The 140,969-nt window shown below is 40.7% G+C and overlaps 8 protein-coding genes across 12 annotated transcripts; 2 read left to right on the top strand and 6 right to left on the bottom strand.

Moving 5' to 3' along the window:
* Nucleotides 1-10,021: 10,021 nt before the first annotated feature.
* LOC102955664 (olfactory receptor 1A1) lies at nt 10,022-11,003 on the bottom strand. Its single transcript, XM_007076139.2, has one exon. It carries the CDS (start codon nt 11,001-11,003, stop codon nt 10,074-10,076), a length of 930 nt encoding a protein of 309 aa, XP_007076201.1. The 3' UTR covers nt 10,022-10,073.
* Nucleotides 11,004-22,459: 11,456 nt separating this feature from the next.
* LOC102955952 (olfactory receptor 1A1-like) lies at nt 22,460-23,389 on the bottom strand. Its single transcript, XM_007076140.2, has one exon. It carries the CDS (start codon nt 23,387-23,389, stop codon nt 22,460-22,462), a length of 930 nt encoding a protein of 309 aa, XP_007076202.1.
* Nucleotides 23,390-49,131: 25,742 nt separating this feature from the next.
* Nucleotides 49,132-50,061, bottom strand: LOC102956242 (olfactory receptor 1A1-like). Its single transcript, XM_007076141.2, has one exon. The coding sequence runs from the start codon at nt 50,059-50,061 to the stop codon at nt 49,132-49,134; it is 930 nt and encodes a 309-aa protein (XP_007076203.2).
* Nucleotides 50,062-73,604: 23,543 nt separating this feature from the next.
* LOC102956520 (olfactory receptor 1D2) lies at nt 73,605-98,854 on the top strand. 5 transcript variants are annotated; one of them, XM_042967361.1, is made up of 4 exons: nt 75,690-75,815; nt 81,621-81,673; nt 91,307-91,382; nt 97,714-98,854. In XM_042967361.1, exon 4 carries the CDS (start codon nt 97,722-97,724, stop codon nt 98,661-98,663), a length of 942 nt encoding a protein of 313 aa, XP_042823295.1. In that variant the 5' UTR covers nt 75,690-75,815; nt 81,621-81,673; nt 91,307-91,382; nt 97,714-97,721; the 3' UTR covers nt 98,664-98,854. The 5 variants fall into 5 exon arrangements, with proteins under 5 accessions (XP_042823298.1, XP_042823295.1, XP_042823297.1 ...); XM_042967363.1 differs by lacking the exon at nt 81,621-81,673; XM_042967360.1 differs by lacking the exon at nt 91,307-91,382.
* On the top strand, nt 82,342-83,295 carry LOC102960308 (olfactory receptor 1P1-like). The gene has a single exon (XM_015534883.2). The coding sequence runs from the start codon at nt 82,342-82,344 to the stop codon at nt 83,293-83,295; it is 954 nt and encodes a 317-aa protein (XP_015390369.2).
* Nucleotides 98,855-106,984: 8,130 nt separating the features above from the next.
* Nucleotides 106,985-107,944, bottom strand: LOC102956813 (olfactory receptor 3A2). Its single transcript, XM_007076143.1, has one exon. It carries the CDS (start codon nt 107,930-107,932, stop codon nt 106,985-106,987), a length of 948 nt encoding a protein of 315 aa, XP_007076205.1. The 5' UTR covers nt 107,933-107,944.
* Nucleotides 107,945-118,115: 10,171 nt separating this feature from the next.
* Nucleotides 118,116-119,063, bottom strand: LOC102957076 (olfactory receptor 3A1). The gene has a single exon (XM_007076144.1). The coding sequence runs from the start codon at nt 119,061-119,063 to the stop codon at nt 118,116-118,118; it is 948 nt and encodes a 315-aa protein (XP_007076206.1).
* A 12,156-nt stretch (nt 119,064-131,219) lies between these two features.
* Nucleotides 131,220-132,167, bottom strand: LOC102957355 (olfactory receptor 3A1-like). Its single transcript, XM_007076145.2, has one exon. It carries the CDS (start codon nt 132,165-132,167, stop codon nt 131,220-131,222), a length of 948 nt encoding a protein of 315 aa, XP_007076207.2.
* Nucleotides 132,168-140,969: the final 8,802 nt, after the last annotated feature.

Below are 140,969 nucleotides of genomic sequence, written 5' to 3'. Positions count from 1 at the left end.
AATCTTATGATATTGTCTTTCTCAGACTCATTTCGCTTAATGTAATACACTCTAGCTCCATCCACATTGTTGCAAATGGCAAGGTTTCATTCTTTTGATGGCCACACACACACACACACACACAACATCTTCTTTATCTATTCATTAGTCTTTTTTGAGGAAGACTTTCCTGACTTATTCTCTTGACAACAAACTCAGGTTCACGCCCCTTCCGGCCCTGTGCCTCCCCCATCACAGCGTGTGTCACTCTGGACTGTGACCAACTATTTACTTGTCTGTGTTCTCCATTCTACTGTATCTTTGTGAGTAGCCCAAGAAAATGTCTATCTTGTTCATCTTGGAAATGTAGCATTAGCCCTGAGCCTGATACAAGATAGGTACTCAGTAAGTATCTATCATGTGAATGAATAAGTCTCAAAGAAGTGCTGATGCATAGGGGCACTTGTACCCCAATGTTTATAGCAGCACTTTCAACAATAGCCAAATTATGGGAAGAGCCTAAATGTCCATCAACTGATGAATGGATAAAGAAGATGGGGTTTATATATACAATGGGATACTACTTGGCAACAAGAAAGAATGAAATCCTGCCATTTGCAACAACGTGGATGGAACTGGAGAGTATTATGCTAAGTGAAATAAGCCAGGCAGAGAAAGACAGATACCATATGTTTTCACTCATATGTGGATCCTGAGAAACTTAATAGAATACCAGGGGGGAGGGGAAGGGGGAAAAAAAGTTACAGAGAGGGAAGGAGGCAAACCATAAGAGACTCTTAAATACTGAGAACAAACTGAGGGTTGATGGGGGGTGGGGGAGAGGGGGAGAGGGGAAAGTGGGTGATGGGCATTGAGGAGAGCACCTGTTGGGATGAGCACTGGGTGTTGTATGGAAACCAATTGGACAATAAACCAAATATATATCTTATATAATCTATAATATAATAGATCTGTATTCTATAAACTATATATATAATTATATAATAATTAATATAATAATTATATATATATATATATATATTTCAAGGAATAGAAAGAGTTGACAGGGAGATTGGATAGAAGTAATATCAGGTGGAGGGAACAGCCTGCATATTTTTATTAGTAGTTTCATACATAGCTTTGAGTTGATAAAGTTTTGGCCATGGGAATATGTAGGAAACATGGTTACAGAAACATAAAGATGTCAAACAAAGCAAATGCACTCTTTCTAGGTAAAATTCTGGGAATGGAACACTGTTTTATCAGAGGAATTACATCACAGAAACAGTTTCCCACCAGGCTTCATTTTCCCTCCGAAGTGAAGCTTGTCCTATGAATTTGTCAGCCCTGGCGCCACCCACCAGAATTACTGTTCAGCTGGCATTGGTGGCACCTCCCTGACCATGGATATTTCCTACCACACTCTCTTTCTCTTTTATGTAGGTAGTGCGGGGCATGTTGCATGCTGCTCCCTCCCCCTCATTACAAATATCCATCAAAGGGGAAAATGGAAAGCCCAGAAATGGCACCGTAAAGATCAGATTTTGGTCTGCTAAAGGTGGCAGTGCCGACTGGCAAAAAAGGAAAGGGGGATTGGACAGATGGACTGGGGGTAGGCTTGTTGACTCTATGGGGTCAGTGAATTTAGATTCACACCTCACAGTGTTGACTGAAAACATGTCAGGTTGTTAAAACATTTTACATAGATACAACTTAAGGCAACCAGCAGAACATACAGCATGATAGTTGTTCGATCTTGGGACAAGGGTGGCCTAGGTAAAAAGCAATGGAAGCAACAATAAAGGAAAAGAAAATAGGTTGAATCAAATTAAAATTCAAAATTCTCCTATTAAAGAAAAAGGTCACATGCAGAGTAAAAAAGGCAAGCAAAACGTGGGGAGCTATTTTCAGCATATATTATAGAAAGTATATTCTTAAAAGAACAATCATTAATTTTAATAACTAGGTAAGAGACAACACCCCCCCCCCCCAAGAAAAATGAATAAATAACCACTAACCCTTAAGTCACATCCAGAAGGGGCAGAGACTGGACCTAGCCTCAGTGTTTAATTCCAAGACCTGTTCTTCCACTCCACTCACCACAATTTGTCTGCTCACAGGTGGCATCTGCAAGGTGGTCTGCTTGTGTGCCATTGGCCAAAATGTGATCCTGACAGGTGGTGTTCCCTCCACTTTTTCCCAAGAGTTCCCACACTACTCAGGGCCTATGTTTACTAGATTCTTTATTCACCACACCCTTAGACAGAGCTCTCCATGTAGTGGGGGGAGTAGTGGGGCTCAGTGCGTATTTGTGCATAGCGGCAGTGGTTGGCCCCTTCTAACCACAGCAACTTCTGTGTTCCCTGGCCTCCATACCTGTTGCTTTTTCCACTGCTTGGAGCTGACCTCACCTCTCCCTCACTCAGGACAGAGGTTGCTCATTGGCTTAAGGCAGATCGAAAGGGCCTCAGAATCTCCACTCCTGTCAGTCTTGTCTCTTGACAGTTTCTGCCTCAGCAGAAACAGAAACTTAGGCCCTAATTCCCCCATCAGTTTTCCTCTTAGCTCCCTAAGTCACAGATCAGAGACTGGGCTTTTTCTTTTCTTTCCATGTTTGCTATAGTTTACCCCCAACTTTGGGGCTATCTCTTGCTGTGTAAGACCCAACACTTCATCCAGACGTAAAACTCATTCAGAGTATAGTCTTTCCTTGTCACATGGGGCCAGTGGGCATTTCTCCAGGCTTGTTATAAAATATAACTCCTGCGACTTGAAACAAATTTGTTCTCATATTAGCTCATTTTAACTGTGTGCTTTTTTTAAGACATAAATTTTCTATGATTGATTGATTATAATTTGAACTTAACTTGGAAGCCCTCTGGACAGAAGTTCACATTGGAAAATGGAAATGAAATTTAGAGAATCTGTGCTCCCCACAGGTGAGGAAAGGAACATCCAGGGTGGAAAGAAGTAAAAGTTACAAGGTTAGAAACAGGGAATCAGACGGTAATTGGTTGATCAGCAAGTCCTGATCCAACTCCTATGATGTCCAGTTCCTATTCCCATATTGGTCCTAAATATAACAATTTAATCCCAGCTCCCAGGATAATCTATATTTTGTTGGCTAGTGTGCTTATTAAAAAATCCAGAAGAATAAGCAGGAAACCAATAATAGTGATTACTTATTAGAGGTATGGGTATTGGGTGGATGAGACATAGGAGAGGGAGAGATATTTTCATGTACACTTTTTAGCTCATTTCAAAGTTTAAACCATGTGAATGTACTACCTATTGAAAAATAAATTAATTGACATTTCCCTTCTCCAAAACCAAACAATGGGCTCACAAAATGTATAAAATGAAAGATAATGCAGTATTATGCAGCCTCTCTTTGCTAGAGATTCTGTAAATAGCAGAGAAACTTGTTTGGTTGGAGCCACATCCGTTTAATGCTTTAATGTGGTGTGTGGACATGAATGTGTATGTTTGTGTATTCGTGCATGTGTGTGGGTGTGTGAGTGCATTTGTGTCTCCTGCAGAGGCTAGAGGTTGAGTGCATGGGATCATCACGGAATTATTTGGAGACAAGTCACTGCTGGTTCCTGTGCTCTGTTCTGCTTATAGCACAACGACTCCCACTGTCTGTAAGAGTCTAAGGACCTGGGGATCTGCCTCTAACTCAGTATCATCACTGTTGTTACAGGGCTGTTTGTGAGAGATGCACAACCAGTTGACCGTAGTGTGGGATGGGCGCAGAAGAAAGGGGGAGAAAAGAAGCAGAATGGAGTCTCTTAGGTCTTACCTGGTTGTTCTTGACAATCCCTGAGGGTGTTACCAGCAGGCTTTCATCTGGTTTGCATACATCTTTCCCATTGTGGGTGGTCAGAAGAGGGAGACAGGAACATCTGGTAGAGGCACCAAAAGGAAATTTGCTTCATGCTCTGGATATGTTGAATGATTCTTGCCATCACTGCATCTGCTGAATTTTCTCCTTTTTGTCTCACAATATTAGAAACCTTTTAAATTTTGTCCATTCTGAGAAAAAGGGACAAGATTTCCAGGTTGACTATGACTATGCCAACATATGTCATCCTGGGATGCTGCATTCACAGAACACCACATGGAGCCTAATAACCACCACATAACATCCCTTTTCTATTGATTTCAGAATTTGCTGCTAATGTCTGCCCCTTTTACTTGTTCATAGGACCCATGAGAAATGTGTTCTAGTAACTTTATCAGCATCCTTGGAATTAAAATTCTGCTTTTCTTAGCTGTAGGTTGGACCAATCTCAAGACCCATTAAGTTGAAGATAATTAATTCTGTGAAGTACCCCAAACCCCAAAGGATTAAGAATCCAGTGTTGTGTCCTTGCCATAGCTGATCTGGGAGAGGCTAAGGCATTAAGGACCTGCCATTCACCTCTGTGGTCTGAGCACGATCCTAGCATTTTACTTGCCAGCAACACATGGAGATCTTTCAAGGCTTGCCGCAACCATCAGAGACTACAGCCCCAGTGCTGCTCATTAACTCTAGACAATGAGCAACTGTCCTCAGAGGACACATGGGTCTCACTATTCCTTTCTTCAGGAATAGAGAAGGAGTAATTTTAGAGAAGAAATACTTGATCTGCTTTGAGTTTTCCTAAACCCATAGCCCAATACCACATATTTTAAACTTTCCCATGACTTCCTGGAAAACCAGAGGAGGAATGCAGTATGACAGCTGTGGTTTATGTCACTAGTGTTAAATAACAAAATTCAACCAGATAAATTTGAAGATATTACTGGCTTTACTAAATGATTAATGAATCCGGCAAGACCCCATCTAGCAAGTAAAGAGGTACTCCAAGGAGTTGCACAAAATGGAAGGTTTTTATAGAAGGAGGATGGGGCAAGAAAGCTATTAGCAAAAGAAAAGGATTGTTTGATGCAGGGCTGTTTGCTAGGGGAGAAAGGCAAGGGGTCTTATCATGCAGATGACCTCATTTTTCTTTGGGGGATGGCTAGGGCCCACGTAGCAGCCTCATTGGTGCTGACTGAAAAATTTCTGACTGACCAATTAAGACTACATTTGTGGGGCGCCTGGGTGGCGCAGTCGGTTAAGCGTCCGACTTCAGCCAGGTCACGATCTCGCGGTCCGTGAGTTCGAGCCCCGCGTCAGGCTCTGGGCTGAGGGCTTGGAGCCTGGAGCCTGTTTCCGATTCGGTGTCTCCCTCTCTTTCTGCCCCTCCCCCGTTCATGCTCTGTCTCTCTCTGTCCCAAAAAAAAAAAAAAAAGACTACATTTGTGGGGCAGGTTGAAACTGTAGTTAGATTATGTGGGAACTCTAAGTGACGCCATTTGGGACTTTTTTTTTAAACACTGTCATGTGCTACTTGTGGAGTTCTTTGGCATCTTCAGTCTGGACCGGATATTTTGGACTGACTGAAAGTGGTGAGGATAGAGACAGTGAAGGATCAGGGGCGCCTGGGTGGTTCAGTTGGTTGAGTGTCTGACTCTTGATTTCAGCTCAGGTCATGGTCCCAGGGTTGTGGGATCGAGTCCCGTGTTGGGCTCCATGCTGAGCATGGAGCCTGCTTGAGATTTTTCTTTCTCTCTTCCTCTGCCCCTCTTCCCTTCTCCCCTGCTCAAGCTCTCTCTCTCTCAAATTAAAAAAAGAAAGAAAAAAAGAAAGAAACATTGAAGGATCATTTCTCTCTTTTGTTTCAAAGTGATAACTTCTATGAGCCCATGTTTCCCATCTCTGCACTATAGCTCATGCTCTACCAAGGGCGGAGAGTTCTCTCTGCTTGTCAAAGTTCTAGCCATGGCTCCTGCTGGTGCACACATCCTGACGTACTTAGACATCCCTCAGAATTGTATAGCTCCTAAGTGGATCAGCTGTGGAGCTGAGGGACGAGCATTGTCATAAGGAAACTGGGCTCAAATCCCATCTTACTAGACCTGCATCTTACTAGTTGAAAGACATTGAATAAATCACTTCACCTTTCGGAGATACAGCTTTCTTATCTGTAAAGGAGGGCTATTTTCTTTCATGCCACAGGGCTATTTGGAAAATTAAAAAACACAGTAATATGTGACACAATAATACAAGACACTCAGGCTGGAATCTTATACTCTTAGATGATTTAATCTGTTTCCATAACTTTACTTATCACTTTACAGTGGTCTATGTGCTATTGTACTTCAAAGTTTCGTATCTTTCATTCTACTATTTAATTGAATACTTCCATGAAAATGTCCCAAAAGAACCCTTGAAAACATACCTAAGTGGAACTAATTTTTCTTAAATGACTCTCTTGTTAACAATTTTCATTAAACATATTGCTGACTTTTTATGGAAACCTCAAAACCTTGAAGATATCTTACTACTTTCATAATAATTACCATATTCTATTGTTCATATTTCCATTACCTTTGCATTTGCACTTGACCCTTGAACAGCTGGGGTTAGGGGCATCAACCCCCTACACAGTCAAAAATCTGCAAATAGCTTTTGATTACCCTAAAACTTAACTATTAATAGTCTACTATTGACTGGAAGCCTTACCAATAACATAAATAATCTATTAACACACATCTTGTATACTATATGTATTATATACTGTATTCTTACAATAAAGTAAGCTCGAGAAAGGAAAATGTTTGTTAAGGGAATCATAAGGAAGAGAAAATACATTGACAGTACTGTACTATAAAAAATCTGTGTATAAGTGGACCCGTGCAGTTTAAACCCCTGTTTGTTCAAGGGTCAACTGTAGATCCTCTTCTATATCTTCACTGTTTCTTTAGATTGCTCTGAGCTGTTTAATTAACCTCCTGGTCTCACCAATCCTCTCTGTTCCCTTACTGCTCTCTGTCTATCCAATCTTAGTTCCACACAAACTCTCACCATTGCTACACGCAGAGCTTTTATTATCTATCTACATCTATCATCTATGTTTCTATTATCTATCTATCTATCTATCTATCTACCTATCTATCAATCATCTATCTGTATACACAGTACCATAAACACTCCTAGACTCACCATGCAACCTGATAGTTAGGTCTTTAGTAATAACTCATGTCTAACTACATGGTATCTCCAGTTACATTCTCCTGACTCTCCCCTTTTGAATTTCCTCTCATACTGAATCCTATACTTATCTTTGCTTTGTTTTTGTTTGGTTTTTTTGTTTGAGAGAGAGAGAGAGAGAGCGTGGGGGAGGGGCAGAAGGGGACGAAAAAGAGACTCTTAAGCAGGCTCCATGTTCAGCACAGATCCCGACATGGGGCTTGATCCCATGACCCTCGGATCATGACCTGAGCCGAAATTAAGAATTAATCACTCAGCTTACTGAGCCATCCTGGCACCCCGGGATTTACATTTTTAAATATTATTGTTATGTTGCTGTAATATACTGTATGTATGCTGTAATAATAATTACATTATCATCATCATCATCATCATCAAGGCAGTACTATTGTGGACTGAGACCCCTCAGGAATGAAGGTCTGGGTCATCTCAGCAGATGAAGACCTAGTGGCAGCTGTTTGGCAGCTCCCCTCAGAGACGTGAGCTTCTGAGGTCATCCCTCAGACATGTGGTCATCCCTCTTCTGAGTTCCTAGGTTCTGGTAACATCACCTTTCCCTTTTGTACCTAGGGGAAGTGATTTATTCTTGTGGTTAATAATTTCTGGGCTACCTTCACATCCATCTCTTTCTCCTACAGTTTTTTTCAGGACACACTTATATATCTACTTCCCTGTATTAAATCTTCTGGGTTTAAAAATACTAGATGTGACCCAAACTGAAATACCAGTCATAGACTGTAGTCTTTTCCAGACTTAGTCAATCCCTGGACATTGGTATGTGAAGAAATTTAAATTAGCGTGTTAAAATTATTCCAGGACCAAATCAAAGGGAAATGAGTGAGACAATGACTTGACATACCAGTGCAGTGATTTATTTATAATCAGTGATTTTTTTTTGTATTATAATCATACACATAGATTCTTATGATTACTTATGATTACAGTAGAGGAGGCTAACTTCCCTTGTCCAAGTTACACAGAGGAATAGCATGAGACAGATACAGAGCAGTTAAATGGTATGGAGTTCTCCTAAGAGCCTTACATTCTCAGGCCTTCTTTTATTTTTTATCTTTTTATTAAAAAAAATTTTTTTAATGTTTATTTATTTCTGAGACAGAGACAGAGCATGAGTGGGGGAGGGTCAGCAAGAGGGAGACACAGAATCCAAAGCAGGCTCCAGGCTCTGAGCTGTCAGCACAGAGCCCGACACAGGGCTCGAACTCACAGACCATGAGATCATGACCTGAGCTGAAGCCGGACGCTCAACCAACTGAGCCACCCAGGCGCCCCTCTCAGGCCTTCTTTTATACTCTCCTCTTTGGCACTTAATATTTCACTAGGGGAAATATTTGAAGCATATCATGCTATCTGAACTTACCCATAACAACAAAATTAACCTTGTTGCAGTCATTGTTTAAAAATAAGATTGCAGGGTTCATTTATTCATCTCACACAAATTTATTAAGTAATTACTATATGCCAGCACTGTCTAAGTTCTGAATATACAACAGTGAACAAAACAGACCCCAAATCTTCATATTCTCATGGGTAGAAACAAGCAATAAATTTGTATAACCTTTTCCTTGGCCAACCTTGAAATTCCCTACATAAAATGGCTCCATTTCCTCTGTGATTTGGTCAGCCATTCACACAGATTCATATGCATTTGTAACCAAAATCTTTTTCGTTGAAAAGAAGATAATTGGGATAGTTCTCATCCTTGGTGTTTTAGAGACCCAGAGAGCATTAAAAGGTGAATAACATCATCTTTTGACATCCAAATTCTTCCAACATGGACAAATAGCTGACAATGTGAATTATCTATAGAAAACAATAATTTTATATTTTTACTGGCAGTTAAAAATAGTAGATCATAAAGCAACTTGCACACTGTTCTAAGATACACTCATTTCACCTCTTCAAAATGTTATCCTCTTTGGAAATATGATATTTAAGGACAATCATTTATAAATTATTAATATTTTGAAAAAAAAATTTTATAATTTTCTCATGAACAGGATCAAATCATAGGTAGAGGAGTTCCTCATTGGTTATTTAGGACCTGTTGGATTAACTGTCTCTGTTTAGGAAATATCACCTACATATCAGGGCTGATCAACCAGAATCAGTCTTATCTTCCCTGGGGCATACTGGAGAAACAAGGTCACATCAGTTTCAATACTGCTCTTTTTTCTTCATTTATTTGGCACTCCAATCTGTTGTCACAGTAACTTTATTTCATGATGTAATTAATTAAGTTGGAATATTTATTACTTTAAAATGCAATAACTATCAATGAGTATGATTTTGGTGTGATTTTAAGGAGAATCATCTGCTCTTTAGAAACAGTCTAGTTTAATCAATAATACAACAAGAACAAAAATACCTCCTGTGTCATTGCCTTTAAAGATTTTACTGGATGGGTAAATAATGTCTAGTCCAAATTATGTCTGACATTACCAGATTACAGTGCAGAGACTGATATTTTCATTTGCTCATCTGATTTTCCACCAAGAATCATTGGATACACTTTACATGAACAAGACTGGGAGAGAGGTACAGTGATGTTTTAAGATAGTTCTTGCCTTCAGAGGCTTGTAAGCATTGTAGGGGTGATTAACATATATCCAAGAAAAACTGACATTTGAATAGTGATGTTTAGCCTTCAAGTCATGGACTTTTGCAATCCTCATGCTCTGTGACCATGGTGGAGCAGATATTATTATTCCTAATATGTTGATATAGAAACAGAGCGTCAGATATTTTCAACTTTACTCTGATTATCAGTAGCTTATCTAGGACGTAAACCCAAAATTTCTGTGCTGGCAAAAGGACAGTTGGTACAAAGTGATGATTTCAATAAGGTGTGTCATAAACTTACTAGATTTCAGAGAAGGGGATTTTGTAGCTGGAAAGATCAAAGGTTGCTTCTTGGAGGGGATGAACATTAAGGGATGGACTTCCAAGTGCATCCTAATTGATGACTGCATTCCTCAATATGACCTCACATTGGTTATGAGGAAATTCTCTTGCTGAATAGTATCCTCAGGGCAGCCTTCATGTCTCTGTTTCTCAGACTATAAATGAAAGGATTTAGCATTGGAGTCACTGCCATGTACATAACAGTCATGATTGCATCCTTTAGGCTGTAACTAGTCAGAGGGCGGAAATACATGCCCATGACTGTCCCATAATACAGAGAAACAACAGTGAGGTGGGAGCCACAGGTGGAGAAGGCTTTGAGCATGCCCTTAGTGGAAGGAACCCATAAAACTGTGGAAAAGACCCGGACATAGGAGATGATGATGCATAGTAATGGCACAGAGAAAATACCAACCCCTAGGTACATCATCTTCACATTGAAGTGGATGTCAGAACAGGACAGCTTAAGCAAAGGGGTAATGTCACAGTAGAAGTTGGCTACCTCCTTGTTGCCACAGAAGGACAGACTAGCTGTGAGCAGAGTATGGGGGAGGGCATTGGCATTTCCAACCACCCAAGATCCAACAACTAGAAGGACACAAGTCTGTGGACTCATAATTGTTGTGTAATGAAGTGGGCGGCTGATGGCCACGGCACGATCATATGCCATCGCAGCCAGGATATAGCTATCTGTGTTACCCAAGGCAATCATAAAATACATTTGTGTTAGACATCCCCCAAAGGAGATGGATTTGCTGTGCAAGACATGGTTGGCTAGCATCTTGGGGATGGTTACAGAGGAGAATAAGATGTCAACAAAGGAGAGGTTGGCAAGGAAAAAGTACATGGGGTTGTGAAGGCGAATGTCAGAGCGAATGGCCAAGATGATGAGCAGGTTTCCAGTCAATGTGATAGGGTAAATGAACAGGAAGAAGATGAAGAAGAAGTCTTCCTGTACCTGCTGACCAGTAACTCCCAGGAGGATGAATTCCAGGGTAGAAGATTGGTTGTCTTCTTTCATGGTTCCTTCATTAAGAAAGGGGAGAAGAATCCAGAATTATTAATGGAGTTTATGTAATGATCTTCCTTATCCATCAGTTTTGATTCAAGTGACTATCAATCTCTACGATGTGTTTACTAAATCCAGAGATAGCCAACATTTTGGGCAAATATCCTTGTTGATTAGTGAAACTGATCAACGATTAACTCTTGACACTCATGTCTAAGAAGTGAACAATCTGTGAATCAAAAGTGGCCATCCTCCCCCATCTCAGAACCATCACTCAAACACCTAGGATTCAATAAATTCACAAATGCCTTTACACTGTATGTGCTGGATATTTTGCTAGACTAATGGAAAAAAGCACAAATATGTGAAAAATACAATTTTTTAGTCCACTTATTTGACATGTAAGACAAAGTCTGTGCTCTCAGGAACTTTACAATGTAATAGAAAAGCCAAAAATAGCACATTTTTAAAATTTCACACTACAAGGAATGGAAAGCACTTAGAAATCTTGATAAAATACTCCAGTACAAAAGATGTGTCATTACAAGGGCCAGCCATGAAATTAGAAATTGTTCCAATGACCAAACTAATAGAGATCCTAGAGCCCAGGAAGTAACAGGTGTCTATGCTGACATTGGATTATTGTAAATCACCAGGATCACTGGGTTTTTGTCCTAGCAAAAACAAGCCTAGTGAATTTCCTCCCCAAGCACCTCATTTTCAGAGAAGAATTTCACCATGTCCTTTTACAAGGTATATCTCTTTGAAAAACTCTCTAATATCCATAATCACAAAGCTTTTCACTTCCCTTCCTTTATTATTATTTTTCTCACTTCTGGGTGTATAGCCAAAGGAAATGAAAAGGGGTATTGAAAAGATTTCTTCAGTCTCATTTTTATGGCAGCATTATTCACCGTACTGAGCTATGGAAACAACATAAGTGTCCACCAAGAGATGAAGGGATAAAGAAGATATTATATTCTATCTCTCTCTCTTCTCATTACATGAAATAAGCCAAACACAGAGACAGTGAATAATCTCACTTCTATGTGTATTTTAGGAAAGTCATAGTAATAGTAACAGTTAGCCATAGTTGATGCTGATCTTGAGAACTTGGGATATGCAGCCAAGGTTTGAGTCCTAATTTTGCTACTACAACTCTATGTCAACTTAAGTATTCAATTCATCATTGTTCATTTGATAAAGTGACAAAAATAATTCTACTTACCTTTGGAGGTTTTGCGAGGCTCAAAGGAGATAATGCAGTTGCTGGCTATCTATCCTTGATTTGTCACTGTCATAAAGACCCTTTTCCACAACATTCACACCTCCTATTGAGGAGTCAGCTCAGATGCTGTCAAAGGGGTTTTGGTCCTGTGGCCTTCACTCCTCTTCCACGAGTGGGAAGTTCACAGCCAGCTGCTGAAGCACTTGTGAACATTCCTCCCTGGGGAGGCAGGCATGCTGCAGAAAGGGTCAGTAGTAGGCCTGAAGAGTGGGTCTCTGGTCCTCTGCACTTGAGGTGAAGGAGCTAGGACTTGGATGGTTTGGACAAAAGAGCCTCGAGTTTCCTAATGATAGAGCAGAAAGGATGACTGTTCTAGATGGGCCATGAAGACGGGAACTCTAGCTTCCTCCTCAGGAAGCAAGGTGGTCATAGAATAGAGAAAATTAGGAATTCTTTACCAGGTTATAACATCTCTTGAAACGTGACTCCCTCAGGTCTTCATCCTGGCCGTAGTCAGAGTAATTGTTGAGACTCATTACACACTCCTATGGCTGTGCCCTGAGGAGACAGTGGTTCTCAAGAGTAATCTTTCCCAGAGTTCTTTTCTAGAAGGAAGTATGGGCAAGAGAGTTTCCTAGAGAATGTGTCTCCAGGGTCCAAGCTCTGAGCTGACCTCTTCTAAACACTTTGTTGGCATACGGGCTCCTGGCACCAATTAGAACATCCTGTTGGGTGCTGCAAAGACTGTGGTACAACTGAGTAAAAGAAATAGTCAACAAAGTGAAACAATAACTTATGGAAAGGGAGACGATATTTGCAAACCATATATTTGATAGGGGGTTTATAACCAAAATATTTAAAGAACTCATGAAACAAACACACATACAAACAAATTGAATGAAAAAATAGGCAGCAGAACTAAATAGACATTTTCCAAGAAGACACCCAAATGGCCAACAGGTACAGGAAAAGATGATCAGTGTCATCAATCACCAGGGAAATGGAAATGAAAACCACAATAAGATATCACTTCACACCTGTTGGAATGGCTATTATCAAGAAGATGTGCGGTAATAAAGTTGGCAAGGGTGTAGGTGTAGAGAAATGGAAACTTGTATGGACTGTTGGTGAGAATGTAAATTGGTGCAGCCACTATAGAAAACAGTATGGAGATTCCACAAGCAATTAAAAATGGAACTACCATATGATCCAGCAATTTCATTAACTTCTGGGTATATATCCAGAGGAAATGAAACAGGGTATTGAAAAGATATCTTCGGTCTCATTTTATGAGACTATTATATATATTATATATATGTATACATACGTATACATACACACACATATATAGTGCATTTAATGGAATATGATTCAGTCACAAGAAAGAAGCCAATTCTTCCATTTACATAATAATAGTGAAGCTAAGGGGTCTCAGTGAAATTAGCCAGACACAGAGACAAATAGTGAATGATCTCACTTCTATGTGTATTACAGGAAAGTCACAGTCATAGTAACAGAGAGTAGAGGATGGTTTATCAGGGCCTGGGGGTGTGGGAGAGAGGGAGATCAATTTTTCTGTGTGGAATGATCCTGGCATTTTAGGAGTAAATTCCACTTGGCCATGGTGTCTAAACCTTTTAATATGCTGCAGAACTCTGTTTGCTACTGTTTTGTTGAGGATTTTTAGATCATTGTTCATAAGGGATATTGGTATGAAGTTTTCTTTTTTTTTTTCTTGTAGTGTCTTTGGTTGTTTTGATATCCTCACAGAATGAGTTAGGAAATTCCTCTCCTCTTCAATATTTGGAAAAGTTTGAGAAGGATTGGTACTAGTTCCCTTTAAATGTTTGTTAAAATTCACCAGTGAAGCCCGTAGGTCCAGGGATTTTCTTTGTTGGAAATTTTTCATTACTGATTTAATGTCCTTACTAGTTATAGGTCTATTCATATTGTTTGTTTCTTCATGATTTAGTTTTGGTAGGTTGTGCATTTCTAGGAATTTGTGCACATAACCATTCATAATGCTCTTATTATCCTTTTTTAACTATTGAAATGGTAATAATGTCCCCACTTTAATTTCTGATTTTAGTAATTTAAGTCTTTTTTATCTTTAGTTCTATCCAGATAATTTTTTGTCAATTTTGTTGATGGTTTTGAAAAACTAACTTTTGGGTTTATGATTTCCTCTACTGTTTTTCTATTCTCTATTTCATTTTTCTCTAATCTTTATATTTTCTTTCTTCTGCTAGTTTTGGGTTTTAGCGTGTTCTTTTTCTAAGTTCCTTAGGTTGTAAATTTAGACTATTGATGGGAGATCATTCTTATGTTTATTTTAATTTAATTTAATTTAATTTATTTATTTTTAATTATTTAAATCCAAGTTAGTTAACATACAGTGTAATAATGGTTTCAGGAATAGAATTTAATGATTCATCACTTACATACAATACTCAGTGCTCATCCCAACAAGTGACCTCCTTAATGTCCATCATCCATTTAGTCCATCACCCCACCCAACACCCTTGTAGAAAACCTCAGTTCATTTTCTGTACTTAAGAGTCTCTTAAGGTTTACCTTCCTCTGTGTTTTTATCATGTTTTTTCCTTCCCATCCCCTATGCTTATCTGTTTTGTTTCTTAAATTCCACATGTGAGTGAAATCATATATTTCTCTGACTGACTTATTTCACTTAGTGTAATATGATATTTGCAAACCAACCAAATATCTACTTCCATCCACGTTGTTGCAAATGGCAAGATTTCATTCTTTTTTGATCGATGAATAAAATTTCAATGTGTGTGTGTGTGTGTGTGTGTGTGTCCTCTCCTTTATGCATACATCATTTGGTGGACATTTGGGTTTCTTCCATAATTTGTCTTTTGTTGATAGTCCTCCTATAAACATTGGGATGCATGTACCCCTTTGAATCAGCATTATTGTATCCTTAGGATAAATACCTAGTAATGCAATTGTGGGGTTGTAGGGTAGCTCTGTTTTTAAATTTTTGAGGAACTTCCATACTGTTTTCCAGAGGGGCTGCACAAGTTTGCATTCCCACCAGCAGTGCACAAGGGTTCCCCTATCTCTGCATCCTAACCAACATCTGTTGTTTCCTGAGTTGTCAATTGTAGTCATTCTGCCAGGTGTGAGATGGTATCTCATCGTGGTTTTGATTTTTATTTCCTTGATGATGAGTGACATTGAGCATCTTTTCATGTGTCTGTTAGTCATCTAGATGTCTTCTTTGGAAAGTTGTCTATTCATCTCTTCTGCCCAGTTCTTCACTGGGTTAATTTTTTTGGGGTGTTGAGTTTGATAAGTTCCTCTCTCTCTCTCTCTCTCTCTCTCTCTCTATATATATATATATATAGAATATATATATATATATATATTCATCTATTTTTGAGAGACTGAGAGACAGAGCATGAGTGGAAGAGGGGCAGAGAGAGAGAGAGAGAGAGAGAGAGCGAGGGAAACACAGAATCCGAAGCAGGCTCCAGGTCTGAGCTGTCAGCACAGAGCCCAATGTGCGGCTTGAGCTCATGAACCATGAGCTCATGATCTGAGCTGAAGTCAGACGCTTAAACAACTAAGCCCCCCGAGTGCCCCAAGTTTGGTACATTCTTTATAGATTTTGGATACTAACCCTTTATCTGATATGTCATTTGCAAGTATCTTTGCACATTCTGTCTGTTGTCTTTTAGTTTTGTTCATTGTTTCCTTCACTGGGTAGATTTTATGAGGTCCCAATAGTTCACTTTGTTTTTGTTTCCCTTGCCTCCAGAGACATGTCTAGTAAGAAGTTGCTGTATCCGAGGTCAAAGATGTTGTTGCCTGTTTTGTCCTCTAGGACTTTGATGGTTTCTTGTCTTACATTTAGGTCTTTGATCCACTTTGAGTTTATTTTTGTTCCATACTGGTTTTATAAGTGATCAGTCTAATACTTTCATTATGTTTGGTTTTACCTGTGAAATTTTTCCTTTCATAATTTTCTTAGTGTTGAAAATGGCCTTTCCTTATCATTCAAAGAATTCCCTTTAACATTTCTTTTAACACTAATTTGGTGGAGAGGAATGCCTTTAACATTGATTTGCCTTGGAAACTATCTCTCCTTCTATTCTGAATGATAGCCTTACTGGGTAGAGTATTTTTGGTTACATGTTTTTTTTCCTTTTGGCACTTCAAATGTATCATGCCATTTCCTTCTGGCCTGCAAGCTTTCTGCTGAGAAATCAGCTTATAGCTTTATGAGGTTTCCCTTGTATTCAACTGTTTTCTCTTGCTGCTTTTAAAATTCTATCACTACTTTTTGCCATATTTATTATTATGTATCTTGGCATATTCTGGTTGATTTTGTTGGGGCCTCTCTGTGCCTCCTGGATCTGGATGTTTGTTTTCTTCCCCAGATTAGGGAGGTTTACAGTTATTACTTTTAAAATAAATTTTATTCTCCCCTTTTCCTTCTGGGATCCCTGTAATGTAAATAGTATTATGCTTGATGATACTTCAGAGTTCCCTTAACCTGTCCTCCTTATTCTATTATTCTTTTTTCTTTTTGCTCTTCAGGTTGGTTGCTTTCCATTATTCTTTCAGCTCACTGATCCTTTTTTCTGCCTCTGTAATCTGCTCTTGGTTTCCTCCAGTGAAATTTTAACTTCAGTTATTGAGTCCTTTTATCTCTGATAGATCATTTTTTAAAATATTTTATATCTTTTTGTTGATGGTCTCACTGAGAGCCTCCACTCTTTTCTCATGTCCAGTAAATACCTTTATGACCATTCCTTTGAATTTGTTACCAAGCATATTGCTTATATCCGTTTCATTTAGCTCTTTGCTGTGGTTTTGTCCTCTTCTTTCATTTGGAACCCATTCCTTTTTCTCCTCATTTCATCTAACTCTCTGTGTTTGTTTCTGAGTATTAGAAAAGTCAGCTATGTCTACTGATCTTGAAAATAGTGGCCTTCTGAAGAATAGATCATGTGGTGGTCTGTAGCACAATGTTCCCTGTTTACCAGAACCAGGCACTTCAGGGGTGTCCCCTATGTAGGTTGTTTTCACCTTACTATTGTGGCTGAGTCAGGGTTGCCTTCAGTCCAGTCAGCTGCAATGGCCAACTTTGTCTCTTGTGGGCAGGGTTTTGTTCCTGTGCTGTTAAGGGGCCAGTTTGGGACCTCTGTGGGCTTATAGTTGGGCAGTGTCAGCAGTCATACCAAATGCCTGTCCTCAGTGCATGTGCCAGGGTGGCAGGCAAACTGAACTGTGTGGTTCTTTTCCTGTGTTGTCCCTTAAGAGGCTTTAGTTGGTGAGCAGGGTCTGCAGTCAGATCAAATGTCTGCCCCCAATCCTTTTGCTGGGGCTACAGTGAACACAAACTGGAGGGCCCTCTTCCAGTGCTGACCCTTGAAAAGATTTTGTTGGTGGGCAGGGCTGACAGTCAGATCATGTGTTTACCCCATTCCGTCTGCTGCGGCTCAGGCAAACTGGTGTGTGTGGTTTTCTTCCCCTTTCCCCAGGGAAGAAGTCATTTTGGACTGTTGCTTGTCCCTCCTGGATCTGCTTGCAGGATGTGTCACAGTAGAAACCACTTTGGAAGGATGCTTGCCAAGTGGCATGCTTTTGTTTGGGTAGATTTACAGAACAGAAGGGCAGGGCACAGAGTGTTACCAAGGTAGGTTAAGGGTGTTTGCACTGGTTCCTGCAAGTGTATGCATCTCTAGACTGGGGAAAGGGGAAATAAATGATGCCTATCAGGTCTTTTGTTTTTGAAGAAGTCTCCTAAAGGTCTCTGCCCCTCCAGCATGTTCTGAGATTAGTAAATAAATTTCCCTCACATATTCCCCACCTGTTTTCAAGCTACTGCTTCTATGCTGTATCTTGGTGTGGTGGTTTGTTATGCTGGGTCTTTAAGGGTGGGGACTCAGTTTCCTATTACCTTCCAGGTCTCCCATAACTAGGCCTGCTGATTTTTAAAGTACCCCTTTTTAAGCCCCACTAACTGTAAAAACTCTGGGAAGTTAAACTTTACTAGTTTTCAAAGCCAAATATTATGGGAACTCATCTATCTAGTGCAGCTTCCATGTCTGGGGTCTCTGATGTCTGCTCTTCTCTCTTCTCTGTGTTTGTGGTGCCCTTCCTGTTTGTGGTTAGTCTTGCTGGGAGTTTGGTTCCTGTCCCCATCTCCATCCTTCTACCCTTCTTAATGTATCCTCATCTCTAAGATGAACTGTGGAAAGTCTGTTTTGCCAGTGTTCAAGTAATTTTCTGGGTTGGTTGCCTTGATGTGGCTATTATCTAGGTGTATCTGTGGGACGAGGTGAGATGAGGATACCCCTACTCCACCCTCTTTCCAGAATTCTCTGCCTTTTTTTTCTTAATACATTTTTATTGCATATATCTATTCCCAGACAGTTTTTTTGTTTAGTTATTTATAACCTTACAAAATACTATCAATAATTTTAGGGATTTACTTTTTTTTTTTTTTTATCTAGGTCTATCCTTTATAGGATATAGGATACAGTAATTAGCAGTCACATTTAGAGGAACATATGTTGAGGTCCAGTTGTGTCCTGAGGGCAGTACCCCATGGAGGTGGGATGTGCTACCACTGAGGACCATGGAAACTTTCCCAAACCTGGAAAGTCTTCTAAACTGGTTCTTTGAGAGTGTTTGTGGAGCTCACCTCCAGCAAACTCTTCCTTCCCCAGAGGCTTGTGGGAAGGGTTGGAAGTCCCAATCCTGTAATCTCTTGGTTTTTCTAATGGCAAGCCCCATCCTGAGGCTATATAGGGAAGGGATTTACATTTTTAAATATTACTATTATGTTGCTCAGATTCAGTAAAATATCTCTGTGAGCCATCCAGGAAAAGAAATTTCTCTGCTGGCTGGAGAGACTAAGCCAATTACTAAGGACATTTTGTTGCCTTCACACAATGGGGGGGGGGGGGGCGGCAAGGAGGACCGTGTCTAGAACTATGTATGGGGTGATTTTTGTGTTTCCATGCCAAATAATAGAGATTAAAAGGAATTACAGCATAATAATAACAAAATAATAAAATAATAATAATAATAATAATAAAGGCAGTACTATTGTGGACTGAGACCCCTCAGGAATGAAAGTCTGGGTCATCTCAGCAGGTGAAGACCAAGTGGTAGCTGTTTGGCAGCTCCCCTCAGAGATGTGAGCTTCTGAGGTCATCCCTCAGACATGTGGTCATCCCTCTTCTGAGTTCCTAGGTTCTGGTAACATCACCTTTCCCTTTTGTACCTAGGGGAAGTGATTTATTCTTGTGGTTAATCTCTGGGCTACCTTCACATCCATCTCTTTCTCCTACAGTCTTTTTCAGGACACACCTATATATCTACTTCCCTGTATTAAATCTTCTGGGTTTAAAAATACCAGATTGTGGGGGTGGGGGGGTGGGAAACGCCTGGGTGGCTCAGTTGGTTAGGCATCCACCTTCGGCTCAGGTCATGATCTCATGGTTCCTGGGTTTGAGCCCCATGTCAGGCTCTGTGCTGACAGCTCAGAGCCTGAAGCCTGCTTCAGATTCTGTATCTCTCTCCCTCTTTCCCCTTCCCTGCTCACACTCTGTCTCTCTCAAAAATAAATAAACATAAAAGAAAAATTTAAAAGTACCATATATGGGCCATATTGGTGGCTCAGTCAATTAGGTGTCTGACTTCAGCTCAGGTCGTATCTCATGATCCGTGAGTTTGAGCCTTGCACTGAGCTCTCTGCTGTCAGTGCAGAGCCTGCTTCATATCTTCTATCTCCCTCTCTCTCTCTGCCCCTCCCTCCTGCTCATTCTCTATCTCTCTCTCTCAAAAATAAACACTAAAAAAAATCAGATGTGATTTGTGTTTTCTGAATAGGCCTGAACTGACCCAAGCTGACATACCAGCCATAGACTGTAGTCTTTTCCAGACGTAGTCAATTGATCCATTGTACATGTACCCGAACATTGGTACACGAAGAAATTTAAATTATAGTGTTAAAATTATTCTAGGACAGCATGTTTGACAGGATCAAAGGGAAACAGCTGAAACAATGACTTGACATACAGGTACAATAATTTTTATTTGTATAATAATCATACACATAGATTCTTATGATTACTGTAGGATTCAGTAGAAGACATTAACTTCCCTTGTCCAAGTTAAACAGAGGAATAACATGAGACTGATATAGAGCAGCTAAATGGTATGGAGTTCTCCTAAGAACCTACATTCTTAGGCCTTTTTTATACTCTCCTCTTTGGCACTTAATATTTCAGTAGGGGAAATATTTGAAACACCTCACGCTATTTGAGCTTACCTATAACAACAAAATTAACCTTGTTGCAGTCATTGTTTAAAAATAAGATTGCTGGGTTCATTTATTCATTTCACACAAATTTATTAAGTAATTATGCCAGCACTGTCTAAGTTCTGAATATACGACAGTGAACAAAACAGATCCCAAATCTTCACATTCTCATGGGTAGAGACAATAAATTTGTACAACAGGACAGCAAATTTGTATAACATTTTCCTTGGCCAACCTTGAGATGCCCTACATGAAATACCTCCATTTCCTCTGTGATTTGGTCGGCCATTCACACAGATTCATATGCATTTGTAATCAAAATCTTTTTGGTTGAAAAGAAGATAATTAGGATAGTTCTAACCCTTGGTGTTTTAGAGACCCAGAGAGCATTAAACGGTGAATAACATCATCTTCCGACATCCAAATTCTTCCAACATGGACAAATAGCTGACAATGTGAATTATCTATAGAAAACAATAATTTTGTATTTTTACTGGCAGTTAAAAATAGTAGATCATAAAACAACTTGCACACTGTTCTAAGATACACTCATTTCACCTCTTCAAAATGTTATCCTGTTTGGAAATATGATATTTAAGGACAATCATTTATAAATTATTAATATTTTGAAAAAAATTTATAATTTCCTCATGAACAGGATCAAATCATAAGTAGGGGAGTTCCTTATTGGTTATTTAGGACCTGTTGGATTAACTGTCTCTGTTTAGGAACTATCACCTACACATATCAGGGCTGATCATCCAGAATCAAAGTCTCATCTTCCCTGGGCCATACTGGAGAAAAAAGTCACATATTTTGATATTGCTCTTTTTTCTTCATTTATTTGGCACCCTGATTATTAATAGTGATGAACAATTTTATGTAACTTTATTTCATACTATAATTAATTAAATCAGAATTTTTTTATGTTAAAAACAAGAACTCAATGAGTGTCATTTTGCCATGATTTTAGGAAAAATCTTACGCTCTTTAGACACAGTCTAGTTTAATCAATAACACAATAAGAACAAAAAAACATCTACCCAGGTCATTTCCTTTAAAGATTTTACCAGATGGGTAAATAATGTCTAGTCTGATTATTTCTATTATCAGATTATAATTCTGACAGCAATATTTTCATTTGTTCATCTCACTTTCCACCAAGAATCATTATAAGCTTTGTATAATCAGTATATGCTTTATATGAACAAGACTGTGAAAGAGGTACAGTGGTATTTTAAGACCGTTCTTTCCCTCAGAGGCTTACAAGCATAGTAGGGGCAATTAGCATAATAGTAAAAAAAAAAAAACCTGACATTTGAATAGTGATTTATAAACTTTTTTTAAGTTTATTAATTTATTTTGAGAGAGAGAGAGAGAGAGAGAGAGAGAGAGAGAAACCAGTAGGGGAGGGACAGAGAGAGAGTGGGTCAGAGGATCGGAAGCGGGCCCTGTGCTGACGGCAGAGACCCTGATGGGGGACTCAAGCCCACAAACCATGAGACCATGACCTGAGCGGAAGTTGGATGCTTAACCAACGGAACTACCCAGGTGCCCCAGTGATTTATAGCTTTTAAATCATGGACTATTGTGATCCTCACACCCTGTGACCATGGTGGGGCAGATAGTATCATTCCTAATATGTTCATGTCCATGTTCATGTTCCTATAGAAGCAGAGCTTCAGACTTTCTCAATTTTACTCTGATCATTGTAGCTTATCTAGGACATGACCCATATATTCCCGTGCTGCTAAAAGGACAATAATGTGTACAAAGTGATGATTTTATAAGATATATCATAAGATTTCAGAGAAGAGGAATTTCCACGTGGGAAGGACAAAGGTGGCTTCTTGGTGGAGTAAGACATTGGAGCTAGATTTCCAAATGCACCTAATTGGTGACTCTAATTGACTGTCCAATATGACTTCACATTGGTTATGAGGAGAGTCTTTTTCTGAAGAGTTTCCCCAGGGCAGCCTTCATGTCCTGATTTCTCAGGCTATAAATGAAAGGATTTAACATTGGGATCACTGTCATGTACATAACAGTTACCACTGCATCCTTTAGGCTGTAACTAGACAGAGGGCGGAAATACATGCCCATGACTGTCCCATAATATAGAGTAACAACAGTGAGGTGGGAACCACAGGTAGAGAAGGCTTTGAGCACACCCTTGGTGGATGGAACCCTCAGGACTGTGGAAAAGACCTGAATATAAGAGATGATGATGAATAGTAAGGGTACAGAGAAAACACCAGCCCCTAGGTACATCACCTTCACATTAAAACGGATGTCAGAACAGGCGAGCTTGAGCAAAGGGATAGTGTCACAGTAGAAGTTGGCTACTTCTTTATTGCCACAGAAGGACAGACTGGATGTGAGCAGAGTGTGCGGGAAGGCATTGACATTTCCAACCACCCACGACACAACAACTAGCAAGACACAAGTCCGTGGGCTCATAATTGTTGTGTAATGAAGTGGGCGGCTGATGGCCACGGCACGATCATATGCCATCGCAGCCAGGATATAGCTATCTGTGTTACCTAAGGCAATCATAAAATACAACTGTGCTAGGCATCCTCCAAAGGAGATGGCTTTGCTGTGCAAGAGATGGTTGGCTAGCATCTTGGGGATGGTTACAGAGGAGAATAAGATGTCAACAAAGGAGAGGTTGGCAAGGAAAAAGTACATGGGGATGTGAAGGTGAATGTCAGAGTGAATGGCCAAGATGATGAACAGGTTTCCAATCAATGTGATGGGGTAAATGAATAGGAAGAGGATGAAGAAGAAGTCTTCCTGTTCCTGCTGACCAGTAACTCCCAGGAGGATGAATTCCAGGGTAGAGGATTGGTTGTTTTCCCTCATGGCTCCTTTGTTAAGAAAGAGGGAGAGGAATTCAGAATTATTTTGGAGTTGCCACGAATGTATTGATCTTTCTTACCCACCAGTTTTTATTAAGTGACCAGTAATCTTAAGGATGAGTTTACTAAACCCAGAGACAGCCCACATTTGTGGGAAAATATCCTTTTTGTTCAGTGGTACCGATCAACATTTAGCCCTTGACACTCATGTTTAAGAAGTGAGAACTGTGTGAATCAAAGATACCAATACTCCTCTATCCCAGAACCATCACTCAAACACCTAGGATTTAATCAATTCACAAAAACTTTTTATATTGTATGTGCTAGATACTTTGCTAAGCTTATGGAAAAACACAAATATGTGCAAAATACACTTTTAAATCCACTTCTTCAACATGTAAGACATAGTCCACTCTCAGGGACTTTATGTAATGGAAAAGCCAAAAATCACATGCATTTTTTTTTTTAAATTACACATGACAAAGGAAGGAAAGCATTTTGGAATCTTTGTGTTATTACAAGGACCAGCCATGAAATTAGGAATTGTTCCAATGGCCAAACTAATAGTGATCCTAGAGCCCAGGAAGTAGCAGGTGTCTATGCTGACATTGGATGATTGTAAATCACCAGGATCACGGGGTTTCACTCCTAGAAATAACAAGCCTAGTGAGTTTTCTCCCCAACTGTCCATTTTCAGAGAAGAATTTCATCCCCTCCTTTGAAAGAATGTATCTCTTTAGAAAATTCTCTAATATCGATAATCACAAAGCTTTTCTCTTCTTTTCCTTTATTATTTCTTTTGTCGAGCCATCCAACTCCATACTCATTTCAACTACTGCTTAGTAAGTAAACTGTCAGACCCATACCTGTAGGCTTGATCTCTCTTTCCCATATTTCTACACTCAGCTATCCTGCAAACATGTGTGTCCAAACACTATACTCTGCACATTACAACCTAAGTGGTTTGCAAGCTTATTTGAGGAGGAAAATCATACTTTGCTTATGTTAATAACCCTAGAGAGGTCATTATAGAAATTTGTTCACTGTGTGCACTCAATATTTGTTGGGTTAAATCAAGGTTTATTTTTGGAGTTCCTCACATATGGGAGATTCAGAAGCACACTCACTCGGTTTATCTCTCACTTCTACATCTTGCTGATTTTTCATTTAAAATAATTCTTACATAACTCAATTTTTCTACTTATACTTTCAGTGCTTCAGCAGAGATCGTCATCATTTTCTACCTGAAACTTTGTAATGCTGTCTTAATTACTTGAGTACAGATTCTCTGTTCTTTGAGTTGCTTGCACTGAGGCATACTGATGATGGCAGAGACTACTAGTTTCTTGTTCAAATCCTTGTTGTTCACATCTTCATGGACACACAATTAAACTATATTTCCCACTCTCCCTTGAACTGAGGTGTGTTCATGTGACTGAATTTTAACCATTGCATCACAATCCATGCATTCCAGTTCTGGACTTCCTCCAACTAGATGGAAATGGCCAGTAGGCTGAATGGGTTGGTGGCATCACACGGTGGGATGAACCTGTGTTCTTAGTCCTCCACATTCAGTGGAGAACCAAGGAAACATACAGGAACTATTATGTAGGAGAGAAAAGTTTATTTCTCTTTATTCCATTGAAACCATTATATGTTTTGTGATCTCTTTGTTATTGTGGTTCAAGGTATCCTAAATAAATCACTAAATTTTCTAAAGAGCACTCTACTCCATTAATGAACTAAGTCAATCAATCAATCAATCAATCTTTTTAAAAGTTTATTTATTTATTTTGAGAGAGAGAGAGAGTGAGAGCAAGCATGAGGGGAGGTAGGGGCAGAGAGAGAAGGAGAGAGAGAATCCCAAGCAGGCTCTGTGCTAATAGCACAGAGCCTGATGTGGGGCTTGATCCCACGAACTGTGAAGTTATGACCTGAGCTGAAATCAAGAGTCAGGCAACCAACTGAGCCACCCAGGTGACCCAATTCAATCTATATTTAATTTAACCACTAATTATTAATGTCTCCTATAGTGCCTGTGTGAATTATATGCTAGGTACAGGGAAAGCTGTTCTCATTAATTGTTCCCCAAATATGATGTACTTAAAAAAGTCTTTGTTGGTTTTCTCTTTTGAAATGCCTTTCCCTACCTTCACACATAATATACAAGGGTTCAGAGGTTTCAATGAAGCTAAAGGGCTAAGAGACTATGGTATTTCATGTGGCCTATAATGTTTCAGAGGTGGGGCTTTTGGCAACATGGAGGATTAAGCTAATGTTGACAAGTCCCATTCCAGTTAAAACACATAGAAATTCTAGATAAGTTTTAAAACTAAAAAAAAAAAAAAAAAGTATATATCCAAATCTAAAGGGAATAAATGGGAATACTTAGGTATGAGAAATAAGAAGGAAACTCAGAACAAGTGTTATAAGTCATAGTTGAAACTATTATAGCCCCTTCAGGTTTCCAACCACAAATAAGGCCCCAACGGCTGGATTCTGGTGTGTTAATTCCCTTTTGGTTCAGGAGATGCAGTCACAGATATACATAATGTAGAGAGCTAATTTGAGTCCTGTGCATAAAACACTACAATGATGTCATATTTGATTGTCTGCAAAGAAAACCCATGGGAATCTCTGGATCAATCAAGGATTCCCAAGGGAACCTTTAGAGTTATTGACAAGTTTGCTTGGTATAAACCAATATGAAACACAATCAATACTATACATATTTTTTTTGTAATTAAAAAAATGCTTATTTTTGAGAGAGAGAGACAGAATGTGAGCAGGGTAGGAGCAGAGACACAGAGAGTGGGAGACACAGAACCTGAAGCAGGCTCCAGGCTCTGAGCTGTCTGCACAGAGCCCAACGCGGGGCTCAAACCCATGAACTATGAGATTGTGATGTGAGCCAAAGTCAGATGCTCAACCGACTGAGACACCCAGGCGCCTCTACTTATTTTTAAATAGTAATAAATTAAATTTATAATTTTAAAAAAGACTCCTCATTCACAATCAGCAATAGAAAATATTAAGGAATCTAGATAATCCTAAAAAAGAAGTCCAACTAGTGAAAAAAGTTATAATACTATGAAGAACAAAAAAGGAATACCTAAAGAAAATGGAAAGATAAGCAATGTTAATGGCAAGACTTAACTATGAGAAACATGTCAGTTCTCCTCTGATTAATCTATGAATAGGATGCAATCCTAATCAAAATACCACAGATTTCTATTAAACTTGAATTTAGCATGCAGAAAAATAAGGAAGCATGAAGAGCAAATATAATTTGAGTATATAGAATAAGAAGGTATTAATTACCATATCAGTCATCAAATGATTTACTATTATAATTCAAAGAGTAGTATTGGTGTAGGGAATGAAACATAGACCTATGTGCCAGACTAGAGAGTCCAGACATAGGACAAGTGTTTATTAGGAGTTAGGATATAACATAGGTTGATTTAGAAATGGGCAGAGAAAGGATGGACTGACCATTTTGTATATGGGGATACCCATATAATGAAGACAGTACTGAAAATAATTCCTAAAGATTAATTGTAAAAAGCTAAACTTCAAAGTATTTAGAGGAATATGTAAACATATCAAATCAACATGCTATGCTCAAACTTACACAATGTAGTATGTCAATCATATCTCAATAGAGCTGGAAAAATATTTAGAGGAAAATATGTTTATGATTGGGGGAAAATAATTGGTTTTTTATTTTTATTTTATTTTTTTATGTTTTTCTTTTATTTTTGAGAGAGAAACAGAGTGCGAGCTGGGGAGGGGCAGAGAGAAAGGGAGACAGAATCTGAAGCAAGCTCCAGGCTCTAAGTTGTCAGCACAGAGCCCGAAGCAGGGCTTGAACTCACAGACTGCGAGATCACGACCTGAGCCAAAGTCAAATGCCCAACCGATTGAGCCACCTGGGTGCCCCAAGAATTGATTTTTGAAAACCAGGCACAAAGCATATAAAACATAAGAAAATTTATTCAAGCTGACTATTTTAAATTTAAAGCATTTATATGAAAAAGACATTTATAAGAAAGGGGGAAAGGCAAGTCATGGACTGCAAACAGGTATTTGCTGCACACATAATTAAGAAAGGATTAATATTCAGAATAACAGAGGTTTCCTATACACTGATAAGAAAAGGACCAAAAATACTGTAAGAAGTAGTGGGCATAAAGGCTGGAACAGGCCAGCCATAGAGGAGGAAGCTGGTATGGCCAAGAAAGAAAATAAAAGATGTTTAACTGAATTAAAAGACAATTTAACATCTTTAATCTTGGGATGTGTAAAACTATGACAACTTCAAGTGTTGGGAAGAAATGGGAAGGTTAATATTGGCGTTGGAGAACAATTAGCCAACCTCTAGGAAAGCTGGAATTCATACACATGTGATTCAGCAATTCCACTTCTAGATTAGACCCTAGAAAAAGTCTGGCATTTGTGTTCCTGAAGACATCCATGAGGATGTATCAATAGAAAACTTGGAAATGGCCTACCCATGGAGGAATAGATAAGAAAATTATGCAATTTTCTTATGAATAAATTCTGTGCCTCAGTAAAAGTGAATGAATTCACCTGGACAAATTTTTAAAAATAGGCTGGAAAAAAGGAAGTCACTGAATGATATATTCTGTATCACACATTATGTGCGCAATTTAATACATGGTGAAAGTATAAGTCCTAATTGGAATATACTAACAAGTCTAGAATTGTAGTTACCTCTGCAGTGAGAGGGACAAAAATTAATTTTGGATGGGAACAAAGAAAGGTTTCAATTATTTCTGTAATACTTTTTTTCATTAAAAGTTTTGTAGCATAGGGGTGCCTGGGTGGCTCAGTCCATTAAGCGTCTGACTCTTGGTCTTGGCTCAGGTCATGATCTCACAGTTCATGGGATCAAGCTGTGTTGTGTTCTGTGCTGAGAGCCTGCTTGAGATTCTCTCTCTCTCTCTCTCTCTCTCTCTCTCTCTCTCTTTTTCTCAAAATAAATAAATAAGCTTTAAGAAAACCTTGTAGCATATAGACCAAGTTATTACATATGCTAAATACAGATGGTGAACTTTTGTTAGGTTATTCTTAATTATTCTGATGTTTTAACAATAATAAATAATTTTGATTTAAAATGAATTTTTGCATGTTGGATGGTAATTGGGTCAAGAGGGTGGCCATAGCGTGGGGTGGCTCAAATCCATTTTTCAGTGAATGTAGGAGATAGGATGTGTTCCTTGTGAAGAGGTTGAGAATAAATGGAAGTTATTTCTACTGGGAAAGGGAATCCAGGGGCCATTATGATGCTCATCCTGCTTGTGTATATAGACATCTGCTTACTGAAATCAAAATTATATTTATAAAATGCAAATGTGATTGTGTCTGTCTCTGAAACCACTCATTGACTACCCATCATCCAACTGATGAACTTGAAGTTCCTTATCATGGAGAAAAACTCAAGAACAAATGGTTTAGGAAGAGATATGTTACACATTTTTGTCAGGAGCTGAGAATACAGGCACAAGACAGGGAGTGTTCAATACAGAAAGAAGTTCGGGTTTATATTGTGGAGCATTCTAACCAATGCAAGGAATTTCTAATTTATTCATTAGATACTAAGAATTAGTATAGTGGATGTGAATCGCACTGTTTCTGATCCTGGAGAAATGCAAACTTTCGTTTAATATAAACATAAGTATTCGAATATATACATTAAATGATAAGACAACATTTTGAATGATAATCTGCTACAAGGAAAACCACAACGTAATAAAATGAAAAAGAACTAAAAAACATAAGAGCAAGTAACACCAGAAGAGAAGTGGTTGGTATAATCAATGGGAGAACTGGAGAAACAGGGAACTAGAGCAGAGAAGTTTCTGAGCACAGGGACTGAGGATAGAGATACTCAGAACTGGATGTCAGGGTGTCATCATGGAGAGAATGCAGAATGATTTCTGCAAAATCCTTGGAGAAAAAGGTAACAGAAACTTTTGGCCCCAGGGCGAGGAGCTAGGAGGTACAAAAGCATGAATGCTAGAAGCAGAATAAGAGCCTTGAGTTCACAGGAAGTAACTCAGAGTTGAGGGCAGTGTTGGGTCACTAAAACCACCTTTCTGGAAAGTGTTTGTGCTCTGAAATGCCTGTAACATGAGTAAAATGGTGTGAAGAGAGTCTAGAAGGCACAGAAGAGGCCAAATGCTTTCCCTGGTCATTGGAAGCAGCAAACGTGCTAACTGGACATCCTCTAAGTGCTTTGAGACTTCTCAAAGTTCAACTCTTTGCTACTTTGCCAATGAAATAACATAATTTCCTGAAGGGGCCAATGAGTATGCACCATTGTATGTGGGAGTAAAAGGAGGGTTTGTAGCTTTTCTTGATGATGATGAATGCACATACACACTATAAATTCAGGAGATGGAGAGAGTGCAGAACTAATATAACCAAACAAATGCCCCTTCCTCATCCTGTTTTCTTGGACTAAGCCCAAGGAGAATTATCAGAGAGAAAGGGTCGCCGTTTTTCTCTTTGCTTTTTTTAGCCATCTGATCTTGAGAACTTGGGTTCTGGAGCCAAGGTTTGAGTCCTAATTTTGCTACTACATCTCTGTGTGACTTTAGGCAATTCAATTCACCATTTTTCACCTGATAAAATGACAAAAATACCTTACCTTTGGAGGTTATGTGAGGCTCAAAGGAGCTAATGCAGGTAGTGCAGTTGCTGGCTATCCTTGATTTGTCACTGTCATAAAGACCCTTTTCCACAACATTCACACCTCCTATTGAGGAGTCAGCTCAGATGCTGTCAAAGGGGTTTTGGTCCTGTGGCCTTCACTCCTCTTCCACGAGTGGGAAGTTCACAGCCAGCTGCTGAAGCACTTGTGAACATTCCTCCCTGGGGAGGCAGGCATGCTGCAGAAAGGGTCAGTAGTAGGCCTGAAGAGTGGGTCTCTGGTCCTCTGCACTTGAGGTGAAGGAGCTAGGACTTGGATGGTTTGGACAAAAGAGCCTCGAGTTTCCTAATGATAGAGCAGAAGGAATGACTGTTCTAGATGGGCCATGAAGACGGGAACTCTAGCTTCCTCCTCAGGAAGCAAGGTGGTCATAGAATAGAGAAAATTAGGAATTCTTTACCAGGTTATAACATCTCTTGAAACGTGACTCCCTCAGGTCTTCATCCTGGCCGTAGTCAGAGTAATTGTTGAGACTCATTACACACTCCTATGGCTGTGCCCTGAGGAGACAGTGGTTCTCAAGAGTAATCTTTCCCAGAGTTCTTTTCTAGAAGGATATGGGCAAGAGGGTTTCTTAGAGAATGTGTCTCCAGGGTTCAAGCTCTGAGCTGACCTCTTCTAGACACTTTGTTGGCATATGGGCTCCTGGCATCAATTAGAACATCCTGTTGGGTGCTGCAAAGACTGTGATATATATATATATATATATATATATATATATATATATATATATAACACACACACACACACACACACACACATATACACTGCATTTAATGGAATATTATTCAGTCACAAGAAAGAAGCCAATTCTTCCATTTACATAACAATAGTGAACCTAAGGGATCTCAGTGAAATTAGCCAGACATAGAGACAAATAGTGAATGATCTCATTTCTATGTGTATTACAGGAAAGTCACAGTCATAGTGACAGAGAGTAGAGGATGGTTTATCAGGGCCTGGGGGTGTGGGAGAGAGGGAGATCAATTTTTCTGTGTGGAATGATCCTGGCATTTTAGGAGTAAATTCCACTTGGTCATCGTGTCTAAACCTTTTAATATGCTGCAGAACTCTGTTTGCTACTGTTTTGTTGAGGATTTTTAGATCATTGTTCATAAGGGATATTGGTATGAAGTTTTCTTTTTTTTTCTTGTAGTGTCTTTGGTTGTTTTGGTATTCTCACAGAATGTCAGGAAATTCCTCTCCTCTTCATATTTTTGGAAAAGTTTGAGAATGATTGGTATTAGTTCTTCTTTAAATGTTTGTTAAAATTCACCAGTGAAGCCCTCAGGTCCACGGGTTTTCTTTGTTGGAAAATTTTTCACTACGATTTAATGCCCTTACTTGTTATAGGTCTATTTAGATTGTTTGTTTCTTCATAATCTAGTCTTAGCAGGTTATGTGTTTCTAGAAATTTGTGCATATAATTGTTCATAATCCTCTCTTACTATCCTTTTTTTTATCTCTATAAAATTGGTAGTAATGCGTCCACTTTCATTTTTGTTTGAGCTGAGATAACCCTTTAATATCTCACTTTATATCTGTCTAGTCTTTTCAATTTTTTAAAAATTCAATTTTTAATTATTAAAATTTTTTCCAGTCTTATTGAGAATTAATTGATATACATTACTGTGTAAGTTTTTTTTATTTTTATTTTATTTATTTATTTATTTATTTAACGTTTATTTATTTTTGAGACAGAGAGACAGAGCATGAACAGGGGAAGGTCAGAGAGAGGGAGACACAGAATCTGAAACAGGCTCCAGGCTCTGAGCTGTCAGCACAGAGCCCGACGCGGGGCTCGAACTCACGGACCATGAGATCATGACCTGAGCTGAAGTCAGAAGCTTAACCGACCAAGCCACCCAGGCGCCCCAATTACTGTGTAAGTTTAAAGCATACAGCATGATGGTAGGATTTACATATATTGTAAAATCTCTACAATAGGTTCAGCTAACATCTTCTTACAGAGATATAACAAAAACCAAGAAGAAAGCAAGGAAAAACTTTCTCCTTGTGATGAGGACTCTGGAAAGGTACTCTCTTAACAACTATTCTTTTTTTTAAGTCCATAATCACATATTACATAATGATATACACTGCATATACTATTAATCCTTATGAAGAAAATTGCAAAAATCAACTGAGAAACATAAAACTTTAACAAATAAAAAGAATACCATGTTCCTGAATGAGAATATTAAAGGTAAAGATGTAATTCTTAATTTATAGATTTTAAAAACTATTTTATCATGAGTTTAAGGCACTCTAGGAGAATATAAGAACAACCAAAAATATTTTAGATTTATAATACATCTTAATATTTTTACTTATTTATTTATTTTTAAATTTATATACTTATTTTGAGAGAGAAAAAGAGAGAGAGAGAGAATGAGTGGGGGGGGGGGAGAGAGAGAAGGGGAGATAGAGAATCTGAAGTGGGCTCTGTGCTGACAGCAGAGACCCATACGGGGGCTCAAACTCATGACCTGAGCTGAAGTTGGACGCTAACCGACTCAGCCACACCCACGCACCTCACATCTTAGTATCTTTTAAAGCAAGCATTCCTTGTTTTATTTTTATTTTGTTTGCTATTTTTATTTTTCAAATAATTGACCGTATGGTATCAGTACAAGGACCTGAGCAATCAGTGAAACAAAAGAGAAGTAAAGGAATAGTTCCATACATAAAAACTTGAAAATATTGAAGATAGCATTTGAAATTTATGAGGAAATGATTCAATAAATGTCAGTAGAACAACAGTCTGGTTAACTGGATAGAAAATGAGCTTTGTACCAACTCACCATATGTCAAAATACTTTTTAGGTTCAATAAAGATGTAAATATAAAAAATAGGGGCACCTGGGTGGCTCAGTCAGTTAGGCATCCAACTTCAGCTCAGGCCATGATTTCGTGGTTCATGGGTTCGAGCCCCACATTGGGCTCTGTGCTGACCATTCAGAGCCTGGAGCCTGCTTCCAATTCTATGTCTCCCTCTCTCTCTGCCTGTCCCCCACTCACACTCTGTCTCTCTCTGTCTCTAAAAAATGAATAAACGTTAAAAAAAAATTTCAATATAAAAAATAAATATCAGAAGTAGCAAAAATAAATAAAAGGGTATTTGTGTAATTTGGAGGGTGGAGAAAGCCTAAGCATGATATCAAAACCAGAAACCGTAAGTTATGATATTAACAGGTGTGAACATAAATATTTTAGATATTTTCTTATGCTAGGAGAATGCAAAGTGCACAAAAGCCATGTCCAAAAAATTTTTATAGGTTACATGGTTTTTACATCCTTTCTCCAAAGATAAATTTTAGATTTAGATAGATAAAAAATTCAAATTTATTGAAAAAAAAAAAAAAAACAGAAAAACACCAGGAGAAAATACAGGAGAAAATTTTAAATCTTGAAATGGGGAAGGGCTTCATACAACACCCAGTGCTCATCACAAACAAGTGCCCTCCTCAATACCCATCACCCATCTAGCCCACCCTCCTGTGCACCTTCCCTCCAGTAACCCTCAGTTTGTTTTCTATAGTTAAGAATCTGTTTTATGGTTTGCCTCTCTTTCCCCCAACCTTGGGCTCATTTGTTTTGTTTCTTAAATTCCACATGTAAGTGAAATCATACAGTATTTGTCTTTCTCTGATTGACTTATTTCACTTAGCATAATACTCCCCAGCTCCATCCATGTCATTTCAAATGGCAAAAATTCATTCTTTTCATGGTTGAGCAATAGTCCGGTATACATATGTATATACATACATACATACCACATCTTCTTTATCTGCTCATTAGTCAATGGACATTTGGGCTCTTGCCATGATTTGGCTGTTGTTGATAATGCTGCTATAAACATTGGGGTGCATGTATCCCTTTAAATCTGTATTTTTGTATCCTTTGGGTAAATACCTAGCAGTGCACTTGCTGGGTTGTAGGGTAGTTCTATTTTTAGCTTTTTGAGAAACCCCCATACTGTTTTCCAGATTGGCTGCACAGTTTACATTCTCACCAGCGGTTCAAGAAGGTTCTCCTTTCTCCGCATCCTCACCAGTGTCTGTCGATTTCTGTGTTGTTAATTTTGGCCATTTTGAGTATGAGTATGAGTTGGTATCTCTTCGTAGTTTTGATTTGTATTTCCCTGATGATAAGTAATGTAAGAATATATTTAATATATGAAAGTTCCTTTTCATCCAAGTCTGAACTTTTTATGTGTTCACTGAGTTGTCCCAGTTTTTGCTTTTAGAGGTCTCACTAGTAATTTCCCCTAAGGAAATGTTTTCATCTTTGGAATCATGTTTTCTCTTTGCTGCTGACAGTGAAGCACAGATATCTGACTTCATCAGTGCAGGATCCAGTATAGGAAGTTCTCTCACGTCATCGCTTGGTTCTTTTTTCTGGAAGTTCTATGTGCTTAAAGTCTGTTGATTGGTGCTGCTTAGAAATACTGGGCCCTGGCTTATCATAGGAACCATTGAAATAAATGAATGCCCTTCATTGGCGATCCCAGAAAGGTGTGGGTCATCTTGAATGACATCAATTAAGAGGACATCACCTTCATATGCTTTAAGAATATCTGGAAACTCCATTTTAAATTCTGAGAAGTTCTTAGTCATTTCTCTGCCACTAACTTCAGAGGAAACTGGTTTGAACGTTTCTTGTTCATTAGAGCAGAAGACAGACCTTTTTTCTATACACCCAAGATCACAAGAAAAAGTATTTCTTTCAACTGTGAGAGAAACAGCTTCATTATTGAAAACAATATTGCCTGGTTCAGAGATGTAGTTAGATGGTTTATTATCATTACCTTGCTTTAAAAGCTTGGAGAAATACTACAGGAATCCTTGCAGCTGCACGAGTCAGACTTAGCTTGCACTGGAGTTACACTATTTTGTATACCCAATGATTGAGGTCCTGAAGTTCCTGTGGAGATATTTTCTTTACTCCTGTTTTGTCTTAACTCTGCTCTAGGTAAATTGTCAAGAAGTTCTAGGGAACCATATGCTTCTCTCTCTCATGATCTGGCATTTATTTCTTTTCTTTTTTCTGTGTTATTCTTAAGTGATGGAATTTTAAAAATAGCTGTCCTGTGTTCAATATTTTAATCAATTCTGGAACCACAAGTGTTTGCTTAGCAATACATGCCTTTTTTTTTTTTAAGTTTATTTTTGAGAGAGAGAGAGAGAATCAGAAGCAGGCTTCACGTGGTCAGCACGGAGCCTGATGTGGGGCTTAAACCCATGAACTGTGAGATCATGACCTGAGCCAAAGTTGGACACTCAACCAACTGAGCCATCCAGGTGCCCCAGCAATACATGCCTTTCAATGAATAACTTTGCCTGTAGAGCTATTTGCTTCCTGGTCATACTGTGAAGCCCTGTCAAATTAAGTTTTGTCAAATTCCCTCTAATTTTTTTTAACTTCCTGCTGAATTTTGAGTCACATTAGTTAGCTGAGTATCTTCAGCGGTATTAGAAATTACTTTCCGTTTCACCTTCAACAACCTTAAAGATTTAAGGGTCAAAATTGTTCTAGGGGGATATGATGAGGGAGCAGGAGGCAGGCTAAGGGGCAAAGCACAAGCTAGCACACCCCTCTCTGCAATCCCCCCTCACCCTTCTGCGGGTGGGATATGTGTGATATTCCTTGGACACTCCAGGCTACCCAAAAACAGGAAAGGACCAAAAAAACCCAAATGGTTAAACTGTTAAGAGTCCACCAATTTATCAGAAAAAGACAATCCTATCAACAGAATTCCCTACTGTCTTTTGTTCTTTTAACGTTTATTTATTGTTGAGAGACCAAGAATGAGCAGGGGAGGGGAAGAGAGAGAGGGAGACACAGAATCTGAAGCAGGCTCCAGGCTCTGAGCCATCAGCACGGAGCCTGATGCCGCGCTCAAACCCAGGAACGACGAGATCAGGACCTGAGCCAAAGTCAGTTGGTTAACCTACTGAGCCACCCAGGTGCCCAGGAACTCCCCACAGTCTTAAGGTTAATGCTTTGCTAGAGGCAAAAACAACCTTAGCTTGACAATAGCTAGGCCTCCAATAATCTGTGAGTCTTTAGCATATGAAAATCCCTTTAGGAACTCCCTCTTCCCACCCCCCCCCTCATAAATCCATCACCCCCACACTTACAGTGCAGTTCTTCCTGCCCACAGGTCCTGTCCCCATGCTTTAATAAAATTACCTTTTTGCACAAAAAAAAAAAACAAAACAAAACAAACAAAAAAAAAAAAAACAACTACCTCTGACCCACTTCTGCTAGGTTCCTCGGACTTCATCTTTTTATCATCAGTGATTATAGGTTCGTTTATAATCATTAAAGTCGGTTCTACCAGAGAGACTGAATGAAGACAAACAATTTATATTAGAATCCAATTTTTCTTTACTTGAAGATTCAGTTTCTTTCTGTTATGGTACTCAGTCATCAGTATTGTTTTGTGACAGCCTAACTTCTTTTCTTCAGCTTCATTGCTCAAGCCTTCCCGTGAAGATCTGTTTTCTTTTTTTTTTTTTTTTTAATATATGAAATTTACTGTCAAATTGGTTTCCATACAACACCCAGTGCTCATCCCAAAAGGTGCCCTCCTCAATACCCATCACCCACCCTGCCCTCCCTCCCACCCTGCCCTCCCTCCCACCCCCCATCAACCCTCAGTTTGTTCTCAGTTTTTAACAGTCTCTAATGCTTTGGCTCTCTCCCACTCTAACCTCTTTTTTTTTTTTTTTTTTTTTCCTTCCCCTCCCCCATGGGTTTCTGTTATGTTTCTCAGGATCCACATAAGAGTGAAACCATATGGTATCTGTCTTTCTCTGTATGGCTTATTTCACTTAGCATCACACTCTCCAGTTCCATCCATGTTGCTACAAAAGGCCATATTTCATTTTTTCTCATTGCCACGTAGTATTCCATTGTGTATATAAACCACAATTTCTTTATCCATTCATCAGTTGATGGACATTTAGGCTCTTTCCATAATTTGGCTATTGTTGAGAGTGCCGCTATAAACATTGGGGTACAGGTGCCCCTATGCATCAGTACTCCTGTATCCCTTGGATAAATTCCTAGCAGTGCTATTGCTGGGTCATAGGGTAGGTCTATTTTTAATTTTCTGAGGAACCTCCACACTGCTTTCCAGAGCGGCTGCACCAATTTGCATTCCCACCAACAGTGCAAGAGGGTTCCTGTTTCTCCACATCCTCTCCAGCATCTATAGTCTCCTGATTTCTTCATTTTGGCCACTCTGACTGGCGTGAGGTGGTATCTGAGTGTGGTTTTGATTTGTATTTCCCTGATAAGGAGCGACGTTGAACATCTTTTCATGTGCCTGTTGGCCATCCGGATGTCTTCTTTAGAGAAGTGTCTATTCATGTTTTCTGCCCATTTCTTCACTGGGTTATTTGTTTTTCGGGTGTGGAGTTTGATGAGCTCTTTATAGATTTTGGATACTAGCCCTTTGTCCGATGTGTCATTTGCAAATATCTTTTCCCATTCCGTTGGTTGCCTTTTAGTTTTGTTGGTTGTTTCCTTTGCTGTGCAGAAGCTTTTTATCTTCATAAGGTCCCAGTAATTCACTTTTGCTTTTAATTCCCTTGCCTTTGGGGATGTGCCGAGTAAGAGATTGCTACGGCTGAGGTCAGAGAGGTCTTTTCCTGCTTTCTCCTCTAAGGTTTTGATGGTTTCCTGTCTCACATTCAGGTCCTTTATCCATTTTGAGTTTATTTTTGTGAATGGTGTGAGAAAGTGGTCTAGTTTCAACCTTCTGCATGTTGCTGTCCAGTTCTCCCAGCACCATTTGTTAAAGAGACTGTCTTTTTTCCATTGGATGTTCTTTCCTGCTTTGTCAAAGATGAGTTGGCCATACGTTTGTGGGTCTAGTTCTGGGGTTTCTATTCTATTCCATTGGTCTATGTGTCTGTTTTTATGCCAATACCATGCTGTCTTGATGATGACAGCTTTGTAGTAGAGGCTAAAGTCTGGGATTGTGATGCCTCCTGCTTTGGTCTTCTTTTTCAAAATTACTTTGGCTATTCGGGGCCTTTTGTGGTTCCATATGAATTTTAGGATTGCTTGTTCTAGTTTCGAGAAGAATGCTGGTGCAATTTTGATTGGGATTGCATTGAATGTGTAGATAGCTTTGGGTAGTATTGACATTTTGACAATATTTATTCTTCCAATCCATGAGCAGGGAATGTTTTTCCATTTCTTTATATCTTCTTCAATTACCTGCATAAGCTTTCTATAGTTTTCAGCATACAGATCTTTTACATCTTTGGTTAGATTTATTCCTAGGTATTTTATGCTACTTGGTGCAATTGTGAATGGGATCCGTTTCTTCATTTGTCTTTCTGTTGCTTCATTGTTAGTGTATAAGAATGCAACTGATTTCTGCACATTGATTTTGTATCCTGCAACTTTGCTGAATTCATGTATCAGTTCTAGCAGACTTTTGGTGGAGTCTATCGGATTTTCCATGTATAATATCATGTCATCTGCAAAAAGCGAAAGCTTGACTTCATCTTTGCCAATTTTGATGCCTTTGATTTCCTTTTGTTGTCTGATTGTTGATGCTAGAACTTCCAGCACTATATTAAACAGCAGCGGTGACAGTGGGCATCCCTGTCGTGTTCCTGATCTCAGGGAAAAAGCTCTCAGTTTTTCCCCGTTGAGGATGATGTTAGCTGTGGGCTTTTCATAAATGGCCTTTATGATCTTTAAGTATGTTCCTTCTATCCCGACTTTCTCAAGGGTTTTTATTAAGAAAGGGTGCTGGATTTTGTCAAAGGCCTTTTCTGCATCGATTGACAGGATCATATGGTTCTTCTCTTTTTTTTTGTTAATGTGATGTATCACGTTGATCAATTTGCGAATGTTGAACCAGCCCTGCATCCCAAGAATGAATCCCACTTGATCATGGTGAATAATTCTTTTTATATGCTGTTGAATTCGATTAGCTAGTATCTTATTAAGAATTTTTGCATCCATATTCATCAGGGATATTGGCCTGTAGTTCTCTTTTTTTACTGGGTCTCTGTCTGGTTTAGGAATCAAAGTAATACTGGCTTCATAGAATGAGTCTGGAAGTTTTCCTTCCCTTTCTATTTCTTGGAATAGCTTGAGAAGGATAGGTATTATCTCTGCTTTAAATGTCTGGTAGAACTCCCCTGGGAAGCCATCTGGTCCTGGACTCTTATTTGTTGGGAGATTTTTGATAACCGATTCAATTTCTTCGCTGGTTATGGGTCTGTTCAAGCTTTCTATTTCCTCCTGATTGAGTTTTGGAAGAGTGTGGGTGTTTAGAAATTTGTCCATTTCTTCCAGGTTGTCCAATTTGCTGGCATATAATTTTTCATAGTATTCCCTGATAATTGTTTGTATCTCTGAGGGATTGGTTGTAATCATTCCATTTTCATTCATGATTTTATCTATTTGGGTCATCTCCCTTTTCTTTTTGAGAAGCCTGGCTAGAGGTTTGTCAATTTTGTTTATTTTTTCAAAAAACCAACTCTTGGTTTCGTTGATCTGCTCTACAGTTTTTTTAGATTCTATATTGTTTATTTCTGCTCTGATCTTTATTATTTCTCTTCTTCTGCTGGGTTTAGGCTGCCTTTGCTGTTCTGCTTCTATTTCCTTTAGGTGTGCTGTTAGATTTTGTATTTGGGATTTTTCTTGTTTCTTGAGATAGGCCTGGATTGCAATGTATTTTCCTCTCAGGACTGCCTTCGCTGCATCCCAAAGCGTTTGGATTGTTGTATTTTCATTTTCGTTTGTTTCCATATATGTTTTAATTTCTTCTCTAATTGCCTGGTTGACCCACTCATTCGTTAGTAGGGTGTTCTTTAACCTCCATGCTTTTGGAGGTTTTCCAGACTTTTTCCTGTGGTTGATTTCAAGCTTCATAGCATTGTGGTCTGAAAGTATGCATGGTATAATTTCAATTCTTGTAAACTTATGAAGGGCTGTTTTGTGACCCAGTATATGATCTATCTTGGAGAATGTTCCATGTGCACTCGAGAAGAAAGTATATTCTGTTGCTTTGGGATGCAGAGTTCTAAATATATCTGTCAAGTCCATCTGATCCAATGTATCATTCAGGGCCCTTGTTTCTTTATTGACTGTGTGTCTAGATGATCTATCCATTTCTGTAAGTGGGGTGTTAAAGTCCCCTGCAATGACCACATTCTTATCAATAAGGTTGCTTATGTTTATGAGTAATTGTTTTATATATCTGGGGGCTCGGGTATTTGGCGCATAGACATTTATAATAGTTAGCTCTTCCTGGTGGATAGACCCTGTGATTATTATATAATGCCCTTCTTCATCTCTTGTTACAGCCTTTAATTTAAAGCCTAGTTTGTCTGATATAAGTATGGCTACTCCAGCTTTCTTTTGGCTTCCAGGAGCATGATATATAGTTCTCCATCCCCTCACTCTCAATCTAAAGGTGTCCTCAGATCTAAAATGAGTCTCTTGTAGACAGCAAATAGATGGGTCTTGTTTTTTTATCCATTCTGATACCCTATGTCTTTTAGTTGGCGCATTTAATCCATTTACATTCAGTGTTATTATAGAAAGATACGGGTTTAGAGTCATTGTGATGTCTGTATGTTTTATGCTTGTAGTGATGTCTCTGGTACTTTGTCTCACAGGATCCCCCTTAGGATCTCTTGTAGGGCTGGTTTCGTGGTGACAAATTCCTTCAGTTTTTGTTTGTTTGGGAAGACCTTTATCTCTCCTTCTATTCTAAATGACAGACTTGCTGGATAAAGGATTCTCGGCTGCATATTTTTTCTGTTTAGCACACTGTAGATATCGTGCCAAGCCTTTCTGGCCTGCCAAGTTTCAAAGGAGAGATCAGTCACGAGTCTTATAGGTCTCCCTTTATATGTGAGGGCACGTTTATCCCTTGCTGCTTTCAGAATTTTCTCTTTATCCTTGTATTTTGCCAGTTTCACTATGATATGTCGTGCAGAAGATCGATTCAAGTTACGTCTGAAGGGAGTTCTCTGTGCCTCTTGGATTTCAATGCCTTTTTCCTTCCCCAGTTCAGGGAAGTTCTCAGCTATAATTTGTTCAAGTACCCCTTCAGCACCCTTCCCTCTCTCTTCCTCCTCTGGGATACCAATTATGCGTATATTATTTTTTTTTAGTGTATCACTTAGTTCTCTAATTTTCCCCTCATACTCCTGGATTTTTTTATCTCTCTTTCTTTCAGCTTCCTCTTTCTCCATAACTTTATCTTCTAGTTCACCTATTCTCTCCTCTGCCTCTTCAAGCCGAGCCATCGTGGATTCCATTTTGTTTTGCAATTCGTTTAAAGCGTTTTTCAACTCCTCGTGACTGTTCCTTAGTCCCTCGATCTTTGTGGCAAGAGATTCTCTGCTGTCCTGTATACTGTTTTCAAGCCCAGCGATTAATTTTATGACTATTATTCTAAATTCACTTTCTGTTATATTATTTAAATCCTTTTTGATCAGTTCATTAGCTGTTGTTATTTCCTGGAGATTCTTCTGAGGGGAATTCTTCCGTTTGGTCATTTTGGAGAGTCCCTGGCGTGGTGAGGACCTGCAGTGCACTTCCCCTGTGCTGTGGTGTATAACTGGAGTTAGTGGGCGGGGCCGCAGTCCGACCCGATGTCTGCCCCCAGCCCACTGCTGGGGCCACAGTCAGACTGGTGTGTGCCTTCTCTTCCCCTCTCCTAGGGGCGGGATTCACTGTGGGGTGGCGTGTCCCGTCTGGGCTACTTGCACACTGCCAGGCTTTTGTTGCTGGGGATCTGGCGTATTAGCTGGGGTGGGTAGGCAAGGTGCACGGGGGCTGGAGGGACAGGCTTAGCTCGCTTCTCCTTAGGTGATCCACTTCAGGAGGAGCCCTGTGGCAGCGGGAGGGAGTCAGATCCGCTGCCGGAGGTTTGGCTCCGCAGAAGCACAGAGTTGGGTGTTTGCGCGGAGCGAGCAAGTTCCCTGGCAGGAACTGGTTCCCTTTGGGATTTTGGCTGGGGGATGGGCGGGGGAGATGGCGCTGGCGCCTTTGTTCCCCGCCAAGCTGAGCTCTGCCGCCCGGGGGCTCAGCAGCTCTCCCTCCCTTTGTCCTCCAGCCTTCCCGCTTTCCGAGCAGAGCTGTTCACTTATGACCTCCCAGACGCTAAGTCGCGCTGGCTGTCGGAACACAGTCTGTCCGGCCCCTCCGCTTTTGCCAGCCCGACTCGGGGGCTCTGCTTGGCTGGCGAGCCGCCCCTCCGCCCCGGCTCCCTCCCGCCAGTCCGTGGAGTGCACACCGCCTCGCCGCCCTTCCTACCCTCTTCCGTGGGCCTCTGGTCTGCGCTTGACTCCGGAGACTCCCTTCTGCTAATCCTCTGGCGGTTTTCTGGGTTCTTTAGGCAGGTGTAGGTGGAATCTAAGTGATCGGCAGGACGCGCTGTGAGCCCCGCGTCCTCCTACGCCGCCATCTTCCGGAACCCCCCCCCTGAAGATCTGTTTTCAATACGATGACGATCACTAAGTAATTTCACTACTGAGCTTTGCATCGACTTAAAATACTCTTCTGGCTCCCTGCCTTTAACTCCCAAGGTCTCTGAAGCCTTCTTTCTCCCGAAAGTGGCTTAAGTGATGACTGGATCATCACTTCAGGCTTCAGTAACTTGTCTTGTTCCCTTGACAGACTTGCCTCTTCTCTCTGTTTTAGAGAGAAGGGCCACCACTCCCTTCTTTTGCCTGCTTTCCTCCTGAACCCTGGCCTCAAGACCGCAGCCTCCCACTTTGTCTAGACCTAGCCACTGGCCCCATTTCCTCTGAACCTCCAGCATAGCCTTGCCGCCACTGGGGCGGGGGGCACACTGCTGGGCCAAGAGCAGCGGCATCCACCTGGCTGACTAGCCCTGCCCACAGTGAAGGCCCGCTGCCCCACTTTCATTTCTGATTTTAGAAATTTGAATCTTCTATTTTCCTTAGGCCATCCAACTAATTTTTTGTCATTTGGTTGATCTTTTTGAAGGACCAACTTTTGGTTTTATTGACTTTCTCTATTGTTTTTCTATTCTCTATTTCATTTTTCTCTGATCTAATTTTTTTTTTGTTTTTTGAGAGAGAGTGTGGGGGAGGAGAGGGTGAGAGAGAGGGGGAGAGAGAACTTAAACTTCTTAGTGAGGCCCAAGGCAGGGCTGGATCTCACCACGTGAGACGGTGAACTGAGCCAGAAGCAAGAGTTGGAAACTTAACCCACTAAGCTACCCAGCCAACCCTCTCTGCTCTAATCTTTATATTTCCTTTCTTCTGCTAGCTTTGGGTTTTAGTGTGTTCTTTTTCTAGTTCCTTAGGTTGTGAAGTTAGGTTATTGATGTGAGATCATTCTTATTTTTTACTGTACACAGTTTTATCTATTAATTTCCCCTTTAACACTGCTTTTGATGAATTGCAGTAAGTGTATCCTTCAATATAATTAAAAATGTTTTTTAATGTTTATTTATTTTTGGGAGAGAGAGAGAGAGAGAGAGAGAGTCAGAGACAGAGCACAAGCAGGGGAGGGGCAGAGAGAAAGGGAAACACATAATCTGAAGCAGGCTCCAGGTTCTGAACTGTCAGCACAGAGCTTGATACGGGGCTCAAACCCGTGAACTGTGAGATCATGACCTGAGCCAAAGTCCTATGCTTAACTGACTGAGCCATACAGGTGCCCCTCAAATATAATTTTAAATAGGAATTTTAAATGCTAATTGAAATAAGTCAGTCAGAGAAAAGACAAATACTATATGATTTCTCTCATACGGAGAATTTAAGAAACAAAACAAACTACGGGGGGAGGGGAGAGGGGCAAACCAAGAAACAGACTCTAACTATAGAGAACAAACTGATGTTTACCAGAAGGGGGGTGGGTTGGGGATGGTTAAATAGGTGATAGGGATTAGGAGTACACCTGTTGTGATGAGCACTGGGTGATGTATGGAAGTGTTGAGTCACTAAATGGCACACCTTAAACTAATCTTACACAGTATTTTAACTAACAGTAATTTTAATAAAAATGAAAAAAAAAAAAGGAATGTTCAACTCTTAAAAAAACTAGGAATTTTAGCAATGAGCATCCTCATGTTTCTCATGACTTGAGGATAAATGCCTCCCTTCTCCCGTTATGAAATTAGCTTTTTAATAGAGAGATATATATATAATATCATGTTACTGAAACATCAATCGATTTTCCAATTAATGATGATTTTTAATGAGAAATGGGTTTTGAATATTGTTAAATATCTGAAGCTTTCCCATTATTTTTCCTAATATGTAATTTCCTAACTGAAATTTTCATAATGTGTATTATTCTTTGCACTCCTGGAATAAGCTCCATGTGGTGACGATATTGCCTTCTTTTAATGTTTTGTTGGCCCCTTCTCATATTTTTTGAGAATTTTTGCATCAAGCCATATCGTCTGTGGTTTTAGTTTTGTGCAATATTTATCAGGTTTTAAAATCACTAGTACACGTGCTTTAAAAATGATTCGGAAGTTTTTTCCTTTCTGTAGCCTGAACGAACAACTGTCCTCAGAGGATATCTATCTTGCTATCTCTTTCTTCAGGATAGGGAAGGCATAATGTTAGAATAGAAACCCTTCCTTTGCTCTGCTTTTTGCCCAGGCCCATGGCCCAGTGCCACACCATTTAACAATGCCCATGACCTCCTGGGAAACCGGAGGCATGAACAGAACGTGATAGCTGTGATTTATATTACTGTCATCTCTCTTTGTGAATTCCTTGGCATTTTTTGTAACGGCATTGGGTACGTTTGGATGTGTTGAATGATGGTGATGAGGATGGGAACCTAGATAAAGGACCACTTCTCTCTCCTGCTTTAAAGCATGAAGATGAAGTGAATACTTCACGTGTTGGGGTTCACATGTGGCCAGGCACATAAAATTGCTCAATAAATTGTAGATAAGAATTCATTATTTTCGTAACTAAAGGAAAGTAATGATAAATATTCTTTTTAAAGCACAAAGAATAATAAAGTTTGATACCATCTATGTGAGTCTGTGTTTCTCCCCTCTGCTCTGTAGCTCACCTATTGCTGTGGCTAATATTTGTCAAAATCCTGGTCATGTCTCCTGCACACATCCCGACTTCCTTAGATATCTCTCCTTAGTATTTCATATCTTCTCTATGGGCCAGCTGTTGAATCAATGAAACATATTAGGCATCGGGAAAGCTGGGTTCAAAATCCTCATGTGTTCCTTCTAATTGAAAGACATCAGGTAAGTCACATCACCTTTCAGAGATCTGGTTTTCTTGTCTGTAAAAGAGGGCCGTTATTATCTATGTTGCAGGACTGTTTTGAATATTAAAAAAGACAATTGTATATGTGATATAAAATACATATGCACACACTTTTTTTGATGTTTAATGAATATCCAATTTAATAAATATTTAGTTCTTAATTTTTCTGAGGCTACATGGCATATTGAACTTCCTTTGCAGCACTCATCACTTTGTTCCTTATGAAGGCTACTGTTTCATTTTTTTCCAAACAAGTATTTGTGTGACCACTCAAGAGTATAATTGCAATACACTGAAAATATACAGTGCAATGGTCTTTGACAGATAGCACATTGAGAGAGACACATAGCCTGACTTGCAGGGACATCAGTCAAGATTGTACAAATTTCTTCTTCCACTAGAATCTTTATTCTCCATTATGGAGCACTTTCTTGAAATTTAGACATTCTACAAGAGTCCACTAGATGATCTCATCTATTTCTAAACTTTCCATGTATCAACTCCACTCTGATTCATGCTCTGTTAATTTTGCTGCGATGTTTTGTATCTTCATTGTACAACTTATTAATACTTCCATGAGATGTCCCACAGGAACCCTTGAAAATCTTCCCCAAGTGCAAATAATTTTTAAAAAATCACTCTCTCCTTCACTCTTTTTATTACAGGCATCCTTTATTGTTATAAAAGTTATTGTATTCTATTTTTTCTATGTCCTCATTACTTTTGCATCTAGATTCTTTGTCTATATCTTCATTGTCTCTTCCTAGGGGGCTCTGAGATGCCCGATTAAATTCTTGGTCTCCCCACTCCACTACTCCCTTACTGCTTTCTCTCTCTCTCCAATCCTGGATTAAAGACAAACCCCCCTCATTGCTTCATGCAGATCTCTTCTTCTTTTTAATGTATCTACGTATGTCTATCTACCTATCCATCATCTATGTATTGATTAATTCATAAAGAAAAGTATTGTATTTTTTAAAGAAAAATATCGTAAACACTCATTGACCCACCACCCAACATGACAATTAGGACTTTAGTAATAACCTCTATATGTTGCTATCCCCTTCCATTTTCTTCAGTCTTTCCTCTTGGATGACCTTTCATCTTGAATCCTATACTCGTTGTTCTCATGTTTTTGTTTTAATGCATTTTTATTGCATCTACGTCTATTGTCACAAAGTGTATTTTTGGTTCTTTAGTTGCTAATAGCCTTATGAAAAGGTTATCAATAATAATCTTTTGGGATTTACATATTTCAGTTTATATTATTATGAAAAGATTAACCAGATTGCAGCAAGACTCTATGGACTCTTCAGAAAATAAAGGATTCCTCTGCTGGTTGAGTGGTCGATCCCAATTAGAAGGACATTGTGTTGATACCACATACTGGGCTGCCAGGAGGCCCATGCCTGTAGCCATGTCTGGGATGCATTAGTATTTCCATGAACAGAAATAGAATAGAAACTATGTCAACAGCCCTTCCCAACACACCCAAAAAGACAGGAAGTACTACTGAGGAGTCAGATCCCCCAGGAATGAAAGTTGGGGTCACGTCAGCAGGTGAGGACCAAGTGGCAGAAGGTTGGCAGCTTTTCTCAAAGACCTGAGCACCAGATATGAAATTCTTCTGAGCTCCCAGGTCCTGGGAGCACCACTGTTTCCATTTAGAGCCTTCTGTTCCAATGGAAGTAACTTCTTCCTGTAGTTAATAACTTTAAGGTTACACCAGCATCCATCTTTTATTTCTTGTAGTCACTTTCAGAATACATGAAAGTATCTAATTCTTTGTTTTAAATCATTCGTATTAAGAAATAATGGATATGTTTGTCTATTCCTTTTTTTAAAGTGTTTATTTATTTTTGAGAGAGAGAGAGAGAGAAAGAAAGAGAGAGAGAGAGACAGAGTGCGAGCAGGGGAGGGGCAGAGAGAGAGAGGGAGACACAGAATATAAAGCAGGCTCCAAGCTCTGAGCTGTCAGCACAGACCCCGACGCGGGGCTTGAATTCACGAACTGCAAGATCATGACCTGAGCTGAAATCAGATGCTTAACCAACTGAGCCACCAGGTGCCCCTATTCATTTGTTTTTTTTTTAGATTCTACAAGTGAGTGAAATCATATGGCATTTGTCTTTCTCAGTCTGACATTTCATTTTGCATAAAACATTCAAGGTCCCTCCGTGTTGCTGCAGATGGTATGATCTCATTCTTTTTTTTTTTTTTTTTTTTCAACGTTTTTTATTTTTATTTTTTTGGGACAGAGAGAGACAGAGCATGAACGGGGGAGGGGCAGAGAGAGAGGGAGACACAGAATCGGAAACAGGCTCCAGGCTCCGAGTCATCAGCCCAGAGCCTGACGCGGGGCTCGAACTCACGGACCGCGAGATCGTGACCTGGCTGAAGTCGGACGCTTAACCGACTGTGCCACCCAGGCGCCCCTGATCTCATTCTTTTTAATGGCTAATATTCCATTATATATATATACACACACACACACACATATATATATATATATATATATATATATATATATATATATATATCTACTGCATCTCCATATACATTTGTCTATCATTGGGATGGGCAAAATGAGTAAAGGAGAGTGGGAAATAGAGGCTTCCAGCTATGGTAGGAATAAGTCACAGGCATAAAATGTACAGCATAAGGAATATACTCAATGATATTGTAATAGCATTGTATGGCAACAGATGGTAGCTATACTTGTGGAGTGTAGGGCAATGTATAATCTTCTCAAATCACTACCTGTATACTTGAAACTATGTAACATTGTGTATCAACTATACTGAAATAAAAAAAAATTAAATAATAAAAATAGTGGGTATGATTTCTCCTTCTTAAATGGATCAAAAGTAGGGGCGCCTGGGTGGCTCAGTCGGTTAAGAGTCTGACTTTGGCTCAGGTCATGATCTCACAGTTCATGAGTTCAAGCCCCATGTTGGGCTCTGTGCTGACAGCTCAGAGCCTAGGACCTGCTTCGGGTTCTGTGTCTTCCTTTCTCTCTGTCCTTTTCCTGCTTATGCTCTGTCTCTTTCTCTCTCTCTCTCTCAAAAAAAAAAAAAAAAAAAAAAAAGAAAAGAAAAAAAGAAAAGACAAGAAAACAATTAAAAAAATGGATCAAAAGTAACTTTCAGAAATAGCAGGTATATGATGGATGGGAACGAATGTCAAACTGATCATGCCTGATCATTATCAGGCTACATTTATTCAATCGCATTCCTTTATTTCACCTCCATGTATTTATAGGTTGCACTTTAATGACCAACATTGGAAGAAATAGAGTGATGTGTTAAGATAGGTCTTGCCCTCAAGGTTCACAAGCAAAGTAGGGATGATGAAGCATGATAGTCCAATTGACAATAGTCCAATAGACATTTCAATAGGGACTTACAACCTTCAAAGCATGAAGTACTGTTATCCTCACACCCTATGACAGACAAGGAAGACATTCTTATTTTTATTATTTAGTTACGGAAATGAAGTGCTAGTCAGTAGCGTAGCTGGGACATGATCCCAATATTCCTTTGCTGTAACTCTGAAAAAGGAACACTAACATCTACATATCTATAATCTCAATGGGATGTCTCATGAAACTGTTACAAGATCTGATAAGACTTCAGTGGCTGGAAACAAAAGTGGCTTCTTGGAGGGGGAGGGGATTGCAGCTGGATTTTCAAGTGCAGCCTAATTGATGACTGCATTCCTCAGTATGTCCTCACTTGGTTATGAAGAGAGTCTTTTGCTGAAGAGTTTTCCCAGGGCCGCCTTCATGTCTCGGTTTCTCAGACTGTAGATGAAAGGATTTAGCATTGGGGTCACTGCAATGTACATCACAGTTATCACTGCGTCCTTCAGGCTATAACTAGTCAGAGGGCGGAAATACATGCCCATGACTGTCCCATAATACAGAGAAACAACAGTGAGGTGGGAGCCACAGGTGGAGAAGGCTTTGAGCACACCCTTGGTGGATGGAACCCGTAAGACTGTGGAAAAGACCCGGATGTAGGAGATGATGATGCATAGTAGTGGCACAGAGAAAATACCAACCCCTAGGTACATCATCTTCACATTAAAGTGAATGTCAGAACAGGACAGCTTGAGTAAAGAGGCAGTGTCACAGTAGAAGTTGGCTACTTCCTGGTTGCCACAGAAAGACAGACTAGCTGTGAGCAGAGTGTGGGGGAGGGCATTGGCGTTTCCGACCACCCAAGACCCAACAACCAGCAAGACACAAGTCCGTGGGCTCATAATTGTTGTGTAACGAAGTGGGCGGCTGATGGCCACGGCACGATCATATGCCATCACAGCCAGGATATAGCTATCTGTGTTAGACATGTCAATCATGAAATACATCTGTGTTAGACATCCCCCAAAGGAGATGGCTTTGCTGCCCAAGACATGGTTGGCTAGCATCTTTGGGATGGTTACAGAGGAGAATAAGATGTCAACAAAGGAGAGGTTGGCAAGGAAAAAGTACATGGGGTTGTGAAGGTGAATGTCAGAGCGAATGGCCAAGATGATGAGCAGGTTTCCAAACAATGTGATGGGGTAAATGAAGAGGAAGAGGATGAAGAAGAAATCTTCCTGTTGTTGCTGACCAGTAAGTCCCAGGAGCATGAAACCAAGGGCAAAGGACTGGTTATCTCCTCTCATGGATCCTTCAGCAGAAAGGGAAGAGGAATCCAGCATTATTAGTAAATTTATTGTATGTAATGATATTCTAAACCAACATTTTTAACTTCTGTGGTTGCTGTGTCTATACTTGGGTTTACTAAATGCATAGATAGCCAATACGTTGCAGGGAAAATCCCTGTTTGTCACTGGACCTAATTTCTCTGTGTTAGAAAGTTTGTTAGGCTTTGTGGAAAAATTATACATATGTGAAAAACAGTTTATCCATTTAGTCATATATGACATAGTCTTTACTCTGTAATACCTTACAACCTAATGGAGAAGGAAGAATCACATGATAATTTTATTACACATGGAAATGAAAGGATAGTGTTTTGGATTCTTTGCAAAAACTCTCCAATGTAAGGGGTGGTTAGTACCAGAGCACCGTGAACAATTAGATATTGTTCCACTGCCAGACTGAGGGTGAACCCAGAGCCAGGAGGTAACCAGTGTCTGTCTACATTGGCATGGAAAGTTGTAAATCACAGGACCACTGGAGTTAGATTGTAACAAAGGAAGAATTGGTGTTTACTCTCCAGGTAGCCAATTTTGAAAGTAGATATTCACCACCTCCTTCAATAGATTTTATCTTTATTCCAAACCCTTAAATTTATGGAATCAAGTTTTTCTCTTTGACCTTGCCTTACCTCTTTTTATTATTTCCTCTGGTGACCCATCCAACTCCATTGTGGCTTCATCTCCTGCTTAGTAGACTCTAGGTATCTGTGGGTAGACTGTCTTTTCTTCCCATATTTCCATGCACAGTTATCCTACCAACATGTCCGACTGAGCCTCATCCTCTGCACATCCTCCCTGAGTAGAGAGCAAAATGCTTGAGAAAGAGAACGATATCTTATTTTCATCTCCCTTCCAGAGATTATTTAGAATATTAGTTTACACACCAATATGTTTGTACTCAATAGTTTGGATATAGCCAGGTTTATTTCATGGGTTCTCCCGAGAGGGATGCTACCAGACATTGTCACTTAGGTTATCCCTCACCTCTACACCTGATCTTGTTGATTCTTCCTTTTAAATAATTCATACATAAGTTTTCTCTTTTATATGTACATAAATTTTATACTTATTGTTTCAGTGCTTTAGCTTTGACCACCATCAATTTCTACCTGAAATATTGTAGTGCTCTCTTAATTGTTTCTCTGCTGAAGAAGGTTCCCTCCATTCATCCACCTGGGCTCTGAGGCATACTAACTATGCTAGAGACTACCAGGATATTACCTGAATCCCCTTTGTTCTTTTCTTCCTGGGCATTCTGCTAGATTGCATACCCAGCCTCCCTTGCACTGGAGTGCGGCAAGTGACTGAGTTCTAGCCAATCCATCCATGTTCTGCTCTTCCTCCAAGTTCTCTATCTCCTTGGGCCAGCTGGATGTAAATGGCCAGGAGGCTGACGGGAATGGTGGAATCACAGGTGGAATGAGCCTGTGTCCCTAGTGCTCTTCATGCAGGAAAGCTACCCAGCACCAGGCACACCCACTCAGACTACTGTATAGTAGAAAAATAACTGGATTTTGTGTAAACTATTGCATATTTTACATGTATTTGTTACTGTGGTCCAGGATATGCTAAGTAATTCACTAGATTTTCTAAAGAGACCTGGACTCAATAATTAAATCTATCTGTAATTAATTTAATTACCAATTATCAGTGTCTCCTATAGTACACATTGAAATTATATGGTTGGCAAGGGGAAGCAGCTAAAATTATCTCCCTCTAAAAATGATATGCACTTTTTTAAAATCTCTGCACCTACATGAATTTGATTTTCTCTCTTAAATGCCCTTTCTCCTGTACACAAAGGACCATATTATTTCAGGGTTGGGAGCGTTCAGTAAATGGGATGGCTCAGAAATTATGGTTAGCTGAAATGGTAGAGAAGAATAATATTTTAGAGGCAGTGTGTTGGTAACACGACAGACTTAGCTGATGTTGATAGGTATATCCCTATTAAAACATATAGACAATCTATATTAATTATTAAAGGAAAAGAAAAAACACAGAGCTAAATCTAAAGAAAGAAATGGTATTACAGAGGTAGGAGAAAGAAAAAGAACTCAGAGCAGGAGCTGTAAGCTAGAGCCGATGCTGTGGCATCTCTGGAAAATCTGGCCAAAAATCCATATACATCAGGGAATTTATATTGAGCCTTTGGCATAAGTGCTGGAAGCATTGTCCTATCTAGGAAGAGAACACTAGAAGAAATTTTTGCCATATAAGAATTGGAAGAAAAAGAACAAAATGGAAAGAATTCACAGAAGAATATGATTGTCTACAGAAGAAACCCATGAGACTCCCTATATGAATTAAGAAGATTCAGAACAATTATTTGCTATAAATCAATGTTGAAAAATCAATACTGTTGACACACTTTAAAAATACATTGCAAAATATTATCTCTAAAAGATTCCTATTCCCCATAGAAACAGAAAATTTAAGGAACGTAGAAATAATTCTAAGAAATGAGGTCCATAAATCAGAGAAAGACAGATATCATGATTTCACTTATATGTGGAATTTGAGAAACACAACAGATGAACATAGGGGAAGGGAAGGAAAAATAAGATAAAAACAGAGAGGGAGGCAAACCGTAAGAGACTCTTAAATACAGAGAACAAACTGAGGGTTGCTGGAGGGGATGGGTTAAATGGGTGAGGGCAATAAGGAGGGCACTTTTCAGGATGAGCACTGGGTGTCAGAGTAGAGAGATGAATCACTGGGTTCTACTCCTGAACCCAAGACTACACTGTATACTAACTAACTTGAATTTACATGAAATAAAATAAAATAAATAAAATGAGATGAAATAAAATAAAATAAAATGAAGTCCAAGACTGGATTATAAAATTACAAAGCTTTGCTGAAGGACAAGAAGAATACCATAAAAAATGTGGACTTAAGCAATGTTTATGGAGACTGGTGTTTTAAATATATCAATTCTCTTCCATTAATCTAGGCTTTGTTGCAATTCCTGTCAAAATACCACAGGTTTCTTTTAAAATGGACCTTAGTAAAATGACCCAAATATTCATGCATGAGAACAAAGAGCAAAGAAGAACTGATACAACTATAGGAAGAGCATAAGGAGAGAGGAAGGCCCTATAGCTATGGAAATTATTTCCCTCGGTACTTCATGTGGTGGATTAGCTCTGGCATAGGGACTGACAAATGAATCTGTGTAACAGACCAGAAAGCCTAGAAATAGATCAAGTATTTCTTAGCAATCGGTTGATTCAGAATCAGGGAGTGGTTGTGCTAACTGTTGGTAAAGACTGCTGGGACAACCGGGTATCGTACATAACAAATGACACAAAGAATGAGTCCTAATGGATTGACTGTGGAAAGCAAAACTTCACCAACTTTAAAAGAAATATGATTATGATATCAGGCTAGGGATTGATTTCTTAATCCAGACACAACGTGCACAACATATCAGAGAAAATGTTGTGACATTTGTCTACTTGTAATTTAAAACATTTGTATGGGGGGGCCTGGGTGGCTTCTGTCATGATCTCGGGGTGGCGGGATGGAGCCCCACGACAGAGAGACGGGCTCCTTGCTGAGTGTGTAGCCTGCTGAAGATGTTCTTCCTCCATTTCCTTCTGCCACTCCCCCACCTGCACTCTCTCTCCCTCTCTCTAGAAAGAAAGAAAGAAAGAGAGAGGAAGAGAGAAAGAAAGAAAGAAAGAAAGAAAGAAAGAAAGAAAGAAAGAAACCAAGTAAAACATTTGTATGAAACATACACCATAAAGAACGACAAATCATGGACTGGAAGAGGTATATACTGCACACATATCAATAGGACATTGTTGTTCACAATACAGAAGATTCCTACACACTAAGAAGCAGAGCAAAAACCCAGCAGGAAGTAATGGCTTGAATTAGCAAGTCATAAAAAAGCAAGTCATAGAAGAATATAGAAATGTTCAAACAAATTAAAATAAAATTCAATTACCATCCTCGTCTTGGAGCAGCTGTAAAGTCTGACAGTTCCAACTGCTAGGGAAGAAAAATTCATTTTATCATTGGAAAGCAGTTATCCCATATCTAGGAAAGCTGATAATTCTTACACCTGTGTTCAAGAAGATATTCAAAGGATGTGTATTTTCATACGGAAAATTTAGTAACGGGTAAGTTATTTACAACATTAGCTTATTAATATTGTTCAACACTGATTGTATTCCTATGGAACAACTTTTAAAAACCATAGTGTGATGGGAAAAAACAAGTTGCCATAAGATGTTTAGCATATTACACAATATATGTAAATACTAATTTTTAAAATATTTTTTTAAAATGTTATTTAAATTCCAGTTAGTTAACATATAGTGTAATAATGGTTTCAGGAGTAGAATTTAGTGATTCATCACTTACATTTAACATCCAGTGGTGCTCATCCCAACAAGTGCCCTCCTTAATGCCCATCACCCATTTAGCCCATCCCTCAACCAACACCCCTCCAGCAACCCTCAGTTTGTTCTCTGTATTTAAGAGTCTGTTAAGGTTTGTCTCCCTCTCTGTTTTTATCTTATTATTCCTTCCCTTTTCCTATGTTCATCTGCTTTGTTTCTTAAAAATTCTACATATGAGTGAAGTCATGTGATATTTATCTTTCTCTGACTGACTTATTTAACTCAGCGTTGGGTTGCTGTGTTGTAGGGTAGCCCTATTTTTAATTTTCTGGAGAAACCCCTATACCGTTTTTCAGAGTGGCTGCACAAGTTTGCATTCCCACCAACAGTGCAAGAGGTTTCCCCTTCCTTCCTCTGCATCCTCACCAACATCTGTTGTTTCCTGAGTTGTTCTTTTAAGCCATTCTGACAGGTGTGAAGTGGTATCTCATTGTAGTTTTGGTTTGTATTTTCCTAATGATAAGTGATGTTGAGCATCTTTTCATATGTCTGTTAGCCATTTGGATGTCTTTGGAAAAGTGCCTGCTCATATCTTCTGCCCATTTCTTCACTGGATTGTTTGTTGAGTTTGATAAGTTCTTTATAGATTTTGGACACTAACCCTTTATCTGATATGTCATTTACAAATACCTTCTCCCATTCCATTGGTTGCTGTTTAGTTTTGTTGATTGTTTCCTTTGCTGTGCAGAAGCTTTTTGTCTCGATGAGGTCCCGGTAGTTCATTTTTCTTTTGCTTCCCTTACCGGTGGAGACACGTCTAGTAAGAAGTTGCTGTGACTGAGGTCAAAGTGGTGGTTGCTTGTTTTCCTCTCTAGGATTTTGATAGCTTCCTGGCTCACATTTAGGTCTTTCATTCATTTTGATTCATTGTTATGTATCATGAAAATGGTCCAGGTTCATTCCTCTGCATGTCGCTGTCCAGTTTTCCCCAACACTATTTGCTGAAGAGACTTTTTTGCGTTGGATATTCTTTCATGCGTTGTTGAAGACTACTTGGGCGTAGATTTGTGTGTCCATTTCTTGGTTTTCTATTCTGTTCCATTGAGCTGTGTGTTTGTTCTGGTGCCAGTACCATACTGTTTTGATGATTGCAGCTTTGTAATACAGCTTGAAGTCCAGAATTGTGATACCTCCAGCTTTGGTTTTCTTTTTCGGGATTGCTTTGGCTATTTGTTTTTGTTTTTGTTTTTTTTTCTGGTTCCAATCAAATTTTAGAATTTTTTATTCTAGCTCTGTGAAGAATGCTGGTGTTATTTTCATGGGGATTGCATTGAATATGCACATTGCTTTGGGTAGTATTGACATTTTAACAATATTTGTTCTTTTGATACATGAGCATGGAATGATTTTCCATTTCTTTGTGTTTTCTTCAATTTCTTTCATAAGCTTTCTATAGTTTTCAGTGTACAGATCTTTTACATCTTTGGTTAGGTTTATTCCTAGGTATTTTATCCTTTTTGGTGCAATTCTAAATGGGATTGATTCCTTGATTACTCTTTCTGCTGCTTCATTATTGGTGTATAGAAATGCAACTGATTTCTGTACATTGATTTTATATCCTGTGACTTTGCTGAATTCGTGTATCTGTTCTATCAGTTTTTTGGGGGGAGTCTTTCGGGTTTCCCACATAGAGTATCATATTGTCTGTAAAAAGTGAAAGTTTGACTTCTTCCTTACCGATTTGGATGCCTTTTATTTCTTTTTGTTGTCTGATTGCTGAGGCTAGGACTTCCAACACTATGTTCAACAACAAGGGTGAGAGTGGACATTTCTGTAGTGTTCCTGACCTTAAGGAGAAAGCTCTCAGATTTTCCCCATTGAGGATGACATTAGCTGTGGGTCTTTCATAAATGGTCTTTGTGATCTTGAGGTATGTTCCTTCTACCCCTACTTTCTTGAGGGTTTTTACCAAGAAATGATGCTATATCTTGTTAAATACTTTTTCTGCATCTATTGAGAGGATCATATGGTTCTTATCCTTTCTTTTATTAATGCAACATGTCACACTGATTGATTTGCAAATATTGAACTAGCCCAGTAGCCCAGGAATAAGTCCCACATGATTGTGGTGAGTAATTCTTTTAATATAGTGTTAGATTTGGCTTGCTAGTATCTTGTTGAGAATTTTCGCATCCAGATTCATCAGGGATATTGGTCTGTAATTCTTTTTAGTGGGTCTTTGTCTACTTTTGGAATCAAGGTAATGCTGGCCTCATAGAATGAGTTTGGAAGTTTTCTGCCCATTTCTGTTTTTTGGAACAGCTTCAAAAGAATAGGTTTTAACTTTTCTTTAAATGTTTGGTAGAATTCTCTTGGGAGGCCATCCAGCCCTGGACTCTTGTTTGTTGGGAGGTTTTTTATTACTGATTCAATTTCTTTACTGGTTATGGGTCTGTTCAAATTTTCTATTTCTTCCTGTTTCACTTTTGGGAGTTTCTAGGAATTTATTCATTTCTTCCAGATTGCCCAATTTGTTGACATATAATTGCTCATAATATTCTTTTATTATTATTTGTATTTCTGCAGTGTGGGTTGTGATCTCTCCTCTTTCATTCATGATTTTATTTATTTGAGACCTTTCCTTTTTCTTATTGATCAATCTGGGCAGGAGCTTATCAATTTTGTTAATTCTTTCAAGGAACTAGCTCTTGTCTTCACTGATCTGCTCTACTGCTTTTTTCTTATCTTGGTATCATTGATTTATGCTCTAATCTGTATTATTTCCCTTGTTCTGCTGGTTTTGAGCTTTATTTGCTGTTCTTTTTCCAGCTCCTTTAAGTGTAAGGTTAGGTTGTGTTTGAGACATTTCTTCCTTCTTTACAAAGGCCTGGATTGCTATTGCTATTTTCCTCTTATGACCACACTTGCTGCATCCTAGAGGTTTTGTTGTCGTGTTTTCATTTTCATTGGCCTCCATGTACTTTTTAATTTCTTATTTAATTTCTTGGTTAGCCCATTCATTCTTTAGTAGGATGTTCTTTAATGTCCAACTTTTTGTGGTCTTTACAAATTTTTTCTTGTAGTTGATTTCAAGTTTCATAGTGTTATGGTCTGAAAATATGCATGGCATGATTTTGATCTTTTTGTACTTGTTGAAGGCTAATTTGTGACCCAGTATGTGATCTGTTCTGGAGAATGTTCCATTTGTACTTGAGAAGAATGTGTATTCTGCTGCTTTAGGATGAAATGTTCTGAATATATCTGTTCAGTCCTTTCAAAGCCATTCTTTCCTTCTTGATTTTCTGCTTAGATGATCTGTCCACTGTTGTAAGTGGGGTATTAAAGTCCCCTACAATTATGGTATTATCATCGGTGAGTTTCTTTTTATTTTTAAAAAAAAATTTTTAAATGTTCATATATTTTTGAGAGAGAGATAGAGTATTAGTGGGATAGAGGCAGAGAGAGAAGAGACACAGAATCCAAAGCAGGCTTCAGTCTCTGAGCTGCCAGCACAGAGCCCGACACGGGACTCAAACCCACGAATTGCGAGATCATGACCTGAGCTGAAGTCGGACGCTTAACTGACTGAGACACCAGGCATCCCATCAGTAAGTTTCTTTATATTTGTGATTAATTGATTTATATATTGGGTGCTTTCAAGTTGGGGGCATAAATATTTACAGTTGTTAGATCTTCTTAGTGGACAGACTCCTTACTTATGATATAATGAGTTTTGTCATCTCTTGTTCCAGTCTTTGTTTTAAAATCTAGTTTGCCTGAGATAAGTATGGTTACTCTGGCTTTCTTTTGATGTCCATTAACAGGATAGATGGTTCTCCATCCCCTTACTTTCAATCAGCAGGTGTCTTTAGGTCTAAAATGAGTCTCTTGTAAGCAGCATACAGATAGGTCAATTTAGTCCATTTACATTTAGAGTGATTAGTGAAAGGTATGAATTTAGTGCCATTGTATTGCCTGTAGGATTGGTGTTTCTGGTGATGTTCTCTGGTCCTTTCTAGTCTTTGTCGTTTTTGGTCTTTTTTGTTTTGTTTTGTTTTGGTTTGGTTTGGTTTGGTTTTTTTCTCCACTCAAAGAGTCCCCCTTAAAATTTCTTGTAGGGCTGGTTTAGAGGTCACAAACTCCTTTAGTTTTTGTTTGGGAAACTCTTTATCTCTCCTTCCATTTTGAATTACAGTCTTGCTGGATAAAGAATGCTTGACTGCATATTTTTCTGATTCAGGACATTGAATATATCCTGTCATTCCTTTCTAGCCTGCCAAATTTCTGTGGACAGATCTGCTGTGAACCTGATCTGTCTTCCCTTTTAGGTTAAGGATTTTTTCCCCCTTGCTGCTTTCATAATTCTTTCTTTGTCTGTGTATTTTATGAATTTGACTAGGGTATGCCTTGGTGATGGTCAGTTTTTGTTGAATCTAATGAGAGTTCTGTGTGCCTCTTCAATTTTGTTGACTGTGTCCATCCCCAGACTAGGGAGATTTTCAACTATAATTTGCTTACATAAACCTTCTGCCCCTTTTTCTCTCTCTTCATTTCTGGGACTCCTATGATATGGATGCTATTCCTCTTTAATAAATCACTGAGTTCTCTAAGTATTGTATCATGATCCTTTTGTCTTTGTTTCTCTTTTTTTCAGCTTCATTATTTTCCATAACTTTATCTTCTATCTCACTGATTCACTGCTCTGCTTCATCCATCCTTGCCATCACAGCATCTATTCAAGATTGCATCTCATTTATAGCATGTTTAATTTCAGCCTGACTAGTCTTTAGTTCTTTTATCTCTACAGAAAGGGATTCTCTGGTGTCTTCTATGCTTTTTTCAACTCCAGCTATTATTTTTATAATTGTGGTTTTGAATTCTAGTTCAGATATCTTACTTATATCTGTGTTGAGTAAATCCCTGGCCATCATTTCTTCCTGTTCTTTCTTTTGGAGTAAATTCTTCCATTTTGTCATTTTGGAGGAAGAAGAAAATTAATAAAGTAAAAGGTAAAAAGCAAAAAAGTGAAAACAAAACAAAACAAATCAAATAAAGGAAGCTAGATCCTAGGTGTGCTGCAGTCTGTTTGTTGGGTAGTAGAAACTGGATAGACTAAAGAAAAAAGAGAAGAGGGGGAAAAAGTTAAATAAATTAAAAAAAATTTTAAATAATAAAATAGAATAAAATAAAATAGAATAAAAAAATAAAAAAGAATTTGCTCTTTCTATATCCAAGAAAGAGGGAAAAAAAGAAAGAAAAGAAAAAAGAAAACAACCTAAACAAAACCAGAAGCAAAGAAAATGAATGCATAAATGAGCCAGCAAACAGAATAAAACCTGAATGAAGTTACATCCGTTTCCCCTAGAAATGAAACTTGGCTGCACACTATAGTCTGAAGACTAATAAGCAGGTGGAAGGGATTTGTACTGGTCTTCTGGGAGAGGTGCCTGGAAGATATTGGTGGGCAGACTTGGTGAAACAGCTCCATTCTCCACTCGGTGACGCTGCTTAGCTTACTGGGGTTGATCTGTGTGATGTGCGCATATGAGTGCATGTTAGAAGTGAAAATGGCTTCATCCAGCTCTCTAGTTTCTGGCATAGGAAGCCTGTGCCTTCACTGACTCATGACCTAGCACCCCTCCTTTGTCTCAGGCCTCCATCTGCTTCCTGCCTTTACCCTATCCATGTCCAAGCTGTCAGCCTCCCAGGTGGTACCTCCCTCCAGAGTTTTATCTCAGGTGGGGTTGTGTTTCAAAACCCCACACTTCAGAGAGCCCCATGGCTCAACCTGCAATGACTCTCTGGAGAGGGTCTCCCCAAGCAATGACCAGATGCTGGCTTATCCCAGAAAATGTTCCTGTGATTTTGCAGTGGCAGAGGCCCAGAATTTATGGCAAATAACAACACACAGCCAGCCCCAGGTTTTGCTGCCCTCTGATGTCTTTGTTCCAATATCAGTAAACATGGCCGCTGTCTGGTCTACAGGGACTTTTGCCTATGGGGAGGCTGTATGGCCTCTACAAAATGCACTCCAAGCAGGGAAACTGCTTCTCCCAGTGTGGCACATGGGAGACCCCACTGCCTGCTCTTGTGGAGTCTCTCTGCTGCCTCACCAGAGCACCACCAGCACTGAGCTCTGAACCTTCATACTCTGTGCTCCACTGTTTATAGAACCCAGGTGGTATTGAAACCCTCTCCTTTTCCCTCATCAATGGTTTTGGGGAACAGATAGGAGTGCTTGTCTTGCAAGATGCTCTGCACTCTTCCCCATTCTATTTCTCTCCCTGTCCTCTCTCTGTAAAAATGCTCCTATCCTCCATGGTTCTGAGCCTTTTCTCTACCCCAATTACTTCTCTGCACATAATACCTAACAAGTTCTCTGGCTAAAATTATGCAGATTGTTGCATTAACACTTGGATCAATTTCCTAGGTGTTCAAAATGGTTTGATGCTGATCTAGCTGCGTTTCAGGAATGAGACTAGCTCAGGGTTCCCATACTACTCCACCATCTTAACTCAAATATATGTGGATTTTAACACATAAAATAATACACGCATATGCAGGTAAAGTGCATACATCCTGAATGGGAATATATTACCCATTGTAGAACAGCAGTTATCTCTAGGATGAGAGGGATAGCATTCCCTCATATTCGCCTTGCACGTCATTTCCATACACTTACTTCCATCCTGTTCACTTTCCCCAAAGACTCAGAAGAAAAGTATCCATCCATCTATCCCGTATGTTCTCATCCTAGTTCTCTTCCATTTCCTCAGCTGTATTGCCCCACCAGTCTTTCAGTTGCAGAATTTGCTCCCTGCAGGATTTCCCTCAAAACCAGCTGTTTCCCACTCACCATTAAACATGTTACAGTCCTTTCAGTCATTCAGTGAATGTTCCTCAATCTTGTAACTCTTTCTAGCTACCGCACCATTTCTTATCTATTTTCTTCCTTTCTCAGGCAGGCTTCTTTATAGAGACATCTGCTTACTGGACCCTAAATTATATCTACACTAAGCAAAGGTGATCACGTGCATCTCTTCAAAATAACTCAGTGTCTAGCATCACCTAACAGATGGAGTCTAATTTCCTTACCATGGAGAAAATTTCAAAGACAAAGTATATATATATATATATATATATATATATATATATATATATATATTTGTCATTTAGACAAAAATGAGTTCTATATCCTTATTAGGACCACAGGATGCAATCAGGAAAAAAAAATCCGTCTGGAAAAGAAGTTTGGGTTAACATCATGGAGGATTTTGAAATAATGTGATCACTTTGTTCTATATTCATTGGCAAGTATGATCAGTATAGTAGATGTGGGCTGCATTAATTGCTTGTGGCAACAGGCATAGGCATCTTTTGGTTTAATATAAAATTGATATTTGGATAGATAAATAAAGTGATCAACAGGGCAACATTTCAAAGTGACAATATGGTGGTACACAGAGACACCTCAAGGAGATCAAATTAGAAAGTGAAAGAATGGGGGCTCCTGGGTGGCTCAGTCGGTTAAACGTCCAACTTCAGCTCAGGTCATGATCTCATGGTTCATGAGTCTAAGCCCTGATCAGGCTTCCGTGCTGACAGCTCAGTGTGTGTGTGTGTGTGTGTGTGTGTGTGTGTGTGTGTGTCTGCCTCTCCCCTGCTCATGCTCTCTCTATCAAAAATAAACATTAAAAAAATTAGAAAAAAAAATAAAGTGAAAGAAAGTAAGAAAAGCAGCACCTGAAAAGCATGAGGTTATAATCACTGCAGGAACTAAAGAAACAGGGACCTCAAGGAGAGGAGTGCTGAGCACAGGGAGTGAGGATGTAGAAGCACAGAACAAGATGTTGGGGTGATCATGGGGAGAGATGATTCCTGCAGAAGCCCAGGACAAAGAGGTGACAGAATCTTATCTTCCCCAGAAGAGGAGCAGGACATGCACCAACATGAATGCCAGAGGCAGAGACAGTCTCAAGTTCCCTGGAAAGACACCCAGTTCCCGGGCAATGCTGGCCACTAATTATTCTTCCTGGGAAGTGTTTGTGCTCTGAGAGCACAAATGAGTGTGACGGTGCCGAGGACAGTCTTTCAGGGAAACAAGAGGCAAAATGCCTCCTGCTGGCATCAGTGGTAGCAGAGAAGACCAACAAAAGTCCTCTGTGTGCTTTGGGTGTCCCTGATAGTTCAGGCCATCAGTACTTTGACAATGAAGTAACATACTTTTCTGAAGGGGCTGTTAGCAAGCACTGCAGAGTGTGGGAGTGCAAGATGGGTTTGGAGCTCCCCTATGAGACACTGGGCTCTTGCAAGTCCACACACACACACACACACACACACTCATGCATGCACGCACTCACAAAACTTCAGGAGTCAGAAAGGGCTTAGACCTGACAAAACTAATCATAACTACCCCTTCCTGATCCTGTTGTCATGGACAAGAGACCATAAGTAACCATTGTCAGAAGGGAAGGGATTCCTACCCCCCACCTTGTCTTTCCCTTTTGTCCACCAAATCTTGAGAATCGAATTCTAGAGCCAAGGTATGAGTCTTAGTTTTGCTCCTACCTCTCTGTGTGACTCCAGGCAATTCCATTCACCATTTTTTTCATCTGATAAAATGACAAAATAATTTTCTTTACCTCTGAGGGTTTTGTGAACGTCAAAGGAGATAACACAGGTAGTGCAGTTGTTGGCTCTGCATCTTTTGATGTCACTGTCATAAAGAATCTTCAACATCCACAGGAGCTGGGAACTTCACTGGGGAGACAGATCAGATGCTGTCAGCAAGTGTCCTGGTCCTGTGGCCTTCACTCCTTTTCCATGAGTGGGAAGTTTACAGCCAGTGTCTAGTGTTTGTTAGCATTCATTCTGGGGGACAGGCTTGCTGGATCGTGAATCTTTTGTTCTAGGTGGGGAGGAGATAGGGCTGGGATGTCTTGTAAAGAGGAGGCCCTAGCTTTCCATATGTGGAACAGATAGCAGGAGCTCTCATGGATGGAGCCTGAAGATGAGGACTCTGGTTTCTTCTTCGGGGAAGAAAGGTATGTTATAGCATCGAGAAAATTGTGCATATTCACCAGGTTATTGTGTTTTGACAAATGACTCCCCCAGGTGTTCATTCAGGCCTAAGCACAAATAATCATTGAGACTTAGTGACACACTCCTATACTTGTCTCCTGAGGGGACACAGTGGCTCTCAGGGGTAATCTTTCCCACAGTTCTCTTCCAGAGGAAGGAGAGGCAAGATGGTGTCAGGCAGGTGTCTCTATGGCCCCGGCCCTGGGCCGACTTATTCTAGCCTCTTTGTTGGAATGTGGCCCCCTCTGCAATTCAACACAAACTTGGAACCACCACTTGGGATACAAAGACTGTGTGACAGCTAGTCATTGTTCCCGATCCTTCTTCCAAGTTACTCTAAAGCTTTTGTGGTGTTAAGTGTGCAAGGATAAAGAATTCAATTTCATCTTTTCTCTATGATTTGACTTGAGAAGAGTTATTGTAGGTGCTGTACTTTAGCATGCTGATGACATTCACAGAGATGGATGGGACTTAGATGTTTATCTAGTCTGCTTCGTGTATGTGTCACATTTATAACAGGCTTGATTGATGATAATTATCCTATAACTTAGCCCCTTCTGAGGCAGAGAGGTCATTTCCTTTCTTAGAGGGCTGTAGTGAAGTCTGCGAGCTCTGGCTGGGTCCCCATCCGGGCTCTGCCTCTTACTGGCTATAACTGACCTCAGACAGTTATTTAATATACTTTCTCATCGCCAAAATAGGAATGCTACCTATTTGCTCCTACTACTAATATGCCCATAAAGTTTTTATGAGGATCAAATGAGTTAATCGCTTAAGTGTCCTCAGGAGAGTGTAGCACATAGTTAGTACTTAATGTTAACTGCTATTTTATTAACTCCTGATCTACTACTGTAGCTGTTGGACACCTCTCCAAAATCTTCCAGCAAACTGTGCACATCTGCCATAGATGTTAAAACAACATGGTTTCACTGCACTTTGCTCTAGACATGTTTCAAGCCACATCATTCAATGCTCTGTTGTTACCGCCCTGTGTTCAGATCATGCTCCAGTGTCCAAGACTTGGGATCCCCAGGCTTGGATAATAGGACATGTCACGATACTACTTCTTCCTAGTAATCACATTTTGATGTTGACTTCCTTTCCAGATTCTCTTGCTACTTACATATTTCAATTACGAGGAAGCCACAGGGGCAAGGAATTATGCAACGGTATTGGACAGAACTATGAATAAAATGATATTTAACACTAGAATATTTGCAAGTATTATCTGTGTACAGTGGCTACAGCTTTCATTAACTTATGAAAGAATCTTTGACCATCTCTTCTCCACAAAGAGAAAAACCTCTAGATGGTGAGAGAGGCTAAATTGGGTTGTCTGTTGGCAAATCCAGGCTGGAGTAAATCTGTGCTTGTTTAAATATTTTTTTAAAGGAATGATGTATGTGTGACATGTATTTGCAGAGTAAGAGAAAGAGTTACATACCGCAAGAAAAACTTATACTTGCAAACAATTTAAGATAGGAAACAAATTTTTTTATAAATTATTTTTTTCATGTTCTTAAGACATGAAAAATATAGTATAAATCAGAAACAAATTTTGATGAAAATGAAACTGATCTGAAAACAGCAGACAGAAATGATTAAGAACAAAAATATAAGATTTTAATGGACTTTTTAGGCAGAATTGACATAAAAAATTAGTAATGTGTAGGACAAGCTTCAGAAGTCCTTTCAGATGAATATTGTAAAAGGAGTTTAAAACAATATTAGCTAGCTGGAATTAAAATAAATACATAAAAAATAGATGGAGTTGAAAACAATAAAACGGAAGAGAAATCTTGGGTGTTGGAAAGAATGTGGAAGCCTAATTTAAGAATAGTAGTTGTTCCAGGGCCACCTGGGTGGCTCAGTCAGTTAAGTGTCAGACTCTTGATCTCAGCTCAGGTCTTAATCTCAGGGTTCTGAGTTCAGGCCCCATGTTGGTCTTTATACCGGGCATGAAGCGTACTTAGAATAAAAGTCATTCCAGAGGGAGAAAATCCAAGAACACATAGAACAAAAGCAACACTTAAAGTTGTAGTAAAATGTAATATTGTAGAGAATCCAGAGTGAAATCCTTACCATACTTTGGAGAGTATTAATGACAATATTCTTAGATGTATCCTAGTGATACATTTTATTGATAGGAATAGCATTTTTTTTTTTTTTAAGAATAAAAATTTCAGTGCCAGGGAATAACAGATTTCTTAAAAAAAAAAAAAGAAGAAATTCAAACTTGCTTCAGCCTTCTCCCTACAACATACTGATGGCATAAAATACTGAAGTATTATCAGAATTTTAGAAGAAATACTTCACAACCCAAAATTCTATATCCAGTTAGGTTATTCCTATTGTAAATGTGTTTACAAAATTAAATTAATATAAAAAATACTTTTTTAAAATAGCATTTTGTCAGCACAAGTTTAATTATTGTGAATAACGTACATTTTAAATCTCTGCATAATTTAGCAAAGACCATGAATTTGAAGACTGGGAAGAAATGCAGGAAGCAAAACACATTCTGATTTTTGTGTTAAGTTATTGTTTTGTTCTTGACTTTATAAATGAAAAAATGAAGGTTTAAGTATCTAATTCCACTATTTAAATAGGTATCTCCTAGCAGAATTAAAAAAAAAAAAAGTAGAAGTCACTGTATCAAGTCAAATAAGGTGTGGTCTCTATGACATTATAGAAAGAGATTCTGATTCTCATATTTTCAGTTTAAAGGAAGAAATCTCCCAGAGTCAGATATCTATTTTAACTTTAAATAGAAAGGGAAAATGAGTTTTATTCCAAGTTCTTAGAACTATCAGAGGAAGCTGGCACTACATACAGTCCCAGATATCAAAGTTACAAATTTGAAAACATAATTTAGGTAATTCAGTAATTAATAATTGAGGCCATTGGTTTAACATGCGTGACAGACCCTTATGGGTTTAAGATTTCATTCTGTAGAATACAAAAATAATCCTTGAAATCAAGTATCTTGAAAAAATTTCAAGAACATTTTCATATTTAACTGACAAGGGAAAAGACACAGCTGAAAATTTTCACACAAGCTTTCATATTAGAAAAGAGAATAAGAAGGATATTTTGTACATTTTCTCAGCTTAACATCTTATCACGGTAGATCAAGTGAACCACACCTTTAACTAGACGTACAGCCCAGAATTCCATCTGCCTTCTGCAGCTACAAAAAGCAACCATCCTTTGTTTTTATTTCCTATATCACTTTTGTTAACAGAGAGGGCCTACACTTTAATGATAAACACGGGGGTCCATTAGATGAGACCGGATGGTATGCTGGATGGACAGCTTCCATTTGCTTCTCCAGATCCTTTCTTTCTCTCCATCCTGCTCTGTGCTCTGGAAAGTTGATCAGTATGAATTCACCAATGGGCTGCTTATCCTCTGCCTTCTGGTGGGATTTAGCCAATCGGAGAGCTGCAGCAGAGTTGGAGGGATGAAAGAGAGTGAGGTTGGAGAATTTTTTCCTAAATATATTGAACTGTGGCTACTGCATCCTTATGTAAATGTCACAGCTTCTGCCAAGCAGCCATCTTTGCACATCTCTGTCTCTCTCTCTGTGCTTTGAAAACTGCTTCCTCCCTTCCCACTTCAGACCTGGGGTATAAAGTCCCTCCTGTTATTTCAAAACTGATTTCTGTGGGAAAAGATATTTGCAAATGACATATCGGACAAAGGGCTAGTATCCAAAATCTATAAAGAGCTCACCAAACTCCATACCTGAAAAACAAATAACCCAGTGAAGAAATGGGCAGAAAACATGAATAGACACTTCTCTAAAGAAGACATCCGGATGGCCAACAGGCACATGAAAAGATGTTCAACGTCGCTCCTTATCAGGGAAATACAAATCAAAACCACACTCAGATACCACCTCATGCCAGTCAGAGTGGCCAAAATGAACAAATCAGGAGATTATAGATGCTGGAGAGGATGTGGAGAAACGGGAACCCTCTTGCACTGTTGGTGGGAATGCAAATCGGTGCAGCCGCTCTGGAAAGCAGTGTGGAGGTTCCTCAGAAAATTAAAAATAGACCTACCCTATGACCCAGCAATAGCACTGCTAGGAATTTATCCAAGGGATACAGGAGTACTGATGCATAGGGGCACTTGTACCCCAATGTTTATAGCAGCACTCTCAACAATAGCCACATTATGGAAAGAGCCTAAATATCCATCAACTGATGAATGGATAAAGAAATTGTGGTTTATATACACAATGGAATACTACGTGGCAATGAGAAAGAATGAAATATGGCCTTTTGTAGCAACGTGGATGGAACTAGAGAGTGTGATGCTAAGTGAAATAAACCATACAGAGAAAGACAGATACCATATGGTTTCACTCTTATGTGGATCCTGAGAAACTTAACAGAAACCCATGGGGGAGGGGAAGGAAAAAAAAAAAGAGGTTAGAGTGGGAGAGAGCCAAAGCATAAGAGACTGTTAAAAACAGAACAAACTGAGGGTTGATGGGGGGTGGGAGGGAGGGGAGGGTGGGTGATGGGTATTGAGGAGGGCACCTTTTGGGATGAGCACTGGGTGTTGTATGGAAACCAATTTGACAATAAATTTCATATATTAAAAAAAAAACTGATTTCTGAATGATGAGTGTCCTCATTGCCATTGAGGTGCATTGCTTTTAGGTCCACTCAGTGGACAGAGCTAAGAAATACATGTATGTATACATACACAGAGTACATATACACACACTTCTCTCTCTCTCTACCTATCTGTAGTGTATCTATCTATCTATCTATCATCATCATCATATATCTAATCTATCATCTATCTATGTCTCTCATCATCATCTATCTAATATCTATCTATCTATCTATCTATCTATCATCTACTGATATACTTATTATCTTTCTATCTGACTATGTACCCAGCATCTCAGAGCCATGAGTTTACATGTATACCTCCAGTTCCAGTCCAGCACATGGGGTTCATTCTAGCCCTTCCCCTTTCCACATTTGAAATTTCCTCCTGCAACAGTAAGAAACCTGGCTTTTGTTTTCCACTATTGTAGAAAAGGCATAAAGTAGCTTCAGAATTGCTAGCCCATTCCACCGTGGAAAACAAATCATTAACAGGAATAAAATATAATTTTTATAGTTAAATGTGTTATGAACCTGAGGGTATATAGTCAAAATACTATGAACTATAACATACTATAACAAAACATAACATAACATAACATAACATAACATAACATAACATCATAACATAACCACACTGAAAAGGAGCAGGAGAAGTAGACTAAGCAATTCTTGGACACAGTATTTTGACTATATATCCTCATTCTATATTCAAAAAGGGACTGTAAACACATACTCTAGTTATTTCTTTGTTTTTCCTAGTGCTATGGATTAACAGTTCTAAGTCAACTTTATGCATATTCTAAGACTGAGCTTTTCTTTCCAGTGTTTTCCTGGAGGAAGGGCAAGGAAAGCACTGACCACAGGGATGGATGCTGGTGGGGTGTGGCTGTGCCAGATCTAAGCTCTAATCATACCACCAGGAGCCATTCTCAGAGGACCAGCGTGGAGCCTCTCTGGGGTAGGGCAACTGCGGGAGTCCAGGGGCCGGCGTCATCAGGGATCTGTGGTGAGGCAGCAAGCATGTCCAGAGTCTGGAGTTTTCTGGAACCCACTGTTCTGGTGCCCCTTAGTCCTCACAGTCATGAGGAACACATCGTGTTCTGATATTCATTCTTCTCTCATCCCTCCACCAAGTTTACAGTGACCTTCTCATAGAAACTGAGAAAAAAAATCTGATAATGACCTTGGCTTCATACATTTTCTTCTGTCTCAAAGGGTGATTCCTTCTATATAACATATCCCAATTTTAGTAGAGACTTTTTGTGAATCAGTTAAAGACTGTCATTTCATATATCAGGAGATGTTTTGGATAGACAGGGTGGCTCTCTAGTTCAGTCCAAGAGACAAGCAGGTAATAACTTTTTTAAGAGGAAATCCCCATACTGTTGGACCACATCCTTCTCCCTTCCCAGAAACTGCTCCTGAGGGGATGTAAAGGGTGTGGGACAATTACTAAGCTCCAAACTCCCTCAAGGCTCCTGATGCACTCATACTGAGGCTACCTGGGAAGTAAATAAATAACACAAGTCCCCTTCTGGCCCAGATCTGAGAACCTAGGGTTACACCAGAGGTCCCGTTTCATGATCAAACACCCTCCTGCCTGCAGCCTTACTGCAGCTGGGGTGTAGGAAAGGCTGGCTGTGGCACAGGCAGGCAATCTGGATACAAGCATGTTCTTATATTCTCTGCTCCAAATAGCATCAGCCTCTGAGTTTTCATGTTAATTTCCAATGACGTAGAGGATGGAAGAAGAGGCAGTGGGCCATTGCTGATGGAGGCTGAGACAGACACAGGCAGGAAGGTAAGATTCACAGCTGGGGTGGGAGAAGCCCCAATACAGCTCCTATGAGCAACAGCAAACACAGACCAAGCATGTCCTAGGTGCAGTGAGGACTATGAGGATAAATAAGGCATCCTCACCATTTCTAAAGGGTCAAAGTCAAGTAGGAAAACAAAGACCTAAGTGTTTGATAATGAAAGTATAATGAAATCCTGACATTTGCACTATTTGGGAGGAAGCATGGTGTTAAGTCTTTTCCACCAGAAGACAAGAGATTCACAAGGAAATTTATGAAAGTAGCCAAATGAGGGGCACAGAAAATCAGTGATGGGGGAAAGCATACTATGAAGGCTGTAGGCTGGTGGGTCCTGGAAGGCTTCACAAACAAGGACAGCAGGAGGGGTTAGAGCCCCAGGCTAGGTGGAGGGACTGGTGGGACAACTGTTTCCTTTCACACACAGAAAACGCCAGGGTGAATCTTTCAGGATGGCTGTGGATTTCATACTCCAGCCCCCATGGGGAGACTCAGAAAGTTGGGTACCATCAAAAAGGGAGTCTGTGTTTTGTCTGAGAATTCCTTCCTACGGGACTAATCCTTGCTTACTACCGACGTGGTCTCAGGTTTAGGTGTAAATGGAGAATTACTACTCATCACTTCCTTTGTGTCAAGGCAAGCCTACAGCTAGTCATTGCTCCCAGTTGCAGACAATACAAGGTTCTGGACTTCTTGAATATAAGGTCAGCAGATAGAACCCTTCCCTCCACTCACACATGAATTCAGGGAAACTAGCTTTTTGTTTCTCTCACTGTTGTGGGCCTCAGTTTTCTGGAGGTAAAATGGAAGAACTGAATGATCCATCTTCCAGTGTTCATGTCTGCGTTCACCCAGGCATCCTGTGTTTATTGAGCATCTCTTTGGTGCAAGGCGTTGTCTTAGGCACCAGGGAATCACACAATGAAGGGAGCACATGATGAAGACAGCACACAGTGACCCTGACTTCTTGAAGCTTTCATTTTGGTGGAGAGGCTGGATTTAATGAAGTAAGTGTTGTAAGTTTTAACAGTGTTAAAATATGGGCAGTGGAGGTTAATATCGGAACACCCAGCAAGCTGAAGAAAGCTTGAAAAATCATCTTAGGGATGTTTGTACTGAGACCTCAGGGATGCACAGGACTTGAGAGAAGGAACAAGGGCGGGAGGTGGTGGTGGAGACAGTGTTCCAGGCAGAAGGAAGAACAATCGAAGATATCCAGAGATGAGGACTGGGGATGGGGTTGAGGGGAGCCTGTGTATTCATATTTGGTGCTGACACAGTAGGCACAGTGTCAGGTTAACAATAGCGGCATTGAATGGACAGGTCACAGGGAGACGCTTGGGGTCAGGCAAGCACTGATGCGAGGAATTCAGGAAGCCCTGGGTAGCATCTGTCCGACTGTCAGTGGGAGAGCCCTGAATCAGAATGGGCAACCAGTGGCCAGTAGGAAGTTATTTGAGGCCAAGTGTCAGCTCTGCCCAGTCTTTCTCTCCTCCACAGCACAGGGTACCAGTGCCTGGCATTCAGAGTCACAGGATAAAGAGCACATCCAGACTCTGCCACTTAGTGTGCAACCTTGGGACCTCTCACTCAGCTTCTTTGAGCCTCAGCTTCCTCCTCAGCATAGGATGTTAGCATCATCTCCAGTCTCTGGAGGGGATTCAGGAAGTTGAGTCAGGACCCCTAGAAGAACTCACTGAATTTAAGTTCCTTGCCTTTAACACGGTCCTCCCCCCACCCTTGTCCCCTTGTCAGCAGGGAGGCAGTGGCAGGAACTTGCTCTGCTCAGTTTGCATGTACAGGAAATGCTCTTAAAAAAAAAAGTGTATTTATTTTGAGAAAGAGAGAGCAAGCAAGCACGAGAAAGTGCACATGGGGGAGGAGCAGAGAGAGAGGGAGGGAGAAAGAATCCCAAGCCAAGAGCTCGAGGCTGGAATTCACAAATTGTGAGATCATGACCTGAGCGGAAACTAAGAGGCTTAACCAATGGAGCCACCCAGGCGCACCTCATGTACAGGAAGTGCTCTGAGGCTCAGCGGGCTGGGTCCTGCCCTCTCCAGGTAAGGAGACACGGCTCTCAGAGATGGCTGCATCCTGCTGTCCCTGCCCTGTCCGGGATCCAGGCCCTGCTCTCCTTCGCTCCTCAGGGTGACCCTCCCCTCCTCTCTGCTCCTGTCTGCTGCTTGCTGGGACATGTGGCAGCAGGGACAGTGCAGCCCCTTCCCCACAGCTCTCTCCCCTGCTCAGTCTCTGCACACTGTCCTCCCCGGAGACTCTGAGCTTTTCTGGATCCTCCCCAGCGATAGGATCTGTCCTTCATGACAATGACCTGTAACTTCTCAAAGGTAACTCTGCTTTCCTCCCTCTCTCCTTTTGTTAATGGAAGGTTGAATATCCCTTCCATGTGTCATGTGGTATCCTATGTGACCCCCTGTTACAGGTTACAAGTGCAGGGGCGCCTGGGTGGCTCAGTCGGTTGAGCGTTGGACTTCGGCTCAGGTCATGATCTTGCGGTCTGTGAGTTCGAGCCCCGCATTGGGCTGTGTGCTGACAGCTGAGCCTGGAGCCTCCTTCAGATTCTGTGTCTCCCTCTCTCTCTGCCCCTCCCTCGTTCATACTCTGTCTCTCTCTGACACACACACACACACACACACACACAAATTACAAGTTACAAGTGCATATTGAGTTTCTAGCCTACGACCACCACTCTTTGAGGCAACACAGTTGTGAGCAAGCCAAACAAGGAAATTTCATAGAAAGAAAAAAAGACCAAGGAAAAGGAAACATGTGAACAATATAATGTCAGCATGTAGTGAGTGCCATGAAATTAATAAGCACTGCCACAGGATGGAGAGAGCACTCAATGGGGTGTGAGAGTGGCTTTTTATTTTATTTTTTATTTATTTTATTTTTTTTTATTTGTTTAACGTTTATTTATTTTTGCGACAGAGAGAGACAGAGCATGAATGGGGGAGGGTCAGAGAGAGAGGGAGACACAGAATCTGAAACAGGCTCCAGGCTCTGAGCTGTCAGCACAGAGCCCGAGGCGGGGCTCGAACTCACGGACCGTGAGATCATGACCCGAGCTGAAGTCGGCCGCTTAACCGACTGAGCCACCCAGGCGCCCCGAGAGTGGCTTTTTAAAAGGAAGTTGTCAAGAAAGGACTCTGAGGAAAAGATTTTGAGCTGAGATGTAAATGTTGAGACTCAGTAATTAAATTGGAATTCTATTATATTTAGATTTCAACTTGGGGAGGATTAGAATTTTTATGTTATTAAATTCTTCCCAGCTAAGAACATGGTACTTCTTTCCATTTTTTTGTATCTTGACTGATCTTCTTCCATCCAAGTTTCTAGGTTTCTTCCTGTAGGTCTTACACTTTCTTGTTGCACTTAGGAGTTTTGTTATTGCCCCTGTGAAAATTTCCCGTTTCTACTTCTAGCTTGTTTTTGCTAGAATGGAGAAAATCTGTCATATAGATCTTCTTTCATGCAGCCTCCTTTATATCATCTTTCTGTATCCTCAGATGTTCCCACCACCCTGGCATTTGCTTCACACTCAGTAGTATCTGTCCATTGAATGACTGCTGTCCACTGGAACTGGCAATGCCTGAAGGCAGACCTCCCCTTTGAAGGGGGAGGAAGAAGCTTGGCGCTTACCTAGGATATGAGAGGGCGCAACTTGATGTAATCGAAGGTAAGAACTGAAGTTTTAGATTTTCAGGGCATTGGGTTTGAGTCTTGACTCTACCACTTGCAAACTGTGTGAACTAAACAACTTATTTTTACTTAATTTTTCTAAACACCAGTCTCCTTCTCTATAAATGGTGCTGATAGTTTCTACTTTGTAGTGTGATGTAAAGGTTAAACAAGACAATAACAAGTACACTCAGGAAAGTGCTCTGGAGAGTAAGCTCTCACTAAATGTTGATCACTACTTAAAATTGTTTCAGAAGTGTTTATCTTTGACATTTAAACATTCCAGGATATGACAATTTGCGGGTCTTTTATCCTTCAATAATTATGTGCGGAATTTAGAGAACCATTTAGATTTTCAAATGCAGGACTCTTCCCGATTTAATACGATTTGCATCAGACTCACATATTTTGCTTTATTTTTTAGGGGGTTTCTTAAATTCTTACATTGGAATTTGGTTTTCTAACTGTATTTCCTTGCCCATTATTTTTATCTCTGTCCCTTTCATTTTAAATTTTGGAGAAAATTTCAAGTTTGTATTTTCAAACTGGATGATCTTTGCTGGAGTCTCCATGTTAATATTATTTGTACCTTATGTAGATTTTATAAGTTCACATTTTTCTGCTGAAATGTTTTAAAGTAAATTATAGATATCATATTACATCCCTAAATATTCAGCGTATATCTCTTTAAAAAAACCTTTTCCATGTGCCTTACATAGCATTTTCACACCAACCCAATTAATAATCATTTTTTTATTATTATCCACTCCTAGTTTATATTTAAATTTCTCCACTTATCCCCAGAGGTGTCCTTTTCAGTTGGTTTGTCAAAATAGGAATTTTATCCTGGACCTTGCATTGCATCTGGTTGTTATAAATCTTGTTATAGATTCTTCCTCTCTAGTAATTCATTTTTTCCCAACAGTGACTGACTGAAGTGATTATTCCAGTCTCCTCTTTCTCAAAGTCAGGTTCACTGACAGGGGCAGCGGCATCCCAGGGAGCTTGTTAGAAATGCAGATTATCAGACCTCCTCCCCGCCCCCAGACCCACTGAAACGCAAATCTGCATTGACTTGTGTGCCCCTGGTGACTCATATGCACATAAAAGCTTAAGAGACATTCCTGTGGTGTCCTACCGTTAGGACTTCTGTGAGTGTTTCCTTTTGAAGCCAGCTTCCTCTCACATCCTGTATTTCTGTAACTGGAAGTTATTCTAGCAGTTTGATAACATTTAAGTTAAATGTTTTTGGCTAAAACACATCATGTTATATTGTGTGTCATGATTGGCCGATACTAAGATTCACCACTGGATTTGTGAAATGATAACCTGATTCCTCCATTGTAAAGTCACATTTTCCCCTCTTGTGACCAGGAAAGAATCTGCGTGGTGTTAATTTGACATATACAAATACCCAGTTCCCCATCAGCCATTCACTGAATGGCTTTACCCCCGTTTGATATCCTCTTTATTCTTACCTGAATCAATGCTTTACTTAGGGGTGTAAAGTGTTCCTCATATTGGTCTTAAACACTTGTTTTTAAGTGTTCTTTTTTCCTCCTAGGTACTTCGCCTTTTTCGTTTATAAATGGGTTATTCTCTTTCAAAACATCTCCTAACTGGATATTGTTTTTATATGTGGATAGACTGATTCATTTATGTTGATTCTACATGTTACTATTCTCACTAGTCTTAATGTTTTTCAGTTGACTTTCTCATGTCCTCCAGAAATCTTTTTTTGTACAATACTTATCAGATTTTAAAATCAGCATTATCCCTGCTTTATGATAAGATTTTGGAAGTTTGTCTTCTCTTTCTATATTCCGACTAGAAAAGGAGATTGCCAGGGCACCTGGGTGGCTCAGTCAGTTAAGCATCTGATTCTTGATTTTGCCTCAGATCATGATCTCAAGGTTCTAAGATTGAGCTCTATGCTGTCAGCACAGAGCCTGCTTGGGATTCTCTCTCTTTCTCTCTCTGTTCTGTTCTGTTCTGTCTCCCTCTCCCTCTCTCAAACTAATACATAAATTAAAAAAAAAAAAGGAAAGGAAAAGAGATCGTCTATCTTTTAAAGTTTGTGGGATCTCCTGTTCAACTCGGTGATCCTGACACTTCTTTAGGGAGCAGCTCTTTGACAGGTAGGCTATATTGTATTTTTGTTGGTTGTTTTCCACCGTCCCTGAAGGAGGATTACATTTGATCCTTGAACAATGTCAGGGTTGGGGTGCTGAACCGCCCAATATGAAAATCTGTCCCTAACTTTAGACTCTCCCCAAACTTAACTATTAACAGCCTACTGTTGACCAGAAGCCTTACTCATAACATAAACATTCAATTAATACATATTTTGTATGTTATATGTATTATGTGCTGAATTCTTACAGTAAGGTAAGCTCGAGAAAAGAAAATGTTATTAAGAAGATCATAAGGAAAACACATTTATAGTGCTGTGCTATAAAAAATCTCTTTGTTAGTGCAGAGCCCCATGTGGGGCTTGATCTCATGAACCATGAGATCAAGACCTGAGCTGAAATCAAGAGTAGATACTTAACCAACTGAGCCACCCAAGTGCCCTAACATTTTTTTTTTTTTTTTTTGTGGAAGGTGGTTGGCTTATACTTTTCACCTCTACCAGGGTTAATTTTGGTACATCGTAGTCTCCAAGGATTTTTCATTTCATCTAGAATTACAAATTGATTTGCATGGACTCTAGTTAAATAGTCTTGTGGTTTTAAATAATTTCTTTTTCAGTTTATGTCCCCCTTGTCATTTCTTATTTAGTTTATTTGTGTGTTTCTCTCCCTACTCCTCCCCTTTTATTTTTGCTTGATTGGGTCAACAAGTGACTTGTCTCTTAGATTGATTTTTTCCAGTATATACAATTCACATACCATCCAATACATGCAAAGTGTGCAGTTCAATGGTTTTTATCATATTCTGTATTCACTGAATTGTACAAAAATCGCCATAATAAGTTTACAACATTTTCATCACCCCCAGAAAAAACCCTTCACTTCTTAGCTATCACCCCCACGTGTTCATCCCTCCAAGCCTTAGGCGGTCACTAATCTACTTGCTGTCTCTCTACATTTGCCTGTTTGGGAAATTCTATCGAAACTGAATTATACAATATGTTGTCCTGTGTCTGGCTTCTTTCACTTAGTGTAATGTTTTCAAGGTACACCCATGTTGTAGCATGCAGAAGTACTTCATTTCTTTTTAATACAAAATACTATTTCATTTTATGGATATGCTATATTTTATTTATCCATTCACCAGTTGATGGACATCTGGGTCATTCTCAGTTTTTCTGTTATGAATAATGCTGCTACGAACATCTGTGTACAAGTTTTCGTGTGGATGTACGTTTTCATTTCTCTTGGGTATACTTAGGAGTGGAATTGCTGGGTCATATGAGTAATTCTATGGTTAGCCTTTTGAGAAGCCTTTTGTAGCCTGTTTCCCAAAGACACTGAAACATTTTACATCCACACTAGCCGTGTATAAGGGTTCCAAGTTTTCCCGACCCTCCACAACACTTCTTATCTGATTTATTGATTCTAGCCATTCTAGAGGATAGTGAAGTGGTGTCTCATTGTGGTTTTGATGTGTGTTTCCCTGATGGCTAATGACATGGAACATTTCTTATGTTCTTATTGACTGTCTTCTTTGGGGAAATGTCTACACAGATCCTTTGCTCACTTTAAAATCATAGTAGTTGTCTTTCTGAGCTGTGATTTTTCTTTTTATATTCCAGATGAAAATCTCTTATCCGATATATGATTCGCAAAATTTTCTCCCACTTTATGGGTTGTCTTTTCACATTCTTTTGACTTCCAGTAGCATGATAGACAGTTCTCCATCCCCTCACTTTCAATCTGAAGGTGTCCTCAGGTCTAAAATGAGTCTCTTGTAGACAGCAAATAGATGGGTCTTGTTTTTTTTATATCCATTCTGATACCCTATGTCTTTTGGTTGGAGCTAACGAATTCCTTCAGTTTTTGTTTGTTTGGGAAGACCTTTATCTCTCCTTCTATTCTAAATGACAGACTTGCTGGATAAAGGATTCTCGGCTGCATATTTTTTCTGTGCATCACATTGAAGATTTCCTGCCATTCCTTTCTGGCCTGCCAAGTTTCAGTAGATAGATCCGTCACTAGTCTTATCGGTCTCCTTTATATGTTAGAGCATGTTTGTCCCTAGCTGCTTTCAGAATTTTCTCTTTATCCTTGTATTTTGCCAGTTTCACTATGATATGTTGTGAAGGGAGTTACGTTACGTCTGAAGGGAGTTCTCTGTGCCTCTTGGATTTCAATGCCTTTTTCCTTCCCCAGATCAGGGAAGTTCTCAGCGATGATTTCTTCAAGTACACCTTCAGCACCTTTCCCTCTCTCTTCCTCTTCTGGAATCCCAATTATGCGTATATCATTACGTTTAATTGTGTCACTTAGTTCTCTAATTCTCCCCTCATACTCCTGGATTTTTTAACTCTCTTTTTCTCAGCTTCCTCTTTTTCCATACTTTTATCTTCTAATTCACCTATTCTCTCCTCTGCCTCTTCAATCCGAGCTGTGGTCGCCTCCATTTTATTTTGCAGCTCATTTATAGCATTTTTTATGTCCTCCTGACTGTTTCTTAGTCCCTTGATCTCTGTACTAATAGATTCTCTGCTGTCCTCTATACTTTTTTCAAGCCCAGCGATTAATTTTATGACTATTATTTTAAATTCATTTTCTGTTACATTGCTTAAATCGTTTTTGATCAGTTCATTAGCTGTCACTACTTCCTGGAGTTTCTTTTGAGGAGAATTCTTCCGTTTCGTCATTTTGGATCGTCCCTGGAGTGGCGCAGAACTGCAGGGCTCTTCCCCTGTGCTGTCTGGAGTAACTTGTATTGGTGGGTGGGGCCACAGTCAGACCTTATATCTGTCCCCAGACCACCGCTGGGGCCACAGTCAGACTGGTGTGTACCTTATCTTCCCCTCTCCCAGGGGCAGGACTCACTGTGGAGTGGTGTGGCCCCTGTCTGGGCTACTTGCACACTGCCAGGCTTGTGGTGCTGCTTCGATGGGATCTGGCGTATGAGCCGGGGTGGATCCGCATGGTGCACAGGGGTGGGAGGGGGGCAGACTCAGCTCGCTTTGCCTTGGCAGGGGTGGGGGTGGTCCGCTTTGGGAGGGGCCCCTCTTCCATGGGCCTGTTGTCTATGCTTGGCTCCAGAGAGTCCATTCTGCTAGTCTTCTGGCGGCTTTCTGAGTTATTTAGGCAGATGTGGGTGGAATCTAAGTGGTCAGCAGGACGCGGTGAGACCAGCGTCCTCCTACGCTGCCATCTTCTTTCCCACATCTCTTTTCACATTCTTGATGGTGTCCTTTGAAGTACAAATGTTTTAAGTTCTGATGAGATGCAGTTTTGGGGTTTTGTTTTTTTTTTGAGTGTGCTTTGGTGTCATATCTAAGACACTATTGCCTAATCCAAAGTCATGAAGATTTATGTCTATATTTTCTAAGATTGTTATATTTTTAACTCTTACAGCTAGGTCTTTGATCCATTTTGAGTTACTTCTGTCTGATCTAAGGTAGGGGGTCCCAATTCATTCTTTTGCAGATGGATACCCAGTTGTCCCAGCACCACTTGTTGAAAAAGACCAAAAAACTATTTTGTTGTTGTTCTGTGTTGTTTTTACTTTATTTGTTTTCTGATTTTAAACTCCACGTTTGCTTTAATCTTGTCCACATACAGTTTATTTTTGTTGTTCATTTTGTGTCAGATGTCTAATTCATGTATTATTTACTCTTACATAAGTGTGTAAGGCAATGAATTTTCCTTTGATTACTTTGATTATATTGCATAGACTCTGGTACACAGCATTGCTATTATTGTTTTCTAAAACTCTGAAATTTAGGTTTTTATTTCTCTTTTGGGCTTGAGAGTTAATAGAGGTATTTGAAACTTTTTTCCAGGTTGAATGGCTATTTTTGTTTTTTGACTTTGTTAATAATGTCTACTTTTGTTGCAATTTTGGCAAAGAATTGAGTTATTACTGCTTTGTGGAATTTTTTGAAGTTTTCTCTGTGGCCTTGTGTATTGTCTATTTTTTAGATGCTCTTTAGGAACTTGAAAGTAAAGTGTGTTTATTAGTATTACTGGAACACAGTGATATATGTTATATATACACATTTACATATACATACATATATATTTATACTTAAAATTCATATACATACACTCACACACGTATCTTATTAATTTGTTTAGTATTCTCTGTTCTTTTTTTAAAGTGTTTTTAAGGATAAAAGTTTTTTTGAGTAAACTCTACCCCCAATTGGAGTTTGAACTCATGACCCCAAGATGAAAAGTCATATGCTCTACCAACTGAGCCAGCCAGATGCCCCTCTTCTTATTTACTTTTTATTTTTATTATTTTTTTAACTTTTTATTTTATGTATTTATTTTTTTTTAATATGAAATTTATTGTCAAATTGGTTTCCATACAACACCCAGTGCTCATCTCAACAGGTGCTCTCCCCAATGCCCATCACCCAATTTCCCCTCCCTCCCACCCCCCCATCAACCCTCAGTTTATTCTCAGTTTTTAAGAGTCTCTTATGGTTTGGCTCCCTAACTTCCCCCCCCCCTTCCCTTCCCCCATGGTCTCACTTGATCTACGTTGGAGGACGGATGTATCTTTCTAGACTAATAGCCCTGGCTCTCTGCTCTCCTTATACCTGGAGCGACTTCTCTGCTGAATTTTGGGCCTTAGCTTCTCTATTCTCATTAGGAATCTGATCACTTTCAGGAAAAACTCACTTTGTTTTGTTCTTCCACATTTCATGTTTTACTAATGCAGGCTCTTCCCCTGTGTGGTAGCCCATGATAGTCCAGCTAAGCCTGTGAAAGGGAAAATAGATTTAATTTTGGAGGAGTATTACAAAACTCAGTGAACACAGCTGAGATGGATTCTCCAACCTAGTCTTTTTCAGTAACAAAGATGATTCTTTTTCTCCATCTGACTGACCGACTCCATGACTAACCCTCAGTTGGTTCCACACATGGGAAAGTGCGATTTTCATGTATTGAGCCCTCTCAAGCACTGAGAGCACTTCCTGCTCAAAATAGCTTTTGTGGTCCTTCTAACATACAGAATAAAGTTCCAGATTCTTTACTTTCCATTCCAAACACTCCCATATTTGACTCTTAGTTCCCTTTCTAACATTCTCTTACATTACAATCCCTCCTCTACCTCACGCTCGAAACCTATCCACCCCATCTCTGACCCTGTCTAGGGCTTCCTACTGCCTGGCCTTTGTTCAAGAGTTTGCCTCAATAGGCTGCCCTCATCCATCTGCTAAGATCCTGAACTACATTTATGGCCCAGAAAGCCTTCCTTTTCTGCCTCAGTCTGCTTTGTCTCAGAAATGTGTGCGTGTGTGTGTGTGTGTGTGTGTGCATGTACACAACCAGTTTTGGAGATTTTGGAGATTGGAGATTATGGTTTCTTTTTTGTTATCACGGATAACTGAAGAAGAGTTACCTGTACATATCTTTATTAAAAAGCTGATTGTTAAATTGATTTCTGACAGAATGGATGATATGAAATTTTGGGCATGAAGGATCAGAACAGGTTGTCTGTGGTCTGAGAGTGATTTGTGGGCAGTTGAATGGGTAGAGAACCCTGAATCAAAATATTATAGGACTTAGGGGTACCTGGGTAGCTCAGTTGGTTAAGTGTCCAACTTCAGCTCAGGTCATGATTTCACAGTTTATGAGTTTAAGCCCCGCATTGGGCTCCGTGCTGACAGCTCAGAGTCTGGAACCTGCTTCTGATTCTGTGTCTCCCTCTCTCTCTGCCCCTTCCTGCTTGTGCTCTGTCTCTCTCTCTGTCTCTGTCTCTGTCTCTCTCTCTATGAAAAATAAATGAAAACATTAAAATTTTTTTTATAGGATTTCAACATAGCCAGTTATGTCTATCCCATTAGATTGAAAATTCTCCACAGGTAAGGATTATCAGTGTCTTATTTGCCTGGCACTCTACCAGGTCCAGAGCTGGTGCTTAGTCTCTGTGGAATGAATGAATAAATGAATGAGTGAATGAATGAAAACTTCTTGATGCCCTTGAGAGTATAGCTGAAGAAACAGAAATTACAACTAAAGAAATCTGGGACAGAACAGAGTGTGGAGAAATAAACCAGGAAAGAAATCTACTTTAGTTCTCTTAAACTGTGTCTCTCACACTTCCTAGCACATTGTATTTAGTAGGTTTTAATAAAAATATACAGTTCAGGGGCGCCTGGGTGGCTTAGTCGGTTAAGTGGCCGACTTCGGCTTAGGTCATGATCTCGCGGTCCGTGAGTTCGAGCCCCGCGTCGGGCTCTGTGTTGACAGCTCAGAGCCTGGAGCCTGTTTCAGATTCTGTGTCCCCCCCTCTCTCTGACCCTCCCCCATTCATGCTCTGTCTCTCTCTGTCTCAAAAATAAATAAACTTTAAAAAAAATTAAAAAAAATATACAGTGCACACAATATGTGATCAGTACAGATACAATACGGTCATTCATTCTTCTCTCGGGCTCAGAGAATGGCATACCATTCAATCATCTAGAGTAAAGTATGTTTAGAGAGTTTTAATGGGTCTCAGTGGAGGTCTCTTTCCCTAGCTTCTGGGCTCATGGCAGGAGGGAACCAGACCAGCATCTTGGAGTTCCTCCTCTGGGGACTCTCCGAGCGGCCAGAGCAGCAGCGCATCCTCTTCCTGCTGTTCCTGTGCATGTATGTGGTCACCGTGGCTGGGAACCTGCTCATTGTTCTGGCCATTGGCACTGACGCACGTCTTCACACACCCATGTACTTCTTCCTCGCCAGCCTGTCCTGTGCTGACATCCTTTTCACCTCCACCACCGTGCCCAAGGCCCTGGTGAATATCCAGACCCAGAGCAGGTCCATTTCCTATGCGGGATGCTTGGTTCAGCTCTACTTCTTCTTGACTTTTGGGGACATGGACATCTTTCTCCTGGCCACAATGGCCTATGACCGCTACATGGCCATCTGCCACCCTCTCCACTATAAGATAGTCATGAGCCGCCAGCGCTGCACCCTCCTGGTTACTGCCTGCTGGGTCCTTACGAGTCTTGTTGCCATGACCCACACTTTCCTCATCTTTCGACTTTCCTTTTGCTCTAAGAAGATCATTCCTGACTTCTTCTGTGATCTGGGACCTCTGATGAAAGTGTCTTGCTCTGACACTCAGGTCAATGAGCTTGTGCTGCTCTTCTTGGGAGGAGCAGTCATTTTAATCCCCTTTATTCTCATCCTGGTCTCGTATATCCACATTGTTTCAGCCATCCTCAGAGTCCCCTCTGCCCAGGGAAGGCACAAAGCCTTTTCTACATGTGGGTCCCACCTTGCTGTTGTTGCCCTCTTCTTCGGGACAGTGATCAGGGCTTATCTGTGCCCCTCATCCTCTTCCTCCAACTCCATAGAAGAGGATACGGCTGCTGCTATCATGTACACAGTGGTAACTCCCCTGCTGAACCCCTTCATTTACAGCCTGCGGAACAAGGACATGAAGTGTGCCCTGGCGAGATGTCTCAGGGGCAAAGTCTTCTTTTCCTTGGGCCAGTGACCTCCGAGCTGATACTGCAGGTGTCCTCCATGCCCTCCAGGGAAGTCTCTACCTCAGGCTTTTCTCTAGATCCTCACCTCAGAAGTCTCTACCTCAGGCTTTTCACTTCTGACGCCCACATATGTCTATGACAACTCCCCTCCCTGAGTCCCTTCATGACTTTGATATTGTTAAGGAAAATCAAGATTTTGCTTCGTGCTTTAAAGTTAATATGTTAAGAGTTGCTTATTTACTCATTTATTTTACTTATCACTTTTCACAAGGAGAAATGTCTTTTGCAATGTTTCTAATTCTAAAAGTCCGTACAGCCTTTTATTCTAGTTCACTAAAATTCAATTAGCAAGGTCGTGGAAAGTGGGCCAATGATCAGAATATTAGCAAGTAAGGTCAATATTGGATGGCAAAGAGTTTATGACTCTAAATAAATAAATATATATATTCTAAACTAAAGGGACTCCATTTGCTCTTGTTAAAATCCATTGAGTTTCACTTATTCCCAACTAGGGTAGGTATACAACCCATAATTCAGAATAGCCTTCAAGGTGATGGCCAGTTATGAGCTGGAAAGTTTTAAGCAAAAGGGTAGTGAGACAAGACACAGTCCCCATTACTGTAGGTTATCCCAAGGTTATAAATAAAGTTTGTTATCTCTACTCTCCACTGGTAGAATATATAAGACCTTCATGCTTGAAGGGTGTGAGTTCTTACTCTTGTCTTTTTGTAGCAGGTGACTGAAATTGTTCATTAACATTTATTACTGTACATGGAAGCACTAAGAAATACCCAAGTGAATACCCTAGGTTTAAGGCATATTATTTCCTGTCCCCAAGTAGTAGCAACCCTGTCTTCCTGCTAATCATTGTCAATAGTCCTAGTTAGGAAAGTGACACCCATCTTTTCCTGTGGGCCTACTGTATAAGGAGCACAAAATGTCAGAAGGCAATCACAGCTTATATTTAGTGGATTCCTTCAAGGGAGTGAGGTTTTTACACTTTGTTCAAAATGGTAAAAGGGACAAAGGACTAGTGTCTAGAATGTATAAAGATGTTTCAAAATACAACAGTTAAAAAAATACCATCAGGAAATAAGCAAAAGATATGAACAAACATTTCACGGGGGATACACAGATGGCAAATAAGCACATGGAAAGATGTTCGGCACCATTAGGGAAAGGCTGATTGAACCACATTTGTCAGAATAGCTAAAATAAACAGTGGCAACATCAAATGCTGGTGAAGATCTAGAGAAACTGCACCACTCATACTTTGCTGGTGGGAATGTAAAATATTACCGCCAGTCTACACAGTAGTTTGGCAGTTTCTTATGAAACTAACATGCAGGTACTATACAACCCAACAATTGCATTCCCTGGAATTTATCCCAGAGAGAGAAAAACTTATGTTTATTAAAAAACCTGGACACAAATATTCACAGAAGCTTAACTTTATCTTATTTTAACGTTTATTTTTGAAAGACAGAGAGAGACAGAATGTGAGCGGAGGAGGGGCAGAGAAAGAGGGAGACACAGATTCCAAAGTAGGCTCCAGGCTCTGAGCTGTCAGCACAGAGCCCCTTGCGGGACTCGAATTCACAAACCCGCAAGATTATGACCTGAGTGGAATCAGATGCTTCACCGACTGAGCCACCCAGGCGTCCTGAAGCTTTATTTTAAAACCAGCAAAGGAGAGGCATCTGGGTGGCTCAGTTGGTTAAGTATCTGACTCTTGCTTTCAGTTCAGGTCATGATCTCATGGTTTCAGGAGTTTGAGCCCCATGTAGGGCTCCATGCTAATGGCATGGAACCTGCTTGGGATTCTTTGTCTCCTCTCTTTCTGTCCCTCCCTCCCTTGCACTGTCTCTGTCTCCCTCAAAATAAATAAATAAACTTGAAAAAAAAGAAAACCAACAAAGGAGTAATACCTAGAATTTATAAGAAGCTTCTGCCAAAGGAAGATAGAAATAAAATCTAGAACAAAGATGGGTAAAGTATATAAGAAGGAAATTTCATAAAGAGAAACTCAAATTGTTAACAAAATATGAAGAAATGTTAAACCTCACTGGTAAATCAGAAAGTAATGGGATGATCTTTACACCAATTGGACTGTCAAACTAGAGTCTGATGATACTAAGTTGGTGAGAATATGAGAAAAGTAGAAACAGCATGTACTATGATGGGAAGGTAAACTAGTAGAGACAATCAAAAGAGCAATCTATCAGTCCTTGACAAAATTAAAATTAAATATGTCTAGCAAAATTAAAATTATATATATTTATAGATATATTTTTATATATTTCGATATAAACATACTTTTTCAAAACTAAAATTAACTATATAGAGCAAAATTAAAATTAAATGTATATATATGAGATATATATAAAATTCTGCTAAGTACCTATAGATTTCTCTCCTGATTATTTCTACTAGGATATACATTATAGGTATATATAGTGTATATATACACATATCCATCCATCCATGAATCTATCTATCTATCTATCATTATCATCTGTCTATCTCCTATTACATAGTAGCCTCATTCCCGGGTGTATGCTTAAGAGAATATGTCTTAGAGTCTATAGAGAAACATACACAAGGCTATTCATCACAGTGTTATTTATAGCAGTGTGGAGTTAGGTGTTCACCACTTCGGCAAATGGATAAATAAAATCTGGTGGATACATACAGTGGACTACTAGGTAAAAGAAGTATCATTCTAGGTATACATAGAGCCACATGAATAGATGTTCTCTATAATTTTTTGAAGTGTGATTACAAATACATGGGCTGGTATATAGAATAAAAATAATTGTGTATCTACTATTCAGCTTAGTAATCTTAAAATGTCATTTTGTGTGTATTTGTGTGTGTGTGTGTGTGTGTGTGTGTGTGTATTTAGTTAGTTAGTTTTAAGGTTCATTTATTTATTGTCAGAGGGTGGAGGAGAGAATCCCAATCTGCACTGTCAGTGCAGAGCCCAATGCAGACCCCAAACTCACAAACTGTGAGATCATGACCAGAACTGAAATCAAGAGTTGGTTGGATGCTTCTAGCCCTTTATCTGATATGTCATTTGCAAATATCTTTTCCCATTCCATTGGTAGCCTTTTAGTTTTGTTGATTGTTTCTTTGCAGTGCATAAGCTTTTTATCATGATGAAGTCCCAATAGTTCATTTTTTGCTTTTAATTCCCTTGCCTTTGAAGATGTGTTAAGCAAGAAATTGCTGTGATTGAGGTCAAAGAGTTTGTTGCGATGAACCATGGGAATCTACCCCCAAAAACCAAGAGCACACTTGGCACACTGTATGTTAGCCAATTTGACAATAAACTATATTAAAAAAAAGAGTTGGAGGCTGAACTGACTGAGCCACCCAGGTGCCCTTGTGTGTGTGTGTGTGTGTGTGTGTGTGTGTGTGTTTAAATTAAAACATTAGAATTACAGTTGAGAGAACTTTTGAACTCCTAATCCCATGTTAGTTTTTCCTTCTCCAGGGGTAATCACTATCTTTAACTTTGTATTTGTCATTCTTATGCATGTTTTTATAATTTTACTTGAAAGTTGCGCACCCACAAAAGGAGTTAGCATTGTTTTTCATATTTCAAAATTTTATTTCAATGGTATCATCCAGTATGTATTCTGAAACTTGCTATTTTCACTCAGATTATGTCCTTGAGATTCATCCATGTTGATCCACATACTCAAGTTCATTATTTTTCCTGCTATAATAGGTTTATGCTACTATTTGTCTACCTATCCTCCTGTTGAAGGATATTTCGGTTATTTCTAGCTTTCACCATTGTAAACAATGCTGAAATGAACTTTCTTGTACATTTCTCTTTGGGTACGCGAATGAAAGTTCTCTAGAGTATATTGATAAGTATGAATTGCTGGAAGGAGGGTGAGGTGCACCTTAAATCCTACTAGTGCATGCTGTTGGTGCTTTTCACTGGTTGGTTCATCCCTGCCTACCAGCTGCTGTGAATGTTGGCTGCTAATGACTTATGACTGCCCTTTCTCTGGTGGTAGAAGTTAAGCACCCCCCTCCCCCTTTTACTGCCCTGGGAAGTAGAGGGGGATCCAGTGGCCAAGGACTGGCTGACACTGGGTAGACAAAGCTAGCTCCTTACCTCTGGATGGATTTGATTCATTGGATGCAACTTATGTTCTTGAGTTCCTCTGAAGACCAGGCTGAAACTAATATACTGAGTCCCTACTTACCCCCATCTTCTTCTGAGAGCACTCCTTCGATAGACCACTCTCACAATTCCCATAAGCCAGGGAACCTGACCCAAGGTAATAATAATGTTTTGCCAAAGACTCTCCAAAATGGTTGTATCAATTTATGCAGTTGAGCTGAAGCTCAAAGGCTGAGAAAGAGAAAGCCATTCAAGGAGTTGAGGAAAGAGTTCCAGGCAGAGGGAAAACAAAGACAAAAGCTCTGAGATGAAATAACTCTGTAAATTCAAAGAACTGAGAGAAAGTCAGTACCGCTGAAGTTTTGGGAACAATAGAAAGAGAAGGATAGTGGTTGGGCTTGTAGATACGTGTAGGAGTGAGGCCAGGCAGGACTTATAGGCTGTTTTACATTTTTTCTAATAGTAATAGGAAGTTCTTGAGATGAGTTAAGCAGGAAAGTGATGGGGACCAGCTTAAGCTTTAAGAAAATTACTCTGGTGTATATAGAGAATGGATTGGAAAGAGGTAAGAGAAGCAGGGAGTTGGTGTCCATAGAGCAAGGAGAATGGATCATAAAAAATAGTGTTAGTGCAAAAAGTAAGAAACATGATGGGATCTACAACATAATATTCTTTGTGTATATAAAACACACGACATACAAACAGATGTATTCTTCGGGGATACATGTGTATATCGAAGTGGCTGCCTATGTAGGGGAAAAAGAAGTGAGTGGAGATTGGAACTTATAAAAGACAATGAAGCCAGAGACATGCTTTGCAAGGAATGGAGGTGATAATGTGCCTTGAATCGGGGTCTATAATTTACTCAATTCTACACCCAAAGAAAACAAAAATCGAGACAGCAGCAACCACCACTTTCCCCACCACTATTTTCCCTCCCTTGGAGATCCCTGTTTGGAATGGGGAAAGGTCAAAGATTGTGCCCCACTTTGCTTCAGAGAGTAATAACTTGTTGTTCTGGGGGCCTCCAGGACCAGGTTCTCAGAGAGACATTAAAAATAATCTAACCTTTTACTTACTATGTGGCTTCACTGGGTTGCAGAGACTTTCCCTAGTGATCGATTCAGCATCTTAGTCAGAACCTGAAAGCCAAAAGAAGCAGAAATTCTCTGGAGCCTCATTAGTGAGGAAACAGATGGAGCCTTGAGGCAGTCTGCTGACTGGTTCTGGTGCGATTCCCCTGATGCAACTTCGCAGCCTAATTCCTCAGTTCCCTGGGGGGTTCCATGGAGCCAGCCCTGTCTCTGGGTTCCAAGAGAATCCAGGCTGAGATATCTTGTCTTTGCACAAGTTTATGTCCTGGTCCCAGGAGACCTGGAAATCAACTTCTCCCATATGTGATGTAGCTCTGTGACCTCATCACCCAGGGCAGGGATCGACACCCATTAGGTATCAGCAAATGTCTGCAGATAAAAAGTGAGTGCCTGAATGCTTGACTGAGGACAAGGGCCTTGATATTTTCCTTTAAGTGCTCATGAAAGCATATGGCATACTGTCCAGATGTATTTGTCGACTCATGTTCAAAGAATTAGTAAAGGTTGCTTCTTTGTGTCTCTGTGTAGCTTTGAGAGACTTAAAGTCCTGGTGACCAGCAATCATGTTTCTGGAGGACTGTGTGTCAGTTTTATCCAATGTCATGCTGCTCTGAGGGACTTCAGAGCCTCCTTCTCCGGATACTGTTCAAGAAACTCCCAATCCCAAATGTATTGGGCAAGCATCCATGGACCGTAGTAGGTTCTCAGTGATTAGCATCTGAGCTGAGGAGTATGGAAGAAGCCAAATCTTGCTGAATGGAACCTTAACCAAATAACCTCCCAATAGGCAAACACTAGCAATGTCTTCTAGGTCCCAAATCTTGGGCTGGGGCCTGTAGACCTTGAGAGGAATGAGTGATTCTCACCCAGAGATACCCAAGGTCTTGGTCCATTGGGAAACAAGCATAAGTAAATATCACCTCTAATCCCATCACCCAGAGACAACTGCATGCCACATATTGGTATATTTACTTTTAATATTTTTGTGTACATATAGAAAGTGTTCCTTCTTGTTGTCTTATCACATAAGAAATTTCCCATGCTCATAAATGTGTTGCCTAATATTTCACCTGTCATAGGTACCATCATATATGCTTAAGCATTTCCTAGTTGATGGGCATTTAAGCTCTTTTATTTTTAAAGTTATAAACAGTATTGTGATGGATATCTGTTTATAAGCTGATTCCATTTTGAATGATTTATCAGGACATGTATCCCTAGCCGTGGAATTATAGGGTCAAATTGTATGTCTCCATGGCTCTAATCATCTTTTCTTTTCATTTGAGAGAGAGAGAGAGAGAGAGAGAGAGAGCGCATAAGAACTGGGGAGAGGGGCAGAGGGAGAGAGAGAATCTGAAGCAGGCTCCACACTCAGCACAGAGCCTGATGTGGGGCTTGATCCCATGACCCTGGGATCATGACCTGGGCTGAAATCAAGGGTCAGACCTTCAACGGACTGAGCCATCTAGGTGCCCTTCTAGGTATCTTTTATATGCTAATGTCTTCCAAATGTGTGCCACCACCTAAGAGGTTTTATACCTGAATACCTTCTTGCCATCTACCCTGCTCACCTCTCAGAAACTCTAACTCTTCTCTATATTAATTCATTATGCTCCCTCCCCAGGTCCCCCAAGTCAAAAATAAAGGATCATCCTTGATTTTAACCTTTCTTGTATCTCTAAGATCCAGTCCCCTCTTGATGCTTCACGATTTCATCTCCAAACATAGCTAGATCATCTCTTTTCCTATCTCTCCTGCTCCCATCCTAGCTCAGGCCACCTTCCCTACTTGCTGGGCCACTGCTCTCTCTGCTTCTGTTCCTGTCTGCCTCCAGCCCAGTCTCCTTGCAGCAACCAGAGTGGTCCATTCAACCTAAACCAAACCATCCCGCTCCCCCAGCTGAAAATGCTTCAGTGGCTTCTCGTTGCAGTTATGGCATGAAAACCAGGACGACTTTCTGGCTTGATCTGCCCTTACACACCTCTGCATCTCAACCTGTTCCTCTCGCAGCCTTGCTGACAAATCACTAGCACTGGCATTCTTTCAGCCCTCAAACACACGTCTGTGGTTTTGAAGATCCTGTTCCCTCTCTCTGGAAGGCTCCTTCCCCGACTCTCAGAGGAGCTGGCATCCTCTTGGCCCTCTGGTGGCAGCTTGAACGTCTCTCAGACACACTTTCCCTGACCAACCAATCTACAAAAGTGCCCACTCCTCCTCCAGTTATTCTCTGTCTCAGATTATGGTTTCCTGGGGACACTCATAGTTGTGATTAGTTTTTTCCTTGTCTGTTTGCTTTTAGAAGATCTCTTCTGTACTGGTCTGTAAGCTCCATGAAGGGAGGTAATCATGTCCATCTCATTCTTGGTTTCCCCAGCACCTAGCCCAATGCCCGCCATCAGTAAATATACATGAATACAATAAGAAGGAGGGAGGGGAGACCCCCATAACTGAGGTTGTTTTTTGATGAGGGGTGTTGGTTGTCTGGGCTGCTCCTAAAAGGGGATTTGACTTGTGAAGACTGAGTGCAAGGACTTCAGCAGCAGCAAGAACCCAACTCTCCAAACTGCCTCCATGGGGTCGCTGGGTGGTGGCACCAACGCAGCTCTGACCACCTCATCATTTGACCAGTGGAGGGCTTGTTATTGTTAGATTTCAAGGGGGGGGGACACTGAGGCCTAGAACAAGTCAATAAATGAATCACAGCCCAACTAGTAGTGGAGCCAGGAACAACCCGAGATCATTCTCCCCTAACAGTGTGTCTGTGGCATTACTCTGTCTTAGATGGGGACTGTGCATGGAAGTCTATGAGACTTCCAACCATGAAGCTGGAAGCATTTTCCTTGAAATTGGTTTTAAGGTAATGAGCTCCCCATCAAAGGGAGATACGAAGACAAGACAAAATGTTCTTTAGATGCTAAAAATCCAGTTCCTCTATTTAGATGGTGTGGAGGGGGGTAGATGGGCTTGTTTGAATCTAGAATCCTTTCATCACTGAATCAGTGGTGCTAGGAGTTTGGTAAGAGAGAGAACGGGCTGGGGCACCTGGGTGGCTCAGTCGGTGAAGCATCTGACTTTGGCTCAGGTCATGATATGGTTCGTGAGCTCGAGTGCCCCATTCAGCTCTATGCCGATAGTTCGGAGCCTGGAGCCTGCTTCAGATTCTGTTGTCTCCGTCTCTCTCTGCCCCTCTCTCACTTGTGCTCTCTCTCTCTCAAAAATAAGTAAATGTTAAAAAATTAAACAGAGAGAGAGAGAGAATGGGCTGAAAGGATCTATGGTTTGGGAGTTCTAAAATCATCCTATCCACCAAAAATAGGAAAGAGGGGGAGTGGGCTGGTGGGGGAGGCAGCAAAGTGAAAGAAGAGAGAAGGAGAATCTGGTTTACTTCTTGTAAATAAGACCCATTTCCCAATACCCTTGTTCATTGGAGTGATTACCCATGTTTGTCAGAAGGAGCTGCCTTGGGATTGCTTCCCTGAGGCCACCCCAAAACTAACAAATAGGCCTGACACAGTCCTGACTCAGTCACTTCCTTCCTGAACTTGAGACTCAGGCACCAGCTCTTGGGTCCCCCAGCCTTGCTGGGGTGCCCACAGACTTACAGTTGGTCTCCTCTATTAGGGGACCAAAGATCCAGGTACCAGCTCCTCTGCTTTTCACCTGTACCCTCCAGCCCTGAATCCCACAGTCTTACTTAAGATGTTTTGTGTTTTGACTGTGAATTTTCATTGAATGGAGGAGAAAAGTGGAGGCAACAGAACCAGTGAGCTCTAAGACCAGCACAGAGCTGTGGGTAAGGTTTGGACATCATAGCGCCTCTCTCTCTCTCTCTCTCTCTCTCTCTCTCTCTCTCTTCCTTTCATTATCTTTTCTCCTCTCCACTTTCTCAGTCATACAAACACACTCACATACTTTGAAAATTCTTCATATAATCTAACTTTTAGTATTTAAAGGTAATTAGCAATCCCTCCAATCTTTTCAGTGCTCTGTTGCATGTAGTTCCCAAGCCTGCAAGGAAGGCTTCACGGGTGGGATGGAGAGGTTCGGGGAGGTTGCATGGCCTCCTCAAGCCGCTGCAGCTAGGGAGCAACAGAAGAGGTGAGAAAGGCCTGTTTTCCAACATCGTGTTTGGAGCCCTTTTCTGAACTGTGCCTACAGCTTCTGCCCTCCTGCTGAGCAGACCTGCAGAGGGGTTTGTGCCTCTAAGGCCACCTGACCACACAAGTGTTCAACCTGCTGAGTCGTACAGATTCAGAACAGCATTTCTGTACAATCAGAACCACCAGGTGATGGCTAAAAAGGACTTGGTTCTCAGCACAGAGACACCGACTCATCTCAAGGACCTGAACCTCTTTTAAAAATCTGCATCACAGGTGATTCTGATGCACACGAAGGTGTGGGGGACACTTGCCTTGAGGACTAGAAAGCAGATGGGCCAATGTCCCTTGAGTGTCCAGCCCTGTTACCTGCCTCTGACCTCACTCCTATCAGGAGCCTGAGAGAGCCCTGAATCCAGGCACCCAGCTGGTTGTGGAGGGTGTATTTCCCTGTTCCTCCTTCTCATCGTCACAACATGGGGTACACATCACTAGCTCGAGAAAGATTAACCTGCACGTTTTCTATTTTATTGTGTAAGAGGAAGCTGAAATTTTAATTTAGCTGTTATTGCAAAAATCTTTGCATATATAAATGAGAAACGTTTTTTTTTTTATCACTTTTGATGTCCATAATCATGGATGTATTTAATGGATTACATAATTTTTTAGAACAGCTTTATTGAGATGTAAGTCAATACTATTAAAATTAACCCATTTAAAGTATACAGCTTAATGGTTTTAATACTGTCACAGAATTGTGCAACTATCACCACAATCTAATTTTAGAGCATTTTCATGACTCCCCAAAGAAGCCCAGTACCCATTAACAGTCACTCCCATTTCACCCTTCCCACCACCCCTGGCAACCACTAGTCTACTTTCTGTCTATTTGCCTATTCTGTAGGCGGATTTGCCTATTCTGTATTGTTTTTTTAACATTTGTTCATTTTTGAGAGTGAGAGAGACAGAGCATGAGCGGGGGAGGGGCAGAGAGAGAGGAAGACACAGAATCTGAAGCAGGTTCCAGGCTCCGAGCTGTCAGCACAGAGACTGATGCGGGGCTCAAACACAGGGATCACAAGATCGTGACCTGAGCTGAAGTTGGACATTTAACTTGATTGAGCCACCCAGGCGCCCCTATTCTGTAATTTTTTAAGCAAAATATCTACTGTTGAGTGTTTATGTTGTTTCTACCTTTTTCCTGTTACTAACAAGGCTCTGATACACATACATACATTTTTTTTGCATTTTTTCTGGCTATAGTCTTAAGATAAATTTCTAGAACTAAAAAGTACTTAATCAAAAGCATGTTCTTTTGTTTGTTTGTTTCCAGAATCACAAAATGACACTGCTGAAGTGTACATTTTTCTCCTTTTTGGTGTGTGTGGAAAATACCCAGTAATGTGGAGAAAATCTTTTTCAAGAGTAACTCCCTGTGTGCGTGTGTGTGTGTGTGTGTGTGTGTGAAAATGTACTTTATAGCAGATTTCTATGACCTTCAGGAAATACAAAATTCAATTTACAGAACACTGGAAGACCAGGTATAAGCAGTCTGGTATTTGCTGCCATGTTTAGCATGACCACAGTGATTTCTAGCATAAAAGCATGAAGTTCCTGGATCTCAAGTATCTTCAATAGCTGCCAGTCTAATTTAAGACTATTGTGCTTGCTTCTTCAAGAGATACCTTTCTCAATACTTGTGACTTAGCCTTAAAAAGTCCATTTTGCTATTTCCTTGAGGTATTGAGTTAATTAAAAAAACTTCTTTCTCTTCATCTTGATTTACTTGTAATGAAAGCTGTAAAAATTAAAACGTGTTTCACAAGTGAGATTGGCAATGATGAAGGAGCCTGACAGTTTCCATGACATTACTTTGGGGAGTGGGAGCTGAAACTATCTTTTTGGAGGACACTCTGGCAATATGTATGAAAATGGAAAGCATGCATCCCTTTGACTATAAAAATATATCCAAACATGTATGGACAAAAATATTCACCATATTTCTGTAACAGAGAAAATGGGGGAAAAAAATCTACATATCCATCATCAGAATATTGATAGAAGTATGTGTGGTATTATCATAAAATGAAATAGTATACAACCATTAAAAATGATGAAAATATTGATTTAGACAATGTTCTCCAGTGCATTGTTGAGTGAATAAAAATGATTTAATGAAAAAACAAAACTGAAAGAATTTCACCAAAATGCCAATGGAATCTGGGGTGATTTTTACTTTTTCTTTCTTTTTTTTTTTTACATTTTTCTGTGTTGCTTGAATTTCCATAATGAATTTTTTTTGTTTATAATTAATAGATTGCAATACAGTAAAAAGCTAATTTTATTTGGAAAAAATCCATGAATATCTTTAAAAACGTATATTTAAGGGGATGGGTACATTTCAAATTAGAAGTTAACAATAAAGTGAATACAAGTTTAAAATGGAAGTTAACACAGATGTCATAATAAAGAGTAAAAAGACTGGCACATACAAAAAAAAAAGCTATGGACCAATCCTACTTATAAATAAGAAAAAACAGTATGGTTTAATATCAGGAAAGTTATTATCAGTGATAAACAGTGAAAAAGCATCTGATCAAAAATGCCACATCCATATCTGATTATTACAATACTATCATAAATTACAAATAGAAAGATAATTGCTGAATATATATACTCTCTTTTGCTTAAAATCCTTTACGGCTCCTAACTGCACTTACAATAAAATTTTAAAACCTTAACAAGACTGCCTGTTCTGGACTCTGCTGGCCTGCATGACTTCATATCTCACCGATACCCTCCTCACTCTGCCACACTGGCCCTTACTTATTCTGTAGACACAGCAAACCCTTCCTCAGGGACTTTGCACACACATCTCTATCTACAAGGCTCTTTGCTCAGGACTTCATAAGACTGACTGCTTTTTTGTCCTTCTTTGTCTCAACAAAAAAGACATTAAAATATGGGAAGTGGTTATTTATCTCCACTTGGTAAATTAAATCCAGTCTAGTTATATTCTCTCATTTTTTTGAAAGCTTTTATTCCACTTACAGTAGATTTTCAAAAGAAAAAGACACAATAAACTGTTTTAATCTTAAATACTTTTTTTTAAAGCTTATTTATTTATTTGGAGAAAGCATGAGTCATGAGGGGGTGCAGAGAGAGAGAGAGAGAGAGAATCCCAAGCAGCCTCCACACTGTCAGCACAGAGCCCTACGTGTGGTGTGGCTCCATCCCAGGAACCATGAGATCATGACCTGAGCCAAAGTCAAGAGTCGGTCACTTAACCAACCGACCCAGCAAGGTGCCCCTAATCTTAAATACTTTTAAACTGTTTTTGGTACAATATGAAATGTTGGTCTAATGTTTTCCCTTAAATAGACAGCTATCCCAATACCATTTATTGAATAACGCAATTTAAAGTACTACCCTAGGGGTGCATGACCTGAGCCAAAACTAAGAGTCAGATGCTTAACTGACTGAGCCACCAGGCACCCCAGATCTTTAAACATTTCTAGAGTATTGTAAGATGATAGAATTTTAAATAAGACATAGACATTATTCCTGTAATATTAGGTATGCCAGAATGGAAGTTGATGGAATGACTGAATTGCGTAAAGATTTTCCCCATTATATGTTTGTGCCTGTTATTAGTTTGTTGTTAACTTAAAATATTATATTTTTAATTTTTGGAGGAACCTCCATACTGGATTTAAAAAAAAATTTTTTTATGTTTATTTATTTTTGATAGAGTAAGACAGAGTACAAGAGGGGGAGGGGCAGAGAGAGAAGGAGACACAGAATTGGAAGCAGGATCCAGGCTCCGAGCTGTCAGCACAGAGCCCGACATGGGGCTTGAACCCACAAACTGCGAGATCATGACCTGAGCCGAAGTCGGATGCTTAACCTACTGAACCACCCAGGCGCCTCCATATTGTTTTTTACAAAGACTGCATCAGTTTGCATCCCCACCAACAGTGCCCTAGGGTTCCTTTCTCCACATTCTTGCCAACACTTCTTGTTTCTTGTCTTTTTAATATTAGCCGTTCTGAATGGTATGAGGTGATATTGTGATTTTGATTTGCATTTCCCTGATGATGAGTGATGTCGAGCATATTTTCACGTGTCTGTTGGCCATCTAGATGTCTTCTCTGGAAAAACATCTATTCAGGTCCTCTGCCCATTTTTTAAAATGGGATTGTTTGGGGGCGCCTGGGTGGCTCAGTCGGTTAAGCGTCCGACTTCAGCTCAGGTCACGATCTCGCGGCCCGTGAGTTCGAGCCCCGCGTCGGGCTCTGGGCTGATGGCTCAGAGCCTGGAGCCTGCTTCCGATTCTGTGTCTCCCTCTCTCTCTGCCCCTCCCCCGTTCATGCTCTGTCTCTCTCTGTCTCAAAAATAAATAAACATTAAAAAAAATTTTTTTTAAATGGGATTGTTTGGGGGTTTTGGTGTTGAGTTGTGTAAATTCTTTATATATTTTGAATATTAACCCTTTATTACATGTACCACTTACAAATATCTTCTCCCATTCACTAGGCTGACTTTTTGTTTTGTTGATGGTTTCATTTGCTGTGCAAATCTTTTTATTTTGGTGTAGTTCCAGTAGGTTATTTTTGCTTTTGTTTCCCTTGCCTGAGATTTCACTTATACGTAGAGTATAAAAAGCAAAAGAAACAAACAAAAAAAACTCACCAAATAGACTCTTAAATGCAGAGAACAGACTGGTGGCTGCCAGAAGGGAGGTGGGTGTATGGATGGGTGAAACAGGTGAAGGAGATTAAGAGGTACCAATTTCCAGTTAAAAAATAAGCCGCAGAAATGAAAAGTATAGGATTGGTAATATAGTCGATAAAATTGTAATAATATCATACAGTGACAGATGACTACACTTACTGAGGTGAGTGTTGTATAATGTATAGAATTTTCAAATCCCGTTGTACACCTGAAACTAATATAAATTGCATATCAATTATACTTTGATAATAAATTTTTAAAATTATAAAATTTAATCTAAGACATTTTAATCCTAATAAAATAGTTAATTTTGCTTATATGAATGTTCATATTCATTGGTGCCTATGTTGCGGACAGTTGGGAAAATGCATGGAAGCAACCAGAGTAGAGTCTCCGAGTTCCTGCTCCTGGGGATCTCGGAGAGTCCTGAGCAGCAGCGGATCCTATTCTGGATGTTCCTGTCCATGTACCTGGTCACAGTGGTGGGAAATGTGCTCATCATCCTGGCCATCAGCTTTGATCCCCGCTTGCACACTCCCATGTACTTCTTCCTGGCCAACCTCTCCTTCACCGACCTCTTCTTCGTCACCAACACAATCCCCAAGATGCTGGTGAGCCTTCAGTCTCAGAACAAAGCCATCTCCTATGCAGGGTGTCTGACGCAGCTCTACTTCCTCGTCTCTTTGGTGGCCCTGGACAACCTCATCCTGGCGACAATGGCCTATGACCGCTATGTGGCCATCTGCCGCCCCCTCCATTACAGCACGGCCATGAGCCCTGGACTCTGCGTTTTGCTCCTCACCTTGTGTTGGGCACTTTCTGTCCTCTATGGCCTCACCCACACCCTCCTCATGACCAGGGTGACCTTCTGTGGTTCCCGGAAGATCCACTACATCTTCTGTGAGATGTATGTCCTGCTGAGGCTCGCGTGTTCTAACACCCAAGTCAATCACATGGTGCTGATTGCCACAGGCTGCTTTATCTTCCTTACCCCCTTAGGATTCATGATCATGTCCTATGTCCGGATTGTCAGAACTATTCTCCAAATACCCTCAGTGACTGGGAAGTACAAAGCCTTCTCCACCTGTGCCTCACATTTGGCTGTGGTCTCCCTCTTCTATGGGACACTTGGTATGGTATATCTGCAGCCCCTCCAAACTTACTCCATGAAGGACTCAGTAGCCACAGTGATGTATGCTGTGGTGACCCCCATGATGAACCCTTTCATCTACAGCCTGAGGAACAAGGACATGCATGGGGCTCTGGGAAGACTGCTCCTAGGGAAAGCCTTCCAGAGGTTGACATGAGGTAATTTGGGGCATTGAAGTGGAGACTGGGAATTTCCTCTACCATGTGCAAAGCATTATCCTATGGGAGACACAGAAGTGAGTGGGACAAAGCTCCAGCTCAGAATAAGCTCATATATCTGTGATGAAGAAAAGACACCTACATGTAACCCAGAGTTCCCCAGACCTCACCAGCCTTGGCAATAAATAAGGTTATGCTAACATGAATACTAGAATTTTGCAGGATCCTGACCATAGGATCACAGTGCCACCCTCCCAGCCTTTCAAAATATGCCTGGGGAGGGGTGGGTCTCTGGTTTTCTCTAGTACACATCCACTCATGGTTCTGAGCTCTGGCCCTCTCTAAGGGGCCTGATGCCTATAAGCCACTTGGAGAAGAAGACTTGTACCACTCTGTGGCAGATGCACTGGGTAGGTTGTCCATTCCCAGCTCTGCTGGCCACAGCTCTTACTGCTTTAGCGCTAACCCATATTCTCTCTGGACACAGACCCTACTGTTCAGGCAAAGCTTGCAGACAAGTGCTTCTCCTCCGCTCTAGGTTGGTTTTCATCTCTTGGGCTTCAAAGCAATAGTTGACTGCGTTTCTCCTGCTTTCCTTTTCCCTGTAGGAAGACCTTAACCTTGGGCAGTCCATCCTGTCCTTTGTTATTGTGACTCCTCACTCCATTGCCTGTCCCATCTCTCCTGCTTGCTACCACTCTATCCTTCACTCGGAATAAAGCTCCCCAACTTATCAACACATGCATGAACAGGAATGGCGGTGGAGGCAGTAGAAGGCAGGAGGGAACTGTAAGACTCAATCTCTACTTAGCCTCCAGCCATGTAAAATGCAACGAATGGAAACTGAGTAGCAACTGGTAAGTCACTGAACTGTGGCAGTTCCAAAGAAGGAGCAGTCCTTTGCAGATGCATCAGTGGAGCCAGATTTTGACAGATGGGGAAGTGAATTGATTTGAGGTTCAATTCATTTAACTGATAATGATCGAGTGCCTCTTAGGGGGCTCAAACTGGGTTACAAACATGAACCAGGAGTTCACAATAGATGGGAAGAAGAATATTTTAATGCGATGGCTGATGGCAGTGGTCATGCTCTGTGTAGGAGGGTTGAGGGGCACGGAGGAGGAAAGCCTAGCTTGGCTTGTTAGTGAGGGAGGATTCAGGGAAGGCTTCCTTAGGGGGTTGACAGCTGGCCTGCGACTTAAGTAATGCCATGTTAAGCGCTACCCAGGGAAAGCGGGACAAAGTAAGATCACTGTGACAGAGGAGGGGAATGGTGTGGACGGGAGTCTTGCTATCTGCGCAGCCAGCCAGCACTCTCGTCCCAGCCTTACCTATACCTGTGTGGTCATGGAAGTCACCTCACCTGGCTAAGCCTTGTGTTCTCATCTTTTCGTTGAGTACGACAGCGTCATGTCACTCAGAGGGTAGCCGTGAGGAAAATGAGATAATGTGCAAAAGCCCTTAGAGGAATGCCTGGCCCATAGCCAGGGCAGTTGTTATTAAGCAAGAACAGGTGGACAAAGACAGAGAGGCAGGAAACAGCCCGACAGGTGAGGGGAACGTCCTAGCCGAGTGTCCCGGGTGAACAAGCAGCCGCCAGTGGAAGGGACTTCAAATGGCCTCAAATGCCTTGTAGAGGAGCTTGAAATGAGTCTGCAGACAATGAGGTACCATGGGATGTTTGTTAGTTTTAACTTTTATTGTTTTTATTAAACCAACAATATACACTTCTGGCAGAAATATTAAAATCAAAATAAACCCCAAATAATAACCTGTATTTCTACTGCCCCAAAACAGCTATTTGGTATAAATTCAATTTGGTATAAATTCTAAACTTTGATCTCTGGTAATTATATGTAATCATATTTTTTTCCGAATAAATTCAAATTGTCTTGAAACTTGCTTTTTCACTTAATAATACATTTCTATGTCAGTAAATATTCAGCTACATTACCACTTACTGCCTACGCAGCCTTTCAGTGGGTGATTTAATGAAGACAGCAGAATTCATTTAACACTGTTGTTCAATATTTAGTTGCTTTCATTTCTCCTCTTGTTTGCAACATGGCAGTAAGTGTCTCGTATGTACCTCTTTGTTCCCTTCTCTGATTGTTTCCTTAGGGGAAATTGGTGAAATGGAATTGCCAGGGCCAAATGCTTTATTGTTCAGAGTCTTTGATCTATTTCCTGAATCACCTTCCACAAAAGTCATAATGACCTGGACTTTCACAAAGAGGGGTCACAAGATCTTGTTTCTATTTTGTTTGTATTTATGGGCCTTGTGGGATCTGGGAAGGAGAGGAAGCACCTGAACTTTTAAGTACAACCTGCAAAAGCAAAAGCAACATTGTGCTCCTTTAGCAACATTGTTCTACAAAAGCAGACAAGGTTCCTGGTAAGTTCAGCTTCTGACCTGCCACTGTCAGCCAAGCTGTGCCCACGAGAAAACAAGCCTCTCTGCCTTTTGACCATCTGACAATCCAGGGGAAGGCACTGGAAGGCAGGCACTGGCCACAAGCAGGCTGCTGCAGTGGGTGCATCACTCCCTGCCTGGTAGGATGGTGTCCCTTAGGAGCCAAACTTCTGGTCCACAACAAATCACTTTTTTCTTGATCATCCGGAAGGGATGACATCCAGACCATAGGAGCATCTGCCTTGGACACATTTAGCAGGAGGAGGAGGGGCAGCTGGTGCTTCTGTTTTCTTCTTTGCCTCTTCACCCCAATAAAAATATCTTTTATTTAAAATCCTGAGCGTTAATAGTGCTTACTTTGGTCTTTTGAGCTGTGGCCGATTGTGAGAAGCTATTAGTGCCACAGGACCTGTAGGCATTTTCCCCACAGTCTAGTTAAAAGGCCTGGGATGTAAACTCTGATTATACAGAAGTTCCCCTTAAGTGTTGTTTCGCTTTCTGTGGTTCCTGGTACCCACAGTCGAAGCAGATGATACTCCTCCTGACCTCAAAAGGTCAATAGTCTCCTAATGCTAGATCACAATGTCTATGTCGTTCACCTCACTTCATTTCCTCGCGTAGGCCTTTTATCATCTTACATCATGGGGGGGGGCAGAGTACAGTTCAATAAGATACTTTGAGTGAAAGACCACATTCACATAATTTTTGTCACGGTTTATCATTATAATTGTCCTATTTTATTATTATTTATTATAATTGTCCTATTTATTATTGTTGTTAATCTCTTACTGTACTTAATTTATGAATTACACGTTATCATAGATATGTATGTGTAGGGAAAAAACGGTATACAGAAGGTTCAGTACTGATGAAATTATGAAGTGGGCTTTGTGAGTAAATGTAAGAAAGAATTCTTGAGACGTTTTTGGTGCAAAAGGGTGATTTAATTATAGCAGGGGACAGGACCAATGGGAAGAAAGAGCTGCACCGAGATTGTGAGGAGGGACTGATAATATATTTTTAATGTTGTGGTGGCAGGGAGATAGAGATAAAGTAAGTTTCTAAGGAATTTTAAAGCAAGGCTTTTAGGGCCTTGAGGGGCTAGCTGCTGTTATGATAAGGTTACTTTTAGCCTTTATTTTATTATTTTTTTAATTTTTATTAATTTTGAGAGAGAGAGAAAGAGAAAGAGGGAGGGGCAGAGAGAGAGGGAGACACAGAATCTGAAGCAGGCTCCAGGCTCTGAGCTCCACGGACCATGAGATCATGACCTGAGCCAAAGTTGGGCACTCAACTGACTGAGCTACCGAGGCACTCCTACTTTTAGTCTTTAATAAAACAAAAACGTTAAGGAAGTAAGGCAGCCATGAGTTCCCTGGGAAGGTCACACTCTGCATGTTTCCGGTTTCTATCAGTGGGCTGCAAGCTGTAAGGAGATTGAATTTAAGCTACATTTCTCTTGTCTTTGTGTTCCTCATTGGCCTATTTCCTATTATGTATTACTTCCAGAAGGTACCATGTTGGAAGCCCCATTGAAAAGCTGGAGTGTGTACCATCCTTTGCCCTTTGTCGGGTCTTACCCCCACTTTCCTTCCGCCTCTCCGGCTCCAGACGCCCCATGGAAGCTCTGCTTGTGGTCTCTCAGCCCCTGTCTTGGAATCAGCAAATGGTTTGTCGGGAAAGCAGTGCAATTGTCGGCAACGTCTCTCTGGGATTCCTTGCTTTCCTGTGTTTTGGCCCCTCAGGTTACTTGGTAGATCTTTGATGCCTCTCAGACTTCCAAGGGCAAGGATGTTTATTTCTTTGCTTGACTAAGAGTTTTGACACAAAATCAACAAATCTTTTAGAATTTCTTAAAAAAAAAAAAAAAAAAAAAGGAAAAGAGTTTTATTGGAGCCCAAGTGAAGCCTGCTGCCGCCCGGGATACACAATCTTCACAAAGAAGAGTGTGCTTTGGAAAAGGAATGTTTAATCCAGGGTTATATATGTTTTTTGTTACATTGAGAGTTACAGTCATCATGGCCAAAGACGTTTCAGAAAATTAAAACCTTTATCTTATGCTTTTAGTATGTGTAAGTTCACAGGCTTCAGAGGTACAGGAACAGACACAGAACTTAGGGAGATTTTTCCTCTTATCTTTAGTTTGGAATGTTTCTTTTAGGTTATTCGCTAATGAAGCAGATGTACAATGTGTGCTCAAGGCAGAAAGATTGCCCATGCTTTGAAGTTGAATGAAGTCATTGTGATCTTGGTAAAAGTATAGCTTCCCTGGGAGCCCAGGAGCAGGACCCACAAACATTAAAAGTTACAAATTTTCTTTATCAGGAGCACATGTAGAGCAGTCCTTCTCAACCAGAGTTCCTAAGGAATTGAGTTCTAGTAACCTAAGGTATGCATTCTATGTAGTAAGTTAACTTCTGTCCTGTGCATCTAGGATGTTGCTAGCTATGGAGCCTTGGGAGAATTGAAAAAATTGTCCATTTTGAGAAAATTGACAAAATTGTCAGAATTAAGCACAGGGCTTAATTCTGTCATGGAAACACAGTTGTGAAATGAATCTTATTAAACTAGCTTAGGCCACATGCCCACGGAGAATCATCACTATGGCCAGGCCAGTGATAAATGCTAGTATCTCCACTCTGGAGCCACAGGGTGGAACCCATTCCCAAGAACCACCCGGATGCCAGAGGGAAACTGGGAGCTGATAGAAAGGCAGAACCAGAAATCAGAAAGACCATGAATGTTCACTACAAGCAATTACCCAATCAAATAAAATGTAGACTTGCGGTTTCCACTCAGACTTGGAAGTCGTTAGTCATCCTCAAGATAAGAAAAAAGATGAGCAATCAAAAAACAACAACTCTTTTTAGATCTATCAAATAACTGAGGTCGCATAAATAAAAAATGAACCTTTGCTGTTGAGAACCCCCGAGATTTTAGGGGCTGTTTGTCAGCACAATGTAAACTAGCCTAGCTTGCCTGCTATAGATGGAAAAAGTCTTTTTTTCGCTCAAAGCGAGACGCAAAATCATAAAGCGTTACAGGGAAAGACTATGAATCTGAAAATAAAGAGCCACAGTGAGAGGCAAATGAGCACTTATTTGGGATTAAAGAATCGCAATTCAGAGAGTACAGATTCTGGTAGAAATCCAAACAGCCCTGCTTGTAGGATGAAAGCAAGGGGCTTTTATGAGGAAAAGGAAGGGGCAATTACATGAGTTGAAGAAAAAAAGTTTTCTATCGGGTGGGAAAAGGATGTCTTTTAAGCATGTAGAGGTGGGGATTTATTGGCACCTGTGCATTTAAAGGTCATGCTTCTTAATGCGTCATATGTGTAATTAGCCTGGGCATGACTTTTAAATCTCCACCCCTGGGCATGACTTTTAATGTACGATAATGAAGGAGAAAGTGAGTGAAAGGTCAGCTCTAGGGTCCATCTTGGCACAGCCTGGTTTGGTCCTGTCTTTGCCAGTCTTCATAGTTGAGTCATTCCTTTGGTAGGCATCCTGTTTCCACATTCCTGCAAGATATGCTGCTACTCAAGGGGCATAGAGTGTCAGCCATCAAGGAACGCTGGATTTTGCAGTTAGGGCTGAGAAGACCAGAGTCCTGTCTCTGCTGTCTTACCAAGGTCTGGGGACCTTTGATGGGTAATAGATAAGACTGGTTGTGTCAAATGCTCACAGGTTAGATGGAGTGGTGGAAATAGTGATAACGTCCTCAAAATATTTTCTGGGTTCAGCCCTAGGAAAAAATTCACCCAGCCTATTGTAATCAAGGGTCATTTAATGTGAAGAACTGTGGAGGACATGATCTTGTCCCAGTTCTTTAAGGTATAGGTTGGAACAAGTCCAGCCAGAGAAAGGAAATTTCTAAGGTCTCAGAGCAGTGGTTACAACCCACATTCCTGATTTTTACTCACAAGAATTTTGCTTGTTCTCTTTAACCCTGAAGTGTTGGGACACCCAAGAGTATCAGAAAACAGACATACTTCAGCTGTACTCCTTAGACTGTACCGGCAGGCACTGTCCCCAAAGGCAGGAAGGCTGATAACTTGAGTGGGCCAGTGGGGTTGTGGGGAATGAACCCTGAGCACACACCTCCATCCTCCTTCTCCCCTGCCGGCCCTACTCTCTGTTCTCCTAGGATTGGCTCCTAGTCAGAGGAAGCAGAAGAGGAGTACCGAGACTATTCTGCATCATTATACCTTCAGCAAAACTTCAACTTCCCCCTCCCCCCGCCCAGTTAGAACGAGGGGCAGGGGAAACCCAACAATAACATCAAAGGTGCTAGTTATTACATGGCCACATGCTGATGGGAAGTGTTTCCATACTAGGAATGTTACTCTCTTCTCCGATCCCATTCATTCTTCACTTTTTCCATACTTATCTCTGAGCTCATCAGCATCCCTGAGGCATCTTGCTTGATCATTCCAATCATCCCATCCTTTCTCATCTCCTATTCTCTTGTGTCCTTCCCCTAATTTCTGTCCTTCCTTCTCACCCCTTCTGCTCACCATCTTATCCCATCCCTCCCTGCATCCTCCCATTATATCTTCATTAATCCACTCCCACTCCTGTCCTACCTCCCACACTCTTGTGTTTTCTTCCATCCTCATCTCAGCCCATCCTCAGCTTCATGGCTCCAAGAAGAGATCACAGGGAAGCCAGGCTCCAGGTGTAGCCATGGGGCAGATTTAGGAAGGATACATTGGAGGGATGGTAGAATTGCTAGGACAGGGTAAGTAGCCTTCCAAGGAAGGCTGGAGAAGAGGTGCAAATCGGAAATGGATGAGCTGAAGGCTGGATAAACATCAAGATGAGGAAATTCTCTGGATTGGAGCTGTACTGATGTACTAATAAAGCTAGAGAGAGGAATCACTCCCAGAAGCTTCATTTATGGGCATTTTCTGAGCTAGGGGGTTTGGGAGGGGAAGATAAGATGTTGGAGGAGAGGGTTATATTGTACATTCCTTGCTGAAAACTCAAAGGACCTGGTTGGCGTATAAATGCTTATTCTTACAAAGGCTTTATCATATCTGTGAACAAGGGGATTCATCCAATAAGAAAGACATGGCAGGGGGTGGAGATGGGACATTGCTTTTTTGACCTGGAGATATATCATGTGTGTATTAAAGTGGTTTTAATTTAGTGAGCTATTTCTCTCTCTAGACCCTACCTGTCCACTAAACATTATATTGGGTTCTTGTGTGATAGTCAAGAGAAGGAATGGATTTTTTTGGAGGTGAAAGGTGAAGTGTAGAATAGGATAATCTTGGCACTGGGCCCATGGCTTAAAAGGTCTTTCTGTACTCTGACCTAGATGGAATCTTATGTCCCCACCAGGAAAAAAACCTTCACAGCGACATTACTGGTTACTTGGGTTAATTGGTTACCTATTATCCAGATAGCCCTTCCTTATAGGCCATTGCTCTCCAGAACTACTGGGCTTTCAAGGCCTCAGGCTTACTCAGAAAGTGAGCACAGCCATACACAAGGTGAAAATTGAGCTGGGGCACTTCCTCAGCAGAACCTAGCTTCATATCTGCCTATCTTCTTTATTTTTCTTTAGAGCCCTTATCGCTGGGTGATATTCCATATATGAAGCTTATTTATTTTATGTATTTTGTCTGTCTTCATGAAAACATGAGTTGCATAAGTGCAGAGACTCTTGTTTATTTTGTTCACCAGTTCCCTAGGAAAGCATCTGGATCCGAGAAGCAACTTAATAAATATTTGTTGTATGAATTAATGAATGAATTACATAGCATTTCTTTGCGGGACACATACATCACACAAGTCTTCAGGCAGTTAGAGATATGATTATGGGCCATTTTCTAGGTTAATGCCTTCATGGGAAGTTTTCCTTAACCCAGAAGAGGCAGGAGAGAAAGGACATTGTCAAACCTTAAGTCAGTGACTGCTTCCCCACGAGTACCCGCCACAGGGCACCCTGAACATCAGGATTTCTAAGACTGTAAATGAGAGGGTTCAGCATGGGGTTGATAACAGTATTAAAGACCCCAACCCCTTTATCCTTGTCTGAAGACTCCTCGGAACCAAGACGCATGTAGTTGAAGATACCAGTACCATAGAAGAGGCAAACCACTGTGAGGTGGGAGCCACATGTGGAAAAGGCCTTCTTTCTGCCTTCCACCGAACGGATTTGTAGGACTGCAGCTGCCACGTGTGCATAGGACACAGTGATGAGGACCAAGGGGGTTACAGCCATGAAGGCTGCTGCTACGAAGAGCAGCAGCTCATTGAGTTGGGTGCTGGAGCAGGAGAGCTGGAAGAGCTGTGGGAGGTCACAGTAGAAGTGATTGATCACATGGGGACCACAGAAGTTCAGGGTGGTTAGGGTAAGAGTGTGATTTAATGCATTGGTGAAACCCAAAGCCCAGGACACAACCACCAACATCCTCTGGACTGTCTGGCTCATTTGGGTGCTGTAGGTGAGGGGCCGGCAGATGGCCAAGAATCGGTCATAGGCCATCACTGTCAATAGGAAGCAGTCCATACCAGCCAGGAGGTGAAAGAAGAAAAGCTGTGTGAGGCAGGCTCTATAGGGAACGGTACGCTTGTGGGACAGGAGACGGGCCAACATTGAGGGAACAGTGACGGTGATGCACCCAACGTCCAGCACCGATAGGTTCCCCAGGAAGAAGTACATGGGGGTGTGGAGTTTGGGCTCCACCAAGATGGCGGCCAGGATGCTGAGGTTGCCCCCAAGTGTGAGCAGATAGGCAAAGAGGAAGACTACAAAGACCACAGACTGCAGCTGTTCTGTTTCCACTAGGCCGAGTAGAATGAACTCAGTAACAGATGTCCTGTTAACCCCAACTTCTGGTTCCATGAGTTTCTGTAAGGAAATGTCCCAGGAGGGGAGATATCAGTCCACTCCAATTTGTTTATTCAACATTAATGCTTTAAACTACCCATGTTAAAAACCCCAGGTAAGTTCTCAGCTGTCTGGGTGATGATATTCCCACTCCCCAGGTTACACCTCATCACTCACCTCCTCCATCAACTCAGTGCCTCTGCTCTTAGCTGAGATGCCCCAAACCATCATCACTTTGTCCCTTCTATCCTCTCCTGGTTGAAAAGGTTGAAATACTTGGGGCATTGGGAAAATGAATTAAGATAAAAACAGACAGTGGGATTAAGATGGATTTCTCCATTTTACTCTGGGGCATCAGTCAAAACCAATAAGCAGATTTTACAATAGAAAAATTAATGCTATTTCCAGAGAAACCAGAAAGCATTTGAAAATCTTGGCTTCAGAGCTTCTAGAAATAAAGCTCAAACAAAGAGAGCAAGACTCAGACCCGTGATTGCAGACATCAGATAGTTGAACCGAGTATATTTATCCAAGGTGAGGAACGTAGTGCTGAAGTATAAATTCAAAATCCCTAGGTCAATAAGTTGCTGATGTTCTTGATGCCAACTAAGACTTTATAAGAGCTTAATTTAAAATTATTTATTGTTTTTATAGTATCTGCTACTCACCTCTGAAAACAAAATTGCAAGCATGACCTCTGGGGCAGCTGCAGCTGGGTACCGTTAGTGTTCTACATCACACGGCCACCAACCTTCCACTTATTCTTGACTCAGACACAGCGGTTTGACCACTCGCTCTAAGGAGAGATCCTCAGGAAGTAGGCACATACTTAGAGAAGCAGATTGAGCCACGTTTTTCAGATATTATAAAAGATCCTGGTTAAAAAAAAAAATCAATGTTTCTCTATTGCTGATGGGATAAGCAGAGCTCGAACTTCCTAAGAGCAATGTTATTCCCTTGCATAGAATACACCGGAATCAGAGGGAAGCGGTTGGAGTCTAGTGACTCTAGCAGAAGGGGAAAGGGTGATGGGTTCACATGAATGAAAACTTAGATGCAGTGATCTCTAAAATATGCTTAAAATTCTAGGATCACCAGATAGGCGAGAAGGAGGACCAGTCACAGGCAACTCATAATTTCTGAAATTGATGATTAATCAGTGTTTTGCAAAGGACAAATCAATGGATGGACCACAGCTCTGTACATATACTACATAAGAGCAATGAACTACTCTCTATTTTCCTTTTTTCACGTAAGCATTAGATTGTGACTGTGTCACTTTCTACCTCTGTGCTCATGCAGTTTTCTCTGGCTGCAATGGATCCCTTTCCAACTCTACATCCCAAGTATTTCAAGACTGAAGGCTGGCTGCCTGGGAGTTCCCACTGTCAAAAGCACCACTGTCTCTCTTTCTCTCCTAAGCTCTCACTATACATGATCTCATGGAATTTATTACCATGTATCTTCTAGCTAAGTCATTTCTCTATAAAGTGTATCTCCCCTACTTCTCTGTAAATGACATGAGGACCACAAGCAGGTTTCATTCAGTTTTACAACATTAATACTTATCATACTGCTTTATATATAGTAGGTACTCAGTGTTTATTAAATAGATAAATAGATGGCTCAAGCATTCATAGGATTGCAGAGAAAGAGAGCATCGGCGTGACCTAGAGTTGTCATGGAAGATTTTCGGGACATATTGGAACTGAGGCTAGACTTTTGTGAATTAGGATGAATTACGGGAGGTGTAGAGGCATTTAGCATTCTCAAAGCATTGTCCCGAGTCCCAGGTTCTCCCTCCTGAGCTATTACCGCTCCCTGCTCTGGAACTCCAAAGAATACCTCCATGTTCCTTTTGATGGAAAGGCTCAGCAGGACCTGGGACTGGAGTGAAGGTTTAAGGCTGCCCGATGCAATGGGTCATAGGCAGTGGATCAGACTCAGTGAATCCCACTCTCCTACGCTCTCCTAAGAGTAACAGAGAACAGGCTTCCAAGAAATGGGGGTATGGGCGAAGGGGTCCAGAAAAGGAGCCAGGATCTTTGGGTCGTAGCCTCAGATCTTCCCATAAAACAGTTTCTTTTTCAGAGGCAGCAACTGTACCTCATGAAAAGTCAGATTTGAGCTGATGGCAGCAACAGAGGCCCCATCACTGTTTTGGAAGAGCAGGGAAAGAACCCCTGAGTACACTCACCTAGGCATGGGCGTAGACACAAGGGAGGCTCTTCAGGAAAGGAGATGAGGAGTTATGTAGACCCACGTATCCGCCAGAAAGGAGGTAAGGAACTAGATATAATAAATCAAGGAAACAAGCTGATATTTTCTGTACCCTAGCATTATCCTTACAGTGTTATCTCTCCAAAGAGGGAGTAGACAGATGGGGAGAAAGACAAGTTGTTTTGTAAACAACACAAGCCCTTCCTAAATATAGCAACCGTGCCTCACATCTTCTGGTATTCAAATTTTCTTTTAAAAAGATGAACAAGGGCTTTATCTCTAGCCATAGCTTTATAGCAAGTAGTTAGAGACGGTGATATAAATTCCATTTAATGGTAGGGTCACTGAGGTCCCAGGACTTGTTCACATTCTCAAGCCACCCCGGAAACTAGAGGTGTAAACGGGACTAGATATAGGTTTGCTAAGGGAGGGGTATATTTCTCAGATGTCAACCCCGAGCGGAGCCACTGAGCAGAGATAAACTAATTTCCAGACTTGTCTTGGGCCTGGGATGAGAAAGGAGCCCCAAAAGAGAGGCAGGAAGAAGCTTTCTTCACACCCAGTTTCCTAATGAGTCCTCAGAAATGTGGTGTTTTTCCCCCTCAGGGCCTTGTTAGAGGGAGCCCCTGGGACTGTGTCTTAGGCACCCAGCAGTGTCTCTGGAAGTGGGGATCGAAGAGCTATATTGGGCTAGGAGGCCTTCTGGGGAGCTGTCTGCCAATATGACTATCTAGGCCGGGCTCTGAGAGATTGAGAGCCCTGGTGAAGGCGGCAGACTAGTAAACAGAAGATGCAGGAGGGTTAAGGAGGGTGTTCCTCTGACACCTATAGCCACCTCTACTTACGCAACACTCCTTTCCCAAGAGAGGGTCTCTGTCTTCTCCCACCAGAGGAGCCTTCTGCAGTAGGAAATGCACTGTGGACAGACCTGTTTTCTGGCGTTCGGTGGTTGACTTTGGACAAGCTGCTGTACCCTTTTGGTCCTCAGTGTCCTTATCTGTGAAATGGGCATATCCTCTACCATAGAGCATTGCTTGCAGATTAAATCACGTAAGATTCGCTAAGCTGATGATAGACGTTTGGCAACGCATCAGCATATCAACTGATAACATCTGTGGGTATTTGTTAGGCACATGGTAATATGTTACGTACTTTTTGCGCCTGGGTCCCTGTCATTCCTCACAACACCTCTAGGAAGCACCTTGTGGCAGACACATCAGATGTCTGCCTCACCTCTCCCTCAGCCTTTCTTCTCGTTTCATCTGCAGCTGGGTCGGACAGTTCCCCTCAGGCTTTTGCTTGTGGCAGGCCGACAGAGGGTAGCCTCTTCCTTGGGATCCTTTGATGCCATGAATTTTGGCAGTGGGGCTGAGTACTCGCTAGGTCTGAGCCTGAGTGCCCAGAGTGCAGAGAGCGCCTTGACAATAGGAAAGGGGAGCCAATGGGTAGACACCCCAGCAACCATTCCTCAGACAGTCGTGGGAAGCATTCCATATTCTCACGCTCAATCAAGTCTCTGCTGGACATCCGTTGCAGAGACTTTGGCCCCTTGGTCAGGGACATCTCTTCTTCATTCATCTCACTCTCCTCTTAACCCCTGTCTTCCTCCCAGGGATTCCTGCTCCCTGGGATGATTTCCCAGTTAAGCCACACGGGCGTCTTGTCTCAGGCTCTGCTCTGGGGGGAGCCTGACTGAGACAGCTGGTACTGGGAGTGGCCCTAGGAAGCAAATCCTCCTGATGGAATTCTGCACCTGGACCATTCACCACAGCTGGGGGGAAAGTGGGCTTGGTGATAACCGTAGTTTCATCGCTGAGACTCAGCTGTGGTATGTTGGGATGAGGTACAGGTGAAAGGCGAAACACTGGGTCACGTTTTAGCACCAGCACATTAATATGATAGCCATGGAAAGTATAAGAATTGCGGAGTTTTAAGAATTAAGGGTGGGTCGCTTCTGTTAACTTTCCCAGAAGCCTGAAAAAACAACGCAAAGCCCAGGGGAACCAACATTCAATTCAGGGTATGCCACGAAAGCCTGAAAACTTCCTTGGCACATCTTCTGCAGCCACAAGGAGAGAGCTCTGAAAATCAGGCATCGGACCTAATTGTAAGGGTGGCAGATCCACATGGGAGGCTGAATGTGCAGCTTAGGGAAGTCTCCTGTGCTAAATCCAGGGCCCGGCTAAGGAAGGAGTGAGACCCTGAGTCTGGGGATGGGGAAGTTTGAGAGGTTGCTCATGAGAATTGCAAACCCCCAGACTCTCCTGCAGTCACTTGGCCAGAGTATCCCTTCCCCTTTGCTGGTGGAGATCAACTTCCTTGTGTGTGACGGCCACACAAACACCTCATAGGAAGCAGATGTCTACAAGATGATTCTTGTCTTCCTCAAGAACTTTTCCCAGGTCTCCTCCATGCCTCCAGAACAATTGGGATTACGTCTCAGCATATTCTGAGAAAGGCCAATCCCACTCATGATGTCAGAGAAATAATTCACTCACTGAAAAGAATCTGACACTAGGCTGAAACAGGGCCCCCTGGATATTCAGGTCCTAAGCCCTGAAATCAACCCTTTGGAGATATGATGTGATTGCTAAGCGTCTTCATCTGGGAAGATGATCCTGGACCATCCAAGTGGGCCCTAAATGTTATCACAGGAGTACTTAGGAGACAGAGGCAGAGGGATGACTACAGAAGAGAAGGCAATGCGAGGCTGGAAGTGGAGAGGGAATGAGGGAACCACAGGGCAAGGAAGGCCAGCAGCCACTGGCATCTGGGAGAGACTCAGAATGCGTTCTCCCCGGAGCCTGTGGAGCAAACTTTCTCTGCTGCCATTTGAAGTTAGCCCTGTAGGACTCATTGTGTACCTTTGGCCTCTGGAGCCATGAGAGAATAAACTCCTGTTGTTCTGAGTCACCAAGTGTGTGGTATTTTGTGGCAGCAGCCATAAGAAACGAATACACTCGCCAGTGCAACCCAGCAGGAACTGGAAGCTCCTCTTGTTGACAAAGGAGAGATGTGGGAGTGGATCATGAGGACCAAAGGGGTGGGTGGAATGTGAGGCTGAATAGCGAGAGTTCATTGACGAGGGAGCACTTTTCAGGATTCAAGATTTAAAATCCTGGCAGGATGCCTGAAGCTGATCCTAGTAAAGTGCCAAGATGTCTCTTTGAAGCTAGATGTTGGTTATAGGGACTCTTCAAAGATAGGTTGGCATGCCTGTCTCTGGGAGTGTGTCTTCCTCCAGGTCCTTGTGGGCACAAGTGTTCCCAGGCCAATTTAATCTGCAGTTGGACTGAGGTCTGTGGGGCAACCTCTGGAGGCACAGTAGCATGTGTCCCCTGGTGGGTCGTTGGACGAGCGGGAGTATTCCTGGCCCATGACTGTGAGGTGCAGAAGCCAAGTTCTAGGGCCTTTTCAGCGTCTGCAGTTGGACCGGGGCTTGAGGGTCTGAGAGGCATATATGAGCGTGTCTCCTGCATTGTCCCCGGCTGAGCGGGACTGGCAGCTGAGAGGGCTGGAGCTGCTTCAGCATCCACAGCCAGGGTCAAGGTTGGCGGGGCTGTTAACCAGGGCACAGGTGGGTATGACTTCTGCTGGGTCTCCCGGCAGATGTTGCCAGTGACGGGACCAATGCCAAACGGGGCCAAGCTGAGTTCACAGGGGGACAGAGCTGCTTCTAGGTTGTAGCCAGGACCTACTGTCAGCATGACAGCCACCTGGGCACATGTCCTTCTCCAAATATACCTTCTTAGTCTTGGGTTCCACCAGGGTCTCACAGTCTCCTACCTAAAGCCCAGAGCCCCCACAACTTTTCTGTCCAAAATATTGTTGCTGAGGGGGGAATCGAGTGGGGATCTCCTCTTCTGTCATTTCGCTGGCTGCTGTTATATATTTGTGTTTATATTTGTATTACATTACACATATTATACATAAACCATATACATTATCATGTACACCATATACAAGCAAGCTTACATTTTATGGGATCTGGACAACTTTGATCCACTAGGGGAAAAGTTAGAACATACACAAAAATAAATTGTGTGTACTTTAAATATTTGACTTACAAATAATTGTAAATAGGCAATCATTTGAACTTTGGCTCAGGTCACGACCCTGCAGTTTGTCGGTTCGAGCCCCATGTCGGGCTCTGTGCTAACAGCTTGGAGCCTGGAGGCCTTTAGGATTCCGTGTCTCTCTCTCTGTGTCTCTCTCCCACTCACACACTCTCTCTCTCTCTCTCAAAAAGAAATGATAAACGTTTAAAAAATTAAAGCAAATGTAAATGTACTAGAAAAACATCACTGATAAGTATTTAACCAACATTTGGATGGAAAAGTCATTATTTTCTAAGCATGACAAAAAAAGCATGATAAACTTCACAAAAATATCAGACTTCATTTGAGCAAAAGAAGCCTAAACAAAGTAAAAGACAAGTGGGAAATTAGGGAATATCTTTGCAACACAGACAGTAAAGAGATACTACCCTAAAATGTGAAATGTTGCCACCAATGATTAAAATAAAGATAAACTACCCCATGGGGCAAAAAATATGAACTGGCAATTTTGAAAGCATAAATCTAAATAAATTAGAAATAAATATATAAAAATCAATTGAGTCACACTCATAAAGAAATTCTAATTTAAAAATAATGCAATATTTAATCTAATTATCAAAGATAAAAAAAATTCTATTTATAACACTCAGTAAAAGCAAGTGAGGTAAGAAACATTCTCATAAACTGCCAATCAACTAACTAAAGCTGGTTGCCCTACAACCTTGGTCCAACACACACACACACACATACACACACACACACACACACACACACCTTTTATGAATATAACCAGTGAAATAATTTCAGTTATATGAACACATATACAAATGAGAATGTTAACTCCAGTATTATTAACAACTGCCCAAAATAGGAAATAAATGAAATCAATAGGGATTTGTTAAATAGATTGTAGTTTATACATAAAATGGAATATCATGAAGCCTTCAAAATGGACAACGTTGATTTGTAGGTTGATATGTAAAAAAAAATTGTAATAATACAGAGAGGAGGGAAAGCATATTACAAAGCAGTACGGTGTTGTGCTTGCACATGTTGACGTGCATGCAAGTGGGAGCGTGTGTTCATTTGTGTGGAAAGCCAAATACCAGCTACCGCCACTTAGTTCTTTTTTAAAAATTGGATTACTGAAGGAATGGCATAAAAGAGCGACAATGATATTCTGTATTGTTTGAACCTTTATGATATGATGTATTACATGTATGATAAACATACATTGGAATAATAACCTGGAATTAAAAAAAAAACCAGGCAAATTCCAAAGAAAAGGGAATCTCCCAAATCGGTAATAAAACCCTATGATTCTGGAGAGTAGACAGCATGCCCGGAATCAGTGCCTGAGTCATCACTTATGATGCTGAACAAGTTGATCCATTTTACTCCAGTGATTACACATGAAATCATCCCGTGAGCCTTGAGATGAGTGTTCATATATAAGAAAGGCTAGAGGCACAAGGAGTTTTGGAAGTGAATAAGCTCCATTGTGCAGCAGGGTTAGATGCTGGTGGGTAGGAAAAATGGTAGTAGGAAGATGTGGTAACTCTTCAGGGTAAACAGAGTGACACAGTCTTTTTGTTCATTAAAACTAGTAGAATTAGAAGGGATTACAAGTGGAAGAACCTTGATGGTTACCTTGTGCCTGTCAAGTACAGGCCCAGACAAGGTTGAGAACTTATTCAAGGTCGAGAACATTGCCGATGAGAGGAAGTGATGAAGTGAAGACCATGTTGTAGATCTTCCTGGACAGTTTCCTCGACCCTTGGAGGAAGCTCCATTTGCATTCTTGAAGTTTATCTGATGGCTAAGAAAGGATCAGGAAAGAGCTATCTTCCTCCCCTCCCCTTCCTCCCCTCCCCGCCCCCCAACCCCCCCCCCCCGCCCCCGTGTCTTTTGACGGTCTTGGCTAGCGTGACCCAAAAGGCAGAGAGTAAGTTGATAAGGTGGTTGGTTAGTCATAGACTCTGGTGACATTTGAGGTGGACAAAATACCCAGAACTTCTTCTCATCTCTTTTGTCATCTGATAAACCTCCCTAACATTCTCAGAACACTTTCTTGTAAGAGAAACTGAAAATGTGTCCCTTGGACACTTTTTAGCACTTTCAGTGAAATTTGAAGATTGCTTTATTCACGGTAGAAAAGATACACCACAATGATGGTGTGAGGGTCGCATAAACTGGTTATTGCTGGACAGTATAGAACAGAAGCAGCCCTGTACAGAAGCCCAACTCTTTCGTCTCTGACCCACTAATTTTGTTTCCCCCCTTCTTTTCTCTGACCTTTTAGCCATCTCAAGGTATCTTATCCTATTTCTCTATCTTTCTTGTCTCCACTCTTTGTGTACCCCATTCAGTCCACTCCAGTGCCCCGAGCCTTCACTCTCAGCCCATTTGTTTGCAGTTCTGTCCTATTTCTCCCCGTGTCCCTCTTTCTTCTTCATTTTCCTGCAAACGCTTCACCTCCAGTCTTGTTTTGTTTCCCTCCCTCATGTCCTTTCTCTTCATCTCTGTCTTACCCAGTCCTTTCAATCCTTTCACTTCCCTGAAAACTCACAGAGAAGCTAGGACACAGTTCAGGTCAAAGGGATGTTTTGGGGCAAGGAATCAGGAAACATCAGTGACAGAGTAGAGATGCCCACAATAGGTGATTCATCTCAAAGGGAGGCTAGAAGGAAAATAAAGCCAAATACTGATTGGATGAAAGCTTAGGATGTAGCATGCAAGATGAGAGAACATTCTAGGTTAGAGACTGTTCTCCTACCGAGAAGGGACGTTTAGGGGAGCATCACTATATGGCTTTATTTACAGATATGGATGATCTCAGCTGGAAGATTTTGGGACTGAGAGGATTTAGAGAGGAAGTTCATATGGAGTATTTTGGGGGTTTTCATGCGTAAATAATATTTTCATTACAAAAGATTATCTTTTCAAATGATTTGAAATATATCAGGAAAAACAGACGAGGAACATTAAATTTGTATTATAAGGTTTACCATATTTATTAGTGGAGTTTTAAAAATTTGCACACATGAATCATGCTCTCCAGAGGTACTAGAGAACATACACCCATACAGCTTCCTCTCTGTCCCCTCTATATCCCATGATATCTTCATGTGATAGGAAAAGAAAGTTCCTGTTTTGGTTTGTAGAAATCTGATAGGTGAAATAAAATGAATCTAATCTCTAGGTCCATGTTTTAAAACCAGACCATCCATAGCTGAACTTGCGGGAATCACATGACCTACTAATGGATGCAAGGTGTGGTGGGAAGGCTTCTTTTTAAAAAAAAAAAATTTTTACATGTATTTATTTTTGAGAGACAGAGCCCAAGTGGGGGAGGGGCAGAGAGAGAATGAGACACAGAATCCGAAGCAGGCTCCAGGCTCTGAGTTGTCAGCACAGAGCCCGATGTGGGGCTTGAACCCACAAACTGAGAGATCATGACCTGAGCCAAGTTGGACACCCAACCAACTGAGCCACACAGGCGCCCCAGTGGGGAAGGCTTTGGATATTTTGGGGAAGCCAGGCTATAACCAACCAAAGAGTCATTCCCTGTGAGACATGAACCTGTACTAGTCGAGGTTCTGAGATTTTGCTTCTACTCAGAGAAAGGAGCACACAGTGTCTGAAGTTGTAATTTGTCAAAAGGGTTGGACTTGACAGGGCCCACACACCTACTGACTATAAATTGCACATGGTTTCTTTGGGAAACAATAACTCTTATCCCTAATTAAAACAAACAAACAAAAAACCCAACCAACCAACCAAACAAACAAACAAAACCTCCTGTGCAGGGAGACAGAAGCAACTCTGGACCGTTAGTCTTAGTTACTGGCTCTAGAGGATTTCTTCTTTAGTCCAGAAAGGGAAAAGGAGGGAGTGACACTCCAGACCTCAGGACCTTGTCAAGCCAGTGGTCGCCTCCCCATGAGCACTCTCCAGAGGGCACCCTGCACGTCAGGGTTCCTGAGGCTGTAGATGATTGGATTCAGCATGGGGTTGATGACGGTGTTAAAAATTCCAAAAGCTTTATCCTTGTCTGAAAGCTTGGCCGAACCCAGTCGCATGTAATTAAATATACCTGAACCGTAGAATATGGCAACCACAGTGAGATGAGAGCCACATGTGGAGAAGGCTTTCTTCCTGCCCTCAGCAGAACGGATTCGTAGGACTGCAGCTGTCACATGGGCATAGGAGGTGACGATGAGAGCCAGGGGAGTACCTGCCATTATGAAACCCACAGCAAAGAGCAGCAACTCATTGAGTTGAGTGCTGGAGCAGGAGAGCTGGAAGAGCTGTGGGAGGTCACAGTAGAAGTGATTGATCACATTGGGACCACAGAAGTTCAGGGTGGATATGGCTACTGTGTGGGTCAGTGCATTAGTGAAGGCTAAAGCCCAGGACACAGCCACCAATATCCTCTGGACTGTCTGGCTCATTCGGGTGCTGTAGGTGAGGGGCTGGCAGATGGCCAGGAATCGGTCATAGGCCATGGCTGTCAACAGGAAGCAGTCCACCCCAACGAGAAGGTGAAAGAAGAAAAGCTGTGTGAGGCAGGCTCCATAGGGAACAGTACGCTTGTGGGACAGGAGACGAGCCAACATTGAGGGAATAGTGACTGTGGTGCACCCAACGTCCAGCACCGATAGGTTCCCCAGGAAGAAGTACATGGGGGTGTGGAGTTTGGTCTCCACCAAGATGGCGGCCAGGATGCTGAGGTTGCCCCCAACTGTGAGCAGGTAGGAAAGGAGGAAGACTACAAAGACAACTGGCCGCAGGTCTGGTGTCTCCACCAAGCCCAGCAGGATGAACTCAGTAATGGCTGTTCTATTGTACTCACATTTTGACTTCATTTTTCCTGCAAGGAAACATCCAAGGATATAATCTTTCACCTCAATACATTTATTCTAAAAGAACAAATAGACTGTAGGGCGGTAAAATTTGCCACCCCAAAATGTGTGTCTTTGGCACGTGGACTATTTTAGGCTGATTACTTTCAAAAAGCAGAACTCTCAGGAGAAACCTTTGCTCTCCCCTCATATGCCTAAAAGAGTTTAGATAGAAGACTTGCTCCAGGAAGGCAGCTATCACCATAGATACCAACAGTATAACATGAGATAAGTGTGGTAGCCAGGGAGCATTTTAGTGACTTTCATTCTGTAGTAGGATTAATGTGACAGAAGAAAGCAAGGCTGTAAAAGCTCTCAATATAATTATGGAAGAGAACTAATTGGTATGTATGCCTTTCCCAAATGCCCCTGAAACTTTCACACCCCCCCACCAAAGAACATGTATAAATGTGTAAACTTTTAATAGAATTAAATGTATAACATTAATAGAATTAAATGTACAAACCTGAAATCCAGAAAATTCCAAAAGAATAAAGAATACAGGCAATAATATTTCATCACAAACCAACTTAAGGAAAAATGAATTTTAAAAACAACCCCCCGTGTTTTGAATAATCTGTAAGAAACTGTTGGACCAGAGGGAATCAAAACTTAAACTGAAGAACATCACGGAGACTGAAAAAGGGGAGAGTGAAACCAACACACATGAGAACATGTGTATTATCACCAAACCAGTGTTCATAAACAAATCCATAGCCCTAAATGAATAGATGAAAAACAGAATGTAAAGAGGGTGGTGAAGCAATCGGATCAAGAAATTAGGAAAAGAACTTTAAGAAATGGAGAGAGGCTGGTTGGTAAAGGGGTTCAGACCTTGAAATTTTCTAAGAGAGTAGGACTTACATAATCTCAGACACAAAGGAAAAGGTAAATATGTGAGGTGACGGATGTGTTAGTTAACTTGATTGTGAGAATCCTTTCACAACGGAAACATATCAAACCATCGTGTTGAACACTTTAAATATTTTATAATTTTATTTGTCAGTTACACCTCAATAAAGCTGGAAAATATAAAGTAAAGCAACACTTTACAAGCTTTAGAAAAAGAGAAATGAAATGTCCATTGCTGACGTAATACAAGAATTTCATACATGATATAAGTGGCATCTTAAGTGAGTGGGAAAATGTACTATTCGATAAATGCTGGAGAGGCAATAGCACAGCTAGCTGGGAAAAACTGAAGTTGTATGCGTACCTCATATATTTTACAGAAATAAATTCTAAATAGATCAAAGATTTAAGTATAAAAATTAAAGCAGGAAGTTTTGGGGAAAAATCAAAGAATTTTCATCATGTAAAGATGACTCAAAATATAGAAAAAAAATTTTTACATAATGCAAATGGATGATTCTATTAAAAGTTGAAAATTCTAGCCATTTAGCTAAGCTGGAGCCACATTTCCCTAAATCTCATTCTCTGTATGGTTGCAGGCTAAGGTTGGCTGCAAGGGGAATTTGTAGAATAGTTGTGAGACAAAATTACATACGTGTTTTCTTTTTACCTGGAAATTCCACTTCTGGGAATTTATCCAACAGATATATGATCACATGTAAGAAATGGCATTTGTGTGATACTCTTTGTTGCAGCATGGTTTGTAAGAGCAAATAGTTGAAAACAACCTGTGTTCATCGCAAGAGGGCTTAGTAAATTAATATGGTATATATCCTTACAAAAGAGTACTGTGCAGCCGTAAGAAACAGTTCTGTCTGTGCTGATCTGAAAGCTATCAAAGCCATATTACTAAATATAAAGCACAACTGGTAGAATAAATACAGCATTTTTTGGTTCGCTTTAAAAAGAAGGGAACACTCCCACACACACACACATGTATGTGATATAAATCTTCTAGTTATGGGATGAATAAGTCATGGGAATAAAAGACACAGTATAAGGAATACAGTCAATGATATTGCAGTAATGATGTAAGGGGACATATGGTAAACGTAGCATAATGTATAAACTTGTCAAATCGCTAAGTTGTACCTGAAACTAATGTAACATTGTGTATCAACTATACTCAAGTTAATAATAACTTTAAAAAACCATACATCTAGTTAAAGAATCAGATGGACTGCCATCTGGGACATTCCATCTGGAATAAATAAGAAAAAAATGGAGGAATATAAACAATTAGGAATTAGAAAGGGCTACAGCCAGAAATACAAAGGAAAAATTAAATTTTAAGAGAATACCCTATAACTATATTATTTAAGTGGAAAATTTCAATAAAATAGGCACAATTCTAGGAAAATATAAACTAAAATATATTCAAGGACAGGCTCAATACCCAAGTAAACCAGAAACGGGGAAGAAAGTTAAAAAAAATTGTCAAAGAAATAATTGCCCCAGTAGTGATCTCTAGCCTCATAAAACTGTTGAGAGAAGTTTGGTTTAATTTTGATGAATAGAATATTCTCATTCTATATAAACTTTCCTGCAACTCCAGAAAAAGAATTAACTTTCCTAATATCTTTAAAAAAATTGCAGTTGACACACAATGTTACATTAGTTTCAGATTTACAACATAGTGATTGGACAAGTCTATATGTTATGCTGTGCCCACAAGTGTCGCATACAACGCTTGCCATCTGTCACATACAACGCTGTTACAACACCATTGACTCTATTCCCTGTGCCATGCCGTTCATCTCCATATTTGTTCCTCAACTGAAAGCCCATACCTCCTACTCCCCTTCACCCATTTTGCCCATCCCCTACCTTCCTTTCCCTCTGGCAGCCACCAGTTTGTTCCCTGTATTCATGGGCCTGTTTCTTCTTTGTTTTATTTTGATTTTTAGATTCTACATATAAGTGAAATCATATGGTATTTGCTCTTTGTCGGACTTATTTCACTTATGTCATCATGCCCTCTATGTCCAGCATCCCAATGCTTTTTATGAAGTTAGCACGCACCTGACACTACAAATATAAAATTTTAGGAAGAAATAGATGAAATATCACTAGAGAGCAACTTTAGTTATGACTATAGAAACAAAATGCTAAATATAACTATAGAGAGTTTTAAATATCAGAATATTAAAAGAAGTAGTCTATCATGATTAAGAGAGCTCTTATAAAAAATTGAGGCTGATCTAATATATGTAAATGTATGTATATATTAGATCAGTTGCCTAAAAAGTACTTTTTACAGGTTACAATCCATTGTTGATTTAAAAGGAAAACACCCAGCTGTAGTCATCTAAGAATAGAGGGATACTGCAGGATTATTGCTAATGGAAAGTAACAAATTATCCCATGAAAGTAGGAGCAAGAGAGGGATCCCCACCATTACATCTATTTTTATTATTGTCCTAGAATCATTATAAAATTAATGTCAAGAAATAGAAAAATCAAGTTTATATATTGGAAAGGAAGAGAAAGCAAGTGTGTTGATTGTCCATAAAAGGTAATCAAGAATTATTAGAAAAAAGTATCGAGATAAAAATCAAATATACAGAAATCCATACATTCCTTATATACCATCAATGTACACTGGTGGAAAACATACTGCAAAAAAAAAAAAAAAACAAATTAAAAAATGAAATGCTTATGATATAATGTTAAGACTAAAGCAGGATGCAAACCTGTACAACACGGTGTTATTTCAATATTAACAAAGACAAAAAACACACACTTTCACACTCACACACAGAAACAAGACTGAGAAGAAATACCAAACTTTGTCAGTGGTTGAGTAATAATATGAATGGGTTTTATTATCTTTCTTCTCCTCTTCTCTACTTTATGATTTGTCTACAATGAATGCAGATTATTTGTTTTAAGTTCATTTATTTATTTTGAGAGTGCACGCACAAGCTGGGGAGGGACAGAGAGAGGGAGAGAGAGAATCCCAAGCAGGCTCCACATTGTCAGTGCAGAGCCTGACACGGGACTCCATCCCAGAGGAGATCATGACCTGAACCGAAATCAAGAGTCGGATGTTTAACTGACTGAGCCACCCAGGTGCCCTGCAGATTATTTTTATAGTATTTGATGAAGTACCACCTCATGGGCATGATCATGGAATACCTACTAAACCCCGTATCACAATAAAGTAAGTGCACAAAAGAGAAACCAGCAATCCCTTCCCCTATGATATGTAGGTGGTCCCAACATATTTGATAATGGACAGAATTTCCTTCGGGGATTCCCTGAAAACAATTGCAGCTAAAAGCTGTTAGGAGAATTACCCCGAGCGAGGCACTGTGCACCGTTCTAAGTGCTTTAAATGTATTAACTCCTTTATTCCTCACACCCCCTACTATGAGATGGATCCCACTTGTAATCCCGATTTTACAGAAAGAACATGAGTCACGTAAAGCAAATAGCAGAGGCAGGATTTTAACTCTAGTAATCTGACTCCAGAGCCCCTGCTCTTTACACATACCTTTACACATACCACCGCCCAAGCAAGGTAACCCAAGGCATCTGAAGGATCATGAAGGCATGTCTTTCTCCTGAAATTCTCTCTGAATCTATATCTGATCCATTCTCATGACTCAAAAACCCACTCTCATGTTTGCTGTGGTTTGTGCCCTTGCAGATCCCAAAGTCTTGACTTGCAGGCTGAAGTAGCTCAGGTTCAAACGAGTGTCTTGGTTGGATCATGGCCACCGTCAGAAGTTGCCCCCAATTTCCCTTTTTATTTCAATCCATGTCACCAGATTGCAAATTCTGTGACTTCCTATATCCCCACCTTTGCTGTTGCTACTTTCTCTCTATAGACTATCCTTCTTCCATTGTCACGTGCTCAAAGTCTTCAAGACTCAGCTCAAATACTACCTCTTCCAGAAATACCTTCCTGATCTGTGCCCATTTTAAAGTGATATTTACATCTTCAACATTCCCACCACACTTTAATTATATTCCACATGGCACTTACCACTGTGCCTTCTAGCATAATCATTTAGTGATTTAGTGCAGCTCCCTCAGTCCAACTTAAGCATGAGATTCATATCTGAATTTAGGAACTATATGCATAAACTTATTTTAGGTATGCACCATTTTATAAATGAATGAATAACTGCATCCATTGACAAATAGGCTTTCTGACAAAGAGGGCATCTTTGTGGGCTATAGTAGTGATGAAAGGGTTTCTGGAAAAGTGGGAATTTTCCTAGACTTTGAAGGATTGGTTTGATTTGGTTGAGGTAGAGTCAAGTGAAAGGCACAAGGGACTGTTGTAGGGATGACTCCTCCACTCATCGAGACGGGGCATGCAGTGCACGTAGCAATCGACATACTGGCATACAGCTTTTTATATAAACTTCCCACAAAGTTTCCACAATCGGAAGAAATATTCCTCAAAAACAAGTAAGTCATGAGCCAGAATAATATGTTCCCCTAGTAGCTTCTGTCTAGCCCTCAATCGATGAGGGATGAAACTTACACAAGATTTCCTAAATTCTGGGTTGTTCACCAGATTATTGATCTGGGGTGTCTGTGGCTAATGAAATCACAAGAGTGACAACCGATGAGGAAGCCCTTCCGGATCGCCATTCTTGGGGTTTCATATGAGTCCTAGACTTCCGTCATGCTGTGAGAACTCCCTGCTCTGAGGTCCCAGTAGGGCCTCCATGTACTAGTGGTGGTCTCAGTAATCTAGGTGAGGCTGTCCAGCAAGGATTGGTTCCGGGCAGGGAAGTTGAACACTGAATCTCATCCCACTCATCCTTAACAGTCAGGAAAAAACAAAAAGCTTCATCTAGGAAAGAGGGAATTGGTAAAGATGCCTAGAAGAGGAACCTCAATCTCTGGTTCATAGTCCCGGCTCTTTCACTCACCTGATTGTCATCCTGAGCATGTCTCTCTTAGTTGTGCTTTTGAGACTTTGGTTGCTGTGCCTGTAAAACCAGGAGGTTTGACTTACTGAGTAACAAATAAATTTCCTTCCATTTTACACAAGAGTGGAGGGAGGATCATGGGAAAACTCACCTGTTACCGCACAGAGACCAGCGAGGTTGCAAGGGAAGGGATGTAAAGGGAGTGAGAATCTGCACAAACTCAGTCAGCAACTCTGGGGGAATATATATGGAAATGAGATTAAAAGAGGTAGAGGCCATCTCTGTCATGGGACTTCTCCACCACAGGGTAATCCTCTTGTGTCCTTAAAATTGCCCAAGAGTGGGGAGGAGCAGGTGGGGCGAACTAAGTAAATACAAGTCTTAATAAATAGGACAGCGGTAAAACAGTGGTGCCTCATGCATCTGTGGTGATTTAGAATCTCTCCAGACATCTCCATCCCCCATATTGATCTATGGGGCAGATGGGATGGTTATCCTAAGAACTCCATTTAACCGAAGGGGACATAGGGGAAGTCTTTGCTTTCTCAAGGTCATCCAGGGAACTAGACACGGAGCCAGCACCGAATCTGGGTCCCCAGCCCAAGGGTTTCCCTCTTCCACTTTTCTGGTCCAAACAGGACTTGGGGGCAGATACAAGCTGACTCCTAACCTGAGATGAGGAGGAAGCCCAAGAGAGAAGGCAAAAACTGGAGGTGCCCTTTCCCACTTCAAATTCTTAATGAGTCCTCAGGAACAAAGTACATCCCCCCCCCCTCGCCCCTGCAAAGGCCCCTGGGGCCTTGTTAGCGAGGGCCACAGACACTGTGTCATGGGAGTCCCAAAATGATCCTGAGAGAGGTAGTTGAAGCAGTGTGCTGTGCTGTGCTGGAAGGGACCAGGGGACCCCTGGGAAGGGTGCTCCCACCATCATTACCTGGGTTCGGCCTTTAGAAGATGAGAATTTAGTGATAGAGATGATGAGAGAGGAAATTGGAGAGGTTGTATAGTGTAACCCTTGGACTCTTGTGTCTTCCTCCTCAATGACTCACCCAAGTCCATGGGATAGCATACTCTCTCTGGGAATCCTGCCGCACTTTGTAGACAGATAGACCTGCTCTTCCAGCTATTAGCAACTACTGAGACCCTGTGGACTCCAGTTTCCGTTTTTGAAGAATGAGAGTAATATCCTCTCAAAAGGTTGTTGGGAAGACTAAATGAAATAACACGTATAGAGTTCCTAGTAGGAGACTACCAGTGTTGCTATTAACATAATAATAATCGATAATATGTACATGACCCCACACCATAACATTTATATGCACTAAATCGCAATCAACCCTTACAACGATTTCATGGGGTAGAAATCGTTACTATTCCCATTTTAGAGACAAATAATTGAGGTTCAGGGTGACTCAGTAATTTGCCGAAGGCCACACACTCAGGGCTTTGAGGGGTTGGGGCTCAAACTTGAATTTGTCTAATTCCAAAGCACATGATCTCAACAATTATGCTATGTGATTGACTCCTCCACCCCTGTCCAATTAACCCCTTTCCTCCAAATGATATACTTGTTTATCCTGTTGTTTGTGACCAATATAGCTCCTAATTCACCATGAATCATGCCCCAGGATGAGCCTAAGGCATCCTACTCTCAGTGATAGTGGCCTCTGCACCACCCAATAGCCTGGTGCACAGAACTGGGATCGACTTCAGCTGCTGCCTCCAGTACAGCCCTCTTGCTCTCCAATTATATCTGCTACTTATTCTCATTGCAAAGAATTATGACCTTAACTCAGTAGTCTTATGAGGAGCTGACCTTCCAGAGTTAGGCTTGCGTTGTTGTCTTAATGATTGAACATACGAATGTTAAGGCTTTTCATCATTCAGTAACATTTTTCTAAAGATAAATGAAAACTATATTGAACTGGAGCTCTAGAAGTTGTTCAGAGATCATGGGAAAGGAGTAATACTTAAAGGATATTGCCTATGAGTTTATTTATAAAAAATATATTTGAAAACACAAAACTATTGAACTTCCAATTGTTGGAAGACATCAGAAACAAAAATGAAAGAAAAATGGTAAATTGGAATACTGTGTAGAATTATCCGTAAAATATATGGCCAAAGATACGCAAATACGTAAAGAGTTCCCACAGATCAATTAAAAAATTGACAATTCAGTAGAAAAAGAAGCAAAGGACATAAAGAAACAATTTTCAGGAAGCTGTGAGATTAGCCAGGTGGCAGGCAGGATAGGAGGTCGCATGCTCATCTCCAGGAGCTCCATCACAGTTGTGTCCAGTTCTCTGAAGACCACAGTGCCTTGCCATTTACAAAATAGGAGCTGCCACTGCTCAGTACCCCACACACGAGGTCCCAAGTCACAGCTTTGACCCACGATCACCAAGCCAAGCTGCACTGCTGTGTGACCACATTCTGGCTCCTAAGCAGAAAGTTTGACCTGCCATCACCAGGGGGTCCTGCCATTGCCCTGTGCTCTGCAACCTAAGCCCTAAGCCAGGGCTCTGACATTCCATCACAGGGGCTCTGGTTTGTCTCCCAACCCCTAGGTCCTAGTCTCAGCAGAGACTCACCGTCACCAGGTTGCCTTGCTGCAGCTCTCTGCCCTACTTCCGGTGTCTTGACTCAGGGCTTTGATCCACCATCACCAGGGCTGTGCTGTTGCTGCTCTACACTCTGGGGTCTGGAGTTGGAGCTTTCGCCCCAACTGCTGCTGCACCCTGCCACCTAGGCCCAAGCCACCATTACCTCGTGTCATCCCTGGGCCAGCCACTGCAACATTTCCCCTCCCACTTAGAGCCTGAGTCACTATGGTAAGCCCCAGAAACCCAGACCCCAGTTCCATGGGATACCTGCACATGTTCACATGTCAGACACCGGCACCACCACCATAGCAAGTGCACCTGAACCCCAGGACCCTGACTCTGTGGCCACTGTGGGTGCCAGCCCACTAGACCTGGGGCCGAGAGGGGTCCCCTCAGGTAGAGCTTACCCCCATGGGCAAAATAGGAGAACAGGAGAATGCCAGCAGCTTTCACCACCAAGGACCCCAATAGTCCTAGCCATCACTGTTTGGGCCACCAAAGACCCCTGTGGTCTTTGCCAAGGTTGACCTCAGCTGAGGGAGCTACAATCAAATTAAAAAGCATCTACCAAACAAAGGAAGCCATCAATAAACTGAAAAAGCAACCTATGACATGGGAGAAAATATTTACAAGTCATGCATCTGATAGAGGGTCTTTATGTATCCAAAATACATAAAGAACTCATTCAGCACAATAAAAATATCCATTTTAAAAATGGGCAAAGGACCTGAATAGACATTTTTCCAAAGAGACATCCAAGTGACCAACAGGTACTTGAAAAGGTGTTCAACATCACTAATAATCAGCACATCAAAACTATCATGAGATATCACTTCACACCTGTCAGTATGGCAATTATTAAAGACCAAAGACAGTAAGTGTTGGTGAGGATATGGAGGAAAAACAAACAAACAAACCTTGTGCACTATTTGTGGGAATGCAACCTGGTGCAGCCACTATGGAAAACAGTATGGAAGTTCCTCAAAAAATTAAATATAGAACTACCCTACGATCTTGCAATCCCACTTCTGGTTATAGATCCGAAGTAAATGAAATCAACTATCTCAAAGAGATATCTGTACTTCCATGTTAATTGCAGTGTTATTCACAATAGTCAAGATATAGAAATAGCCTAAAGTCCTTTGATAGATGTTTAGATAAAGAAAATGTGATATATAGATAGATACTGATACACACACACACACACACACACACACACAATAGAACTCCTGTAGTGACAGTGAGGATGGGGTTTGATGGCATTATGCTAAGTGAAAAAAGCCAGGCAGAGAAAGACAAATTTGGTGTGGTATCATGTGTATGTGGAATCTTAAAAAAAAAAAAAAAAAAGCCAACTTCATAGAAACAGACACTAGAATGGTGGTTGTGGTTGCCAGGGACTGGGGGAGAGGACAAAATGGGGAGATGTAGGGCAAAGGGTACAAGTCTTCAGTTATAGGATGAATAAGTTCTGAGAATCTAATATGCAGCATGGTGAATATAGTTGATAATACGCAGCTGTATACTTGAAACTGGCTGAATAGACATTAAACATTCTCACCACACACACACACACACACACACACGGGAGAATTAGCTATGTGAAATAAAGGATGTGTTAATTATCTTGTTCTTGGTAATCATTTCATAATGTGTGCATATATCTATCTATATACCTATATCTATATGTATCTATATCTATTTATCTCTATATATCATCATGTTGTACACTTTAATATATACAATTATATTTGTCAATTATTTCTCAATAAACTTTGGAAAAAATTAATTCCCAGTGAAGAAATACTAATAATTATATTAGCCCAGGCCTCCATAACAAAATACCATAGATTGGGGGGTTTAAAAAACAAAATTTATTTTCTGACAGTTCTGGAGGCTAGAAGTCCAAGATCAGGTGCCAGCACAGCCAGGTTCTGGTGGAGCTCTCTCTGGCTAGCAGATGGCCGTCTTCTCACTTTGTCTTCACATGGAATGGCACTTCCTCTCTTCTAGACCACAGGCCAGCAGGTTAGGGCTCCAACCTAATGTAACCTTAACTACTTCCTGAAATACCTCATTAATACTTCCTAATTAATCTCATTTAGCCTTAATTATTTCATAAAGACCCTATCCCATATACAGTCACATTGGGGATTAAGGGCTTTAGCACATGAATTTTGGTGGGATACAATTCAGTCCATATCATGGATAATAAACATTTGAAAATGTATTCAACCTTACGTGATGTCAAAGAAACACGTATTAAAATAACAATTAATATTTTACAACCGTTATAATGTCAAAAATTAGAAGAATTTGTTTCTATTGGGGCGCCTGAGTGGTTCAGTTTGTAAAGCATCCAACTCTTCATTTCAGCTTAGGTCATGATCTCATGGTTCGTGAGATGGAACCCCGTGTTGGGCTCTGTGCTGACAGCATGGAGCCTGCTTGGGATTCTCTCTCTTCCTCTCTCTCTGCCCCTCCCCCCTCTTTTTCTCTCTTACTGTCACTCAAAATAAATAAATATTAAAAAAGAAGAATTTATTTATAATAGTTACTGTTAAAGCTGTAGGAGGCAAGCAGTTTCACCCATTATTGTAACAGTAAAAGAGTGAAATTTTTGTGGGATAAGAGGGAAATATGTATTTAAAAATCTAAGTTTTTATATTTTTCAACGCAGAAATCATATTAATTAGAACTTATGAAAATGCTTGCAAGATAATAAAAACACATCTTTGAAGAATATTATTGATCATATTGGAGTAAATCTAGAAATAGTTAAACTCCATCAAAAGGAATATTGTTAAGCAAATTATGGTTAATTAATAAATTAGCACTAGGCAATTATTAAAATAGAGGAGGTAAGTTTCTAGATATTTTGCCAGATAATAAAGTCTACCAAGTAACGTTTAACAAAAAGACATGGTACAACATGCCCCTATAGATATGACATATATATAAACATGTTTTTATATGTATAAAAAATTAGAAGGGAAGCACCAAATTCTTAACAGTGGTTTCTTCTTGAAAATTGAATTATGAAGGGTCTGGACAGAGAGGGTGAAGATTTGATTTTCACTTTTCATTGGTAAAATTGTGTTTTGTTTTCATTTTTATAAACATAATTTCTAATGGGAAATTTAAAATCAATGAGTGATATTTCCATTTCAGAAAAAAAAAAAAAAAGAAGTCCCAAAGGAAGTATAACTCCTCCACTGCTAAATACCTCAGAATCTTGCAATGCAGACAGGGCACTCAGTGTCTCAAGTTATACTGTACTGGGTCCAGAACCTTGTGTGGGATCCTTGTGTCAAAGCACGTTGGGGGAGCTATTTCAGGGGAATCCAGACAAGAGGGTGTACTAATATTTGGTACCAAGCTGTGACTTTCCATATTCTAGTTTGGAAAGAATCTTTGCTGGTCTATTTTTGGGGAACTCAGCAAAAAATAAACAAAAGGTCCTGCCTGTAGGACCATGAGTCTCTCAGGATACAGAGCTTCCTGGGTTCCACCTCCATCTGGAGTGGGAAGAGTAGCTAGGCCCAAAAGGCAACTAGTCAAGGATTCTGGTTTACAGAACCCACACACACATTATCAGGGAGAGCCTCCTTGGGGAGCAAGGAGTCTCACTTCATAACAAAAGTCATCTTGCTCAAGGATCTAGGAGAGACAGGAAACACTTCCTGTGGTTCTACCCTCCTGATACACTTTTATGCAAGGGCTCGCTTCCCCGTGAGCACCTGCCACAGAGCCCCCTGTACATCAGGGTTCCGAAGGCTGTAGATGAGTGGGTTCAGCATGGGGCTGATGACAGTGTTGAGGATGCCAATCCCTTTGTCTTTGTCTGAAGCTTCCACTGAGCCCAGCCTCATGTAGCTGAAGACACCTGTCCCATAGAATATGCCAACCACAGTGAGGTGAGAACCACATGTGGAGAAGGCTTTCTTCCTGCCCTCAGCAGAACGGATTCGTAGGACTGCAGCTGCCACATGGATGTAGGAGGTGACAATGAGAATCACAGGTGCACCCGCCATGAGGATACCCAGACCAAAGAGCAGCAACTCATTGAGTTGGGTGCTGGAGCAGGAGAGCTGGAAGAGCTGTGGGAGGTCACAGTAGAAGTGATTGATCACATTGGGACCACAGAAGTTCAGGGTGGATATGGCTACTGTGTGGGTCAGTGCATTAGTGAAGGCTAAAGCCCAGGACACAGCCACCAATATCCTCTGGACTGTCTGGCTCATTCGGGTGCTGTAGGTGAGGGGCTGGCAGATGGCCAGGAATCGGTCATAGGCCATGGCTGTCAACAGGAAGCAGTCCACACCAGCCAACTGATGAAAGAAGAAAAGCTGTGTGAGGCAGGCTCCATAGGGAACGGTATGCTTGTGGGACAGGAGACGAGCCAACATTGAAGGAACAGTGACGGTGATACACCCAACGTCCAGCACCGATAGGTTCCCCAGGAAGAAGTACATGGGGGTGTGGAGTTTGTTCTCTACCAAGATGGCGGCCAGGATGCTGAGGTTGCCCCCAACAGTGAGCAGATAGGCTAAGAGGAAGACTACAAAGACAACTGGCCGTAGCCCTGGTGTCTCCACTAAGCCCAGCAGGATGAACTCAGTAACAGCTGTTCCATTGGTCCTGGATTCTGGGTCCATGTGTCCCTGAAAGGGATCAATCTTCCTAATTTAGTTATTCAAGAAAAATACACGGACTCACTCTCAAATGCCAAGCCCCAGGGTAAATTCCCACGGGTCTCTAGTGGGTATTTTCCCACTCCTCAGGCCACACATCTCTCATTAACGCTCAGTCTTCACCTCAATGTCCTCACCCAAGTTCCAGGTGAGTTACACAACTACCTTGGTATCCCCCCTCCTTATAAGAGATCTATAAATCCTTTCTTCCAGTGTTCCCTAGAATCAGGGAATGAGGTCCTTCTACCAACAACCTGTATAAGGAGATTTGGAGAAATATCATGCTAAAAGTGAAAGTGAATAGCTATTAAAAATAGAAACAGCAGAAGAATTGATCATAAGTCCTTATAAAGTGATCAAAAGTCCTTACAAAGGAATAAATATATATCAAATCAGCAAGAAAATTGTCAAGATACACAAAATTAGGAATTGTAAAGGCAGCATAACCAGAGGCCAAAAATAAATAAAATAACCTTGGTATACTATTTGCTCCTAAATTTCAACAATCAATTCAAGAACAGTCCCCAAACCAAATAAACCGGCTACAATTGAAAAAAAAAAAAAAGGAAAAAAAATAGGCAGTAATGTGCTTCCATGTGTAGGCGCTAGGCTCCTATACCTTACATACAAATTATTTTAAACTATCAATGTAAATATAATTTTCATGTAATATAAATTTTCTTAGCTTATAAAAGATGAAAGCCTTCCAATTCGTTTTTTAAAGTTAGCAAAGTCTGATACTCAAATGTAACGATAATAGCAAGAAAATGGAATTATCCTACACTATTCCCATTTGAAAACTTGTGTGCAGAAATCCTAAGTACAAGAAATGAAAGCCACCATTACCTAATATATTTTATAGGAGAGGATGATTTCATATTAGTAAATCTATTAATATACTTAGCAAACTTGTGGGCTTAAAAGGAGGAAAATTTTCCAAAGGACAATTCATAAATGTCTACATACATACTTAAAGAAAAAAGAAAAAAACTGCTTGTAGTTACTTTAAGTGGAAGAACACCATTTTATGAGATAGGCCATATCCACTACAAATCAGTATCGTTCATAATGGTGAAGTAGTAGTGACATTTCTATTAAAATCAGACACGGTGGGGGGGGGGGGTAGGGAAGGGAGTGGTGGAGACTGAGTGGCTCAGTTGGTTGAGTGTCTGACTTTGGCTCAGGTCATGATCTCATATCCATGGGTTCAAGTCCCACATCAGGCTGTGTGCTGACAGCTCAGAACCGGGAGCCTGCTTTGGATTCTGTGTGTGTGTCTCTCTCTCTCTGCCCCTCCCCTGTTCACACTCTGTCTCTCAAAAAATAAAATAAAACATTAAAAAAAATTTGTTACTTCAGGTATTTCTCATTACTCTAAACATTTTTAGGCAAAGAGAAACAAAATGCTTAAATAATGGAAACAAGAAAGAAAAGAATAATTTGAAAATAATAAAATTGTCTAAATAGAAAACTCAAGAGAAGATAAAAAACTGATAAACTCTTAGAATTATTAAGATATTAGCAAATTAGATAAAAAATAATTAAGCACAAGTCACTGTATTCCTTATATGCCTACAATAATTAGCTATAAAACCCAAAGTCCCAATCGTAAGGTGAAATCTTATAATATAAATTATAATATAATATAATATAATATAATATAATATAATACAAGACAATATAATATATTGTTATATATATTATAATAATATAATATAATATAATATATTGTTCTATATACCAATATATTAATATAATTATATTATATATAATATATTATATTATATATTATATATATAATAATATATATATAATATATAATATAATATGTATTGTAAATATATAAATATATAAATTTACACCTGAGTCATATATGTAGGCACCTAAAAAATGGCCCAAAATAAGCATTGCTCAGTTCCACTGACTGTTAGGAATATGGGAGAATTTTAATTACTCTTTCCACTTTTCTTTTGCTTTCAAATGATCTACAACAAATCCGATAACTTTTATAACAATAAATATATTTTTTAATGACCTGCTTTCTCCAGATTGCAGATATAGTAGCTCAAAGGCAATAGTAGCTCAAAGACTCCTTCTCTCTGTCATGTTTCCAGAAGGTTCAGGGAGCTGCAACCTGGCAGATTAAATAAAGGTTTAGAATGGTACACCCATCTTGATTTGCCTCACTGCTCCATGAAGTAATAAAATAACAATTACACCATTGTATCTCCTTTGCAAGTTCAACCTACTTGTAATGGAATAGAAGACTTGCTTACCCGTTAATTAATTAATTAATTAATTTAACCCATTAAATTAATTTTGGCAAGCAAGTCCTCTATTCCATTACAAGTAGGTTGTACTCATAAAGGAAGTACAATGGTGTAATTGTTATTTTGTTACTTCATGGATCAGCGAGTCAAATCAAGATCAATAAATCGTTCGAAACCTTTAATCTGCCAAGTAGCAACTCCCTGAACCTTCTGGAAATGACCTAAATTAATTTATGTGGTATCCATCAATGGAAGCTTATGGCCTATTTTATTCTTTGTGTGCGTGCTTTAGCAGAAGATGAATGTTTTAAGACTATCTTTATTTTCTAATTCTTAAACTAATACCTTTGACTTTTTTCTTTTTGATGGATCTTTTAAAATATAGTAACTTGCTAACATTGGTCCCTGGAAACATTTAGGGATTTTAAAAAGGGTAATTAAAAGCATCGTAGATAATAATAATTGAAAACTGTGATTTCTACAACTGTATTTATCATGACATAGGAATTATGAAAGTAGGTTCCTAAATATTGAGAAATGCTTTAAAATCCAAGATACAAGATCAGTTTTCCATCAAAATAATGTAGATCCTGAGTCATGGTGGGAGGCCCACATCCAGGGTAATATTTAGCTGGAATCCATTGGTAGAGATTACCAGCCTGGTACTTGTTAAATATTTTGATTATAACCCTTATCCACACCGTGGCCTCATCAGTGCACATAGCTGTATTCAGTATACCCTGTATATAGTGTCATTGAATCAAAGAAGGACCAAGTTGATTAGCACCTTGGAGAATATCTACTCCCTCATTTTACTAAAGAGGAAACTATGGTTGGAGCATTGTGGGGCTGGAGTTGTTGGGATTAGAGTGAATACTGACTATACTTCAAAGTGTCTGGTTTTCTATGTTTTAAAAATGTACCTACTGCTCGTGCACCTGGGTGGCAAAAGTTGAGCATCCGACTTCGGATCAGGTCATAATCTCATAGTTCATGAGTTCAAGCCCCATATCAGGCTCACTGCTGTCAACTCAGAGCCTGCTTCAGATCCTCTGTCCCCCTCACTCTCTGCCTTTCCCTCACTTGTGCTCTCTCAAAAATACATAAAACATTAAAAAAAATTTTTTTTAATGTACATATTGCTGGGCCAGCCCATTGTATACTTGCTACCCCAAATTACTCTGAGGCTATCAGAGAAAGAATTTGTATGAGAAGAAGTTTGTCCACTGATTTGACCAGCCCAAATTGGCTGCTTCCAACCAAGCCCCGAGGGGCATTTCCTGACACTTACTGAGGGTTGAAAGATTCTATGTCCTCTGCAATTCTCTTTAGGACTGCTCTGGGCATACTCTACTGAGAAACTTATTCTCTAGACCAGGTGGCTGTGCCTTTCAGACCTCATGCTTTTAAGCTCACACACCTGTGGTAGGGAGCTTGGCAACAAGCAGACTCTGTGGTCATGGTGACAGTCGGCACCTGCCTCACTTCGTTCTGCTTTCTACCAACCACAGAGTTCATTCTGGATCTTTCCTCCCTCACCTATCCTGTGAGAGCCTTTTCTCTGATATGTCTGCCTGGTTCAGGTTTTCTAAATTTGTCACCAAATGTAGCAGAACCTCAGGTCTCTTCTGAGTACGGGTGCGTGAGGACACTTCTCAGACACCAACAGTCTGCCTCCCAGCCCTCTGCTTTCCATTTACCCAAAGATATCCCATGTTGCTCAAAGGAAACCAGCCTGCTTTCCATGCCTCTTCAGTGCTGTATCTCATGGTCTTCCTCTGGCTGATGGCAGGCTACAGTGCCCCCCAATCACAACCTCCCCTCCACCATCATAATCATCACCCTTTATTCCTGTTCTCTCAAAAATAAGAACTTGGTCCCTTCTCATGTTAAGAGTTTTTCTGATAATTATGGATAGTGCATAAAAACAATGACAAATTTAGGAAAATTACAGGAGTTTAGAATATCTTGCAGCATCCTTGTCTCTGAACAGTCCGTGGAAACCACCCCAATGGCGTCTTGCTCTCTTTTTCCATTTCATGCTCCCTTGGCCAGAAACTGACTCCCTGCAGACATCTTCTTTTCTATGCACGTGTTTGTTTCATATGTGCAGTTAAGGCAGACCAGCAGCTACAGACATGCAAGGACGGTTGATGAAAACCTCAATGCCAGAATCCAAATTAGGTCCTTATATGTTGGTGGCGGTCAGTTTTAGGGGATGCTGCTTAGAAGATTCCATGTGGGTGAGAAATTTGATGCAGTGTCTCCTAAGGTCTTTTGTTAGCCCAGAAATCCACGGCTCCTCTTGAGTCACCCTGCAGATCTAATTATAGACCTAGGCTCATTCAGTAGACACTGTGTGATTTGATGTCAATAAGAGCAAAACAGCTGTCCACACATATTACATCATCGGAGAATAATTAAACTGCCTCCCAAATGCCCTCTTGAATCTACTTGAACTTGCGTTATAAGATCTCATATTCTTCCGTCTCATACTTCCCTATCTTTGCTCAAACTGTTCATTTTATCTGCAATGTCATCTCGCTAACTCCAACTGCTCAAATCCTTGAAGACTCAACTAAAATGTTTCTCTTCTGTAGAAGTTTTCCTGATCCTTCCCCATCTCAAGCTCCTCTCCAGGAAACTCATGCAACATTCTAACTGCGTACTTCAAGGCAATTCTTTCCGTTACTCTCTTGCATGGCATTTTCTCTCTAGTGACTCCTCTCTACTCCTCTGCCTACTTTAAGTGGCTTCCGGGCATATTATGCTTCACTCAGCTTTGCAGTTTCTATGCCTATCCTCACATTTTGCATACAGGAGGTGCTCGACATTTCTGAAATAAATAAATGAATGAAGTTGGCAGCCCTGACCATAAGATCAAAAAAATTGTAATGAAAGGAGGCATCAGATTGGGTTGTAGTAGTTGGGAAAGGCTTTTTGAATGAGATGGAATTTATGCGAGACCGGGGACAATTAATAGAATTTGAAGGAAGTGTAAGTTTGAGTAAAAGGCACAGAACTGCTGTTGTAAGAACATCCACTCCCTCTATCTAGATGGGGCATTGGGAACCCCAATAATCCCTTCACTGACATGGTGTCTTTTCTTGAAAACAGCTGCAAAGAATTTGGCAATTAGGAGGGGATAGACCGTATGAATAAATAAGTCTAGGCCAGAAGACTACACCCCACGGGGATGCCAGGTAACCCTCACTCTGTAGAGGTGAGACTTACCACCACCGAGATTTTACGATCGTAACAGTACTCTAGCTGGTCGTGAGTGTTAACTTGCTCCCAGATAATGTATTCCTTACTCGCTGACCTAAGGCCCTTTATCTGTAGTAAACTAATTTATTTTCTGAGAGATTTGCCCACTGGCCTTGAGGAGTGAAGGACCAGAACTTTCCCAGGCCACAGAAGCCAGCAGGTCTGTTTGAAGCCTCCTTAGCTTTCTGATAGCCTAACACTTTTATTAGCAAAGTAATTTTCTTTTTCAGGTCACATAAATGATTTTACTAACCTCCTTTTGTGTATCTATAGACCTGGGCCCTCCTTTGCAGAAAGAACACAGTACTCCTGCACATCACAAAACAGGAACCGGATTCCCTGGCACAACCCCCAAGCACTGAGATCATATTTGTAGCTGGTATCATAGAGTCTACACATGATGGAGAAACTTCATAGGCCACTGCACTCCTTTTGCTAACTAACTACCCTAAACCCCTATATAAACCTCTGGGCCAGGCAGAAACCTGGGAGTTGGTCTTTGGACGAGAGTCTGTCTTCTCCTCAGGTGGCCAGGCTCCTGAGTAAAGCTCAAATTTCTTTCCAGTCAAAACTTGTCTCCTTACCTTTCAGGTGACAGGCAGCCCCACTTGTGCTCAGTAACACGATGGCTACTGGTCTATGCCTCTAAGAAGTCCATCCTTTTCATTTTATGTTTTTATTTATTTTTGAGAGAGAGAGACAGAGTGCGAGTGGGGGAGGGGCAGAGAGAGAGAGGGAGACAGAATCTGAAGCAGGCTCCAGGCTCCGGGCTATCAGCACGGAGTCTGACGCGGGGCTTGAACTCATGAACTGTGAGATCATGACCTGAGCCGAAGTCGGACGCTTAGCCAACCGAGACATCCAGGCACCCCAGAAGTCCACCTTAAACAGGATCATCATGGTCACCTCGACTGAAGAGGTCCTTCTAGATTACCATTCTTGGGTGAGCCCCAAGCTATCCTGCTGGGTGTTTCCTGCTCCCCACTCCGATATTCCAACTAAAAGCTTTATGCACCTGATGATGAAGACACTCAGCCCACCTGAGATAGGGGTCTGGCCCAAGGTTACTTCCTAAGGAACGGGTCCAGCTGGGGGATTAGATTATATGAATGCCCTCATACTCACTCCAATTAAAAACAGAAGGCAAGCTTTGCCCAAGAATGACAGGTGTTGGCAAAGTGCTTTGGCACAGGAGGGTGGCAACCCTTTCCCTCACTTGACTTGTTACCCCGGGCAAGACTCTCTTTACTATAACCTCTTTGAAATAGGAGGTTTGACTTGCATGGTAACAACTCAAGTGTCTTACCTATTATTAGGGAACAGAATAGGACCCTGGAGAACACTCACCTTGTTACAGGTACAGAGCCAGACAGGTTTCTGATGGAGGGAATGAAGAGGGTGCCGTATCATGCGGGCCCTGGCCCCAGAGAGCCCGGAAGGGGTCATATATAAGAAAGTGAATGAGAAAGATGTGAGATCATCTCTTTTTGTGGGACTCTATCCACTGCTGTGCCACATCCCCTATAGACCTCAAAAATTAGTCACCCCGGGAAGGAGTGGGGCTTTGGGGAACCACATGCTGATAAACAACCCAAGGCCTTAATGAACCCAATAATGATGCTTCGCAACTCTGTGATGCTTTTGATTTTCTCAGAAAGGCCTCACACAGAGCTCCTTACTCCATCTCTCATATTGTTCTGTGGGAATGTTGGTAATCCCATTATCACCCAAGGACAGTGAAGTCCAGAAAGTTTCTTTCTTTTCAAAAAAGTTTTAATTTAGGGGCGCCTGGGTGGCTCAGTCGGTTAAGCGTCCGACTTCAGCCAGGTCACGATCTCGCGGTCCGTGAGTTCGAGCCCCGCGTCAGGCTCTGGGCTGATGGCTCGGAGCCTGGAGCCTGTTTCCGATTCTGTGTCTCCCTCTCTCTCTGCCCCTCCCCCGTTCATGCTCTGTCTCTCTCTGTCCCAAAAATAAATTAAAAAAAAAAAAAAAACAACGTTGAAAAAAGAAAAAAAAAGTTTTAATTTAAATTCCAATTAGTTAACACGCAGTGTAATATTAGCTTCAGGCGTACACACAATATAGTGATTCAACACTTCCTTACAATACCTGGTGCTCATAACCACAAGTCCACTCCTTAATCCCCATCACCTATTTCACCCAAACCCCCACCAACCTCCTTTCTGGTAACCATCAGTTTGTTCTCTATAGTTAAGAGTTTGTTTCTTGGTTTACCTCTCTCTTTTTTCCCTTTTGCTTGTTTGCTTTGTTTCTTAAATTCCACATACAAGTGAAATCATATGGTATTTGTCTTTCTCTGACTTATTTCACTTCGCATAACATACTCTAGCTCCACCCACTTTGTTGCAAATGGCAAGATCTCTTTCTTTTTGATGGCTGAGTAACATTCCGATATATTTATCAATCTTTTTGATCCATGCATCAGTTGGAGTCTTGGGCTCTCTCCATAATTTGACTGTTATTGATAATGCTGCAATAAACTTCAGGGCTCGTGTGCCCCTTTGAATGAGTGTTTTGTATCCTTTGGGCAAATACCTAGTAGTGTGATTTCTGCATTATAAGTAGTTCTATTTTTAACTTTTTGAGGACTCTCCATATTATTTTCCAGAGTGGCTGCACCAGTTTGCATTCCCACCAACAGTGTAAGAACATTCCCCTTTCTCCACATCCTCACTAACATCTGTTGCTTCTTGTATTGTTGATTTTTGTCATTCTGACAGGTGTGAGGTGATATCTCATTATAGTGTTAATTTGTGTTTCTCTCATGATCGCTGATGTTGCACATCTTTTCATGTATCTATTGGCCACCTGTATGTCTTCTTTGGAAAAGTGTCTGTTCATGTCTTCTGCTCATTTTTTAATTGGATCATTCATTTTTTGAGTGCTGAGTTCCCATAAGTGCTTTATATATTTTGGATATCAGATATATTTTATCAGATACGTCATTTGCAAATATCTTCTCCCATGCCATAGATTGTCTTTGAGTTTTGTTGATTGTTTCCTTTGCTTATTCCTGAGTTTCAAGGGTGGTTCGATATTCCCAAATCAAGCAATGTGATACATCACATTAACAAAAGAGAGGATAAGTACTATATGATCCTTTATAGGTGCACAAAAAGCATTTGAGAAGTACAACAGTCCTTTATGAACACTCTCCAACAAAGTAGGTTTACAGGGAACATACCTCAACATAATAAAGATCATATGT

This window comes from Panthera tigris, chromosome E1 (genome assembly GCF_018350195.1).
Source record: "Panthera tigris isolate Pti1 chromosome E1, P.tigris_Pti1_mat1.1, whole genome shotgun sequence".
NCBI lineage: Eukaryota > Metazoa > Chordata > Mammalia > Carnivora > Felidae > Panthera > Panthera tigris.
This window is presented reverse-complemented; position numbering and strand designations above follow the sequence as displayed.

What these genes read in the sequence shown, in the direction of transcription:
- LOC102957076 (XM_007076144.1), bottom strand. Translation starts at nt 119,063, where the DNA reads ATGAAGTCAAAATGTGAGTACAATAGAACAGCCATTACTGAGTTCATC.
- LOC102955952 (XM_007076140.2), bottom strand. Translation starts at nt 23,389, where the DNA reads ATGAGGGAAAACAACCAATCCTCTACCCTGGAATTCATCCTCCTGGGA.
- LOC102956242 (XM_007076141.2), bottom strand. Translation starts at nt 50,061, where the DNA reads ATGAGAGGAGATAACCAGTCCTTTGCCCTTGGTTTCATGCTCCTGGGA.
- LOC102956520 (XM_042967364.1), top strand. Translation starts at nt 97,722, where the DNA reads ATGCATGGAAGCAACCAGAGTAGAGTCTCCGAGTTCCTGCTCCTGGGG.
- LOC102957355 (XM_007076145.2), bottom strand. Translation starts at nt 132,167, where the DNA reads ATGGACCCAGAATCCAGGACCAATGGAACAGCTGTTACTGAGTTCATC.
- LOC102960308 (XM_015534883.2), top strand. Translation starts at nt 82,342, where the DNA reads ATGGCAGGAGGGAACCAGACCAGCATCTTGGAGTTCCTCCTCTGGGGA.
- LOC102955664 (XM_007076139.2), bottom strand. Translation starts at nt 11,003, where the DNA reads ATGAAAGAAGACAACCAATCTTCTACCCTGGAATTCATCCTCCTGGGA.
- LOC102956813 (XM_007076143.1), bottom strand. Translation starts at nt 107,932, where the DNA reads ATGGAACCAGAAGTTGGGGTTAACAGGACATCTGTTACTGAGTTCATT.